The sequence below is a fragment of the Phoxinus phoxinus genome, assembly GCF_949152265.1.
Source record: "Phoxinus phoxinus genome assembly, chromosome: 2".
Classification (NCBI taxonomy): Eukaryota; Metazoa; Chordata; class Actinopteri; order Cypriniformes; family Leuciscidae; genus Phoxinus; species Phoxinus phoxinus.
The window spans coordinates 24,962,599-25,101,406 of record NC_136877.1 but is presented as its reverse complement, the minus strand read 5'-3'; the positions used below and the strand labels follow the sequence as shown (position 1 = coordinate 25,101,406).

The 138,808-nt window shown below is 37.9% G+C and overlaps 5 protein-coding genes and 1 long non-coding RNA gene across 8 annotated transcripts; 1 reads left to right on the top strand and 5 right to left on the bottom strand.

Annotated features, from left to right (window-relative positions):
• Positions 1 to 3,117: 3,117 nt before the first annotated feature.
• Positions 3,118 to 10,957, top strand: ca7 (carbonic anhydrase VII). 2 transcript variants are annotated; one of them, XM_079590411.1, is made up of 8 exons: positions 3,118 to 3,319; positions 5,264 to 5,461; positions 6,710 to 6,828; positions 6,912 to 7,007; positions 7,615 to 7,677; positions 8,216 to 8,371; positions 9,827 to 9,928; positions 10,071 to 10,957. In XM_079590411.1, the coding sequence occupies exons 1-8, from the start codon at positions 3,283 to 3,285 to the stop codon at positions 10,227 to 10,229; spliced, it is 930 nt and encodes a 309-aa protein (XP_079446537.1). In that variant the 5' UTR covers positions 3,118 to 3,282; the 3' UTR covers positions 10,230 to 10,957. The 2 variants fall into 2 exon arrangements, with proteins under 2 accessions (XP_079446537.1, XP_079446538.1); XM_079590412.1 differs by having other exon boundaries at positions 9,827 to 9,952.
• A 22,511-nt stretch (positions 10,958 to 33,468) lies between these two features.
• Positions 33,469 to 36,265, bottom strand: LOC306989570. The gene is made up of 3 exons (XR_013795662.1): positions 35,872 to 36,265; positions 35,051 to 35,103; positions 33,469 to 33,601 (listed from the first exon to the last, which is right to left on the bottom strand). It is a non-coding gene; the product is annotated as an uncharacterized lncRNA (long non-coding RNA).
• A 6,365-nt stretch (positions 36,266 to 42,630) lies between these two features.
• cdh16 (cadherin 16, KSP-cadherin) lies at positions 42,631 to 82,308 on the bottom strand. Its single transcript, XM_079590399.1, has 18 exons — positions 82,175 to 82,308; positions 81,213 to 81,271; positions 81,027 to 81,122; positions 78,361 to 78,495; positions 77,853 to 77,982; positions 76,656 to 76,814; positions 74,537 to 74,733; positions 68,718 to 68,843; positions 64,455 to 64,605; positions 64,147 to 64,359; positions 63,654 to 63,730; positions 61,071 to 61,262; positions 52,382 to 52,623; positions 51,853 to 51,983; positions 48,293 to 48,532; positions 44,558 to 44,674; positions 43,159 to 43,275; positions 42,631 to 43,051 (listed from the first exon to the last, which is right to left on the bottom strand). The coding sequence occupies exons 2-18, from the start codon at positions 81,267 to 81,269 to the stop codon at positions 42,951 to 42,953; spliced, it is 2,481 nt and encodes an 826-aa protein (XP_079446525.1). The 5' UTR covers positions 81,270 to 81,271; positions 82,175 to 82,308; the 3' UTR covers positions 42,631 to 42,950.
• A 115-nt stretch (positions 82,309 to 82,423) lies between these two features.
• On the bottom strand, positions 82,424 to 84,868 carry rrad (Ras-related associated with diabetes). Of its 2 annotated transcripts, none has more exons than XM_079605522.1 (5): positions 84,741 to 84,868; positions 84,268 to 84,636; positions 84,063 to 84,136; positions 83,664 to 83,868; positions 82,424 to 83,446 (listed from the first exon to the last, which is right to left on the bottom strand). In XM_079605522.1, exons 2-5 carry the CDS (start codon positions 84,620 to 84,622, stop codon positions 83,169 to 83,171), a joined length of 912 nt encoding a protein of 303 aa, XP_079461648.1. In that variant the 5' UTR covers positions 84,623 to 84,636; positions 84,741 to 84,868; the 3' UTR covers positions 82,424 to 83,168. The 2 variants fall into 2 exon arrangements, with proteins under 2 accessions (XP_079461648.1, XP_079461647.1); XM_079605521.1 differs by having other exon boundaries at positions 84,268 to 84,632; positions 84,741 to 84,860.
• Positions 84,869 to 85,552: 684 nt separating this feature from the next.
• ciao2b (cytosolic iron-sulfur assembly component 2B) lies at positions 85,553 to 90,319 on the bottom strand. The gene is made up of 5 exons (XM_079605523.1): positions 90,009 to 90,319; positions 89,747 to 89,826; positions 89,511 to 89,636; positions 89,381 to 89,426; positions 85,553 to 87,638 (listed from the first exon to the last, which is right to left on the bottom strand). Exons 1-5 carry the CDS (start codon positions 90,133 to 90,135, stop codon positions 87,538 to 87,540), a joined length of 480 nt encoding a protein of 159 aa, XP_079461649.1. The 5' UTR covers positions 90,136 to 90,319; the 3' UTR covers positions 85,553 to 87,537.
• A 33,876-nt stretch (positions 90,320 to 124,195) lies between these two features.
• Positions 124,196 to 138,585, bottom strand: vstm2b (V-set and transmembrane domain containing 2B). The gene is made up of 5 exons (XM_079601262.1): positions 137,663 to 138,585; positions 137,066 to 137,253; positions 136,222 to 136,251; positions 134,943 to 135,345; positions 124,196 to 125,249 (listed from the first exon to the last, which is right to left on the bottom strand). The coding sequence occupies exons 1-5, from the start codon at positions 137,733 to 137,735 to the stop codon at positions 125,161 to 125,163; spliced, it is 783 nt and encodes a 260-aa protein (XP_079457388.1). The 5' UTR covers positions 137,736 to 138,585; the 3' UTR covers positions 124,196 to 125,160.
• Positions 138,586 to 138,808: the final 223 nt, after the last annotated feature.

Below are 138,808 nucleotides of genomic sequence, written 5' to 3'. Positions count from 1 at the left end.
AGTGAAATTTATTCATTCCTTCTAATTCAGTTTTTATTTAAATTACCTATAGTTTTTAAAAGAGGAGATTATCTTTAAAATTTCATGGGTTTAATTCAGATTCAGTTGGATGGTCAGTTTACACCCAGATAACACCCCTAACCTGGGGTAAATTGAGCCAAATGAACACTTTTTTAATAAGAAGCCATATTTTTAGAACCCTTTGTCATAGATGTATTCTTATCATTTAAAATGATAACATCCTGAAATTACTTTTCATTGTACTTCTGCCAAATATTCTCTTTGAGGCCCACATATATATATATAAAAAATGGCTCAACTTACCCAACTCTCCCTATTTAATAAACCCTGCTCATATTATTAACATTATTCGTATCCTGGCTCTGCATGCTCTTCTCTGGCGTTCTCTTTCTCTAAGTCAGCTAATACAGGTTTGGGTGTGATTTGGGGTACCAGACAAGACTTACAGACAAAACCGATATCTTCTGACAGGATTCGGCGTCTGGGGTTGGATAATATTGCTGATGTGGACACTCGATCTAACAACCTTGAGAGAGCCACACATAAAGAGAGAGAATAAAAATAATGTCTCATCAAGTCCTCAAATGAACCTCATGACATGATGATGTGATGACGACCGCCTCCTCAGTGGCCTTCAAGAAACAAAAAGCATCAGACCAGCACGATCCAGCAATTTGTTTTTAAATCTCAAAATCGTTATCATACATAAATCTTCAGTACTTTTTTTCTCACTTTAGTTCCTAGGATTGCATGAATTAATACAATGCAATTAATACAATTAATACAATGTATGTTCAAAGCTAAGTAAGTTGCATTGGATAAAAGCATCTGCCAAATGAATCATAGCGCAATACCATACTGTCATATAACAATTATCATGTTACACAAAATTACAACATCTCCAACTTCACTGACTGCTCTGTTACTCTATATCATAATATTTCTAGTTGCACTGTATTGTTCTTGTACTACAACTGTATTATTTATGCCATGGCACCAATGTTTTAAGTAGCTATTTTGGTGTTATTATTTTTTGGAAATTACAGTTCTAGAGTCTCCCAGACAGCAGCTCTGACTCAAACACATTATTTTTATTGCATCAAATTCAGTCATTGTTTTGTAATATCACCAGCATGTTGTTAGAGCAAAGTGTAAATGTCTCATCCTAGTGCACATTTTGCTGGCGTTGAACTTTGTTTTGCTGTCACAGCTGTTTTCACATAACTTACTCTACTATCTCGCTAGAATCTGTTATTTGGCGGTGGAAAACAATAACTTGTTGCAGTATTGCAAGAACCTAAACACTAGGTGTTCATTTTTTAAACACTGTATACAACTTCTTCTTCTTTTTAAAACATAATGTCAAACAGTGGCTTAAACTTTTGTTGCATGCTTTGTGATTCATTAGAGAGAGAGAGAAAAACTACACAGCAAACACAAAATTGCTTAACAGGACAGAATGAAATCTTTTATCTTTGCTTTCAACTTGCATGTAATCACTTGCATGTTACATTGCATGTAACTTGCAAAAAAATAGTAGTCATCTATAGTCATCATCACACATATTAAATAATAACAAATAATATATTGTAATTTAAATATATTACAAATATAAATATTCTGGAATAGCCTGAATGTACAAATTACTTAATAAAAATGAGCTTAAGCAACACAATTGCTACACATTTTGTCCAAACTTAATTTGATTGTGTTCAATCTGCTTATATGTAACATTTAAGTTTAACGTTTGTGTTGGATTGGACTCCATGACAAAACTAGCCTACTCAACAAGCACGGTTAGCTACACACTGTTTAGGATTTTGACCCATTCTTCTAGGATTTTCCCCACGTTGTACAGGTTTGATGTTCATTTTTAAACAGTGCCACAGGTTCTCAAGTAGACACAGAGATCAAATCTGTGAATTCACCCTGAGCCAAGTATGATTTGGTTTTATTCAGACAATGCCTATATGTTAATGATTCACATGAGGTAATTGTCTGTTAGGGTAATTTCTTTTGATTGGTGTAAATAGATATACCAGAGAAATGGAATACCTAGCCTATTGTAAACATACAAAAAAAATGTTTTACATGTTTAGAATTAAAATGTTCAAATCTGCATTGTTGTCAAATGCTAACTGCAATACATGCACAAATTACTAGGCTATGATGTCTATTCGTCAGACATTTTGTTTTAAAGGATTAGTTCACTTTCAAATGAAAATGATTTACTCACCCTCAAGCCATATATGACTTTCTTCTTTCAGACGAATACAATCGGAGTTATATTCCAAGTTGTATAATGGCAGTGGATTGCAACCAACAGATTGAAGCTCAAAAACGTGCATCCATCCATCATAAACAAACTCCACTCGGCACTAGGGGTTTAATAAAGGCCTTCTGAAGCAAAGCGATGAGTTTGTGTAAGAAAAATATTCATATTTAACAGGTTACAAAGTAAAATTCTAGCTTCTGGCAAAACGGCCATACACAGTCTTGCCCCTAAAGCGCAATTTACGAAACTTATGATGTCAGAAGCAGCATGGTAGCGTGTTGCATTCCTCGCATATTTGCGCTTTATCTACTTAAGTGGAATATGTTTGTTTGGCCGGAAGCTAGTTATTTGAATTTATAAAGTTTTAATATGAATATTTTTCTTACACAAACTCATCGCTTTGCTTCAGAAGGCCTTTATGAAACCCCCAGAGCCGTGTGGAGTTTGTTTATGATTTTTGAGCTTCAATCTGTTGGTTGTAATCCACTGCCTACAACTTGGAAGAGCCAGGATATTTTTTCAATATAACTCCGATTGCATTCGTCTGAAATATGAAAGTCATATACACCTGATGGGTGATCGAGTAGCCTAAATCATGGGCTAATTTTCATTTAAAAAGTGAACTAATCCTTTAACATAATTATGACTGCTGTCCCTTTTCAGCATCAAACAATAAAAGTGATACAAAATTATCTATCACTATAAAACATCAGTAGGCTAGTAGACAGTTCAATTAAATGAAACTAATTCAAAGTATTCAAGACAGAAGTCCTGAACACAGTACGGGCAGTGCAATCGGCTTTAGAGGAGGCGGGGCCTGAGAGGATCAGCTCATCTGTCAATCAATCACAGCGCGCTTCATTCACCTGTTACCTCTGTCATTAGAGTCGATCCACACACTCCACAGCAGCACTCAAGACACTCGCCGACTGCACACACACACATAGCCTACAGCATCTTATCCGCTGCTCAGAGAAGAGGGAGCAATGACTGGCCATCACTGGGGATATGGGAAGGACAACGGTAAGTCAAGTTACCGTTACTAAGAGAATCCTTAGTTTAGAACAAGGCATCAGTCTATAAAAACACGTTTTGTGAATTCATTGTTACCACTGACAAACACCGGTCGTGCTTCGCGGTAATATGTAGGCTAGGCCTAATAAAAAAAATACTTTTATTTCTCATATTTTTTTTTTTTTTTTTTTTTTTTTCAGAAATTATTCATAGCCTAGGCTACATACATCATCAGGGAAATGAAGCGTGGTTGTATATCTATCAATGAACGATAACAACAACAACAAATCCACATCAAAATATATAATTACTCTGAAAATAAAATAACAAGAAAAGAAAAGCACAATAATAAGGTCAAATCATATATGTGAATAAATCGTCATAATGCATAAAACAATTTGCACTTTTTTTGTTATTTATAAGTCCAAGGGTTTATTTATCAAATTATGTAAACTGTTTACTCAAGCTGTTAAAAAAAAAATAAGTTCTACACTTTTTTTGGCAACTTTTAAAATGGGCCATTATTAGTATTTTGACAGCAACAAGTAGCAATATTTTTTATATATATATTTTTTTTAAATATGCTAATTTTTTTTTTTAAGTGACATCCATAATTTGATCAAATGCAAAAACAACATAAAGAAAAACATTTAAACCACAGTTTAATTATCAATTGTATTCCATGATTATTATGTAGCATATAGGCTGTGCTTCATCTTGAAAACATATGCAATGTTGTGTAGCCTATCTGATAAATATCTAAAAAAAAGAAGAAAAAAACATAGCCCTGCATACATTCTTTTTCATACATTCTTTATTCTAAACGTCTTAAATACTTTTTCTGAATCTCTATTTAACCGACTTGTGTTGATCAATAGCCAACATCCATTGGGGCAGTTTTTGTGTTTGTTCTTATTCATTCATTAATATGTCCAGTCAACTGTCGTTAGATTTAGCGTAGCACATTTTGCTGCTCAATCTACTGTTAATGCGAGATTAGCCCAGTTATCTTTTAAAGGGATAGTTGCTGCTTAAACATAACTAGGCTGTAGTAGGCCAATGCTCTGTTAAAACAGACAAACATTGGAAGACTTGCTGTATGCTACACTCACAATAAAAAATGTGTCATAGGCCTGTGTGTTAAAAACGGTTTAACAATGAAAGCTGAGACTGATGTTATATAATTTCTTTAAATTCATCATCTTATTTTATTCCCTTTATAATGAGAGAGCCTGATTTTGGCCTGACCACACTGATGTTTTCAACTTACTTCCTTTATTAGCAAATTGTAATGTAATTTTGATTAAACAAAATGTATGGAAATGAAAGATGGAGTTTGTATTTCTCTGTTTTTTATTTTATTTTAGTTGAAATTATGCATTAATAATAATAAATTAATTGGTGTGCCCAGACTTTTAAAGTTACAAAATTACATATATAATAATGATAAAAAATTGCCACAATGACATAATTCTTTCAAGAGCTAAACACTTTTTGTCAGGTTTTCCAGAAGGGAACAATTTTAGAATGTCATTTCTGTTATCATGATTTTGTATCGTAAGTAAGTGATAGATTTCACTCAAGGGTTGAATGTCAAAACAAACAGTAAAACTGTCAGTCAACCATGTGTTACCTTTGCTATTATTTGTCTGACAGTCTAAAATTCAACACACACACACACAAACACACACACACACACACAAACACAAACACACACACACACACACACACACACACACACACACACACACACACACACACACACACACACACACACACACACACACACACACACGGTTGCAGGGATATGCAACTTCGGTCCTTATCAGGGCTAAAGCTAAACTCTGCAGGACAGTGGCTCTCCGGGACCGAAGTTGCCTATCCCTGGTATAAGGTATGACACTGTGCTTTTATTTATTACTTTCTGCTTGGTTTTCAAACATTGTTTTCTAGGTCCATCAGCATGGCTCAAAGACTATCCCATTGCCGAGGGTAACCGCCAATCACCTATCGATATAGTCCCTGCAGAAGCTTTATTTGATGCCAGACTGTCTCCCATCTCGCTGTCTTACAACAACTGCACCTCTGCCACCATATCAAACAATGGCCATTCTGTAGTAGTGGAGTTCATTGACTCCGATGAGAGATCAGGTTGGTATCAGTGTCAAGATTATCACTGCTTTCAAAATGTTTCTGTCACAAAATGAACAGCGCTTTGAGCAGGCAACGTTTAGTTCTGCATGTTTGGGTTTTTACACACAACCCATTTCTTCTTCCTCTTTACAAAGCTCTCATGTTGAGCAAGACCACTGTGAGATTGTTGAATGCTATAGAAATGTTTATTTAAGAACTTAGAAATTAGATCTTATGAAAGATGAATGACTGACTTGTAGTGTGTGTTTTTGAATAAGGCCGTACCCGTGTTGCTAACGTTAATTAAAACTAAAACAAAACAAAAAAATAGCTTTCGGTAATTGCAATAAAGTAAAATAAAATATAAATATTAAATGAAAAACTTAAACTTTAAAAAATGTCAGTTAGTTGCAGAGGCAAACTGACTTCTGTTTGAGTTGAAGTACAACATTTTTTTAAAGGTAAAATAATAAAATTAATTAAAGCTAAATTAATATAAATATATTTTATTTAAAAATCAAAAGCTAATAAAAATGACAAACATACTGTATAACAAAATGACTAAAACTTTAAACAGAAAATATAAATAACTTTATTTTAGGATTAATATTAAAATAACACTGGGCCACAACAGAAAATATATATTGAAAAGTTCAGCTTTTTCTGCACAAATGACCCTGTCATTTCAGTTCTCTCATTCCACCTCACCATTTTACCTAATGACTGTTAAGTGAAATGACTGTTAAGTGTTGTCATTGTCAATTTGTTGAAATGTTCAAAGTGTCCCTTATAAATTTGTTTTACTCACTGAACTGGACTAGTAGTTAGACATTGGTTTGCATGATACCATCCACCCATTTCATTTAATATCATTGATATAAATATGTCATGCAAATTCATGTCATTGTACTAAATGCAATTCAGTTTGTGTAAATGTAAGGAGAGATAAAGAAGGAGATCATGAGGTCATGAGTTACAGTGCTTCATGCTTTTGTTGTCTTTACCCTTCATTGCACTTTGAGTGAGTCTGAGAAAAAAAGGCGGTATTCACTTTACAAAGCAAGTCATTGGATGTTCACACAGAACGTATTTTTGCATTTCGCTGTTCTGCTTTTCCATTGTTTTCCAAAGAAAATATGCCACCCAGACACGTTTGCAGCATTTCGTGCATGACACAGTGTTCTAAAAACGCAGCGCTCAAGTTAAAATAAGTTAAACTTTTAAAAAACGCGTCTCTAGACCTTGCTTTTTTCTTTCTTGTGGCAGTGATCCGAGGAGGGCCTTTGGAAAACATGTACAGACTCAAACAGTTTCACTTCCACTGGGGAGGCAAGGGTTGCAGTGGCTCTGAGCATACGGTTGGTGGGAAGACGTACGTGTCTGAGGTGAGGGTGCAGGACTCGCTGTACATGTTCTCTCTTTCTGTGCTTTATCGCAATCTTTTGGTGTGACCTCTGTCTCTCTCCAGCTTCATCTGGTTCACTGGAACGCCATAAAGTACAAGTCCTTCGGTGAGGCAGCAGCAGCCCCTGATGGCCTGGCTGTCCTTGGCATCTTTCTGGAAGTTAGTGTGAATCGGCTCTCATTGATGAACCAAATAGTTCAGCATTAGTTCAAGAGCACGTGATCTGTATTAGAATCACATTATTTCATTTTGGAGGATAAGAAAATAAACATAATGGTTAGATAAATAAACAGACATATGGATGAGTATACTTTTTACTTATTTGGCTGTCAAAGATAAAAATTTAATTTAACACTACTTCAGTAGTCCACTTTAGACATTCTATTAAGTTACTTTAAGTAGTTGCAACTACATGTCAACCAGAATATCAATAGGCCGCCTGCTAACAGTTTATTGTGATGCTCCCCCAACAGACATTCTACTGACTATAAGTAACTTTGCAACTACATGTCAACTTATTCTACTAATACTCTAATGAGAGTTATTTGGCATGTATAGTTGCAAATTAATGAGAGTTAGTTGACATAGTTGCAGAGTTACTTGTAGTTAGTAGTAGCATGTCTAAAGTGGACTATCAAAATAAAGTTTAACCAAATGCCAGGTTCAGCAAGGTAGTAAAGTGCAAAAATAAACAGTTTTGTACTTATTATAAATAAAAAAAATCCCTTTTCATTTTAATTTGTTTTTTTTTTTTGTGTTGTTTTAGTCAGGTGATGAACACAGATTTCTTCATCAGATAACAGATGCCTTGTATATGGTTAAATTCAAGGTATGTGTATTTATATACAGTATGTATTTATATATATAATTTTTTATAAAAACTGGAGAATATATTAATTTATTTAAGCTATTACGGAGAGAAAGCGTGAATTAATATATTAAAACAATAGAGGTCTTCAGGTAGCTTACCAAATGGATGCGGTTTTTTTAATCCCCATTTTTGCATCTGATTGGATTTGGAAACACCCAGATGCCTCTTTGCATGTGATTTCATTTGGAAATGTATGTCTTGAAATATGTTAATCAGTTTTTAAGAATTCAAATGAGCACCTCTCCGTTTTTTTTCTTTTTTGACAATATTAGTGGTATTGGCTCTTGCATTTTGAGTATTTGACGTTAATAAATGATCTGATTATTCAGATCACTATTGTAGAAGATTAAATGTAATATTTTTGACAACTAGGCATATCAACAGTCATATTAGTCGAGCACAAATGAAAATATTGGCATGTGTCCCCTACATCCCTGTTCAGAGCATCTTTAGTTCTGCAGAACACTCCTTTCACGTGTCTTTGTTTCTCTTGTAGGGAAGTGTGGCTGATTTTAAGGGCTTTAACCCAAAGTGTCTCCTGCCGAACAGTCTGGAATATTGGACATACCCAGGCTCTCTCACCACTCCTCCACTGTATGAGAGCGTCACATGGATTGTGCTGAAAGAACCCATTTATGTGTCCGAGAAGCAGGTGGGTTGGTTTTGTGATTGACTTTTTCTTTAGTTTGCTCACACGATGAACTTGATTGTTCCTTATTTATGAACTGTATTGCTAGTGCTTTGTCATGAGCATCCTCTGGCCAATTGACAGATGTCGTTTTATGAAAATGAATGGTTGTGGAGGGAGATGGATGTGGGAAGCACTCCCGCTGAATCAAAATCATTGGTAGTGATGTAAATTAGGGATAATCCACAACATCCCAGTATGTCGGTGATGATAGTGAATCTGGTCAGAAATGATCTTGACGTGAGGGCATGTCCGTTCTCTGTAATTGGTTTTGCACTGGTAAATAATTCTTTATAATATTTATTATTTATAAAAGCAGTATATTATAAAATTGTAATTACAATACTTAACACAAGCCTTATGGTGTTTAATTCATAACTAAAGCCCTGCTCAGTCAAGGCTACACATGAACATGCACTATAGCTATAAATTACAATTAGTGTTTTTAATTTCTTATTCTGTTGAGCAAAATTAGTGTGTATGAATCATTTGCAATGGGATGGTTCAGGTCAAAGTCTATGTTTCATTCAGGCAAAATATGCCTTGGCATTAAACGCAGTTGAAATCCTACTTATTATTCAACACACTATAAAGGTAAGTTAAGCAGACTTGCAGAAATGAATACTTTCATTCAGCAAGGATGCATTAGACTGATTAAAAATCACAGTAAAGACATGAATAATAGTACAAATGATTTATATTTCAAATAAATGCTGTTCCTTTGAAAAATGTATTGGTGTGCCATAAAACAAGAAATGTTTTTTTATTAACAAATCAGCATATTCGAATGATTTCTGAAGGATCATGTGATGCTGAAGACTGGAGTAATATGCTGAAAAAAAATCAGCTTTGATCACAGGAATAAATTGTATTTTAAAACCATTATTTTAAATTGTAATAACATCTCACAATATTACTGTTCTTATTGTTGTGTTAAATAAATGCAGCTTTGTTGAGCACAAGAGACTTTCAATAATGTTAATTTGATTAACCGCAGAATTTTGAACGGTAGTGTATGTCCTTTGCTATGAGGTGTCGTATTACTAGATTTCCATTTCAGAAACATAGATCTGTGTCCATCTAAGAGACTGCTGTGGATTTGGTCTCCGGCTCTTGTCTATCCCTCAGACTTTGTCATAGGAAATTGCATTAAAGCAAGCATGAGCAGGTTGGCATGTTGGCGGCGCGGTCGTGACAGCGGCCTGGCGCGTCTGGCACGAGGCCACAAGACTTTGATCTTGTACAGCTTATTAAAATGATTGATTGAGCTAAAAGTGGAAAAAGCTCAGGAGATTCACAGCATGGAGAACCAAGCCTCTTGCATAAGATGTGGAACCAGAGTTGTTTTCTTTTGCAGTGCAGCTTGTCACTTTGCCAGGTTCTGGCTCACATGCTGTTTTTCATGTGTTCTGGACTTAGATGGGAAAGTTCCGGATGCTGCTGTTTAACGGAGAGGAGGAAGAGGACCGAAAGCACATGGAGAACAACTTCCGACCGCCACAGCCACTGAAAGGCAGAAAAGTGCGGGCCTCTTTTAAGTAGACCGTAAGCTTATTGTGATCAATCAAGACACTGCTCTAGAATTACCTCTGAGATTGAAGCGTGAATAATAAGGGTTTGGGTTTTTTTTTCAATCATGTCACTCTCTGTCTGCTGCTTAAAGGTTCTGGCCGATGACCTCGAACACAGTTTGACTTTCACATTGAGCTCTTTGAATCTGAGGCTCTACAGTTTTAGATCCCTTCTCATCCACCTTGATCAGGCTTGTGCAGGCAGATCCTTGTTGCAGGAGATATTTGTGCTTCCAAAGGGTCCAAGCTGATGGGGTCTGACAAGCCGGCTGTCGTCTGCTTTCTCACTGCTATAGGAAAGGGTCGGTAATCCAGGAGCCTGAAATTTAACCCGTTAGGCTCTTGGTAACTTTTGATAAGGCATGTGTCATTTAAGCTGTTCATAGTAAGGCAGGCGGTGCTTTCAAAAACATAGACCTGATGGTGGCAGGATCATTAATACTGAACGTTGCATTATTACACTGAAATGTCTCACTGATATACGTAGATAGCATTTATTTTTATTCGATTGTTGTGACTCCATGAATTAAGTCTTTACAGAATCTTTTATTAACACTGCACTGCACTGTAGTGAATGTTCCTGTGCTGTCAGCGAAGCCTTATAAATGCTTTTACTGTAATAGGAGGGTGATGTGTGGAGGTTGAAATGAATGATGGATTACACTGCTCACACTTAAAAAACAGTTCCTATATGTAATTCCTAATGGAATCTCTGGCATGGCTGCAGGAGAGCTAAAGAAGATCTGTATAAGGTCAGTGCCGTATTTAGACTCGACTTGGATAACATCCAGTTGAAACTACAGGGATTTTTCTTTGGCTGGTGGTTGGCAAGATTTAATATACATTTTATATTGTATGTAGTCTTTATTTTCAATATGTACAAAATAAAAATATTTTAATCTATTTGTCAATGTTTCTGACATTGTTATTTTGACTAAGCTACTTATACTTTGTGCCACAAATAAAAATGTTTTTATGCAATATTTTATTTGACATTTATTTTAAAAAGACAACACAAGCACATTTTAAACAAAACGTCACCAAAAGATTTTATTTGATTTTATTGCAAACAACAGATACAGTTCAACATTAAGACAAATCGTATTTAGAAACTGCTGGATGAACTGCTTCACACTTTGTTTTTACTTTGTTCACCTTTCTTGAGGGTAACTGTTGCCAAAATTGAAGGAACTTTTTGTTCAACTACCCGAGTTAAACTTTGATGTAAAAGCATAATTGGAATGGAAACGCCACTTTTAAGATTGACCGTACTTTCGTTTTAGGTCAAAATGCCTTTTGAATGGGAGTGCATGGGGCACTTCTATGATAGCATCACAATCCCTGTTTTTAAGACACTTAGAAGGCTCCACACAACATAAAACTGTGCTCGAATATCACCAGGGGCTCTACACATGAACTTGAGCATTGAATTCATTGTTTGTGGACACAAAGTTTACAAAAAAGAAAGGTTTTGTATGACTCACTTGATCAGTTACTGTTTCCAGTGGCTGGAATTTTGTCAGTCAAAAGTAGTCGATCTCCGAATGCAACGTAGCAGGGAGGAGAGTAAAGACGGAAAGCTCCTAAAGCTTAGTTCCAAATAAATTCACGGATAATTTGTTGTTTTGTCGTTAGTGAAAATCAATATTGACCTTATTGAAAAAGGATCCTCATATTATAATGAAATGATTCAGTGATACAGATCTATGGAGTCAAAATAGGGCCATATATATCTGCAAAATAAAACAATGTTTCGCAAAAAAAAAAAATGTTTTGCAAAAAAAAAAAATGTTTTGCAAAAAAAAAAAATGTTTTGCAAATAAAAATAGAGTATTGAGGAAAAAAAATGTTTTTTTGCAAGTAAAATAAAATAATTGCAAAAGAAAAGTTAACCACTGAGAGAAAAAATAAAGTTTAGCAAAGTAAAACTTCAGCAGCATTGACTGCAACACATATTTCCCTTTGCGCCGCTCCTTTAAATCCGCGTTTCTGTCATCCGTGCCTCTGCGGTGCACGCTTTCCTTTGCGCTTCCTTTTTCTTTGCGCCTCGCTTTGTGTCCCTGATTTGACGTGGGGGGTGGGGTCAAGAGGTTGGGGTGTGTACAAGGGACGAAGGCGCGTCCTTCTCGCCTACGTCATCAGCGCGAGCCCCAGACCGAGTGGATCGATCGAAATGGCGGAGCAGAGACATGTGGGTGATGGATCACAGGTATGTATTATTGATAGCTTTCTTATTATTATTATTAGACTCCTATATTATTAATAACAGATACTGCTAAATACCACCCTCTAGCCGGTCTGAAGTATCTGTTATTAATAATATAGGAGTCTAATAATAATAATAAGAAAGCTATCAATAATACATACCTGTGATCCATCACCCGCATGTCTCTGCTCCGTAGAGTTGTGACGTTCGCGAACGAACCGATTCTTTTGAACGGCTCATAAACATGAACGATGGGAGCCGAGTCGCGGCTGGAGGGGAGCCGTTCTTTCTGTCGTTCTTTTTTTCCTATGCGTGTTTCACACAGATGCACACAAAGGCTGTGTTTACACTTGGCATTAACATGCGATCACCATGATCTGATCAAGCAGATCGGATCATTAGCCAATCAGGACACCGTGCGTTTACATTTGTTCATATTAACAAATGTATCTGGATAACTGATCGGATTTCTGTTTCCTGCATAATATTTAAATTATGTCTGTAGCACGACACCAATAAGATAATACAAATTAAGCAATGTCCCAATTGCTTTCACTCACTCACTTTACTTTCCTGTGCAATCTCCATCCTTAAATCAAATTACGTTTTTTGAATGAAGGAATATTTCCAGAGTTGATCATACATAACCATATAAGTTACATCATCGATCATCGGGTGATGTCCTATTTGCAAAGTTTACAGTAGTAATAGTGGATTGTATGTAGACATTTCCATTTTATTTATTCTAATTTCATCTACAGTATATATTTAAAACTTTAAATATTTTTTGTTTTTTATCAAAATGTTCTTGTGTGGAAGTGTTTGTAGTAAAAGCTGTTTTGCACAGAAATTCATTGCAGCCGGCTTTGTTTTTGATGTTTATTTGTGAGTAACGTTAGGTATTGTATGAATAACATAAGTCAGCATAGCTTTACACATAGGCCTACACACACTTTGTACTAAAGGTAAATCCAAAATAGTGATGTCACTTCCTAAGCAGAGGGATGTTGTGCAATGGAATATAGTCCACACATGACAAATGAGGTAATAATCAATATTTCAGAATAATTCAACTATTGGTGTGTGATATCTGAGTTTTAATTATTTGACTACAAATCTCACCTCATCATTCCTCCCAGTGAGGATAAACTAAGATGCTCCCAAGCTGGCTTCTTAAAACTGACTAAATATTTAAAAAGAGCCAAAAGAGCCGTTCTTTTGAACGGCTCTTTGAAAGGAACGGATCCCCTCAAAGAGCCATAAATCCCATCACTACTGCTCCGCCATTTCGATCAATCCACTCGGTCTGGGGCTCGCGCTGATGACGTAGGCGAGAAGGACGCGCCTTCGTCCCTTGTACACACCCCAACCTCTTGACCCCACCCCCCACGTCAAATCAGGGACACAAAGCGAGGCGCAAAGAAAAAGGAAGCGCAAAGGAAAGCGTGCACCGCAGAGGCACGGATGACAGAAACGCGGATTTAAAGGAGCGGCGCAAAGGGAAATATGTGTTGCAGTCAATGCTGCTGAAGTTTTACTTTGCTAAACTTTATTTTTTCTCTCAGTGGTTAACTTTTCTTTTGCAATTATTTTATTTTACTTGCAAAAAAGCATTTTTTTTCTCAATACTCTATTTTTATTTGCAAAACATTTTTTTTTTTTGCAAAACATTTTTTTTTTTTGCAAAACATTTTTTTTTTTTTTGCAAAACTTTTTTTTTTTTTGCAAAACATTTTTTTTTTTTGCGAAACATTGATTTATTTTGCAGATATATATGGCCCTATTTTGACTCCATACCAGATCGACTATTTTTGACTGACAAAATGCCGGCGGCCGGGAAGATCAACAGCTACAGTGAGTTAATTGTTCAAAACCTTAATTTATGTTTAGTAAACTTACACAAACAATGTAGTCAATGCTCAAGTTCAGAGCCCCTGGTGATATTTGAGCACAGTTTTATGTTGTGTTGAGCCTTCTTAGTCTTTTAAAAATAGCTATTTTGATGCTAGCCTATCATAGAAGTGCCACATGCACTCCCATTCAAAAGGCATTTTGACCTAAAACGAAAATACGGTCAATCTTAAAAGTGGCGTTTCCATTCTAATTATGCTTTTACACGAAAGTGTAACTCGGGTAGATACCGGTAAACAAAAAGAGTCTAGGTTCAATGTTGCCAACATTTACCCTTTAGGCTACGGTTTTGCCCACTGCAGCAAAGTACGGCCTTCTGTATGCAGACAAAGTTACAATTATTGTGATACTTTCTCCACAAACGTGATTTGTCCCTTATCTGTTCCATGTGGTCGTATCTCTGTATGACCACAATCCTGCTAACATACTGTCACCACTCTCTATCTTTTAGTCCTGCTGCTCGCTTCAAAAATTAAAGAAACGAAAAGAGGAAGCAAGCAGTGGCTAGAGGCATTCTGCATTGTTGTATCCACTTCAACCTGCATAGAGCACACAGTAAGATCCTAAGTGGCTCGTGACCACTGCTGAAACAATGCATTAAAAACACTTTAAAAATGCTGCCAAACAGTTACAGCTCAATAGAACACTACTGTTCTCGATAAAGATTCATTGGTTTCTGTCACGTAGGCTATTAGCGATGCATTTTAGAGGAGTAGTGAACCTCTCTATAGATTATTTCCGACTAGTCTGGCGCCCTCATATGGTGAGAGGTGGATAAACAATAACTTGCAATTAGTTTAGATAGGATCGGGTCGGAGAGCTACTCAACATTTTAGAAGTTGACACATTTCTTTGGTTTGAAATAGTTGAATGAATTTTAATCGAATTGTTTCGATCCAATATAGCTGGTAAGTCCCGCCCCTTCCGAAAACCCCGCTGGACCTCAAAGTTGAAAAAACGTCAATGCAAGTGAATGGGAGAAAATAATTATTTTCTGGTCCCGTTTGAATTGTGCCATGAATGTGAACATATGTTGTCTGTGAATTTTTTATATAATCTTTCGTGTGAAGAATGCTACAATTTAGCGGGTAGAAGTTTGATACGTAGACTTTGTGTGAGAGCACTTTGTGGACTACAACTCTTCGCTGCTTTCGACGCGTTTGAAACGTCAACACCACTAGCTCACGGCTCTAGCTCACGGATCCCGCTAGACATGGCTGTGTCTTTGGTGCACTTCACCACCTTCCTTCAGGGAGAGGACAAAATCGTTGAGGTTGGCGAAAACCACGAGTAAGTCAACTTTATGCGGTGACGTCACATAGGCGACATGTAGTCTTTCTCGTTATTTCTTTTCCACAACTGCTAGCCGACGAATCATACCATATACTGTCAAACTTGTAACATGAAAGATTATATAAAAAATTCACAGACAACATATGTTCACATTCATGGCACAATTCAAACGGGACCAGAAAATAATTATTTTCTCCCATTCACTTGCATTGACGGTTTTTCAACTTTGAGGTCCAGCGGGGTTTTACGGAAGGGGCGGGACTTACCAGCTCTATAGACATACCTAACACATATATTTCTGCAGGACCTATACATGGAGACACTGACATAAAATTAAACCACATATATAGATGCATAATACTGTAGCTCTAAAATATTTTATAATGTTGAGTTGTTGTTCCTTTAAACTTTAAAGCCAAAATACTGTTGGCTTGTAACCTGAAAATGCATAATTAATAATAATAATAATAATAATAACAACAACTTATATTTATGTAGCGCCTTTCATGGGACCCAAGGATGCTTTACACATAACTGCAGAGACAGAAAAAAAAGAACTAAAATTCATTCAGGGTGCAATGCCTTTGTAAAGAGGTGGGTTTTTAGAAGGTTTTTGAAAATGTCCAGAGAGGGGGGCATTACGGATGTCTGAGGGGATGGAGTTCCAGAGGGTGGGGGCTGCGACGCTAAATGCTCTGTCACCAAAGGTCACCACATAGTCTAGTGTGGGGGACAGAGAGCAAGCCCTTGTCAGTGGACCGCAGATTTGGTGAGGGGATGTAGGGATGGAGAAGGTCCAGTAAGTACTGGGGGGCAGTGGCATGGAGAGATTTATAGGTGAGGAGTAGGATTTTGTAGTTGATGCGGAATTTGACCGCTGAGTGAGGATTGGGGTGATGTGCTGCCACGACCTAGTGTGTGTGAGAACCCTGGCAGCCGAGTTCTGGACATATTGTAGCTCGTCCAGGACCTTGCTGGGTACCCCACAGGACACCATTGCAGTGGTCTAAGCGAGTGGTGATGAAGGCATGAATGAGTAACTCTGCCACAGAGTCTGAGAGAGAAGGTCAAAGTCTGGAGATGTTTTTAATGTGGTAGATCGCAGATTTGGTAATGAGTTTGACCTGTGACTGGAAGGATCATTTCAACATCAGTCATCATCAGGCTACCTCTTCATGTGCCAATTACAAACTTAAACCTGGCAGCTGTGCCATTGTAGAAGTACCATCTGATGAAATGAACTAAACAGTAAATCTGCAATTAATTGTTTTCACTAAGCCTCTGTGTGTTTTTTTTATTTTAATTTAGGTGGTGTGGTCCTCAAGATAATAGAAAATGAGACAGAGGTACAATGAAAGTAAAGAAAGTTCATGATGTTTCCTATCATTTTAAATGATCAGAGAGCATCTATGACAAAGGGTTATAAAGATAGCTATGGCTTCATATGAGAAAAGTGTTCATGTGGCTCAATTTACCCCAGGTTTGTGGTAAACTGACCTTAACTGAATCTGAATCAAACCAATGATTTTTTTTAAAGATAATTGACCTCTTTTAAAAACAAATTTAATAATCAAATTTACTTTTACAATTAGTCATTTATTTTCTTAAAGCTAACTTAAACAACATAAAACCAACTAAATGAAGTTGAAATTTTTATATATTTTATTGTTTGCATTCCTGAAATAGATTTTGAACACACAAGTTGTAACTTTCCCAAAAAACAGACTAAACAGAGAGTTTGTAGAGTAAATTACATTTAAAAAAAGAATTAGAATGAATGAATAAATGTCACTGAAACTAATAAACATGGTATAGTTTTGGTAGTTTTTCTGAAATGTCAAACATGTTAGGCCATATAGGTGGAAATATGATTAAGCATCTTCTGCTCTTGTCAGGGAAGGATTTGGTGTAGGTTAGGCTACTTGTAGGCTACACTGTTCCTATAAAACAAAAAAAAACTAAAACAAAAACATAAACTTAGGCTAAACCAGTTGCGTAATATTGAATAAATTGTCTATCTACAGTATATAGGTCTACAATTGATAAATTTGTCCCATAAGCTACCAAACTTTACCAAAAAAGCTTTCCCGTAAAACCTCACGACTGTTTGCAGCCTTCAGAATTGACTGAGGCTGGAGAATGTTTAACCTATCGATCCATGAGTCACTGTTTTCCCGCAGGGAGCAGCAGTCGAAGTGTCTTAGTGTGGAATATTCAATGGCACTTGTTCCATCGAGTAGGCTAATCAGGCTAAGGCTCATTACACGGGGGCATAAATGATAGTGGGGGGTAGGGGTTACACTTCCATTTATTTGTTTTTACTTGCATAATGAAAGTGAGTTCACAGATAGGCTACATTTTAAAACTCATTGAATATAAAACATAGGCTACTGCATACAACTGTAATGTAAAATACTATATCACTTGTATGTTGTGCTTTTGAAAAACTATTTGAAAGCTTAAAAACAAATGTGCACAACGCTTCTGTAGGGTGTCTAATTATCATGACCAGTAGATGGCAGCATGTACCTACATAGCGAGCAGGTTTTAACATAGACAGTATATAACCAAGCGCCATAAGAAGCCCCCAGTGCACGTCATTTTTACATCTGGAGACATGGACAATCAAATTACTTTTTTTTCATCAATTAATAAAATGATCTCTATGTCATATTAATGTACCATTCTATCATATAATAGCACTAATAAACAACGGACAAACCTGTATTGTCTATTTATACCATCATACACTCTTCCTTTCTCCAAGGTCATGCATTTCCTGATGACATCATAGTATCTGATTCTTCACATGAAGTGATGATATCATGCTTTTGGTTGCTAAGTAATCCCAGGTGGAGTCATATCTCCGTTGTCTCCGTTGTCTGTTATCTGTCATTTGAGCAGTCTGATTCATGGAATTTTTTCTGTTTGTAGCTTTATTAACAATTAACGAGGCTGGATGTCTAGTATATATTTAACATATTTGCAGGGATAGGATTCCCAGAATAGTCACTGTGCCGCTGTGTAAGGGTCGATGATACCTGAGCAAGCACAAAATGTATGGCTGCAATCAATGTAGCGTGTAATGTAAACTGCATCTGGATGTCATAAAAATAGCAGCAAGCTGATATTTTTGGCATGCATGGATATCAATAATACCAACCACTGTCTCAATCTGAGAAATAACCAATATCGCCCAAGGGAAAGCAAAGCAGATAGAATCACAAACCCATGCTGTTGCTCCTTTGTTGGTCATTAAAAAAGAGACATGGGCGCAAAACAAAATGTAATGAAATGTTGGTGTTAGATGCAGCCTCACGCTCCTGATCCTGTTTATTTCACAGGCTAAGAATACACTGTCAGACAACATACACTGACAATTAGTCATAGCAGATTTTGTTTTTAATGCAGAGATACTTACAAAGCTTTATTCAGCAGCAATATGATCATATATGCAAGTAGATAGATTAGAAATAGTAGACATAAAGACAGACAGACATACATCTAGATAGATGGATAGATAGATGGATAGATTGACAGACAGACAGACAGACAGACAGATAGATAGATAGATGGATAGATAGATACAGTAGATAGATAGATAGATATAGACTGACAGAGACAGACAGATAGATACAATAGATAGATAGATGGATAGATAGAGATTGAAATCCTCTGACATCCTCTCAGATTGACAGATAGATACAGTAGATAGATACAGTAGATAGATAGATAGATAGATAGATAGATAGATAGATAGATAGATGTGTTTAAAAAAACAAACAAATATAAACTGAGACTAACTGTAACGGTAAGAAACTGATTATCTTGTTTTTCATCCAGTTTTTAGCAGACTAGAGTAAGGAGACCGTAAGTTTGATAGTTAAACTGCAGGGGGCAGCATGTAGATCAGCTCACATGCACCAAACCACATCTCTTCACAGGCTGATGTTGCCATGGTTACAAACAAACAATCCCACCACTTCACATACATCTCTGAACAAGCAATCTTTTCTTTGTACATCAGAAAATAAAAAGCCATGGAACTACACACACACACACACACACACACACACACACACACACACACACACACACACACACACACACACACACACACACACACACACACACACACACACACACACACACACACACACACACACACACACACACACACACATACTTTCCTGTAGCTCAAACAGTAGAGTGTTGGCGCTTGCAATGGCAAGGTCATGGGTTCGTTTCGCAGAGAAACCAAGAACTGATAAGATTGTAAAATGTATAGCCTACACTGAAATGCAATGTTAGTCGCTTTGGATAAAAGCGCCAAATGCATATATGTAAAGAAAAAAAAATATATATATATATATACACGTCATGGAGAGACTGCATTGAAATTCTCAATCTTTTAGACCAATGGCAGTTCTCTTCTCAACCTTGATCTTGAAAAGTCATACATCGCCTGTCAAATCAGAGTTCAGTGTGACTGTCACCATTAGTCACGCCAGTGAATCATGTGTGATCACTGATCTCGCTATCAATAACCCATCATCGTCCTCCCTGTTGGGGGTCAGGGACGGTCCTCGTATCCACTCTTGACGGGACAGACATGGGTCAGCTTACAGGCTTGGCGGGGTCCTGCTGAAATAGCAATGCTGAGAAGTGAGAATCTCAGCAGAACCACAGGCATGCCTGCTTCATGCACTGTCTGCGCCAGTAACATTGGCAGGGGTGCTAAGATGGATTGTTGATTCCCACACAGAATTTTCATTGATGAGAATTACTTTATTACAGTCCTGGAAGTCACGAGATTGTCAGTCTGGTGATGATGAGGATGGTGACATGGCCTGGCTGCACGCATGCTGGCACAGACCAAATACTGCTGATTTGTTGATTCATAGTAGAGTCACTTAAATCATCATCATCATAGCAACTCTGAACAGCAAAGCTTGTCATATTCCATGCATTGCGGTATAGATTCTGGCAAAGTGTAAAGGATATTCAAAAGCCTTCTCACCATCCACCCTTCTCTGTTCATAGACAGGCAGTGACATCTCACTTTTAAACCCACTGACTATCTATATGATTTCCTTTCCCCCACACATTTATAAATATCTGCATGTACAGTAAATTGTCATACACCGAGATAGAGAATATCGTTTATTTCTATAATTCTGTTGAATTCGCCCATGCTGACCCATGGGAAGAACAAAGTGGCCACCATGTCTGCTTTTTGTCCGTTGAAAAGCCGCCCTCTTAAACATGCCATCACATTAACCTTTCTCCCAGAGAACAACACTCAGACGTGTCAGAATCCTCAGTCTCCCACCGCACGGGTCACTTGTACATTACACTCCGTGCTCACGTTCAAGAGGTCCAACTTTTGTGTGTGAAATATGTAATGTGTTCCTGCCGATGAAACAGAGCAATGCCAAGGTCATGGGTTCAATTCCCAAGGGACACTGATAACATGACCTTGAAAGCAAGTGTCTGTCAAAAAAAAAAAAAAAAAAAAAAAAAAAAATTACATGGCTGGGCACTTAATTAAAGTTAATTAGGCAGTTATTAATTTTTTATCAAGTAGTTGTTATTATTATAGTTCATCATGCAATATTGTCAATTCATAGAGTATTATTTTATGTTTTATTTGTGTGGTTGTATGTATTCAAGTTGATACTTTAAGTAAATTGGCCCTTTTCTATTTTATGAATAACTAACTACTGAGCATATTTAATTATATTTGGTCTAATAAATATATAAGCCTCACACTTCATCTTAGAAATCCCAAAGTATCCTAATGTAAGTCATTTTGGAAATTGCATTTTTTTATTATTATAGGCTACATATAAAACTATTAATAAATGGCCGAGCAAATCATTAAATAATAAATAGTTATTATTAATTCAGCCTGATAAAAATTCACATTTCACCTTGTTTTATTTTAATAGTTTAATGTATTATACTACTTTTCTATTTTAATAAGCAAAAGGGGCCATCTTATGATTTATTAATAACTGAGCATATTTAATGATATTTTGCCAATTCAATCAATAAGAATTGCAATACCATACTGCCCTATTAGTCAACTAAAACTAAAACCATAATTTTTGTAATGGTTTTAGTTTTAGTTGAATAACCCAGGGCAGTGTACTTATATGGTATTGTCTTTTGGATTTCTAATATGGGGTGAGATGCTTAGATTGCTTGAAATAAGTATTTCATTTTATAAGTTAGTTCTTAAAAAAAAAAAAAAAAAAAAAAAAAAAAAAACCTTTCACATATTTAGTTTAAATTGATATACTAAAATTAAGTAAATCTGAAATGAAAAATGATAAAACAAAAAAAACCTATAAATTTTAAATATTAATTAAACACGATCATTAGTTTCTAAATAATACTAAAATAACGCTGCCTTACAAGGGTGAAATATTTGTACCTTGAAAAATATATGTATATATTTTTCCCAGGAACTCGGTGGAAAGGAAACTCACGCTCGTCACTGTCATCTTACTTCACATACTGAGGTTTTCCTTGAGGAACTCCACCGCAGGAGTCCATTACTGCAATAGCATTTCTTCCTGGACGGCCTCCAGGACATACAGACTTTGACTGCTGTGTCACTCACTCTGCACTAAGCACTATCTCCCAAAACCCCAGCCACACTCAGGCCATGGGGTCAGTCATGCAACCATCACAAGTTTCCACCAGAAGACCGGTTAGTCAAAAAATAGACCCCTCTGCCTTTTATAAATCAAAGCATCCCTATAAAAAGCTTATAGCTGGTTGGTGGCGATGGTGGTGTGGCCCTATCTTTAGCTTTATTTATGCACTGGTGTTGACAGTAGCACTTGCATGCTTTCCAGTCACCATTCAATGGGTCACATGTCTGCCAGGGCTTTGTTGCTGGAAAACACCATCTTGAGAGAAAAGCCTTTGCACGTGTGTTTCGCCAACAGTTGTAACCGTAACAGCACCGTTTTTAACTTAACAAATCAGCTGCCAACATTCTTTCCATTCAAATACCATGCAGATACAAAAACACTTTTTTGTTTAGACAAATAGTGGCAAATATTAGTATTCTCCATTCTGAGTGATGTGGTGTCTTTTAGAGTAAAATATGAATAAAAATACATCACTTAAAAATGTATTCCAGTTCACAGGGTAGAATGAGAGAGATAAGATAGACCTCAGATAAAATAAAATATAAAATAAACATTATAAATCCCCTGTATCTGAGTGCCAAACAAAGTGACACTAAGGTGTCTGTGAAATGTATTCTGGCTGATTTCCATCCAGCTTTCTCGTCAACCGTCGCTTAAGATGCAATGTAGGCCTAATCCATTTTTCAAGTTTCCAGAGAATTTGCTCAACAAAATGGCCACCTTCTTATTATCACCTGCTTATTTGGCAGCCGAGCTAACGTGACACAGGATAGCCTACATGGCAGTTTTCACCAGGTGAATTCAAGGGGGTTACTCCTGACTCTTATTCTGTTTTTAGACTCCAGTGTTTTCTTGGTAATGGCTGAAATAAACTGGAGACCTGAAACCAGTCTGTACATGGGATGCAGGATGGCCAATCAAAGGTGTTATATTATTTTATAGGATTATCTCACAGAAGACACAGCCTATGATTTAACCTCCTGAGAACCAGAAAAAAATCAGTTCGAGATTGCGTTCCAAACTCTTTGTAGGTTTCAGGCTATATTTTGAAACCAAACTTTGATGATTCTCAACTATGTTATATAACATGATGATTTGATATACTATTCTGCTTTATACAACATGAGGGTAAAAAAAGTGTAATAATGGTTACTAATACAGTAGTACATGTATGAAACGTATGTCATATTCTGATTTGAAACCCCACAACTCTTAGAGTTTTATTTTCGACAAGCTATTTGAAAATTAGTCTAATTTAAATGATAATTAAAAATAGTTTTGACTACATTTGATTATTCAGTCAATGTCAATTTTTAAAGACCAAGGAGAGGGAGTTGTCATGGTGAAACCTTCTAACATTTGGTATCTCTGAAAAGCCCATGTATCTCTGAAGAAAGTGACATCTCTGAGAAATTCACTAAAATATAATGCCATCTACAGAGGACAAAAGTATATGCCTGGGTCTACCAATCAAAATTACGAATTTATGGGAGCCTATGTGCCACTTAGTGATGTAACTCAAATGAGAAATTGATCAAATCAACAAAGAAATACATTTTCGGAATTGACAACATAAAAAAATAGTTGTTTGTTGGTTTGAAATATATACAGTATGAACTTGAGTTAATACCTGTATTTTTAAACAGTTTTTTCTTTATTTCTATTATCTACTGAACCAGGAGGTGGCAATCAATCGGTGGTCATTCATTTTATTTTAATGTTATTTTTTTTTATAGAAGATGTAATTGGTCAACAATGTTTAATTCATGCTTTTTGAGAGTAATTTAGTAGCCGGTCATTAGTAAATAATGTATGAACATAAAAGCTATTTTCCATACAACAACAGTTCAACAACTACTGTAAAGCTCAAAAGAGGAAAAAATATTATAATAGTCCATATTACTTGTGCTATATAATTTCTAGCATTTGTAGATATTTGTTTAGATTTATAGAAGATTAAATTAATTTTACCTATTTATTTGAGGTTATAGAATTACCTCATTTACAGTGAAAGTTACATGACGGATTTAGCTTCATAGTTTGGATTCAGCCACTACACCACCATTTAAAAATATTATATGTGTGTATGTATGTAATACACACTGCTGCCCCTGAAGTTTAGAAAATTTCACCGCTGTCCATGTCGACCAGCAGCAACTATCACAGGACGTCTGCTGGTCTCCAGGGGGGGAAAGGCAGGGGTCGGGCAGGCTTTCCAGGAGATCTAAGCTGAGCAGCTGTCTCACTGGCCTGTCTAAACTTTAATGCAGCCATATCGGGGCTGTTGTTCCTGGAAGAGCACAGCAAGATTAAAACCACTGATAGTTCCCTCACAGTGGGAGACAAAACAAAACGTTCAAATTGGGCTCTCTGCCTGCCTGCACGTAAAAGAAAGGGTCAGAGGTCAACTGTTTAAAGGGAGGTCCTGAGCAAATGGAAAAACTTCAAGCCCTATACTTGTCACATTTAAGAGCCATAAGGTTCAAGGCCTCTCAATGGGGACAGAGAGATGATCATTAAAAAGGCTGAAAGGCGTTGCTGACCAAAATTAGTCTTAGTAATTTTGATATGTGGTTTTGCCATTTTTATTAAACTTATTCTTGTTTTTTTTATCTATTATTTATATTGTGTGTTTTATTTCAGCTGTATTTCAATTAATGAAAACGATTTTAAATCGTTAAAATTTTCAGCATAAAAAAAAAAAAGAAGTTGCCAGCCACCGCCAGCATTTTTGATCATTTTCACAAAGTTTTCATGGCCCCCAGAATATTTTGTTGTATAGATATCTGAACATAGCCTAGAAATCTAGACGCACACTTAGCAGCAGTAAATTTGATTTTGCAGCCAGGGTGGTCTAGCAACTTTCTGTTGGCTTTCGAGCTGGAAAAACCAAACTCTAGTCAGGCAAATCACATCGTGTATAGAGTCGGCGGGCGGGCTTAACATAATGACGACAGAGTTGCGACGGTTCCCTGCTACTTGAAAACAAAAAATGGCTGCTGCTGCTGGGGAACAGCTGTCTTTCGAATTGGCTTTGGCCGCGACTCTGGAGGACTTGGAGTTAAGCTTTTATTTGAGAAACAAAGAACGGCACTTAAGTCATTCTCAAAAAAGGAAGATGTGTTCGGAGTTTTGCCGACCGGATCTTTGCCGCTCTGACTACGTCACCTTCTTCGTTGCTCTGGGCTGCGTTTCCCAAAAGCATCGTAAGCCTAAGTTGATCGTAAAAACGATCGTACTGATCTTAATATTATGGTCTGTTTCCCAAAAGCATCATAGCTTAAGTAGCACTTAAAAATCTACTAGAACTACGAGTGCTCTGGAGTAATCGTACATCCCCAAGTGCATCGTAAGAAGACAGATTTCTGAGGTCACCTGCAGGACAACCGGCAGATTACACTTTTATCTAGATTTAACACACTGCAACGTAAGTAATATAATAATGTTTTGATTGTACTTTATTGTACACTTTATTTTATTCGTTTTTTGTTTACATGAATTTATATATTAAATAATTAAAAACGGAAGAAAAAGATAGAAATACACACCTAATTAAAATGAATTAACAAAAAAAATATATAAAAGAAGGAATGTGGAAAATATGCTTCAAGGGCAATATAGGGATGAATTTAAAAAAAAATCTGTCAATAACGTGCACGAAAACCAGCCATGTATTGGCGATTTCTTGGTTGGCCATCATGGTCCCATGCCATCTTAGTCGTCGTCCTCCTCTTCCACCTCCTCCACCTCTTCATCTTCCTCCCTGTTAAGTAAGGGCACTCTTTAATGTAATCTTTTTGAAAGGTATCTTTTTTTTCAGCCATTTTGTCAGTGCCTCCGCCTGTGGGTGCTTTATATAGACTTGTCTTGATTGCTAATCCACAACAAATGACGATTATTAGGTTAAACGTTCAGAATAGGAATCCATATAAGGTAATATTTCAGCACTTCACAAATGGACAGCGACTCTTAAGTAGCACGTAGAACGCGTTCTCGCGCGTTCATGTTAAGTGCATTTTTGGGAAACGCGAGCGTTCGTAACCTTGCACGTAGAGAGCGCTCTTAAGAGCTAAAATACATCGTTATCGGGAAACCCGGCCCTGGTTGGTTGTAGTGCTATATTGTGTGCAGAGGGTATTTGAAAGACAGCCGTTTATCCCAGCCCTCGGATTGAGCCCTGCCAATGGTGAGTTCCCAGACCCAACATCTTGATGTGGGTCTGGCTTGCCAGGTTAATCTAAACATGCAATCTGCTTAAGAGTTTTCTGCTCAAGAGTTGTATATTTCCTTATCATTTACTCACGATCACGCCATTTCAAACCTGACTTTATTTCTTCTTCGAAACACAAAATCTTTGTCCATAGTCTGTGGGGTCCAAAACAACATTTGTCCCCATTGACTTTCATTGTGACAAGAAGGTTGGTAAATTATACCGTTTTAAAGGTACAGTTTTTGGAGAACTATATTTTTTTCTATAAGCTATTCAAATTTATGCAGTATGACTTAATTAACTGTAAATGGACATCGTTATACTGCTCCTTTTCGAATATTTTAGAAAGCCAAATCACACAGAATAATAAAGAGTGAATCATTGTGGTGTTGGCAGCAATAGTCAGTGTGGAAAATATCACAGTGATAATGCACGGCCCACATGGGTTCAGAGTAGTGGATGTAGGCTAATCCCACACATAATGCCTACAAGTCTGCTCGTGATGGCCTGCGCTCACACCACCTAGTTAAGACTCAGACAGTGGGCGGCTCGTGTGGGCGAATGGGCATATGACTGTAGTAAAACTGAGTTCATTGAGCTTCACTACCACCGGCAAGACAGAGCGGCCAGTGTGTGTAGGTGGGTCATGCTGTCACTGGCTCGCTCAGGAAGGAGTGTTAAAAGTGAAAAATACACATATTGATCTGAGGACAGACAGTGCTGTATTTGTACTGAACATTTTCTGTCACATGCAATAATCGAGCTGTAGCTCTTCATGTCTGGATTTATCTGGAATGAATCTATTCATTTTGCAGAAAGACGCTTTGTGAGCGCACACTGTCAAAGGTGTGGATAAACGCAGTTATTTAAGTGCTAGTTTTGCTCAGCAGGATATCGTCGGCACAAAAGAGAATGCCATACAAAATTGTTTGTCGTTCAAAAGGGAAAAGAAAGAGAATCAATCTGAATTAAAGCCTCAGAATTGGGCTGTTTCTATGACAACCGAGACAATGCAGCGGATGTGCCCACAGAAAAAGCAAACTTTCTATTCAAGGTACAGAAGAATAGCATAATTTCACTTTTATAACATTAAGTTCACCCCTTGAGTAGGGGTATTCACTGTGCAGTACTGCCTATTAAAAGGTTGAAACTAAAATAATGTCTGTCTCCTTATGTGGAATATAACATGTAATGAGGCTATTATGATTGGGCAGTGTTGTGCTCTCACATTTATACTTGATTCACTGCTTTCAACCAGGCTATGAATCACGGTGAACTATTTCTCCAGCTGTGTGATCACGTTAGAATCAAGCCAATCACAACAGACACACTGTCATTTGGCACTTATGTCATCAGTCTTAATAGAAAGAAAACAAACCGCATGCTTTTAACTAAAGCTGAACGTCACTGAGTTAGACTGAAGTTTTGTTCTGTGAATAATTTTTACTTTGATTAAAGAGTAAATCTCAGACATTTTGATGATGCATCCCTAGTGAAAAAAAAGTATACTTTATTGTATTTGAAATATATTCCCTTTTTCAATAGTACATTGCAAATATACACAAAAAAAATATACTATCTTTAAATATATTAAAAGTATATTAGCATCATGCTTTTTATCTATTTTTATAATACAACTTTTAACACACTTTAAAATAATAGTACTTTAGTATATTTTCTAAAAATATATTTAAAAGCAAGCACACTTTTAACATATTTCTAACAAGTGCACTATAAGTACATTGGTAATAAATATATGCTTAAATACACTTTTAAAAAATATGCTAAAAACAAGCATACTTTTAATGTATTTCTAACAAGTGCACTATAAGTACATTGGTAATAAATCTATGCTTAAATACACTTTTAAGAAATATGCTAAAAACAAGCATACTTTTAATATATTTCTAACAAGTGCACTATAAGTACATTGGTAATAAATCTATGCTTAAATACACTTTTAAAAAATATGCTAAAAACAAGCATACTTTTAATGTATTTCTAACAAGTGCACTATAAGTACATTGGTAATAAATATATGCTTAATTACACTTTTAAGAAATATGCTGAAAACAAGCATACTTTTAATGTATTTCTAACAAGTGCACTATAAGTACATTGGTAATAAATATGCTTAATTACACTTTTAAGAAATATGCTGAAAACAAGCATACTTTTAATATATTCCTAACAAGTGTGTAACCCACCCAAGGGCCGAAACTAATAAAGAATTGCGTCGATGGATGCTGACGTCACATTCGCGCCAGCTCGTTGAACAGAGAGATATGTGAGCCACATGTGTGGCTATCGTTTATCTTATCCATCGTCGTCAATATTCTTCTAATTTTATGTCTGAACTGTTTTATTGCATTAGGTAAGTCACAATTGTTTCATATTTTCATAAATAATGTTTAAGTTTGTGTTTGTTCATATAAAATGTGGATGGTTAATGCTGTTCGTAATCGAGTATAAACTGGGCAATACAACACATGTAAAGTGTTTATGCTGTATTAGTATACTTGTTAAACCTGTTTACACATTTATGTTATGGGAATAATGTATTAAGTTTAAGAGTTATATGAATGTTTTATATGCATTTCGTGATGGGTGCTGACGTCACATTCGCGCCAGCTCATTGAACAGAGAGATATGTGAGCCACGTGTGGCTATCGTTTATCTTATCCATCGTCGTCAATATTTTTCTGATTTGATGTCTGAACTGTTTTATTGCATTAGTTGGCTTGTTTCAACGCTCCGTGGTCGTGTTGGATTCGCGCAGTGAGGCAGAAACGCGCTGGATTCCTATGTGGAAGAATCGAGTCATCTTGGCGACTCTTTCACGAGGAAAAAGATTCGATTTGTTCATCGTTCATCCCTGCAAAGTCTGTAGGCATTCACCTTCAAACGAACTGAATTGAACTGAGTCAATTACATTTCCATCTACACAAATTTAACTGAGTCAATTACACTTCTATCCAAATGAACTGAACTGAGTCATATTCGCACGAACTGAACTGAGTCCATCACACTGAACTGAGTCAATTGCATTGCACTCAGACTTCATCACACTTACAAGGTTGAATTTAATTATTTTATTTTCATTTGATTTGATTGTCATTGATTGAATGGTATAGATATCTCATGTGATGTGTACAAAGTGATGCGTGCCTATGAAGTGAACAGCGAAGTGAGATTTCAGTGTACTGTTCAGTGAACTGATTGTTTCATTCATTAATTTCATTATTATTCATTAATTCATATTTCTGATTTTATTTCATTCCTTTGGTTCAATAATTTTTATTTTTATTTATCTGTCTAGTTAGGATTTTAGACACCAGTTAGTTTAAATAAGTGCAGTCACACATTATAATTTTTTAATATATTTTTTTATTAATGCAAGGTGTGACACCCCGAACCCAGGACTCCATATACTTTAAGTTGTGATTATAAGTATTTGGTGAGCTCAGACCCTAAGTAGATATTTTTCCTCCTTTTATTTTATGGTGTTATCCTATTAATGGGTTACAAGTGCACTATAAGTACATTTGTAATAAATATATGCTTAAATACACTTTTTAATGTGCATTTGTTATTGAAGACAAAGTGTGCTATTTGTAGTATTTGGATTAAGCCAAAGGTATTACGGAGAATATAATTTTTACTCAAACATAATAGACTTGTATATTGCTCGTAATGATTTTGTAATGTACTTGTAACACAGATAAAGTACACTTTATTATCACTAATCAAGTATGTATCTAGTCCCTACACAGGCATATACTTAAAGTATACTAAGTATACTTGAAGTTGTTCCAATTTAGTACACAAAAGTACACTAAATACACTTAAAGTTATGCTTTACTACAATTTAAATACAACTAAAATATACTTAGTACAAAATTAGTTGTTTCAAAATAGCACACTTAAAGTTAACTAATCCTTAACACACTTGAAGTATACTTATAATTAGTGTGGCTGCAAGTATACTTATTATATATTTTTAATATATTTATGGTATATTTCTTGTATGTTTCGAAGACACTTGTAATTAATTTGTAATGTACTTGTAACACAAATAAAGTACACTTTAATACACTAATCAAGTATGTAACTAGTCCTTACACAGGCATATACTTAAAGTATACTAAATATACTTAAAGTTGTTCCAATTTAGTACACAAAAGTACACTAAATACATTTAAAGTTATGCTTTACTACAACTTAATTACTACTAAAATATACTTAGTACAAAATTAGTTGTTTCAAAATAGCACACTTTAAGTTAACTAATCATTAATACACTTGAAGTATACTAATAATTAGTCTGGCTTCAAGTATACTTAACATATTTTTTTTTCACTAGGGATTATATTAGATAGAAGACGCTTTAGTGCCATACAAGCATTGACCATAGTTAAGGGTCACACTTTATATTAGGGTCCAATTCTCACTATTAACTATGACTTTTGCTTCAATAAACTCCTAATTACTGCTTGTCAATATGCTAAATTTAGGTATTGGGCAGGATTAAATGATGTAGAAAATGGTCATGCAGAACAATGCATTAATATGTGCTTCATAAGTATTAATACAAAGCCAATAATATGCATGTTAATAGTGAGAATTGGACCCTAAACTGATGTGTTGCCAAGTTAAGAGTTAATACAGACAGACAGGGTGATGATCCGCAGTGTTAGTTTAGTATTTATATAGCATTGTAGTACCAATCATAATGAAGTATTCCAGAGAGCTGTGTAATAGTAAACAACAACGTTCAAAGACTGTTATAAAGTAGGTACGGTTGCTGTAGGCGGTAACTGTTATACAGTCAACCCTTCTGTTCAACATGCTGGCATTTAGAGATCTTGACAAAGACAGACCATCTGATATGTAAAGCATGTTGCATTCTCCACAGTGGTAAAACTCGCTTTAATGCAGTTAGCATGGCCAGGCACCATTTTCACTGAGCAGCAACTAGCCGACATCATAATGCAATAAAAGAAAGGTCTATTCTATTAGCCCCAAGTCTGTAGCTTTCTTTGAGAGATAACTAGGGCCATTAGCTGGCAGGCATTTTTAAGCAACAGGACCTCTTTCTGAAAATAGCAAATCACGAGGCCATCTAAATCACAGTAAATGCCAAATACAATCTGATCATTTTGATGACAAAGTCTGCAGTGTTGTTATGACACAAATAATAATAGAGGTGCACATACTGAAGACCAGGCTGACGAGACAAGAAAATGTCATTTTATTTTTAAAACAGGGAAAAGGAAATTACAAACCAATGCAGAGGTTCATAGTCATGGCTCTTAATGTCTCTCAAACCCTCAAAGCACTTGCACCTGTGGCTAAACAAATAATGGATGACGTGGCTCTGAAGTGAGTCTTTTAAACTGTAGCCTATATTAATAGGTCACTAAGGACCTCAATGCGATGTCAGAAGTTGGTCAACACCCGATAGCTGCTAAATCAATCTTCCTGGTTTATACATACATATGTATATACTGTATATACATTCATTCTTACAACCATCTAAAATCTTTGGAAAAATTAGTGCTTTAGCCAATTATCAATGTACCTACTGGTTGAACCATATTTTATACATAGTGGCTGGTTTAGAAAGTGATGCTTTACTTTAATACCATAACAGGTGGCTGCCATGTGAAAACTATTTCTCTCTTAACCCCTTCAAACATAGCTGGGAGTTTGGGAATGAACGTTTGCCAATAGCCACACTGAAGCAAAACAAGGCAGGCAATCAGCCGTGCTGATATTTACACACCCGCCATGTTTCTGTCACTGAGAAACATGGCGGACCACAATACAAGGTATTTAGCTTGTCAGGCTTTTTTATTTACAGCGCAGTAAGCTAATTGCCTGCACAGAATATGATAGCATGATAAAATAACAATGTAATATACAACGATAAAGTTTGCAGTGGTTTCATAAATTAACTAAAAACATAAAAAAATCAAAGCACACCTTATGCAAATCTTTGTTATTAATTTTTTAGAACAAGATTTTAAGAACCTCACTGTATTTTTGTGTAATTAATTAAGAGAAAGTACTCCGCCATCTTACTCCGACAAAAGTGACTTGAACGCACCAGCCGTCGTAAACACAACTTCCCACATCGTGCGTATGAACTTCCCAGGAGGACTTGAACGCACCAAAAGCATCATCGTTCTGAAAAGCGTGGTGTGCTCTGATTGGCCAGCGATCCAGTGCATTGTGATTGGCCCAAAACCACTGTTCTGGAACAGTTGTAAAGCAAGCTTAAGCGCTGTTTTCTAATTGTGTCCTCTTTTGGAAGGCCAAACAAAGTAGTTTGGCTTTCACAAACGAAAAACACAGTGTCTCCACGACATGGTGGCGCCGGCGGCGTATACATTTGGGCGGTGTTATGAAACTCTGCCCCCACATACTGAAGTAGAGCATAACTTTTGCGAGCACTAAAAAAGTATGTTCTATACAGTATGAATGTGTAGTAGGCCTCTAATGTCCCAGGTGAAAAGGAAATATATTTAAAGTGTGCTTATTTTGACATACTTAATGTATTTTAAGTGTATTGTATTAATTATGTATTAAATGTGTTATTTTGGAACAACTTCAAGTATACTAAATGTACTTTTATATGTATTTAAGTTCAATTTTAATGTAATAGTAATATATTTTAATATACTTAATTGTGTTAAAATGGAACTATTTTAAGTACATTTAGTGTAATTTAATAGCACTTCTTTAAATTGTATTTTTAATACATTTTAAATGTACTTTCGAAATACAACTTAAATATATTTTTAACATCATATTAATGTGTTCCCAGTATATTTTAAATATAATATCAGGTTATTAATAATGTATTAGTAGAACACTATAAGACCCACTATTAGTATATTAAAAATATATTTTTGAACAAAACCATTCAGTATGAAAAAAATATATTTTAATGTATTAAAAATACAGTTAAAAATTATAATTCAGTTAAACACAGTAAAAACAATATTTGTATAAAACACACACAAACACTCTTTGAAAGATAGTAAACTTTAATGCACTACATTAGTACAGCAACATATGAAAATTAAACAAAATACATTAACATAAAATGCATTGATCTACAGAAGTATTAAACAGAACAAAAAAAAAAAAGAACTTAAAGGAATAAGTTCAACAAAGTCAAACAAAGTGAAATACAATAGCTGCAAACAGTCCTTCATCCTTCAAGCGAATTGAAGTGATTGGTCTTGGAGTTTGCCTCATTGTTGCATTTTCTTCTGATCAGTGCTCGCACCTCAGACACTGGCGTGGTCGGAAACTGTTTGATCACAGTATCTATGAAAAGGGAAAAATATTATTATTATTTTTTTAAATATTAATGCAAAATTAACATCTGTTAAAAAAGTCACTGTTTCCTTTCGAAAGGGAACTTGCACTGCGTATCTAGGCGCCCCTTTTATACTTCTGGGTCGCACTAATAGTGTCATAGGTTGTCGCCAAATTCGTTTGCCGTGATTTTATAGCTTTTTAGACACCGGTTCACATGGAGGGCATTCCCCAAAGCGTCATCGATGCACTGTCTCATTCCCTGCTCTCAGGGAACAGTCGTAACCACAATTTTTTAATATGGCATGTAATGCTTAGTTCATATTTTAACAGAAGACATTCAATATAAAATGTTAATATAATGCAAAAAAGGAGTTAATAAAATATCTACATCAAATAGAACAAACATTAAGTCTTGCTGAACAACAGTGAGGTCTACATGTTATGACACTGTATCACAGCAAAAAAAAAAAAACAGACAAGTATAATAATTATAATGTATAACAAATGCTAATCTTTATTTTTAGCATTATTATTTGTTTTTAGTCAGCCCCCTTTGACTTCGAGAGCAAAACAAAGTGATGTACAGAAACACATACGTCATGACCGAATCACCATTCAATAGTCCGGATTCAAAAATCTCTATAACTGAGGTGATATGAGATTAAACCATACTTACTACTAGAGATGCACCGATTACAATTTTATAGGCCGATTCCGATTTTTCACTGAGTTTGACCTGCCGATACCGATTTTAGCCGATTCCGATTAAATTTTCTTCTAAAATGATCATTTTTATCAAGCTCATATATTTAAGTTCAGTAATTTCACTTAAATGACAAATAGGTAATTTTCATTGCCATTTAAGATAAATGACTGAACTTAAATATTCAAGCTTGATAAAAATGATCATTCTAGAAGAAAATTTCAGATGGCACTTAGAGGCTTAAATTGCATCTGAACTCTTAATTTATTATTATTATTTTTTTTATTAAATAAAACACCATATACTTTTACCCAAACTGAATAATTAAAACAAGTTTAAATGGGTACATTTTCTACAAATATTTTTGTGTTCATTTTCTAGCCTACTCCAGTTCTTGTTAAACACACTAGACATGCACATTCTGTGCATTTTGGGCATTTTTTGTGTGAAATCATATTTATTTTGTCCATCAAAAGCGTGTTTTCACTTTAACGCACTCCTGCTCCGCGTATTTTTTCGGGCGTGAATGTCAATCAATGAGAGCATTCACACACAAAAAATAAAACCCGCTGCTCCCGCTTGCGGTGTGAAACGGCCGTAATTCACGAGGTTTCCTACATGTGCGGTCCGTGTGCATGTCTGATTGCTGATGTTGTGCGATGTTAATCATACGGCGCCCGAGGTCATGGCCGATCACGTGAAAATCGGCCAATTCCGGTCACCAGCCAATCAATCGGTGCATCACTACTTACTACTCTCTTCTTCGCTTGTCTCTGCACTCAGTTTTTCTTCTATAGCAGCTAGTCTGAAAAACAACAAATAAAAAAAAGAGAGATTTATAAATATATATATACATACACACAAATATATAAGGCAGGCAAATTATGAAGAATGATTTGTTTTGTTTTTAAGAATGACAGTATGCTGAGTACAATGTACTTGGTGGGTAATATAATCAAAACCCTTCACAGACTCGGCAGTTTAGATACGCTCTCTTATAAGCATCCCTTTTAACAATTTAATCTTTGTACTTATTTGTAATTAGAAATATATATTAGAAAGTAATCAAAAAGGCAATAAGGTTGTCAAGCTTGAACAAATATAAACACTAATCAACACACACTACCCTTATTGGCTGGTCAGCTCAAGACAAAGGTAACTATATTCATAACATGTTTTTTCAAACTTTTTATAATTTGCATCATAACAATGAAGCCAAATTCTTCAGGAAATCAGAAATAAATACACAGCTTCAGCAAATAAAAATGATATTAATATAATGATGTACATATTATAATAACTAATTCATTTTTTTGAAGATGCATTGGACAATGTTTTATAGTTGTTTTAAGACAGATAAATGTCTCCACATAGATTTTAAACAGATTTATCAAAGACTTTAGACTTTGACAGTGCAGAAGTTGCTAGAGTTCAGTGTCAGCATCATGTTACAGCGGTTAACGTCAGTATCCCACGTGCAAGTCATATTAGCAAATGCATAGCAGACCTTTCCACCTAGGAAAACAACTAAACAGTGAGATAGTTATTTATACAAACAGCAACTAAAACTTACCAGTAACTTCTGAGGCAGTATCTTCATCTCTTCGAGTCTGCTTCGACTTTGACTTGAAAATCTTGGCTCTGATTGGGCAAATTGAATGTAAGTTAGCTGAACTGAAAAAGACGTGATGTTACACTTTGTGCCAAAAATACGAAATGCTGTCATGATCACTCACCCTTTAGTAGTTCCAAACCATTTAAGACTTTCGTTAATCTTCGAAAGAAAAACTGACATTCATATCCCTCCGATGAACGATTCACCAGATCTGTTCACGTTTCAAAAAGTTAATCGCAAAAAACATCACCCAATCCATATTAATCGCGTGGTTTCCTCCAAGTCCTCTAAAGAAACACGATCGCTATAAATATTTTAACAGTTTAAATTTAAACGTCTAAATCTAATAACATTCAAGGACTACACGCACAGCAACTGAAGATCTGAGTGAGATGCATGCGAGCGCATTATCATAAGAACCAATCACAGCCGTTCAACGCCTCTGGAACCAATCAGGACTAGTCACGTGTGTTATGCGCATTGTTCAAATTTAAACAAGAACAACACCTTTTTGGAAATTAACATTTCTTTGGAAAATGTATCTATGATGCATTTCAAAAAATATGATGCTGAAATTATTGTGGGAATTTCAGTAGTACAAAATATCATACTAGACAACAGCCTTAAGTAGCCTTTTACAACAAAAAAGTAAAAGTGAAAAAATAATAATTTTAAGCTTATTGCAATGCTAATAATAGTTGACAAATGTTTCTAATACATTATAAGTTGGTATATATTGTAAATGTATTTTTTTTTAAATATTAAAATGATAAAAACATAAATAATTAAACTATATTGCAGTAGGCCTAAGTGTTTATAAAGTACATACATTTTAAACACACTAAAAGCTTAATCATTTTGCTGTTCTTACACAAAGTACACATAAAATGTAGGCTACTTTCAGTAAGAGCAACATATGCATGTTTTCTTTAAATACACTAAAACTTCACTAAAAGTATGGTTGTGTTTAGCATATTTCTTAAAAGTGTAACTAAGCATATATTTATTACCAAATACTTCTAGTACACTTTTAAGAAATATATTTAAAGTATGCTTGTAATTAGCATATTTATTAAAAATATGATTAAATATATATTTATTACCAATGTACTACTAGTATACTGTTTATAAATATATTTAAAGTATGCTTGTAATTAGCATATTTATTAAAAGTATACTTAAATATATATTTATTACCAATGTACTATTAGTATACTGTTTATAAATATATTTAAAGTATGCTTGTAATTAGCATATTTATTAAAAGTATACTTAAATATATATTTATTACCAATGTACTATTAGTATACTGTTTATAAATATATTTAAAGTATGCTTGTAATTAGCATATTTATTAAAAGTATACTTAAATATATATTTATTACCAATGTACTATTAGTATACTGTTTATAAATATATTTAAAGTATGCTTGTAATTAGCATATTTATTAAAAGTATAATTAAATATATATTTATTACCAATGTACTACTAGTATACTGTTTATAAATATATTTAAAGTATGCTTGTAATTAGCATATTTATTAAAAGTATACTTAAATATATATTTATTACCAATGTACTATTAGTATACTGTTTATAAATATATTTAAAGTATGCTTGTAATTAGCATATTTATTAAAAGTATACTTAAATATATATTTATTACCAATGTACTATTAGTATACTGTTTATAAATATATTTAAAGTATGCTTGTAATTAGCATATTTATTAAAAGTATACTTAAATATATATTTATTACCAATGTACTATTAGTATACTGTTTATAAATATATTTAAAGTATGCTTGTAATTAGCATATTTATTAAAAGTATAATTAAATATATATTTATTACCAATGTACTATTAGTATACTGTTTATAAATATATTTAAAGTATGCTTGTAATTAGCATATTTATTAAAAGTATAATTAAATATATATTTATTACCAATGTACTATTAGTATACTGTTTATAAATATATTTAAAGTATGCTTGTAATTAGCATATTTATTAAAAGTATACTTAAATATATATTTATTACCAATGTACTACTAGTATACTGTTTATAAATATATTTAAAGTATGCTTGTAATTAGCATATTTATTAAAAGTATACTTAAATATATATTTATTACCAATGTACTATTAGTATACTGTTTATAAATATATTTAAAGTATGCTTGTAATTAGCATATTTATTAAAAGTATACTTAAATATATATTTATTACCAATGTACTACTAGTATATTTTTTATAAATATATTAAAATGCAATTCAATGTATTTTAAATGCACTTTAAATAAGCATGTTGGAAATACAAATGTATTATAAACATACTATTTGAATTTCAAATATATTTTTAATACATTTAATACTACGTCTTTTTCACCTGGGGTAATTCAGCCACACTGTGTTGTCGTTGTCATGTGACCTACCAGCGTTAGTTGCATCGCTTCATTTGCATTCAGAAATCCTTTCCGTGGCCTTATGGGATAGTAAAGTGTCCATCATATGCACACTTCAGAAATATTATGCTGTCTTATTAGGTTTTGTCTACTATATACTAGGGAAGTATGCGATTTCGGACGCAGCCAAAGTTACCGTTCCTGAGTGAATCAGTATTTTTGAACAAATTAGTAGATTATATGACTCACTTACTCATTATGATTGAAAAGAAATTGAGGATTGTAACTGTTTTTTGCACAATGAGTGTTACAGTTCCTAACTTCCTTTATTATTAACCTTTCTAATTGGTATGACAGAGCTCTAAATCTACACAATACAAGTCCTTGCTGGAAAAGCTAGGTCAAAAGACCTAGATGTAAATTGCTCACTATACTGCTTCTGTTAAATGGCAACAATCATAAAACCTGTGCTGTCACATTTCTATAATTGCCACGAAATTTCAATGATCATTCAGTGCAAGGTTGTGTGTAGTTCAGTTGTAGTATAACACAATACAGTTTGACCCATATTTATGATTAGGACGCACAACTCCTACAGTGAGCAAATGCCAGTAATGAGTTGTATCACTGCTGCCCGGTAAGGTGGCTAAATTTAGATCTGGCATTCTCGTAGTTGCGAAGTCTAACAGTCTGGAAACTCAAAGGTACATGCCGCAGATTAAATTTCTCATGTGCCTGACAGATGCAGAACTGACAAAACAGAAAATGTGATCCTGTTCTCTACAAACTAAGTTAAAGTACCTTAAGAAAAAAAAAAAATCTAAAATCTATCTATTAAAATGTATTTATTTACATATTAAGTTAAATATGGCCATTTAAAACAACCTGTAAAGTGAAATACCTAATGTGACAAAAAGGAGTCTTCCAAAAAGGAATATGTTTGTTTGGACCAACAGAGGGCGCTATCAATTTTCTAACTGTACTAATTACTTGTTCACACTAGACTAGTAACGGCATTGGAAATTGGACCAGGTTAATCACCATGGATTAATCGGATATCATCATCAATCAATCAATCATCAATGCTAAACATGCTAAACAATGCGAGATGCTAAACATACACAAAAACATTTACAATGGTACAGTAGTTCATCATAGTATTACACTTGACAATGGTCAAAATATAGAAAGTCAGAATTGTCCTACCTTTTTAAATTAATAGATAATAACATTAAAAATGTAATTGATATTTTGACTACTGAAATAGAAATGACAGTTTTCAGTTCAGAAATCTGAATATGTACAGCTCAATTATATAGCTACCTATCCATGCAAGTATTAAAAAAACAGTAACAAAAAGTGACATAGGTATTGGACTGGTGACAAGTCCTGGCAACAACAGTCATGCAAAACAAATGTGAAAACAGTATGTTTAACAGTGTGTGGAAGTAACAGATGTAAGCACAGTGTGGTCCCAAAGAATAACACTATTATTGGGTAATGAAAATATGAATGTTGAAGAGGACAACTGGAGGAATACGCCACACCACAGGGTTTCGGATTCTGAATCACTGACTAAATTGGATTTCATGCTTGTCCCTCTCCAAAAAGCTCAATAGGAGATTGCATCACTCAATGTGGTGAGATTAAATTTGCATCGGATAAAGAAAATGACCGTTTTTTCTGGTTGAAGAAGGCCTCCCTGATTTAGATGGCTAACCTACACTCACCTTTTCCAATCTCAGCTGCGGTAAACAAGACAGAAGGCAGAAGTGGAGAGAGGCTAAGTGGCAGAGGTCCTATTAAATTAATCAGGCAGGCGAACACTTGGCTCCTTTTGGATAGATTAAAAAGGCTTATAAATAGAAAGATTCAGAGTGTTGCTAATATTGAATCCTCCTGACCAAGTGTGAACGCACTGCTTGTGTGGTTGCTGAAACTGGCAGGAGCAAGGATGGTCAATCTCTTATGCTGTGGCATCACTTTCAGGTCACCAGTCCCTCCACATGTGTAAACAGCAAACGATAAGAGCTGCCGATGCGCTGCGAACATTATGTTGTCTGGAAAAGCAGTGAAGAGTGAAGAGACAGTTAACAGAAAGGGGACAGTGTCCAGCTTTGGAAATGACGAATATTTTCCACAAAGTCATTTTCACCAAACCAACAGCATCATGGGTACTTCATCACCCTGAAACTTGTTTATACGTCTCGCATAGAGTTCACGTCTGCACTCTTCTTGGCCAAGAATAGAAACAGGACGTACATCTGACATTTGGCAAATCACCACAGGACTCATACAGAAAGACAGATATTTTCAACCCAGGCTCATTGGAAAAACATTTTCTGCAGAATTATACATTACAACTTTATTGTCAACCAAGGTTGAAATTTCTCTTTGACCACACCAGCAATCAAAAACAAAACCAAATACTACACAACACAAAAGTTCAATCAATCAATCAATCAATCAATCAATCAATCAATCAATCAATCAATCAATCAATCAATCAATCAATCGATTCATTAATTAATCAATCAATCAATCAACCAACCAACCAATCAATCAAACAATCAAAATGAAAACCATCTCAGGTCATTTAACCGTATTATTATGATAAATATGTCCAATCACAGGTAAAAATTATATTTTCTGATCTGGCAATGTTTAATATATTGGTAGTTGTACTGTATGTATCGTAGCAGTTTGGAAATGAAATGTTAGTGGGACTAAAATATTAATGCTATTACTTTTGGAAATAACGTACCACACTTGACCCTACACTAAATCTAATCAATAGTAAACAAAAGCAGTGAATTGTTTGTACATTTTTGGACTGAGTTTTGCAAAAATGTAGATAGTCTTTCCAATGAGCATTTGTTTTCTCTTTTATAATACAGAATGTACATAACACCGACAGAGGTTAAAAGCAAAAGCTCACAGTTACAGCTTGTTGATAGTTTAATCTGCCCTGTTATCCAGCTGTACTGAGCTGATCCTAAGAGAACTAAAACAAGGCCAGATAATCTAAATATAGTTCCTACCATTCACAGTATTATTAGGCTTGACCTACGAATGACTCAGGCTTTTTTGTAAATATTCTTTGGGGCTGCTGCCATTCAACAACACACAACCATGACCATTCATATCCCTCATGGGGTTGCTAGTAGCAAAATAATGTGTTGACAGTTCCAAAGGCAATTCATGTTTTGTAATATTTGCGCAAATGTTTTATTTTAAGATTACATTAGGGAACGTCTTGAAAACGTCAGTATTGGGAACTCTACTTGAAGGTAAATAACCAGCATGTTGTTTTTGGACATTATTTCGAAGGATGAAGAACCCTGGTTGTGATATTATAATCCTACGCTTTAATAGCCGAATACTCATGAAAGAGACATTGGGAGAATAGACTGTTTATCTGCTGCCTGTGAATTATTGCCTCGTGGCAAGAATCAGCAGCAACATGACAGGAATTGCATGGGGCAATGTGACACGCGTGCCGATATTTTAAAAAGGCTGGGGACACGACAACAGTGAGAGCTATACATTCAATGCCAAACCGGCTTCATTTACAGTCGTAGCGGGAAGGCTGATGTTTGGCGTCACTCAGCGGCGTGTCTATTTTTGGCGCACTGAATCTCTATATATAGCATACTTGTAAGGTCATCTGGGTCACGTTCGCCAGTGTCATCTCACCATAAAAAGGATATGGCTGGCTAAAAGGGATTGTGGTTAATCTTCCTGTCTCACTAAATGTGAAACTGTTTTAGGCTGGTTATTATCCCAGGGGATGGGATTATTATTCTCCATCTCTAAAACCTGAAGATGGGCTGAAAAAAAAAACATGAATGTGGTTAAGCACTCTTTTGCTTTCTCAATGTCATTCTATCTTCTTCTCTATTTATATGAGTGACCAAACAAAGCTAGTTTATTTCAGTTAAACAAAACCAATAATACAGCATGCAACAAAAAAAGTTTTAATCACCACTACCGTGTTTATGAATGCAAACAAGACATTCTAACTGGATTGCATTAAAATAACAGAAATATATAGAAAATAATGTATATAAAATAATTTTCAAAATTAATTAACCAAAATCATGAGGTAGTTGTCAATTCACTAAAATCTCTCGATGAGTCAAATTAGCGTCATCCATTATTATAGACTATACATTATTATTATATTTCAATTCATTTTTGAATGATAATAATTGTAAGTTATTGTTGTCCCTGATTCAAGAGAGTGCAGATTTTTTTCCTTGAAGTATATGAGTGACCAAACAGAAGTTGTTTTCTAATTTTCTTTATTTCAGTTCATTGATCACACAACTCGGCGGGGAAACAAAATGAATATTTATCATTCCAAAATTTTTAATCACTACTAATTATAATAGATTATGATTGCCATAAAGATAATCCAACTACATAGCATAAAAACAAATAAATAACAAAGAAATATCTCATGTAGACACAATTATTGAATGCTTCACAGTGGTACTAATATTTGTTTGCCTAATATTTGACTTTTCTCTAAAACCACAAAAAAAGTAAGCAAATTGTTCTTTAAAACAAAGAAATCCCTCAATGAGCTGATGTTAGTTTCAAGACTGCAGTGACCAAAGCTCAGGTGTTAGAGAGAGACTTTAAGTGGCACTCGTTCCTGGCAGTCTTTGTTTGGTGGCGTTGAATTTTGGTAGGACAGCCTCACAAATATAACAATAAGTATAACGCCTGTAAACAAGAACATAAAATGTGATTGCATGAACCACAAATTGTGTTATCCTCTTCAGTTTCCAATCATTTCAGGATGTTTTGAATGAGCTGTGTATGTGTCTCACCTATAAATCCCAGAGTCCCAAGCAGGATGCCCACTGTTGACTGAATAGTGGGCATGCCCTGAAGCTGTTTTGGTGCAGTTCTACAGTTCCCCCTCACGTTGCACGGGCAAACCGTCACTGTGACAGAGAATGACCATTGTGCTCTCTTTAAATGCATTAGAAGGGGCAATGGTTGCACACAGGGAAATAGGACATATTTATGGAGCACTAGGTGAGGGTGATTGCATTGGAGAGGTCTCGTGGGAAGAGAGAGAGAGAGAGGGAGAGAGAGAGAGATTGAGAGAGAGCAAGGCCATGCTATGCATCACTGGAGACTGTGTGAACAAGATGTTTCAGGAGAGAATCTATTAAACCAATGGATGTGAATGCATGACAAAGCACACACAAAAACACACAGCATTTGTTCTCAACCTTTTTGATCAGAAGGCATCAATTTATTTTGTGATTCTCCGAGATTCAAGATTCTGTGTTTTTCAAAGAAAATAATAGTTATTGAGGGGAAATAACTATTAAAATAAATATGATAATAAATAACTAAAAAACCCTAAAAATATAATTTTAATTTGTGTCATTTTTTGTGTGGTATTTTTAGCGTTTAATTTTTTTATTTTAATTTTAATCATTATGTTTTAATTTATTTTTAATAAGTCATCCTGTGGCCCCTTGAGAACCACTGATAGGGTACAGTGCATGCACACTGTGCAAAAGTCAAAGATTGTATTTGATTAATATGAATGAATCAAACATTTTTTTTTTCCCCCAAGTGGTAACATCGAAGTCACTACACCAACTGGTTTTATTTATTTTTGAATCAACCTGTATGTATGTATGTTTTATTTATTTTTTAAATTTAATTAAATTAAATTATGAGGTAGAAATTATACCCTCAACTGCATGTACTCCATATTTGACAGTGTACCTACCAGATAAAATGTAAAATAATGCAAAATGTCTAAACCGACATCATTTAAACAAGAACAAAAAGTCTCACCTATTCCTCACATTCTTACATCAGTGAGCTTTATGAGGAACAAGACTCAATTATTACAGATACTGACTACATTAGAGCTAAATTGTTTCATAAAAATCCTCTGACTGAACAGTATGAGTAATTAAGCTCATTTGTACATTTAAATAACACGGATGATGTGAATGCTTGTTTATCATTGACGTGGCTGAATTGCATTTTTATGTGTCGGGGGAAAAACTGTTAGAGATCTAAAATTAAACATGCCATTTGTGACCTCCAATGAATATTACAGTCTCCAGTGAGCCCATTCAACATTGTGTTCAGACAGCTGATAAATGCAAAGCATGAATGTAATCAAATGACGAACATGATTTTATGCAAACATGCTCGCTTCAATCGTTCAGTTTTATTTTAGTCCATGTATGTTACCTGGCAGATTGATGAATGTGCTTCTGGGAGGAGAGCTGCTGTCTGAGATGGTAAAAGGTACGATATAAACCTCTGGAGGCAGGTACGGGACATTTAAAGACAGGTTGGTGTGAGTGTCTGTGGAAACAATAGAATTCCAGCTTTCATTTCTATAGGGTGTAACTTTATCATCCACTTTAGACATTCTTACTATAAGTAACTTAGCAACTACATGTCAACTACCAGTCATTAGAGTATAGACTGTCTTCTTACACTTTGTTTTGATGCTCTCCCCTCTACTGACTATAAGTACGGAAACTTTGCAAGTAGATGTCAACTTATTCTACTAACCCTCCCTAACAGTCTATTAATTCTCGGAGAGTTAGGCTAGTTGACATGTTGTTGCAAATTAATCAAGCATAGCGTCAGTTCTGGCAGGTCACACTAGTCAAGCTCTCATCAGTGACTCTCAGCTGATCCACGTCTACCTATAGGATTACAACGCCTATCACTGCATACATATAAGCTCCTTCAGTATTATCAGCAGCTATCGCGTTCTCATGAGCTAATTACTCCCCTCCCTCCCCAGCTCCTCCTCTCGCCCAGTCAGGATTTGGCATTCTGATTCCCCTCTGAATCAGACTAAATTCTCAAAATATGTTGTACATTAAAAATCATGAATTAATGATATCTGCAATACATCCATGTTGGTTCTGTTCTGTTTACCCTAAGGGGGGTTATTGCTGCTCTCCCTGCTCTTATCCATGCTAGGTTGCGCTGGGAGTTCTTGCCCTGAACGGAACCATACCGCCAAATCCTAACTATATGCTAATTGTCAATCATATTTGACCATAGTGGTCCTGACAGAAATGAGAGTTAGTTGACATGTACGGTATTTTAAAAGTTACTTATAGTTAGTAGAATGTCTAAAGTGGACTATCAAGTGTTACTAAGATTAGTCATAACGAACAATGTTATTGCTCTTACCACTTGCTATTTTGCCTTGACAACATAAACATATTTAGCAATGTACCCAAACATGTTGGCAACATGCTAAAAATGCTAGCAACACCCTAAAACATGATAGGAGCAAACGTACATGCTAGCAACATTTTAAAATATACCAACGGTGTGATAAAACTTTCAACATGCTAAATTATGATATCAATGTCTAGCTAGCTAGTTGTAGGCTATAACCATCTTTATAATCATCAAACTTTAAACTTTCAGATAAGGCTTTCTCACCCTTGATATTAACAATAAATTAATTAGGTGACCCAACATTAAGTCAGGCGGTTGAATAATGCTGCTGAGTAAATCTTATGGAAAAACTCCTGACTGGACCTATCAGGACTTGGCTGTGTGACGCAGAAGCATGAACTCAGTCCAGTAAACAAGGGGGTGTTATCAGTCTCTGCTCACTCTTATCAATGGTCCAAGAAGCCCCGCTAGTGTCCTTTGACACCAGTCCTTTAATGTGCTAGCCAACAGGGTCACCAGTAATGAACTAACACAGAATTATCTCTCTTGTCAGAGGTGACCAATATGTTGCCCATGGTCTCCACATCAATGCAGTTAATTCTACACAATACAGGCCATGAATATTTAGATCCATCTCAAAAGAAGAAAAACAAAGATATATGACCAGGACCAAACTTCATATTTGTGTACTTGCAATTCCTTAACGTGGCTTACTAAGAAGACAGTAATTTGAAAAGATCAAGTTCAGTTTACACTTTATTTATGATCAGGGGAGTTTCCTCCGTGGAGGCAAGGAAGGCAGTGCCTCAAAAAAAAATTGGATAAGAAAATAATCCATAATACAAAAAAAAGAAAATATTACAAAATGTCAAAATCTGTTGAGTCAGATTTCTCATGAGAAATCATTCTCAATTGAGAATGAATGGGGAAAGTCATGTGAGAGGAGGCATTGCGCTATGATTGGATATCAGTGGTTACGATTGGCTATGATTGGTTCACACGATAAATCCTGCCTCCTATTTTTGTGCACGTTCCACGTTCGAGAATCAGTCTGAATGAACAAAATGATGGAGTTAATGGTAATACTAATTAAAAAGTGAGTAAACAGCTCAGCCACTTAGATGTCACCATTTTATGTCATGTCATGATGACTGTTGGTTTTTTTTAGTGAGCGATCAGCTTGGTGAAATTAAAGGAAATTAAAGGTAAAGGTACGTCTGTGACCAGAGTTTACCAAGCATGACTGATGATCCGAAAATAAGTTAACTAAGAATTAAAAAGAACTGCTGAACATCAGTTCACAAATAAAATGTTTACATTTTTTACTGCCGTTATTATTTTGGAATATATTTAAAAATACTTAAAACATTACCTTGAAGTGCAAAATTGCACTGAGTTTACTTTATAATGGTATTTGATGGGAAAATGCTTAATGTGAAACTTTGTGCATTGCATTCATATGTTGGGTTCATCTGCTTGTTTGTATATAGTAGGCTATGTTTTTGGTCCTCCAATATCACTTTCTTACTGCATTAAGAAACATTAAGCATTTTCTTTATTTTGATTTTCTATGGGAGAATTTTTCACATGCAAGTTAGTGTGTTGCGTTCATATTCTAAGAATGCCTGCATATATTATGCATCACGAATAGGTGTATGCTGAATTTGGTCTTTTAATATCACTTACTCAATATCAATTAATGTCTTACTACATTAGTACAAATCTGGTAAAAACATAACTGGAGGGAAGCATTGTTCTGCCCTCCAGGTGGGTATCCTATGAATAGACCTTCAAACTTAAAAATGCTTTTTAAATTCTTTAAACAACGTTTAAATTCAGTTCAGTCAAGCCAACATTCAAAGTTTGACTATTGGCAAACTTGCTGTTCTGTTTAAAATGTACAATTGAATTTACGGATTTCTTTGAGTTCCAATTCATCCTGAGAGGAAACTCTCTGTTGGAGGTCAAAAGATCAATTAGATGAAAAGTCAATGGAAGTACACATTTAGCTTCTTAACCAGACGACACTCGCTGTGAGATCATATAAATTAAAGGCAACATAATTACCCCATGTTACCAGAGGAGGCTTTTTTTTTAAATTAACAATGAAGAGAAAAAACCCCCTGAGAAATACGGAGACAGACCAAGAAAAGTGTGTGCAAAAAACAACAACGAGTGAAAAAAAAATCGATTTGATTCTGGTCCGTGACTCAGATGCTGCAACTAAGTCAACTTACTCACCGGCATCAGCTTGGCACATTAATGATGCCTAAAGCTATCAGGAAGAGAACCATTATGCTTATTACATCCTAGACGGATTCGTCTGAAGACACTAGACTTGGAGGGCAATTTCCTCCTTTGTCAGTACACTCTTTTCCCTAGACCTGCACTGTGTGTGTGTGTGTGATTCAGCAGGTGGTAAGCATTATACCCATTTCAGATGACGTCTCAATCTGACTGCACAGACTCTACAGCAGTTTTTTGTTCATTTCAAATCTCTAATTTTATCCACATTGACGTCATTGCTAGAGGAGGTCAATGTAACTGGGTATGTCAATGCTATTGCGGTTATACAACGTTTTAGAACATTAAGAGAACTACAAAGTGACTGAAGCTTGTCTGACATGTAATTTTGAAATGACTGACAGACAAATAGATATTCAGAGACGGGTCACGTAGTTCTTGGGCGACAGGCACGATTTGTCTCTTCAAATTCAACCCCAGTATTACTCAATAGATAGAGTGTCTGTAAATGGGTGAGAGGACTAGACAAACCATTGATGGGAGTGAGCTTCCAGTTGCTACGAACAGTGGTGTCACTGCGGAGGGAGAAGTTGAGCCTTCCTCCATGCTGGGGCCCATCGCTGTCTCGAGAGGCCAGAACCAGAGCCTGATCCTCCCAGCGAGGTGTGCACAGGTACTTCCAGGAGTAATCACCCACCAGAACTGGGCTGTTGTCATTTACATCCAGAATTTGGACTGTCACTAGCGTGGAGGCAGACAAGGAGGAATTACCTGGAGGAGAGAATAAATGACAAAATATGAATAATTTTTTTTCAAATCTTGAACTCTGTTTAGTGTGCATATTTAGTCTGTGTATTTCAGCAATGTTGGTAACCAAATAGTTTTGGTGATCATTGACTACCATTGTTCACACACCATACCATAAAAGCTTTATTATAATACAGTAGATCAAGTCATGCATTATTAACCTATATGTATAAAGAGAGACACAACTCCAGTCAGTGTTCAGTGGATTTAAGCTGCTGGTATGATAAAGCTGCTGCTTGTGCTGCTTCTTTGCTCTCTTCACTAAAGTACACATTTGACCCTTAAATGCATGAATGTTTCCCCAACCATAAGTACATATTCTGGTCTTTAGTGACCCGGAACTATAAACAACAGTGATGGATCCCTACCTGTCGCGATAATATAAAACCCTCCTGATATTAGAGTAACAATTACAGAAGAATAAAATAAAGCATATTTTGTTACTTTTTGGATCTTGGAAGGGTTCAGTTTGAGCAGATGTTTTATACCATCATCACTGTCCTCATCAGAGCTCATTTCCCAGTACATTCAGCATCTGGCTCATATTTATGATCTCAAAACTATAATTTTCAACATCTTCAAAATCAATATTTTGATCGCTGACAGCTTCTTCACCAAATCCACCATTAAGTGACAGTGACATTAATATCTGACTGCGTTCAGCACTTGCTCTGCAGTAAATCACTGAGCCGTTTCAAGTTTTCTGATGATTCTTCCTATTCTTTTGTTTTCTGCCTGCGGTTACTATGAGTGAAACGTCACTTCATCATTGTCTATCAGACATTGCCACATTGTGGAATAAAGGTGAATTGCACTTATTCAGTCATCAAAGATTCAATTATTGTTGTGCAGAAAAATATATATACTACACTGTTACACACCTCGGGTCGTTAGTGACCCTATACCATTTTTACAAAAAAATTAATGGGAAACCAGGCATTCTTTTATAAGTATATAATTTGTATTATTGTTATATTGTTTATGATGAATCTATTGAGGAATACTAAGAAGGTTGATATCTAAATAAAAAAAAATGAATGAAGAGGAGGGTAGTGAATGAAGTCCCGGCCGGGTCACTAAAGGCCCGCGGTATGTGTTTAAGAGTTAAAACAGATATTTTAAAGCAGGCATGAAACTGATGCTAAATATTGGTCAAGAGATGCATTAAATGCTGTGCCGATTGAGATTAATGCTACAAAGCTGAATGGCACAAGTCATGTTTTACAGAGAGAAATATTATTATAAAAAAAAAAAAAACTGATTTGAAAAAGAATTTCTAACTTTATAATATTATATTGTATCTTGCAAAGAACAGCTCTTACTGCCTGAATCACATTATGTGAAAACATAGTCTACATACAACCTGCATGCAAGATGAAAAAAAAAAATCCCCAAAATAAACCAATGACAAAAAAAATAAATAAAAAAATCTTAAAGGTCTTGAAAAATCATAACTCTCATTAGAAAGACCCAAACAATAACCAAATATAGGCTATAATAAAACTAAAAAACTCAAATAGATCATTCACACAGTGAATGTGCAGGTGGGAGAGAAAACATACTGTAATGTATTTTTCACACATTTTCTCTGCCACCTGCACCTGCAATATTTATTTATTTATTTAAACATCATAGGTATTGATAAGACGTGACAATCTTGATAAGATGGACAGTCGCTATATTTCCCTGGCCATCTTTCAATGAAAGCCCTGAAAAAGGAAATAGCTAAAAAAAAGAGCTAAATAGCTCAAATCATCCTCAACCATACACTCCAGCAAATGCACTCTCTGTGGTCATTAAAAATCCAAATGGCACTTCTCATAAAAGAGTAGGGGTGTAACCCCTGGCCACATTCCACCCATTGGCCCTTGCCAATCATGACCTCCTAATAATCCCCATTCTCTCCTCTCCACCTATAGCTGGTGAGCGCACTGGCGCCGCTGTACCTATGCTGCCGTGCCGTCGCCAGAGGTGGAAAGTCCAGGGGTCAGAAAGTAAAAGTCCTGCCATATGTTTATTCCACCCATGAACTCAGTCAGCTGATTTCACTAATTAGTTCTATCTCCTGGCTGAGAAACTGTGCTAATTAGCAAATCCAGGTGATTGGAACAAAATACTGAGGAGGACTTTTACTTTCTGAACCTGGACTTTCCACCTCTGGCCGTCGCATCATCCAAGTGGATGCTATACACTGGTGGTGGTTGAGGAGAGATTCCCTGATATTATTGTAAAGTGCTTTGGGTGTACAGTACATATGAAAGCGGTATATAAATGCCTCATTCATTCATTCGTTCACTAATGCAACTCATTTCAGACAAACCTTTTAAATTGAGTGTTTGCATTAAAACCTAGCCTACAATAACATGCATATAGTCACACATTTACATACTTTGTTATGGCGCCTATATCACAGAGACATTATTATATTGAACTTTATTCTTGGCTTCTTAACTTTGGGATAGGTTGAAGTTAACTTAAAATAGTATTCTTAAGTTAACATTTTGTAAACAGATTTGAATATTTGACACAAATTCCTCTATAGTTTCCTAATTTCTCTCTCTTCTTATGCCCTTCCTCTCATTTTAGACCCTGGTTCACCATTAAGACCACACAGGACCGGGAGTCTCATTTATCTCCTTTCTTTCTCCCCCGTAAACATTTGTGACTGAGCATTCTGGACTGGACTGATTTCACATCTGAGAGCACTGATGGGGAGAAAGAAGGCAATTGGAGGGTGAACCGTGTGACCTTCACACCTCAAGTATTTAATCTGCGCCCCTCCGTTCAGGTGCGGAGGAACAATGTGGCATTCTGTTCCACACACACATGCTGCAACATCTCAGCTGGTGACTCATTCACCGCTAGTTACAATGTCTGAGATTTCACTCACGGCGTGTGGATGTGGCCCAGAATTTTCAATGAGATTTGATACTGAATAGAGCCTGTCACAGCATTTTGAAATGTCAAGTGTCTCAGCAGCACTGATGATTTTGAAAAAGAGAAAGCAGAGAGATGTTGATTTTCCCAGATGTCTTGCATTTGATAGCCTCTTTCTCTTGCACTTGCTCTGTATAATAACTTCAGTTTGATAGACATGTTTATTTAAACAAACAACATGAATTGACAGCCCTCCACAGTGAATGTACAGCATGAGGAGGGAGAAATATATTTCTTACGCCCATCTTCAGACAGTTTTCACACCTAGTTCGTTTGAGTGTATATGTGAACAAACCAAGTGATCTCAGTGAATGTACAGCATTAGGAGGGAGAAAAATATTTCTTACGCCCATCTTCAGCCACCACCTCCATGGTGTAGGTGCTGTTCTCCTCTCGGTCTAAAGCCTGGACTGTCTTGAGCTCTCCTGAGTACTTCCCAATGGAGAAATATTTCTTAGTGTCTCCTCTCAGCGAATACCTGGAAAAAAAAAACAGTCAAATACTGAATTTAACAAACAAAAAAATTGTTAGGTGTGCTTATCAAAGCATTTCAAAACGTATAGCGTTTCCTGATGTATATTCAGATCACATGCACATACTTTTAACCCAACATATTCCCAAACACAATCACAATTTTACTATGAATATTTTAACAGTTTATTATTAGAGACAAAGGACAATATAAATTCATTAACAGTGAAAGCAATTGGAAATATTTAAATTAAGCATTGAATTTATGAGTGGTCCGAGGCTCTCTTTAGTTTACTAATGAATGCAACAGATGGAAATAGTTTGGCATGAATCAATTTATAGATACCATTTGCATTGTGACCGATGGTTATATTTACTACTTATTTAAATGAAATATCACTTTACCTGATTGGATGAGAGTCAGGGTCATAACCTCTGATTGTGGCAATAACACGTCCTGGCTCCTCCCCTTCTCTGACAGTGACTTCATAGTGGCTTTGAGACAAAACGGGACCTTCGTTGATGTCATCGATGAAAATGGTGACAGTGGCTGTGGATGCTGGTCCGTATCTGCCTCGCACCAGAGCAACTGGGTTCTGAGCGCTCAGTACCAGTATGTACTCATTTTCCCGCTCAAAGTCCAGCACCTACATGCAAGTGACCAATGAAGTGTTAGTATATCACTTTTTTTTTTATGCTTGGAGGATGGTTTTGAGAAAAAATAATGCCACTATGTGTTTATAAAAAAATAGCAAAAAGCAGTGCTCTGATTTTCACAAGCAGCTCTCCTAATCTGTACCAGCCCAATGTAGTCCAGGACAAAAGAACAAAATCGGAGAGTGTCTCACAAGTCATCACAATGTGTCACAGTCAAACTATATTTCTGAAGGAAAAATGTGTTCAATTGGGTTCTGAGTGACCCATTGTATGCTGTGATGTCATTCCTCAGACTGAAGGTCAGACATTTCTCTGGACGTCAACCTGCTGTCGTCACTCTGGCTGTATGCTATACACTGGGCTGTCTTCCAGGAAAACATAGCTGTGATGCAAAAGGTAACAGAGTTCAAATAAATGTCGATTTAGAAGTGGGTGGTAATGACATGTCATTATTGATGTCAAAGCACTTTTTTTATCCCTATACCGGTACGGTAATTTTGATCTTTTCATTTTCATTTCTCATTAACTCTCAACATTTGCACCTCTAATGCGTGTTTGTTGAAAAATCAACAACAAAAATCCTTTCTATAATTGAGAATAACTTGATGATGTCAGTGATGACGCAAATGTTAAATCTGTGTGTATGTTTCCAGAAAGTAGAGAACGAGAGAGAAAGACAGAGACAGAGAGGAGATAGCAAACGACTAATGCTACTGACGGGAAGTGAACAGCATTGCTTTTTTCCCCCACTAATATTACATCCAAATTTCACTTAATTTAATTCATTAAGTCACTTTATCCACTTGTATTTTTAAGAGCAGACAGCATTCTGACCAGACCCTGCTGTTCTGTCATTCTTTGCCTATATTACATTTGTCATCCCAGCCAACCCATCAGTTGACCAGTGTACAACTAGGATTTACAAATAAAATGCAGCCAGGAACCAGGTGGCAGTGTTCGATGAAAAAAGACACAGTCTCGCAGGTTCACGCTTTATGAAATCAGGAAAATCAGACCCTTCCTGTCTTTATAAAGCCTTTGCGAAACACAAAAATTAACAATGTTTTTAAATAAATACAAAAGCACTTTCCAGAAGTCTTGTTCTCTCTGTTCTTGTGTGGTGGAATGAATTTCCAACCTCCACCCAAGCTACTCATCAAAATCTTCAGGAAATTTATTATGTATTTTCTCAAGTTTTCGGCATGTCTTCTTCTTTTATGCTTTTTAATTGATCTGAAACTTTGCATTGTGGTACTGTGAGTGTTGTTGGCACTTATATGACACATTGCTTGTGACGTTCCTCATCTGTAAGTCGCTTTGGATAAAAGTGTCTGCTAAATGACTAAATGTAATAATACATTTATCTTTTTTTCTAATGCAGTTTGAGAAACTCAATCATTTGAATTTACAATAATGAATTTCTAAAATTGTTACATAAAGCTTTGTGCCCTTCCCATGCAATAATAAGTTGTCCTTTTGCTGCACTCAGAATACATGTGAGAGTTCAGCACACCTGTCATCATGGACAAGAAATGAGCTGTTCTCAAATCCTCAGGCAATCCCTGCATAAAACCGAACACAAAAACATTGTTTATAGCTCCTGACAACTGTAAAAACATCAACCCACTGCTCTAACATGCTTCAAGGCAACATCAAATTACATTTGTTATTGTTGTTTACTTAAAAACATTTGTTGTCTCCAGCGTTGACTGTACATGCTGAAAACTTGACATTCTGTAATTAACGCTAACTAAGAATACAATACAATTACTTAATTACTGAGGCACAGATCAACATCCAAGAGAGTTAAGCAGAATATACTAGAAAACAGATAAACACAATGTAAAACAAATGGCTTAGCTCCTTGACATACATATATATCAGTTGAAATGTCACCACTTCCCAGCCTGCAATCTGAAGAAAAGCTTTTAGAACATGAATAAAAGATGTCAGAAATGGATCAAACTGGTTGTACATCACAGACAGGCTGGACAGAGTTCAAGATCAAGGGAATCAGTGACACTAATCATGTGCTTGTGGTGACCCTGCAGTGGAACAACTGCATCACCTGAAGGGAATGTAGGTCACGGAGAGGATCAGGCCTTGAGCTCCGGCTGAATGGCCAGCTAAAGAAAGACTTAACTGTTTGTTTTTATTGAACGGCCTCAAAAAAGTATTTGAAAACCTAAAGCCCCACTTAAAAATGCATGGAATTCATTGCGCTAGATGAAACGTCTCGGTTACGGATGTAACCCTCGTTCCCTGAGTAGGGAACGGAGACGTTACTTCGAATGAAGACAAAATGGGGTTCGCTTAGAAGCCTATCCTCTTCGAACAGTAATAAAACGAGCCAATGGCAAGCAAATGCCATGGGTCTGCTGAATTTGCATAGCGTAACTCCGTCTCACCTTGTGGGTATAAAGGAAGTGAGCCGGCAACATGCAGATATGTTTCTTCGCTGAAGGAGCCAAGGCTGAACTCGGCTGTTCCAGTGGTACCCTTTCGTTGTCACTTCGAGTTACGTCGAATGACGACGAAATGGGGTTCCCAGTCCAATCATGTCACCTCGGCTGTCTTCCAGTGCCCTGCGTATGTCTGAGCTCCCTGTCGTGAGACTAGCACGGACGAAGGACTCCTACTTAACACAGGAATACCAAGGTACACTGGGATCTCAGTGGAAATATGCAATCAGTGCCCGCCCGAAGGGGGGACTTAAGAATACACATATGACCCGGAGGGGGGTGCATACGGAGAACACTGGGGTGTCCAGCCCGCAGGGTGGAATATTTCAACCCCAGGGGTGGCAGACTGGCTTGCCAAGGGAAAGACACATGCTCGAGAGAGGCTTACAGTGGAAATACACACGTGGGAGTCGCCCAGAGGGGGAACCATGCACATGGCGGCACCTAGCCAATGCGAAAGCTGCCAGAGGCATAACTCTGGCGTTGACATCAACAGCGCTGGAGGAACTCAGGGCTTATCAGGCTCACCTGAGGAGAATATTGCACGTATCCAGTCCGTGGAGTGGAATGACGAGCAACTAAGACACCTGAGCGTGTCCTAGCACCGGCTGGTTGAAGCGAGTACTCGGGAGGACACTGGCTCCACTCAGAGATTGTAGAATCTGGCGAATGTGTTGGGTGTCGCCCAGCCTGCAGCTCTGCAGATGTCTGTTAGCGAGGCGCCATGTGCTAGAGCCCAAGAGGAGGCCACACTCCGGGTAGAGTGGGCCGTCACACCAAGGGGGCACGGTCGACCTTGCTGCTGGTAAGCCAAAGCAATGGCGTCCACTATCCAGTGAGACAACCTTTGGTTGGAGAGAGCCTTTCCCTTCAGCTTCCCACCATAACAGACAAAGAGCTGGTCTGAGGTCCTGAAACATTGCATTCTGTCTACGTAAGCACGGAGGGCGCGTACTGGACAGAGCAATGCCAAGGCTGGGTCTGCCTCCTCCAGGGGCAGCGCTTGCAAGTTCACCACCTGGTCCCGGAAGGGAGTGATGGGAACCTTGGGCACATATCCAGGCCGGGGTCTCAGGATCACGTGAGAAAAGGCCGGCCCGAATTCCAGGCACGCTTCGTCTACAGAAAATGCGTGCAGGTCCCCTACCCTCTTGATGGAGGCCAATGCAACCAGGAGCGCTGTCTTCATTGACAGGAACTTAAGCTCCACTGATTGCAGAGGCTCAAATGGAGCACTTTGCAGGGCAGTTAGAACCACTGAGAGGTCCCAAGAGGGAACGAGAGGAGCACGAGGAGGATTTAGTCTCCTTGCTCCTCTCAGGAACCTGATGACCAGGTCGTGCTTCCCCACGGACTTACCTTCGACTGCGCCGTGATGTGCGGCGATAGCGGCAACGTACACTTTCAGGGTGGAGGGAGACAGCCTTCGCTCCAACCCATCCTGCAGGAAGGAAAGCACGACACTGATCGGGCATAATCTGGGGTCTTCTGAGTGAGAAGAGCACCAAGAGACGAAGAGGTTCCACTTCAACGCGTAGGCATGTCTAGTGGATGATGCTCTAGCGGAAGTGATGGTAGCTACCACCACTGGTGGTAGGGTACTCAAACCTGCTTCGTCCCGTCCAGGAGCCACACGTGGAGGTTCCAAAGATCGGGACGAGGGTGCCAAAGGGTACCCCGTCCCTGAGAAAGGAGGTACTTCCTCAGAGGAATTGGCCAGGGAGGTGCTGTCGCGAGGAGTAGAAGTTCGGAGAACCATGTTCGGGTGGGCCAGTGCTGCGCAACCAATATGACCTGCTCCTCGTCCTCCCTGATCTTGCACAGGGTCTGTGCAAGAAGGCTCACTGGGGGAAACGCATACTTGCGGAGGCCCCGCGGCCAGCTGTGCGCCAGTGCGTCCGTGCCGAGCGTGCCCTCGGTCAGGGAGTAAAACTGGGCGCAGTGGGACGAGTCGTGGGAGGCAAACAGGTCTACCTGTGCGTCCCCGAACTGATCCCAAATCAGCTAAACCGCCTGGGGATGGAGTCTCCATTCTCCAGGAAGAGGCTGAAGCCGTGAGAGCTCGTCGGCTGCACAGTTCAGGTCTCCCGGAATATAAATGGCTCGAAGCGACCTCAGATGCTTCTGACTCCATAAGAGGAGGTGGCGGGCGAGTTGCGACATACGGCGGGAGCGCAGACCACCTTGTTGGTTGATGTACGCTACTGTCGCGGTATTGTCTGATCGGACTAGTACGTGCTGGTTCTTGAGCAGCGCATGGAAGCGGTGCAGAGCGAGATGTACTGCCAGCAACTCGAGGCAATTGACATGCCATAGGCGGTGGGGTCCTGTCTAGGAGCCCGCAGCAGCAGCATGTCCATTGCACATGGCGCCCCAGCCCGTGGAGGAGGCATCCGTTGAGATGCCATATGCCCCAGGAGCCTCTGAAAAAGTTTCAGTGGAACCGCACTCTTGCCCTCGATTTGTCTCAGACATGGCGACCGAGTCGATTTCCATACCGAGAAAAGAGATCCTCTGCACGGGGCAAAGTTTGCTCTTCTCCCAGTTGACCCGAAGGCCCAGACGGGCTAGGTGCCAGAGCACTAGGTCCCTGTGTTCGCAAACCTGGTCCCGGGAGTGAGCGAGGATTAGCAAGTCGTCGAGATAATTCAGGATGCGAACCCCGTGTTGCCGTAGCAGCGGGGTCATGCGAACGACAGACGTCCCCCCGGGGGTGCAGCGAAGCGGAATGACCGGCCCAGACATGGGTGGCATATCAGCCCGGTGTGGGGGCACGGTCATTAGCCGCGTCCTGCCAGAGGGGGCCAGGGAAGGACCAGTGTTCCACGGGGGCGTTCTCTGGCAGGGGTCTAGCGACAGAAGGGGATGAGAACGGCGAGGTGCGCACTGTCATCCCCTTCTGGGGGCTCAGAGATGGGGATATCAGTTCTTTCTTTAACCACATTAGGGTGCTGCCCACCCGTGGGTGAGCAGCGGGGAGTGGAGAACAAAAGATTCTCCCCCGGCCCTCCACCGGGGGAAGGAGTGGTCCTGCTACCATCTCCTGCAAATAACTGGTCGCCATCTCTGAGCAGCCCGTCTCAGGAGCGCCGCTTGGCCTGGCGTTTAGCGGGGCGCGGGGCTGGAGAGGGCTGGGGCGCCTTCCTGCGGCTTCCTCCACGACGCGGCCCGGGTGAAGGCTGCTGCTGGGGCCGTGCGGGAGGGCGCCCTCGGCGGCGAGCAGGCCGAGGCGTCTGAGCCGACGGCTGGGTGGAGGCAGCAGCGAGCCTCATGCTCATTGAAGAGCCCTGGGTCAGTTCTCCCCTCGTGCATGTCCCTGAGCATCTGGGCATGGGAGACCTGCAGAGTGGCCATGGCATGCAAAGAGGCGGCTGCCTGCCCCGCAGCTCTATAGGTCTTCGCCACCAGAGTAGACGAAAACCTACAGGCCTTGGAGGGGTGCTTAGGATCGCCACGGGAGGAAACAGTTGCATCGCAACAGAGCGTTCAACCATAGGCAGCCCAGTGTACCCGTAAACAGCCGCCTGATCGAGGGGAGGAAAGGCGGAGGAGGTCGCCGAGCGATCACGGGAAGACATGGGTGTCTTCCAGGACCTCGAGACCTCCTCATGCACATCCGGGAAGAAAGGCATTGGGGTCGGACGCCGACGTGAATCGGCGGCCGCCCCCAAAAACCAATCATCTAGACGCGAGTGCTCGGGGCAGGGTGGCGGATTGCACTCTAACCCGATGCTCGCGGCCGCCCGGGAAAGCATGGCCGTCAGCTCGGGATCAGGATCGGGCAATGCTGACGCGCCCGGAGGCGGCAGCACAGCTGAACCTTCATCTCCCGAGGACTCATGCCCACCTTGTGATGCTGTGACCGACATAGCATCTTCCTTAGGAGCGCCAAACGACACGCTTGGCCCGCCCACGACCGTTAGCCGGGACTGGTCAAGGGTATCATCCGGTGGTAGATCGGGGTGTGGATGAGGGGACTCTCACTCTTTCGAGATCAGTGAGTCTCGACCGTAGTGTCGCGATGGTCATGTTTCCGCAATGAAAACATGAGTCATCCACAAGCGCTGCTTTAGCGTGCTCTAAGCCCAAACACGCAAAGCAGCGATTGTGCCCATCTAAGTCAGATAACCAGTGGCCACAACCAGAAGGGCACGGGCGATGCATCTTTAAAAAGACGTGCCACGCGCTTGCTCTTTTAGAGAGAAGGAAAATCCCTGCAGATCCTGAAGCGACCAGGGAGAGAACACACACACACACTGGCAGATCACTGCTCAGATCGCAGGGAATGTGCACTCGCTGGAAATCGCCGTCACACCAACACCTGGAGGGAAGCTCGTCTCGAAGAGGAATGTAGAGATGAAACTCAGGATGGCTTGTGGAGTGAAGAATTAACTTGGTTCCGAAAGCGAAAACATATCTGCATGTTGCCGGCTCACTTCCTTTATACCCACAAGGTGGGGCGGAGTTACGCTATGTAAATTCAGCAGACCCATGGCATTTGCTTGCCATTGGCTCGTTTTATTACTGTTGTCGTCATTCGACGTAACTCGAAGTGACAACGAAAGGGAACAAATTATACTATACATTTCATGTAAAGAGCCATTACTTTTAACCAACTGGGACCAAAGGCATTTATCGTTCACACAGGTGCCAAGTTTTGTCTTACAGTAATTACAAAAAGTATACAAGTATTTTCATGAAATATGTTGCTTGAAAAGTGTTTAAACTCTTGGGGTTGGTTGAGTGGTGAACAACTTAACTCTTAAAGGACAAGTTCGGTATTTTCAGATCGTTCTGATGAAATAGAACGGTTAAGATTGAAATTTGGACACATGCTGCTGTCCCGAGAATTTTCGGTTCCTGTGGTAGCACCCCCCCCCCCCCCCCCCCCCCCCACCTCCACAATGGCTGCATAGGTGCACTGGAACAATCCTTCCTAAAACGCATTCCTGTAAACTTTCGTTTACAAAGACGTGAAACTCACCGAGTGGTCAGGGGTGTTGAATGATATCATAAAGCTCACATAAAAATCGCTGCAAAAGATGCTTTCCAACAGGTTTTATCGTAGTTTTTGTCCAACTCCTATGACTTGTATTGGATGTGCTGTGAGGTACGGTATTACTCCGCCGCCACCAACTGGGCTGGAGTGTCTATTATTCAAGCTCTCAACGGAAGAATGTACGGGTGTGAGGCATCTGGACAAAAAGGTCCACAGTTTTACAATGAATGGTAAAACACCTGTTGGAAAGCATATTTTGCAGCGATTTTGGTGTGAGCATATCAGTGAACACCCCTGACCACTCAGTGAGTTTCACATCTTTGTAAACGAAAGTTTAATGCGTTTTTAGGAAGGATTATTCCAGTGCACCTATGCAGCCATTGTGGTGCTACCACAGAAACTTTCAATGTCCAAATTTCAATCTTAACCGTTCTATTTCATCAGAAACGATCTGAAAACAGGGCTTTAAGTGTAAAATACCGAACTTGTCCTTTAAACCTCATCCATGCATGTAACGTTACCTATAAAAATACCAGTTAGTATAAATTTAACTGTTCAGCGGAGGTAAACACAGAGATAATTATAGTAACTCAAGAGTATGAGCAATCATACATTTTGACAATGAGCATATGCAGTGTCAGTCCCATTTTGAATGTGGCTCACTTGAATGTGTTTAGAACTTTCCGACAGAACATCAATTTCAGATCCCAGATTAAAATCTGGATAAACAAAGGACAATCACATTATGTCAGGGTGATAGCTCAACATTGTTTTCCCTAATTCAGTGAAAAAGAACAGACCAATGAAAGTTTCATTTTTTAAAAGTCCTTAGCTCCCCCCAACCCTCATTTCAAACGCCATTGAAAAGTATGATTTTACTTTAAGCACATTCTTTAAAACAAGTGCAACTTGGTTTAATGTTTATCTACGCATCTATGGATGGCAGTAGTATAATCAGGCAGAGATGATACTGTACCTTATCAAGGATGAGGGCAGCTTCATTGGTCTGTCTGTCTGTCACTAGAGTAAAAGCCTCCTCCTCATTCCCAGATTCAAGTCTGTAGTCCACCTGCCAGCTGTCTCCACCCCACTCATCCGCGTCCCATGCTGACACTACAGTAACTGTGGTGCCCACTGTGGAGTCCTCAGCCAGGTGGAAGGGTCCATACTAGAGAGACAGAAACAATGAAAGATTTCAAAGATACTATACACTCTTAAAAATAAAGGTTCTTTATTGGCATTCATGGTTCCATGAAGAACCTTTAACATCCATGTAACCTGTCCATTGCACAAAAGGTTCTTTAAAGTAGAAAAAGGTTTGAGAGTTTATCAATTATGATAAAATGGAGAATAAATAAACCATGAAAATGTGTGTGATTAGAAAACATATTGAACAAATGGATGCATCAAAAAAGTGCCATTTAGGAATGATCTCCAGTTTAGAGGAGAGCTCTATCTAATGGAGAATTTAAAAAATCAGTAAAGACTTTTATAATGTTAAAATGGAGAATATTATAATTATTTGTATTGTTGTCGATGGAGCTAACCACACTATGCTAACTAGACAACCTTGACCGCTTGCTCTATTGTTGTTGACCTTCAGAACTACTTTACTCCTGACATACAGGCATGACCCTCTCAAAAATTTACCTCCAGAGAGAGAGAGAAATAGGAAAAAATTTACCAGAATATTAGCTGAATATGTGGCCATGAGAGTAGAACATGTATGTGTGTTCACTTCTGCAAACAATGCTGTTCATTAATTTAAGTACAGCACAATTTATCCAAACATCATCCATCTAAGTTGAGGCTGCTTCATAGTGACTAAACTTAATTGTCAAAGAAATGGGGGACACATAATAAAAATGAAAAGGCACACAGCCAGCGAGGTGAGATTTATGATTGTTTCCAGAATGCAGAACAGAGCTTATTTCAAAGAGGATCTATATATACCTCTTGAATTCAAGCCAGCACTGCTTTTTTACCCCTCCACTGCAGCTGCCCTCCATCTTTACACCGGCACTCAGTCTGCACCCACGTACATCTCCTGTATTATTCACAACACGTAGGCGTAAACACGCAGGGTGTTTTCCAGAAATCAGGGACCATTGCCTGCCTCCATCCTGCATCCGCTCTGTTCTGTATCCGCTCTCCATCCCTCTTTTTTCTCACCTCTTCCAGTCATTTTAGTCAGCGATCATAATCTCACTGTTTATTATTCAACTCAGCCACATCAATGAACAAAGATGATGACATAAGAAAGGCGCTCAGGGCTGTTCTGCATAAGTAAATGCGCTCATGTACCATAAATAGACAGCGCTACAAATTAGTAAGTGGTCATATTTAGAACATCACCTCAGGATAAGAAACTCTTCCAAAAATAGAAGAATCAGACATGTTCTGTAAAAATGCTCATCACAGAATTACATATTACATTCGCTCACTGAATGTAATTATGGATGCACTAATGTTAACATTCTGGCCAATACAGATTAGGTGATAATTTACTTTAATGTTCTAGATAGAATAAAACTGAAAAATGGCTCGTATTAAAATTCTACGATAATTCTTAAAAAAGAAAAAAGAAAAGTAATTTAAATGCTACAAGCAATTTTAGGCTTCACAACATTACAAATTACAGTCAAAACTGGATATTCATTTTGAGATTTGCTTAAACTTAAACAGCTACATTAAATACACTACGTCTGTAAGTTGATTGCAATTTAAGGTAATCTAAATGTAAAAAAGGAGACATCAGAATGCACAAGTAAGTATCTAATATCAACTGATACATATAAATTAAACATGTAAAACTAATAACTGATGTGGTTAGTACCTTGAATATAACATAATTTCTGGTGAAATGCAGAATTAATATTAATAAACTGTTGTAATTGGTGTCATCCAATTATAGCTGTGAGCATTGTCCATTTGTAGTGCTCAAAACTAAAAAAAGAAACACTCACAGCTAAATTATTACATGTCCATAAGCCTAAGATTAAAGCATGGATTCCCCCTGAAAGCTCTTTATCTCATCTGACTCTGTAAATCACATTTTCTAGAACACAGGCCTTGTACACACACACACACACACACACACACACACACACACACACACACACACACACACACACACACACACACACACACACACACACACACACACACACACACACACACACACTATGTGTGGTTTACGGTGACTAATGGTTTATGGGGCTTAATGGTTTTTATTCTGTAAAAAAACGGTATATTCTATCCCTAAACCTACCAATCACAGAAAACTTTCTGCATTTATAAATTTCAAAAATCACCTTTTAATAAGGTTTTTTAAGCCTTTTGGTTTACGAGGACACATTAAGTGTCCTCATAAACGTTGTAATACCCATGTCGTTATAAACATTTGTGTCCTCATAAACCACATATTCCTGAACACACACACATGAAAGTGAGAGAGAGGCTGAGATGACAGCAACAACATCAAGAGTCCAAAAGAAAATTCACAAAACTCAAAATAATATATAACAGAGACATAGTACCCATAGTGCACAGCCCTTACCTCATGATGGGAGAAGATAGGTGGGTTGTTATTTTCATCCAGAACTTTGACTATGACAGTGCATGAGCTGTTCAGCCCTGAGGAACAAGTCAGAAAACATATTAATTATCTATTTATAACAATATCACTGCATTAGTGACTGCCATTAAAATCAAGGGTGATAAGATATCATGTTGCTGTCTGACAGCATATCAGATTCTACATGGCACATTATTTATTCTAGCCGACAGACTAGTCATACTATGTACCGGTATGTGGAAAGAAATGACATTTTAAGAGCCATTAGTGGGGTCCATAAAGTGATTGAGATTGTGCTGCACAACCACACTAACTACCACAGGTGTCATAGGAAATTATGTTGGAGCATCACAATGTGAAATCTGAAAAAAAGGTGTCTTTAATTACACAAACCAATCAGAGAAAATTGCACAAAATGTCACTTGTTTAATTACGCGGTGCCATTCTAACTAGACTAGTTTTGCATTGTGTCGACCTTTAGCGTCCTCTGCTGTGATGGTGAGTGTGTACTGTGGAGCGGTGCCCTCCATGCTGTCCGCCTGCACTGTGATCACTCCCGAGTCCCGGTCCACACGGAACAAATTTCGAGGAGTCTCAGGCATCTGGCCCACCAGCCGATAAAAGATTCGCACGTTATCGGTTTTCGGATCGTCGTTGTCCGCTGCTTGGACAGTGAGAATCTCTGTACCTGTGAGCAGAAGATCATAACACTCACTAAATTTGCTTTGTTTTAGTATTTACATTGGATTTTGTGTTGATATTGTGCATGTATGTGTGTGTAACCTTTAGTCGCGAGCTCCTTGACCACAGTGTGGTACTGCATCTGTGGGAATGTGGGCCTATTGTCATTGGCGTCCCCCACCATCACTCTCAGCTCCACGGGCTTAGCAATCTCTCTGCCATCTGGCCTCTCCACCACTATGTCAATATGAAACTAAAAGGGAAGGAGAGGTACAGTAATCTAAATCATTCTTGTGAATTTTCATTCGCAAATAAATCATAACTGTATGTCATCTGTCTAATGATGTATAAGAGATGATGAAAAGAAAATGCTCACTTAAATCCCAAATGTTCTACAGATTGACTATTAAAATTAATCAAAAATAAAATTAGAACAAACTATTACAACAAACTGTGTTTATCTCTGTCTTTCTGTTGCATACTTGTTAGGACACTGTTGGCTAAAATTCACAGGCAACTGAACTTAGTTATAAATTTGAAGAGGTTCTGTCAAAGTGGCTAGTTTTCTGATGGCAGAGATGTACGTACGTAGACCTATTTACAGAAACATCATGAGAATGATGATGCTATGTGAGTTACAGTACATACTGTAGCTGGAAGAGTGAAGTCTTGTTACAGTCTTCTTAAGTTCTTATTAAAAAAATTATTGGGATTTCCCTGAACTACTGATGAAGACAGATACAAAGTTCCAGCTACCTTTGATTAAATTACCTCCACAGGCATATGTACCTCCAAATGGACACCGTAGCAATGCTGGCCTACTCTTAAGTGATTAAAAGCCATGAAATTGTTGATAGTCATCAAAAAAATATAATTATGTTTCCACAAAAATATTAAGCAACACAACTGTTCTCTTTAATAGGTTCACTTAACGCTGCGTAGCTTTAAGACGCAGTGGGGACGCCCTCTGGGTGTGCCGGTTGTCTGAAGCCCTTATAGATTCACACCAATTCATTGGCTGATGGTGTGGGCACCGCCCCGACGCTCTTACGTCGTAACATTGTATACGCGCGCGCGCCATCTGCTCCTCAGATTTCTCTGCCTTCATGAAGAGGCCATTTCATGTTCTTCGCTTTCGGTTTATTTCTGAGCCCGAAATTTCGGATTTACAACTGCTTTCGTCGTCTTCTGCACTTTAGCGACTGGAATTGGAACTCTGTTCTCCTTACGGTGAAGTGCAATGGAATATCGTCGTTGCTCTCTTCCATGTGCTCTCTTCATTGCGAGTGACGACCCTCACAGTAAGTGCGTTAAGTGTTTGGGTTTTTCGCATGCGCGTGAGGCTGTTTTAGGATCGTATAAAAGTAAATTCTGTGTCGCGGTTTTTGAGAAGGAGTCATTAGTTTCCCCCCGTCGGACTCCCGAGGCCTCTCGAGGATCCGCGACCTGGGGTTTGGATGTAGAGCTCGAGGATTTGGAGTATGAGCAGATGGGCCTCGCCCTTTCTCTCCCTTCCTCTCCCGAGCACGCACGTGGCATGCCAGTCGAGTTCGCGCATGATTATTTATGCCCCAGCCCGGGAGAACTCCGAGGATTTCGGGCCTGCTTTAACCGACGACGTTATCCCGCCTAGCGGCCAGGAAACGTGGCCTACTGCGGCTTACGCAGAACTTATGGACGTGCTTTCGCGCGCTACGGAGAAGTTCGCTATCGACTTGCCTGACGAGCCCCGCGAGTCACAGTCGTCTAAACTCGACGAGAGATTTCTTAGTGGCCCTAATTCTAGGCCAGAGCGAATAAAGCTGCCCTTTTTCAGTGATCTGCATCACGAGATTTCCAGATCCTGGAAGCAGCCTTTCTCCGCCCGTCTGACTAATGCGGCAGCAGCTGACTTCACCAACGTCGTGGGTTCTGTGGAGCAGGGTTATTCCGGAGGACACGTTGGCTAATCACCTCGCTCCATCGTCTGCACCGTCATGGAAGTCGCGTCCCCTCCTTCCTTCTTAAGCGTGTAGGACTACTTCCTCCCTTATCGGGAAATCCTACATGGCAGCTGGTCAGGCAGGCATGGTCCTACACTCTATGGCCGTTCTTCAGGCCTACCAGGCGGATGTCCTGAAGGAAATGAACGAGGGAAATGGAGTGACTCCTGAAGCTGTCAAGGAGCTTCGTAAAGCCACAGATCTGGCCCTAAGTGCCACCAAGCACACCGCACTCGCTGTAGGCCGTTCTATGGCAGGTGCAGACTGTGCGGTTGCCGCGGAGCGCCATCTTTGGCTTAATCTTACGGAGATCCGCGACAAGGAGAAAGTTTTTCTCCTAGACGCCCCTATTTCACAGTCTGGTCTGTTTGGGGAGGAGGTCAACACGGTGGTTGAGAAATTCCGAGCTGCTAAGTCTCAGTCGGCTGCGTTTAAAGCCTGGAACACACCAAGCCGACGCACTAGCGCTGATGAAAGTCGACTGTGTTGTCGCCTCGTGTCGGGGTAAAAAAAACTACAGCCGACTGTCAGCTAGAATGTGTGTTCTGCGCCTGCGTGTAAATGTGACAACATTCTATTTCTGCAGATATATTTGTCTATATCTGTCATTCAAAAAGGGAAACCGACGCTGCAGGCTGCAGATACACAAACCGTAAACATAGCAGTGCGTGCTTACCGTTTTGAATATCAATCCTGCTACACACTCTTTATTCCACTCTATTGAAATTGAAATATTCACCAATGAACATTCAGGTAAGATAACGTAACATTAGAACAGTCTTCTATCTGTACCGTTTTGACTGCTTTGCTTGCTGTTTTGCTATTATTATTGTGCTGTTTTGCTATTATTATTGTGCACTGACTCGTTCAGTAAGCTGAACAGCCAATCAGAGTTCCCTCTTTCACCGACGGCCCGACGCCGATTCAACATGTCAAATCGGCCGAAACAAAGCTGACGGGGAACACACTGAGAAAACTTTGTCGGCCGACGCACAAAAACTGCCCGACGGCCGACCGTCGGCCTGGTGTGTTCCAGGCTTAAGCAATTTATGCCTTGGAGGGATAGGGAATTTTCCAACCCCTCCCCTTCTCAACCCAGAGAACGCCCCTCTCATAGAGCGAAGTTCCCTACTAGGAGGAGTGACCCGGCTCATCTCCCACCAACCACGGTTTGGGGAGCCCACGGTCGCCCGTTTCCCCGCCAGCGACCTCACAGACGTCTTCAGCAGAAGCGGTCAACAAACCGGCCGCTCCAGCTTCCTCGAGCCGTTCCTGACCCTCTGGTCAGAAAAAGGAGAGCTCCATTCCATCTACAGGGTTGGGACAGACCGCACAAGCGTTTCTGCCCGCCTCTAACCCGCTCTCCTTTTCCTACTCTGTCACCTTCGCCACCCAGCGTATTTTGAAGTGCAGTCCCTATTTTACCCTTTTCACTCAGTCCGACACGGGAGGAAGGAGACGCTTTTTGCTCTCTCCCCTCACCCCCAACGCATTTAATACCTGCCGATCGCATCCTCGGAGGAGCAGGCAGACCCAGTCACCAAGAAAATTCAAGATGTTGACGCTGAAAGGTATCATATCTCAAATTCGGTTGGGAGATTGGTTCGTGACAGTAAACCTCAAGGATGCATATTTTCACATCCAGGTCGTACGGCGACACAGGAGGTTCCTCAGGTTTGCCTTTGGAGAAAGAGCGTACCAGTACACGGTCCTCCCCTTTGGCCTCGCTCTAGCACCGAGGACGTTCACAAAGTGTATGGATGCTGCTCTGGCCCCGTTGCGGCTCCAAGGGATCCGTATTCTCAATTACCTGAACGATTGGCTCCTTTTAGCCCACTCCAGGGAGTTAGTGACTCACCACAAGGATACAATTCTAATACAAATACAATCTTATTATTTATAAAATAATAAATAATAATTGATTATTTATAAAATACAATAAGCAAATATAAAACATTTTGTTATGATGTTTCACAATAATTGCAATATTTTTGATCAAATAAATGCAGCCTTGGTGAGCAAACTCCTTTCAAAAACATTAAAACATTTTATCAATCCTAAACTTTTGAATGGTAGTGTAAAGTCACTACATAATCCTCAAGCATGGCACTGATTTGTTCAAAACGGGCTTGAGTGCAAAACTCAAGCTCGAGCTTGATCCCTGCTGGACTACTTGTATAAATAAATATAAATGAATAGCATTAATAAATTACATTGGGGTTAAAATTGGAGTTAGAGGAAAAACCGAGTGAACACTATTATTATCTTGTTATTTAAACATTATACAGAAAAACTGTTGTAAATAATGAAATTTAGACAAAATTTACCACATTTAGCACTGATGTAAATCCATAAAAGTATGAATGAATTGTTTATCTTTCACCTGATCTTGTGTTTCTCTGTCCAGAGGAGCATTCAGGTAAATGATTCCTTCCCTGTTGATAGTGAACAACATTTCCGGAAACTCTCCCTCAAGACTATATTCAACTGGACTACCACTCCACTTCACCTGCAAAATACACAACATAACCAATCAATACTATTGACAACATTAACTTGAGTGAAAGTGTATCCCCAAAGGCTAATCTTAAAATCAAGCCTGCTTTATTATACAGTGTTCAAAAGGCACCTGTGAGGGCACCATCCAAATGGCTTGGACATCAGATTTAAACAACGATGAGATACAGTGTACGAGGAAAACCCTGCATGTTTAGGCACTGCTGAGAGTTAGCTGATAAGTGCGGTGAGGCCGGGAACCTGCCAAAACAAACCAGCTGCCTTTGCGATGGAGGGATTTTCCACTGCGCTGCCACAAATGATGCAAACTGTCCTGGAAAGGGTGTGGAAACGCACCGAAGAAGGAGAGGACCCTGTAGAGGGGAGAGCGAGGGGGACATGTGTATCTCCTCAATACCTCGCCCTCCAACCGTTTGTTATGGAGATGGCTCTCCAAACTCAAGCATTCTGTATACATCAGCGGGCCTCTCTAAAGATGACCTGCCCACTGTTATGAACCGTCAAAGAAGCACAGCTTTGAAGAGATTAGTGTCGTCCTGCTGTTCTAAAAATGGCGTGCACCAACTAAGGTGATGTCATCTATTTAGTTTCCATGGCCTGTTTTTGATAGAAGTGATAGAATCCTCTTAGGACGAATCAGTTCATGCCTTTGATGCTTAGTGCTGTGGATTGACAAGGGAGAGTGTTAACAGTTTGATGCTGAAAATGTATTCTTGTGATAAGGATGATGCTTTAGCAGTCTATCAATGCCCAAGTTTCACTGAGGAGATGCAGGTTAATATGGGATAGGCTATTTTTATTTTAGTTCAGTTTTGTTTTTAAAAAAATCTGCTCATCTGAAAATCATTTAATTTTATCTGTCAAGTATCATTATATTATCATGCAGTTGTCCTGTGTCCTTGAGCTGGCTGGCAATAAAGTTTGACCACATGTTTGAAGTCACTATTATGTAACTGTTAGATAAAGTTGTAGCCTCCTCCTCTTCAAGTATACTGCTTTGGAAATGCTCCATCACTCATAAGTGAATCTCTGATCAAAATGACGAGATAATTTGCTCATCTATGATACACCCTTTTATATTTATTGTGCTTAAAAAATGTAAAAAATGAGACATAACTTTTACCGTAAGTTGAGATCTTGATAAACAATATTTGTTTTGTTGAGATTGAGACAATTTGTCATGATCACAATAAAATAAGGCAAAAAAGCATAAAAACTAAGGATAATAACTATAACTACAGTATACTGTAACTATTAACTAAAGTTTTAATAATCCTAATTCTAAAAGAATGTGGAGGTTCAGAACACAACAGTAACAACAACGAACAATATTGTTGGAATCACTTTCAGAACTATTTTGTTCTGGCTATTAATAACTTTAAAGAGCTCAAGCATGTGAGCCCCAGATTGTGCAGAATCCTATTGAAATGACTGGATTTCAACTGCAGGAAAATTTGCTGAACGGCGGTAAATGTGGCCTAACCTTAAGTGTGAATGCACCTTTAGGGCTTCTGTATGTTTCAAATAACAAAGAAAGTGTTAGGAAAGGCTCAGACAGTGATTTGCAGTATATAGTGTTTTTTTCTAAGTAAACATGAGCTATATCTTTGACTATTTCGCCTAGTGATCCACATCTCACTGCCTGTTCGGCGTGAGTGCCACTGTTTTCAATAAAGGAAAAGAACGCAGGGTCTCTAGATGAGTTTTACTTCATTTTACATGAAGCAGCGTCTTCAAAAAAATTGGCACAACGATCAAATATGTCTGTCTAGCTCACAAAGCCAGAAAAGCAATTTCACAACAAAATATTAATAAATTAAGTTGGAAAGGAATCGAAGGCGTCTAAGTGGAGATGAGGCGGTTCCTTACAGACGCTTGTGTGATGATTGACAGGACAGATTGATCAGGCTTCTGCTGAACTTATGTTTAGAATTGTATTAACATGTAGCGCAGTGAAATCCAAGAACATGTAGAGCATTAAGCAAGGCACATTTTAATGAAAGCACAACAGCATCTTGGAAAATAAACTATGGAGTGCACGGATCAGTTTTACTGGGACAATGTTGAATTTTCATCATGACAACGTCCAGACTTGATTTAAACATGGCAATTTAAAATGCTTCTGCTGTCACCCCATCTGTTTTATACACACTCATTCACAAGCAAATTGTGACTATTGAGCAGTGATTTGTCATCTAGGGTCAATTTAAAAGTGTGGCATCAGCTAAACGGGGATAAAGAATTGTGGCACCCCTGTACTTGGTGGATTTGAGTGAGAGCAAACAAACAAAGCTGACATCCTAAGCTCAAGTCATCCACTAAGCATTATGATCAAATAAAGCTCTTTATCTGAAATACCAAAAGTGTTTTGTAGGAACACACGGAGTTAAGAGGATTGAGATAAAACTATTTTTTTAGGTTTATATCTATACCATTTTAAAAATAGAAGAATTGAGAAGGATGAAATGAGGAGTACTGTACTGCTGTGTTGCTATGAGAGACAGAGAGAAATGCACGACACACAGAGTCTGAGTCCTTCATGACCACTAATCTGTTTCATAACCAGTGTAACTCCAGCCACCCACATGCACATCACAGCACACATGAGTGGGTGGGAAAAGGCTTTTCCCATAAAAAAAAAAGAAAAAAGAATACCAGACAGATCCAGCTCACATAGCACACATCCTATTGTTCCTTATCTGACTCCCTTACATCAGGAGTAGTTTTGTGTAAATTAATGTAAATATAACACAATGCAATGCCAATGCAATACTAGAGTATTGTATTAATCAAATATAAGGTATTTGTTAAAATTCTAAGAGAAAATTTCACAAATAATCACAAAGAAATGCCAAATAACTCTTCTAATTAAATAGAAACACTGAAATAGTATTTTCTATTAAAATGTCCTCCAATAATCTTTTTTTATTTAAAAACTTTTATTCAGAGAGAGAGAGAGAGAGAGAGAGAGAGAGAGAGAGAGAGACAGAGAGAGAGAGAGAGAAAGAGAGAGAGAGAGAGAGAGAGAGAGAGAGAGAGAGAGAGAGAGGAGAGAGAGAGAGAGAGAGAGAGAGAGAGAGAGAGAGAGAGAGAGAGAGAGAGAGAGAGAGAGAGAGATGTACTTTTTAATAAACCGGAACCATATAACACTTCACATAGGGATATCACAAGATCAAAAATCTAGTAGTCGGTACCGATACCACTATTTGTACTGTATACATATTTTTTAAAAGAAATGACAATTAACTTACCAAAATGTTAGCTCACTTAATGTATTTGTGTATTTATGAGGTAATATGTTGCAATAGTCAGTAATAAAACAAGAATGATTAAACACATTAGAAGCAGTAGCATAAATAAATACAATAGAATAAAGACAAATAGTAGCAGGTTTTAAAGGGGTCCTTGATCATGATTTCACTTTTTTAACTTTAGTTTAGAATGTTGCTGTTTGAGCGTAAACAACATCTGTAAAGATAGAACGCTCAAAGTTCAATGCAAAATGTAGATATTTTCTTTTATTATTTTCTTTTAATTGTCTTTTATTATTGTATTGTATTTTTTTTCCTACTATGGAAGTCAATGGAACCTGGTAACTGTTTGGTTACTGACATTTTTCAAAATATCTTCCTTTGTGTTCAGCAGAAGAAAGACATTCATACAGGTTTGAAACAACTTGAGGGTGAGTATATGATGACAGAATTTTCATTTTAAAGTGAACTATCCCTTTAAGGGCTACAACAAACGGCTAGTAGGGAATACAACAAGCTTATTCCCGTGTTCTTCCACATTTTCCTGAGAACAGCTTCCAGAAGATAGTACTATGCAGGCTATACGCACAAAGGCTTCTCCTGAATGACGTAGTCATTCCCATTTTGTCGGGACAATCTTGTATGTAAAAAAAAACAAAAAAAAAACATACCAGTCTGAAACGTCCCGTTAATTCCGTTCAGCACAATCCTCTTGTTCGTTAACATTGTCACAATTGACCGTTCGCAAAAGCCACGCCCCTTAGTTATTGTTACTACGCCCGTCAAACAATTGAGAACCAGACACATGGCTGGGTTGAGCTCCATACATTAAGTGATTGGTTTTGGAATAATGCAGCAGACAAATCCTCCAGGGCACGACAGAAAGTATAGACAGAATAGCGCACGGGAGCACATGCACAAAACAGTTTTGTAAAATTATATATCAATCATTTGTATTTGATCATATTACATCCCGCGCGCGCCATTTCAGTCACAACACTGCAATCAGAGGACGCGTTGAAACCATCAACTCTCGATGCTGTTCTCTTCATTCATAACTCGTAGCCTACTGAGAAGGATATATTTGTGTAAATAGTTGTGCAACTGCGCAAACTTTGTTTTGAAGTTTAATGTTTGAGTTCCAGAGGAATGTGTGACTGCATGTGTTCCTGTTCAACCACATCAAAGTTTCGTAATTAGTAAGTCCGTGCTTTTTCTCTTTTTTTTCTTGTTTGCTGACTGATGAGGGGGCCGCAGTGAAACGGTGTTTGTACATGTAGCCTATTTTTTAATAATAGTTGCAAGCAATCATAAAATACAGCAAAAAAAAAAAAAAAAAAAAAAAAACGGTGAGAAACGGACCTTGGGTCGGGCTTAAAATATAGCCGTAATGTTCGGGTCGGGTCAGGTTAAATTATTTTGGGTTTGGGCTTAAGTTTTAAGCACGTGCAGACCTCACTACCATAGGCACATCGTTTCACTATCTTGCTGAAATCGCGATGTTTGACGGAGGTCCTTCTTCTTAGTTACAGTTGCTGAGCTAGGATTGGACGAGAACCGTTCGAGTGCGGGGTTTTGCGAACGGTCAATTGACACCAATCATTAATATTTACATCTGAGTAGAGCTTGCGGTTATAAAAGGGCGGGATATTTCCCGAAAAGGTGCCAATCACAAAACACTGGGCCAGTTAACCAATTACAGCACATTTCGTATTTCACTTTGATATGTTTTCTTTCCTTAAAATATCATGACTGTTTCTCGTAACCAATTGATAGCCCTAATATTTTATTATATGTTCTGGTTTAGGATTAAAAGTAACATCAAAACCTTTCCTCGCTACTTTAGTACCCCTGGAGTAGCCCAGCCTGGGAAAGAAAAGCATTTTTGTGATCCAGAAATTTAAGTGGGTGGAAATGTGTTGGTGTGTGTAGGAGGCATGGCATCCATAAAGGAGAGACAGGAGGATATTTTGCCACAAACCCACAAACAACTTGTGATGGTAACAAATATTATTCTGCAAACACAACTTACATTTTTTCCACTTCACATAGCACAATTGTCCTCTAATTTCGCTGACTGTATTCAAGCATTTTCTGATGTTACACGTTAATTGTCAAGCTAGATTTCACCTTTGCGGTGGAGTTAAATGTAACGTAAACTAAAGATAAGTGCTAAGAGGTCGAAAGTAGACGCCCCATATCAACTATCACGATACCAGGTCTTTCAGACTGTATGTTAAGATGGCAGTGAGTCATGATTAATATCAGAAAATCATAAGCAAATGTTCATGTCATGATGAAAGCCATGTGCAATTGAGGGATGCTGCCACACTTCCCTTTGAACGCAATATAACATACTCACCTATGATAATATATACACACAGGATATCTATCTCATGCCACCAGCACCTAAAGCCCTCTGCTTTCATCTTACCTGTGAAATTGGGATGGGATATGGTCCAGGCAGATTCTCCTGCAATCTCACTGGATCAGGTGAGGCCCACGCATTCCCAGTCACCTCCACCAACACAGTTCCAGTCGAGAAGAAAGCGTTGGCCTTGCCGGCCATGTCCTGCACCATCACTGAGAGCTTGTAGCGGCCACACATCTCTGGATCTAGTGTTGAGGCACCTAGACAGATAGACACATTTAAGAAAAAAAACACAGACGGCTGGTATAAAAAGATCCCCATAACACCAAAAACAGCTAAAAAGGGAAACTATTTAGTGTAAGTATCTTATACTGTATGTAACATCTAAATTAAATTAAATTATGTCATGTTTCTCTAGATGGCGCAGGCTGAAGGGTCTTTAACTCAACCTGCTGACAATTACATCAACTACATAGCACAAGCTGATTGGTTCCTGTTGCATCTGCAGCCAATGAGCTTGCAGCTCAAATTTAAAATAGTTGGTTAGAGTTTTCTGTAGCGGTTTGAGTTCCTCCACTTTCCCCAGCTCCACCTGTATAGATCTGCTACGGGTAATTTCATAATTGCAGTATGTCTTACATGCTTACAGCAGCATGTATGTGTATGTATTGGCAATAGCAGCAGCAGTGTAGCATATATATATATATATATATATTCTGCCAAGACCAAATACATTAACTGTGGGTGGTGATGGCGCAATGGATAAGACACATGCCTTTGGTGTGAGAGACCCGGGTTCGAATCCACTGTGAGACACCAATGTGTCCCTGAGCAAGACACTTAACCCCTAGTTGCTCCAGAGGCGTGCGACCTCTGACATATATATAGCAATTGTAAGTCGCTTTGGATAAAAGCGTCAGCTAAATGAATAAATGTAAATAAATGTAAATGTAAACATTGTCAAATCCATTACCATGCAAAACTGAGAGTTGTCATGATAGAATTGATTTTATTTACTCTACCATTCTCAAGATTTCTAAATGTTGATAAAAAGTATCTTATGCTCACCAAGGCTGCATTTATTTAATCAAAATTACAGTAAAAACAGTAATGTTGGGAAATATTATTACAACTGAAAATGACTGTTTTCTATTTCAATACGTCATTTATCCCTGTGGTGGCAAAGGTGAATTTTCAGCATCATTACTCCAGTCTTTAGTGTCACATGATTCTTCAGAAATTATTTTAATATGCTGATTTGGTGCTCAAGAAACATTTCTTATTATTATCAATGCTTTTCAGGATTGATCAGCACTTATTTAATCAGCACTTATTTTAAATAGAAATCTTATGCAACAACGTACATTTCCTTACTGTCACTTTTGATCAACTTACTACATCCCTGCTAAATATAAAATCTTACCCTAAACTTTTAAAAGAGTGTAAATCAAATTAAATTTGTGTTAATTGGACAAAGTCAACCTAACTAGTAAGAACATTAGATTACTCCACAAAGAAATGTAATGTATCTAATCTAATGTATCTAATGTACTCCACAAAATAATCTAATGTATCTAATGTACTCCACAAAATAATCTAATGTATCTAATGTATTGTTAACACAAGGTATATCACTCTGGGAGCAAATCAAATGCAGCAGTAAAGACCTACATTGCAAAACCATCTATTGTCTGCACAGCCACATAAAACACAGTGTACACATTGTGAGCGTATTAAGCCTCTGTTTTTATCCCTCTCTCTGAGCTAATGCCAGGCTGCTCTCATTGCATTTGAACCAGAATCGCCTGAGTTGACCTGATAGGCACGGGGTCCTGATGACTCATTCTAATAGTGGCCATGTTTAAAAAACAACAACAATGTTGTTAACAGCCGAGTTAACAATGCAATAAGCAGAGCGTATTGGACTGGCTAAGCGAAAGATAAAGTTATTAGCTGATGTCATGGTGGAATTGGGCTGAGAAGAGTGACAGCTGAGGAAGGCAGTTTACACCAAGACACAAAATTTACAAGGAAAGAGGTATTATTCTATTACTTTTTGAGATTTGATTGGTCAATGCAATGGTGTTGTGATTAGACATGCACTGACTTATTCTTTAACGAATGCATCAGTCAGACTATTCATTCAATTTATCCTAATCCTGAAGCATCAGTAGTTTATTACCATCCTCTGTAAGAGACACTTCTCCGGTGATGGAATCAATGGAGAACATGTGGCTGGCAGGGATGCGTGGTATCTGGTCCAGAAGACTGAAGCGCAGGTCCGCGTGGGCGGTGTTTCGGTCGTCTCGGTCCAGCGCTTCCACCTGCATGAACGGGATTCCTGTGACAATGACACGTACACACAGACACACATCAAAATTATTTATCACAATCTACATGAACTGACTGAACCATCGCATTTAGATTGATGAGCAAATGGTGGTTATTTGCATATTAACAGAACGGAATAAAAAAGAAATGTGGCCATTTTATTAACTGTGAAAGGAGAGTGAAAATGACATGAAGAAGAGGGAGGAATTGGATTGGCCATAAGGCAAAATCTCTCAAAGCAAAGTCGTTGATTACCACAGAAAATAATTCTCAGTTTTTTTTACTAAATGGGGTATTAGTCAAAACCATTATTAACAGCGGTGTATAGAGCTTAATTTGGTTGAAACCGGAATACATTTAAATTTCTGTAATTGTTCCATTCTTAATGTTTGATTGCAATCAAGTGATTGTGAAACATCTTACAATCTCACAACTAGCCTGAAATTCAACACAGGTCATTATTGATGTTCTATATGCAAATAATTGCCAATGCGTATTCGAGAGGATGAAAAAACGGTGAATCAGTTTGTTCCTCAATTAATTTTCTTCCTCAGCATGAAGCCTCTGAGGTCAGAGTACACGAGTCTCTCTTTTCTGACGTTCTTAGAGATGAGATGAGTAATCTCTGAACATTAATGAGAAAAAAAATCAAGTTATTCACTCCAATCTCTCAAATTTTTTCTGAGAAAATTAAGAAATTCAATTCAGAATTGTTAGCACTTCAAGTACATTTTATCTATTATCACAGTGATGGTGTACAGGCAAAACATCTTGTCTGCATGTCTAACAGACATAAAAAGCTCTTCATGTTTCTTATAGAAAGTGAAAGGAAAAAAGCTACAGTACCATTCAACTATGGCACAATAAGATTTTTCTAACTGTGCTACTATGCTACTCTAATTTATGGTGTGGTGAAGGAAATGTGTGACATTCAAACTAACAGTTTATCTCATTTAGCATCACACGCCTGTAGAATTAAAGGCAATTAGGATAAGCATCAAGCAAATGAAGTTCTCTGATGCAGGCCTGCTGAGCACTGCCCACCCACCTTTGAGAAGCCCCAGCTGCACGCTGCCTCTCATGCTCTCTACCAAGAACACCGGCACGTTGTCGTTCTTATCGATGACGCACACTTCGACAGTAAAGCTCTGAGTGTGCATGGACTTTGTGAAGGACACCTGGGAAAAAGCACTCGGTTCAAAACACTTCAGCAACATGTCTTATAAGACATCAAACCTTTATGCTTCACGTTTCATTGGCCAGCAATTGTGGGCGGCCTCCAGATGTATTGAACATTGATTTCTACTCAAATGTGTATCAAATGATCTGAGTGGCATAGGTTTAATACATTCGTGATTCAAGAAGCATTTTGTGCATTTTACAAAGAACTTCCGTAACAATGAATGTTAAAAAAATGGAATTCCATTCTTGAAATGGAATTGCTACATATGTAAGGTTATCCTGATGTCTTCAATGTATCAAATGTCAAAGACAAAGGAATATTACTTATTGAATGATTTTTTAAGAAAAAGGAAATGTCCTTTATAATTCTGCACCTGTAAGGAGTAGGATGGCTGCTTCTCTCTGTCCAGAGGTTTAAGGGCATACAGGAAGCCTGACTCCACCCCAAAAATCCCTTCATCATCACCACTCACAGTCAGATCAGAATAGGTCAGGGGGAGATCCAGCAACTGAAATATCAAAATATGGTAAATATATCAAACTTATCTATAATGGGAAACTGTAGGCTACTAGTGTTTATTATATTTATTTGTAAAAAAAAAAAAATTCTGAAAGGCTTAACAGCTATTGCTTTATTTATTTATTTAGCAAACAGTTTGTTTTGACAGACATTTTTATGTACAGCATGAGGCACTAGTTCGTACTGGCTTAGTTCACACTTGACATTGAAATGCACTGAAAAAGTGTAAAAGCTTTTGCTACCGGCAACTGCTTGATATCAAGAGAGTTGGGGATATGATTTCAATATAATCTAAATGCTATCTAGTCATCATATCTGCATTCAAATCACACAAACCCTGCCCATTCCTCCTTAGGCTTTCCCAGGTCTAATACGCTCAGCCACGCTATTTATTTTTAGAAGAATCACTTGAAAACTGCTTTGCTTTGGGGTCATTTGTGCAGTTGTCACACCTGACCTCTTGTCTTGCTCGCAGCATGATTTTTTTTCCAAATAGTTAATAGATTATACACAGAATGCAAACAAAGAAAGCTTTATCAGACAGGATACGTTTACACGACAACAAGTTTTTTGCGTACAGACAACACCATTTTCAAATCGATCCCCATTCACATGGATCCGCGAAAACGACTACTTGAAGGGCACATTAAGTAACTTTAAACAGGGCCACTGGTTGTGGAGTTGGAGCGGTCATTGAGACTGATGTTTGGCTGACCCCTTCTCTAAATGTCTGTGTGTGTGAACAAACATGGCTGCTGCTGTTGACAGCAGGTATGTGACTCAGTGGTTGACACCAATTCGCACAGATATTCTGAATTAAGCTGAGCATGAGGCTACACATTGTAAATGCTTTGTGTTCAATGACACATCCAATGCTAGGTGTCTTAAATATCACACAAACCAGAATAGCCCGTGTCATACCAATAATTCCCATGCAGTGAATTTTAATTCTTTTGTTTGGTTCCTGGAATGTAACTCACTCTGAATAGTGTTTTTCCATGCTTGCCCTGCTTATTTAGAATAGCATGCCAGTGAGTTGTTATTTGGGAAAGGTAAAGATTGATTGAAGCGCTAATTGCACACAGCATGACTCGTGTGGCACTTTGTAGCTCGCCTTTCCCCCTGTCTGTTAAATCTGATATGCAGCCTACGCACCTGCACAGGATATCCAGGGAACAGTCTTTTAAACCCATGCTTGCTTGTTTTGATTGACTGTGGTAAAAAAAGCTAGCGAATTATCAATTCTGGGGGCCTTGCAGAAAAAACACAACACTCAAGGTGAGAGCTAAATAATAATAATAATAAAAAAATACATGAATACCTCAGCCCTCATTTGTCACTTTTTTTTTAAAGCCTAAACAAATATTCTGTAGCCATCATCCTGTCCCTTCAGTGATCACACAGGGTGTGGGTAATTATCCACCCACTCACATGTAGGCCATTATACTTGATTTGGACACTGCACAGAGACTGTTTTGATAGCATGCCGTCAAATTCAGAAAATGGTGAGCAAGAGGGACTAGGACCCAAACAGTCCTTCAGAAATGCCGCCAATTACAGTGTCTAAGCAAAAAGCTTTTTGGAGAGCAACTGGGCTATTACTAAACGACATCTGGTAAAGATGTCTGACACAAGGCTTGAAATAAAGCATTGTACAGGAGCTCCATATTTTGTTTGGTGATGACTGGTTGTTGCGTGAATGCCTGCTCATAATTACACCTTGAGTTCTGAGTGCTCTGAGGAGTGGGATGTAGGATTTATTGAATGGCATGTTCAATGCTCTGCTTTTTCAGTCCTTTCTCTACATTGCTCTTAGAAGCAGTCATTAAAACATTCAAAGAACTCTTTAGTCATTCGAACACAGCACAAGGACAGTCCATTTTAACCAACCAAATCCAGTCTATAAATAACATGCACAATTTCTTTCACTCAGTAATCTTTGTGGTATTTTAATCACCCAATCTGACAATATGTTGCTTAGTCTGTCGGAACTGCTTATTGCAATTTTTAGCCAACTAAAATGTTCAGAACCTTGGTGTTACATCTTCTCACATTTGAAGATTACATCATATCTTTGATCTGGACTGCAAAACGGCACACCTCCGCACCATATGTAATATGAGAACGAGAGAGTCAGACATTCTACTTGGCACTTGCCTTCATAATTTCCAAAAACAAAAAATAAAATCTTGATTTCTGCAATGCCCTTTTCATCAGCCTAGTCAACAAAACCATTGCTAAACAAATTGGCAACCTGTATCATCCTGTAATAAGTGCAAAAACTCCTCTTTAGCTTCACAGCTCTTTATGGCACTTACCATTCATCTATTTGAGCTACACTCAGTCTACACACACTTCCACAGTCAATTATTATTATTATACATATTTGATTTATTATTTTATTTTATATATTTATTTTATTTTTACAGTGGACAAATATACCCAATATAAGCCAAGCTGAATATTCTACTAATATAAACTTTCCAAAAATGTTTTGTCCTCCTTACAAAAAGAACTCACCTTGGTGAGGTACCATGGGAAAATACCATCATAGTTTTCAGGAACACCAATTTTAAGATGAGCGGTCTCAGAAAGCAAAATGTTCTGAGTCAGCACCTAAAATAGAAAGTAATTAATTGCAGAAGTTAAATCATGGTGAGTGATAAACATTTATATATTCCAGACAAAAAGGCCAAGAGAACTTACGCTCAGTGCAATAAAGCAAGCACTCAGAGATTCCATCGAGCCAACAGCGGCCTTCATGCCTGAGACAAAAACAAAAACATCATTTGAGCATTTATGCTTATTTGCTTTACAGTTCAAGCTTCAGTTGTGTTCAGGATTTCAACATAGAGAAGAGATGAAGATAGAAATTGACTACTGGATTTGCTTTTAAGGTGCACTCAGTAGCTGCCTAAGTAGCTCAGTAGCTGTGTTGATTTTTTGAAGAGCCACACGTAGGCCTGTTCCTGAACACTTAGAATGTGAATGTACATAACTGAAGTGTATTTCTCCAAACCTTTAAATAAAAATAAGATAAACTAAACTACAAAAAAAACATTGGGTACACCCTTAAGAGAATGTAATTGCCTGAGTGAACGAATCAAGCGTGCCATCATACTTTTTCTCCAGTTAATGTTCAACTCGAGTACATCTCATTAATGTAACATCACGTAAGTGTCGAGTTACTTCTGTGCCCTTTTTTTTCAGGGACAGCTACACGATTTAGGCTAACTTTTTTTTTTTTTTTTTTATACAATACATAAAAGAAGAAAATCCAGCAGGCAGGCCTACCGGATTCAGAAAAGGATAAATCATACGCAGCGATTACATCAATGAAAAAAAAAAAGAAAGAAAAATTAACATCTATAGCCTGCTCGGTGATTACGTAAGTAAAGGAACAAAAAAGACCATAATAGCCTATACAGTAACACAGAACTAAATAGATCTACTCGCACTTTGAAAAAAATTGATATCAGGCTATACTTGTCGGCTAAATAAAGTTATGATAAGTCTAGGCTAACAAGTAAAATGCGGATGTTTTATGATGAAATATAAGAATACGTGTAGATAAAAACAACGCAAATAATTTAAAACGACAACAAAAACCTCAAAATTAACGTCAGGGTGAACTGTGACAGATATTGTTTAATAAAAGCAGCTCTTACCTCCCGTCCACACTTGCCGTTAGCGAAATTGAGAATGGCTAAAGCGTTAGAAGAGCATTGCATCTGCCTTGTATCTGATTAATGATTAGCTTTCTTAATTTGTCTGAGAAAACCTTTAACTACCTTGTTTCCTCCAATTATACTACATCGTCCTTGGTTTGCATATGTATGAGGGAATAAATTACATGGTATTATAGCCTCAAGTTTGAGTATGTTGTGTTTGTAGAAAGAGTAAATTCAGATTGTTTTATTAATATATTTTATTATAAAACCAATTGTAAACATGTAATAAAATTAACAACTCAATAATATTAAATGCCTTTAAGTGCAAATCAAACGTTGTTAAAAACAGCTCACAAAACATAATTTATTGCTTCTATGTCGTCATTTGCACACGGAGCATAGATGTCGAAGTAGCCATGTCAGACCTCTTATATTGAAACTTCTTAATATTGCCTCTTGCCCTGCCCTCCCCTCCCCCACCCCCCAAAAAACCCAAACCTTCTAGTTTGGTGTCTTCGCTGAGTTACGAACCTGCGCACTCAGTTTCAAGTAACATTAGATTCCATATGTTATTTCAACAAGAAAAATGACTTGTGCTCATCTATATGCACACATGTGCATTCCACATCTGATACAGCTGCAGTGCACATCAGGAAAAGAACCAATTTCTTTTGCCTCCGTGCAAACATAACCATAGCTCTCCGAAGGGAACATTGTGATTAGTGGATTTACCTCTTATTTACATGCGTAGAATTTGACAACTATACATATTAAGGCAACGGAACAAAAAAAAAAGTAACTTAACAATAAAAAAGCCTCATGCCGGTGAACATAATCAACATGATTTTGTCAGTTTTGTTTCATATATAATCTCTTTTTCAGTTTACAAAACAAGTTCATATTTGTCTGTACAGCTAAATAGTCCTTATATTAGCATTAAAAACACACAGCTTCTGGTCGTGGGTATCAGAGGGCATATTAGTCCAGTTTTTCAGAGCACTGACAGGTCGTGACAGGATTTGGACTTCTGTCTAAAGGCCATCTTCTTGTTCTTCCGGGCCACCATACGGCCCAGGAAACGTTTGGCCTTTTTGCTGATGCTCTCGCGCCGCTTGCAGTTGGCCATGCGGCGGGCGTTCTCTTCCTTGCTGTCCTTGCGGAGGCGAATTTGCCGAACGATGCCCTCGAAGAGGTCACGCACATTGTGATGCAGGGAAGCTGAGGTCTCAATGAACTTGCAGTCAAACACAACGGCACAGGCACTGCCCTCTAGAGAGACACGGAAAAAGAGATGCAGTTGAGCAATAACTCCATTACCAGAGGGACTGAGGCTACAGTGTCATCATTACTATTTGCCTCCTGCCTGTTCCTCAAAGCTCAGGAGAGATGAGTACTTTATCCAAAACATGACTCCAACCAGAGGCTGCAAAGTCTGTGTTTCTACATGCCATATTTAAAATAGAGAAGAAGATGGGGGACATCTTACCATCTACAGAAACTTCTCGGGACCGCACCAAGTCACTCTTGTTTCCCACCAGGATGATGGGGATGTTTTCCGACTGCCGAGCTCTGCGCAGCTGGATTCTTAGCTCTGAAGCTTTCTCAAAACTGGACTTGTCTGTCACCGAGTACACGATGATATAGGCATCTCCCATACGCATGCACTGATCTTTCAGCCACTGGCTGTTATCCTGTAGGAATAAAATGGACGGTTATACGGTGCAAAGTTTATGGTGATCATAAGCCATTCCATTTTTAAAATCTATTTTAATTTATTCAAAATATTGTATCTTATTATTTGTAATTAATTAAAAAAATATCTATCTTTTTTATAAATTTTAAATAAATTTGTGAATAAATATTACTCTTAATGTTGATTGCGTACCTGTTCCCATATATCATACAGAAGGATTGATGTCTCCTCATCATCAACCACAAGGGATCTGTCATATGTGTTTCCTGAAATGAAAGAGCAATGCATAAGCACAAGATAGCCTAATATTACACAGGTTTTTAAAACAAAAAAGCACCACGTCATTTAAGATCTTTTGAAATGATAGGTCTGAGGGGTATGCAATATAGATATTTACCCGTTTCCTCGCAGTCGCTACTGTCTTCAACTCCACCAAATATTCTCGCCAAACTCGACTTCCCAACGCCGTGCTCTCCCAGGAGAACCACCTTGTAGACCTGTCCGTCTGAGTCGCTGCCGGAGGAGATGACCGAGTCGGAGGAGTCGGACACGCAGCTGTTCCTGTGCTGCTCTCCCGGACTGAAGCGCATGAGGCTGGACAGCTCGGTGGGTTGAGCCTCGGGCATCGAGTGCAACTCTCGGTCGTCCACCGGCATGCTCCTCCTGTGCAAGTTCTGCAGGTGGAGGGGAAACGGCATGCTACCTCTCCTCTTATCCATGTTCCTCAACTTGTCTCCTTTGTTCAAAGTCATGACTCCAAACCTGTCTGTGTAGAACTATATTATAACAGCTGTAGCCTACTATATACTTATAGGCTACCTATACTACTACCAGAGATATGAAAACATGTAAAAATGATATCCTACTTACATGTGAGTGCGGCTATAACGTCTCCCGTTCAATGTCAAAATTCCAGTTGTCCCGTTTTAACTCCGTTGTTCTTCCACTGAGGGTTTCGCTTATAATCTCTGACGATACGGATGCCTTATTTATGCGAGTGAGTGACGTCAGCCCGAGGGAGGGCTTGCCTCGGAGATTCACTCGTAGTAACATGATGTTGAGGGAGGGGCGTGTGATTCACAATCTTGCGAGGGCGTCCAGCAGAGAGAGAGGGTCTTCCCTCCCCTGCGCGTGCAGTGCGTGGACGATGGGCTTAATCGGGTTCCGGCAAATGCGTTCTTTGTCTGTAAACGCGTATAGCCAGACTCATCAATGCTTCAAGAAAAGAAATCAGGGTACTTTTTTTTTTTTTTTTTTCATTACACTGCTGAAACAAACATTGCTGGTTTTACCTGGTTTGGTCTTATAGCCGGAGAACAGCTGCACTGTAAAAATCATAATTTGTATAGGCCAAACAGTGTGAAAATGCTGTAAATTAGTATAAGATGCTAACCATATATGGTAAAATACATTTCACTAGACAACGTCTATGTAATTTCGCTGTCAAATGTTTTAGAAGTATGAATTACAGAGAAAATGTATTTTAAATTCTCTCTCGCTCTCTCTTACACTGGGGTGTTTTATTTAGCACGTTATGTTTAGTTAGTATTTATAGCATTATTTTAGTGTTATGTTTGTTATCCTGATGTTTTGTTTGTGTGGCAAACTGTGCTCTATATTAGCCTAATATTATTGGTTACAGCTGCTGGAATGGTCAATTTTTAAGTCATCGTTATGCTTTTAAATGTAACACCTTTTTTATTATCATCAGTATTTTACAGTAACAAAATTAAAATACTTGCACAGGTTGGTACATTAACATTAAGTTCATTCATGACATAGTTACAAATTGTATAGTCACCAAAATGTCATCACGTACGTCTTGAAACATCATCTCTTGAAAGCTTTTTTTCATATATCCTGTAATTCTCAAGGGCAAAACGGCCCTTTCATCACATTGCTGGAGTGCATTTATAGGTAGTTCAATGTTGCCATCTAGTGGCAAGGATCGGTACATAAATGACCATTTCTTCATGTTTTATTAGGTCTGATTTTTTTATTGAGTTGCCCTCATGTGTAGAGACATACCTTCTGACTTTGAATAATTTTGGCAATAAGTAGGCTCCACCCAGTTCTTTTACACATAGACGTTACTATGTGGAGGATGTTTATGTATTGCAATTACTTTCCAAAGTTACGGGATTTTATAATAGCCTGCAGTAGCTTCTAAAATTCACCTAATATGCCAAGGCCTGGAATATAACAGCTTAACCATTAATAAACACTTTACAGAGCAATAGACATAACTTATGTCTATTGCTCTGTAAAGTGTTTATTAATGGTTAAGCTAACCCAGTCTTGGACATAAGCATAATCAGAATATATTTATAGATCAGTTAGTTGATTTCATTTACAATGTACTATTTTATTCAGACAATATATGCATCCTCTTTTGTGCTGATGTGACCTGACATATGTTCTACTTATAGATGCACAATAACAAAAATTTATATTTGAAAGTTCGGTATTTTATGACTGGACCAAAAAAGACTTGCAACGTTAGCTAGTCTGGTCATTTATAAAAAGACTATTGAATAAGAGTTCTGTTACATGAAATAATATCTATCATGCATTTTTAATGCATGCCAGAGAAAGCACTTTTTATGACTTGAAAGCCAAAGCAAGTGTAATCTAAATCGACTCTGCTTAGTACATATTGTGCTTATTATAGTATCTGTATATCACCACTGTCTTCTGCCTTTATCTTAGACAGACTATGGATAATCTTCAAACCTTTAGATGACAAAAAAGTTTCACTTATAACTCAATTATAACACAGGTCATTAACTTGTTAAATTGCAATAACATAGAACGTAAGGTCAGTGGACTGTGATGAAGGTTAATAATAGCTACGTCATTCTACAGAAGTTACCATGCCTCTTTTGTGAAGTGTCTAGTGTAAAGTTAATGATGTATGTTATATCCATATACCAGTAAATCCATATCTGATTTATCTGGAGAAATTAAATATCTATAGCACAGCATACAAATTAGGCCTATGTTTTATTTAATTTATTTATAGCTTTTTTATATATATTGTTACTTTCGAATCAAGCTTATGCAAGAAAAAAAAATCTGATTACAGTTAATAATAACATCGATTCAACTGACCTTGGGAAAATACTGTTTGCTTATGGGTCCCGGTAATTGCTTGAACGTTTTCTTAAACTCTTAAACACATTTTTATTGGCAAAAACAAGAGGTACAAAACAAAGCAGTCCAACCTATTTCTGCTGTACACATTCTCCATTTTGATCAATAAGAAATGTCTTTGAAAACAACTCTAAAAGAATGCCATGTCAAAATGAGACTACTATTAAAAGTCATTTTGTACATATTCACAAATATATGACAGTTACAGAATAACTTTTCATTCTGTATCCGCGTAACAGAAAAACAAATTCTGTATCCACATACGTTCTGTTCTCTATTACTGTGGTTTCTTTTCCTGACACCTTTTTAGCTCAACTCTCACTTTATAAGTACTAACCAGTCTTCCTGATCTGGTACTGTGAGTGTAGCAATAGAATTATAAAGGCGCTCACATTATTATTATTATCATCATCATCATCATCATCATCATCATCACACAACTCTGGCTTGCCTTTAGGAGTTCAATCAAGATAACGTGTGAAAGGAGCACACTAGAGCGGCAGGCTTCTTCCGATCACATGCTTCTGGTGTACAGACACTGGTTGACCACTTCCAGAAGCTGAGAGTTCTCCAGAGCTGCTGCCACTCTCTCTTTGTCAGCGAGCTGCTTATTGACTGGAGGAGAAAAATACATAACATATCCTCAAACTCAATAGGTGCTGTGTGATAAAAAAAAATAATGTTACATTAACTCATAAAGCCTACTGTACCATTTTTGATACATTGATTTATAAGGCCTATGTATTATCAACACTTTGCTGAAAAACACAATGCACACAATCTTCTACATGCCTTCTGCACACTGACTGATGGTTCACGTAAAAGGCCTTTAGTTTATATATATATATATATATATATATATATATATATATATAAACTTCAGGTCGTAGTACACGTGTAAACATAAGAATAACTTCTACATTGTAAGTAATTTTTAAAAATAAACATTTCCTAGACTGAGGGAACTTTCTTTTATTTGATCATGCATGTGTAACGGAGGCCAGCTAGTAGTTGCTGTGCGAGTAAACCTCACTCCTCTGATCTCAATAGGCGCAATGTTTAGCCTCCTTGTTAGAGCGCCTGACTTTCACGCCATAGACCCGGATTCGAGGCCCGCACAGAGCGGGGTGAGGGGTTACACATGCATTCAAAAAAAAGAAAAGAATGCTAATGTATAAATCAAATATGATATAACAGGGGGTTGGGGAATGTTTATTTTTATATTTCTTAATCATCATTGCAGCAGTGCATGGCATTTATATGTTTTGCCACCCACAATTAAATCTACAGAGCTTTGATCATAATACAAAGCATTTTAACATCTTATCTTAATATTTATACTTATATAACATTATATTGGATCTTAAAAAGACATTATTGGGAGATGAGTAACAAATCATATTGCATATCATGCATACTGTTATAACAATCTCATAATTTATATTACAAGGTATCAGAAATGTATCTTATGTTTTGGATGTGTAAAGATAACAATATCTGCATAAAATTACAGTTTTGCTCAGTGGACTGAATAATATGCATGTATTTTTTTTCTTGTGTGAGTTCCATATTCTCACTATGTCATCCTAAATGGGCCATAAAAGCCTGATGTATCAAATAGATCATTTAAAACACATATGCCATGTATAATATATGTAATATACAGCTATGTATGCATGTATGTATATATATATATATATATATATATATATATATATATATATATATATATATATAATGCAAAGCTGACTTTTCATCAGCCATTTCTCCAGTCTTCAGTGTCACATGATCCTTCAGAAATCGTTCTAATATGCTGATTTATTAACAATGTTGGAAACAGTTCAGTTGGGCTGCTTAATATATTTAAAATATATGTTTTATCAGGATTCTTTAGTTAAAAAAGAACAGCATCTATTTAAAATATAAATATTTTACAACAATATACACTACCTTTTTAAAAGTTCGGGCTCAGAACAGTGCTAGTAAAGATTTACCGGTATATTGTAATACAATATTTATATCTTGATAAATGCTGTTCTTTTTATTCATCAACGAATCCTAAAATTGTTTCCAAAATTGATAATAACGGAGTAGCAAATCAACATATTATAATTAATTCTGAAGGATCATGTGACACTGCAGAATGGAGTAACGATGCTGAAAATTCAGCTTTGCATCACAGAAATAATTTATATTTTAAAGTAGCCTATATTCAAATAGAAAACCATTATTTTAAACTGTAATAATATTTCACAATACTACTGTTTCCCTCCCTGTATTTCTGATTAAAAAATGCATATCAGATGTCATGCATTTCATGCTATTATTTAATATAGCCTTTTATAATAAACGTTTACCTGCATCCTCTGAGGCATGTGTGCCAGGCGTGATGTGAACGTCAATCTGACAAAAAAAAAAGGCAAAAACGAATGACTTAGATGGGAAATCCCAAAGCAAGCCTGTGTTTGGCAGCTCACTAAAATGTACCTTAAACCTGTCAGGCAGGGAGCGCAGAAGCTTGACTTTGATAGACAGTCCAATGAGAGTAGCCATACTGCAGTGTGGGATAGTCGGTGTGAACTCCACAGACACCGTGCTCTCCTCATCACTCACCTAGTTACTCGGAGAGAAGATCGTGACAGACAGATAGAATATTGTATCCATTTGATTCATGAATAACGTTAAACGTATTCTTCTTAAAACTGATCGCAGATCAGACTCACATTGACGCGCATTTGTTCCACGACATTCAATTCTTCGAGGGACAGTGGGTGCTCAGGATCGTTGATCGATCTAATTAGATGTGATCATTTTAGTTAAGGTCTGACTCAAAGTATCCAAAATGCTTTAAATTGAGGCTTCTAAACTATTGCAGTTTGCTAAGAGGAATTGGCAACATGGCCGATAATTCAAAGCAACGAGGCTGACTTTACACAGCATTTGTGTAGCGAGAGCCAAATGATGTGACGTATTTTGAAAGGATATCGAAGATTTCCCTGTCATCGATGGGGTCCGCTACATCCTCATCTTCGTCGGTGGCAGTTAGGAGTCTTTCCCCTGATCGCTGAAATATCAGAGGATTGGCGTTTTCTAGTCGAGTTCCTCCTGACATTATTATCTAACGTACTCAACGATCAAATAATAACCAACAACCAACGCTGTCAAATCACTTCGCAAACTCTGCGAAGCCAAAACCATAGACAGTATGGCCAAAACAAGCCAGCCGGAAGTCATACAATAAAACCCGGAAACAGTATAAACGCTTTTTAAAACAAAAGTTTTATTTATAAAAGTCCGGTAGTTTTCTTGCAATTTTTTGCCTTTGAAGACATAATAATAATAATAATAATAATAATAATAATAATAAGAAGAAGAAGAAGAAGAAGAAGAAGAAGAAGAAGAAGAAAGGAGGAGAATATAGATCTCCATGTTGGAAATCTGCTGGTTTTACCTTAAACTTGGGAGTTCAAAAAATACCAAACCCAAATCTATCCTTTTTACATGTTCAACAGATGCTGAAAAAGGGTTGTGTTCTGATCCACACAAATAGTCATATGCAATACTTTTTCTCATTGTATACATCTGCAACCTTATCTCAGATTTATGGCAACAATGACTTCAGATTTAAACTATTATCATTGCACAGAATGACCTCGTGGATCAGGACAATTTTCCAGTTTAAACCCCTTCCTCAGCACCCCCAATTTTGGCATACATGCATACATGACATACCCAGAATAAAAAGGTTGCAGCTTCTGAAGTCATTCTGAATAGACACATAACCAACATATATTTAGAAAGCCAACCCTTGAGAGTTTACAGTTCAAGACTCAAAATTAACCAGACTGTTATTAATATTGAGATATATAAGCTCAAACATAAAACAAAAACAACAAATATTAAGAATATATTTATTAAATGTATAAAAATATTATGTGAATTTAAGATAGCAACTTATTACCACAACTAAAGTGTAGCCACAACTGTGGTCATGCTTCATTTCAAATCTGAGAATGATATATCTAAAATTATGCATTTTGTGAAGCCTATTGTGAGACCATATCAGGGGAGACTTTGGAGAAGGCTAAAAGATTCTCATCAAATATGTATTGCCTGTAATAAACACTCATTTACAGTCTCTGACTAATGTCTGGCGAGGAGAACTGGCCCCATTCATGTTCTTTTCATTTAAATCGACCAACCTTTCACACCTCTGCCGGTATGAGACTTAATCTTCATTATTCTTTTGTCCTTATTCTTTTGTTTGAATCAAGCCAGATTATAGCCGTTCTTCTGGCATAATGCTTGGCCATTGACACCTAATGTGCACGAATAATCCACCCATTAACTTTACTCTTGTTAGGAAACAAACAACACCAAAAATATATTATTACTTTAAATGCGAATTCTTTAAAAAATATATACATATAAGGAATAGAAAGCTCGTGTAGCAGGTGCAACACAACAAGTAGCTAACGTTAGCCTCCAGCTACATGACACAATTTAATTTATTAATATTACACTTTTATTTAAAGCTCACTTTAAAACACCATCGAGTATTTGTATCATATTCCGGTCGCGGTTTAAAATGGTTTCAAGTCAAAAAAAGATTTTGAAATATGTCATTTTTAGCATTTTATATGAAGCTATGAGCTATGCTTAGCCTCACCTTTATTTTTTATTCATATAAAAATACCCCGAAACGCACGAAAACAACACACAAAACACATATACTTCAATCGTGCATTTAATAGCTTCTTGTTTCGGTGAAGAAATGTCACTTTCGTTTTGTTTATCATGGATATCCAGAATGAGGAAGTATAGACAGGACGCGTCCAGGACGCGTCATGCAGAAGAGGTCAGGTTGAACACGTGGAGATGATTGACAGCTGTTCAGCAAATCATAGCGCTCCGAGGTCAAATCTCACGCGATCCAGGAAGAGGAGACACATATCTAGCTCCGTTCGCAGTTTGGCACTTTAGATCGCTTAAATCACTGGAAACTGAATAGAAATTTGTATTCTGTATGAATAAATAGATTACTAGATTGTGATAATTATTCATTATTTCTCCAAATATGCGCACCATTCTAATAATTGCCCTGGCGGATTCTTTAGATTTTATGTATTTGAACACAAATAAACCGGAGCAAACGAGAATGAATGTTTTATGAGTAATGATTTCTATTCAAAATAACGAACGTTACAGATTAATTATTTTGCACTAGCTGGCATAAATTAAGAAATAATGTCACTGCAAACCAGTTTAATCATAAACAGTGGTCAAATATCGAAACTGGAGTTTTAAACCTTCCTAAAAAAGCTAATATTGTCCAGATTAAGTAAGAGTGTGATGTTTTAACTAGTAATGAAATTAACAAAACACGAATGCAGGATCACCGGTGGCCCCATGCATAGAAAGGGGTTTTAAAGTGATTTTATTTTTGAAAGGGGGAAACAAAAATCATTTGTCTTTAGATAAGAGGGGTGATTTCAGTTCTGTGATATACAGTAGGCTGAGACATGGGCATTCAGTATGCATTTACATACTCCTATTTCGCTAACTAACACAACACTGTGAGCAAAACATTTCCAAAACATATGTCGTGCGAAGGAGGCCACTGTCATCAGTACACTCCAGAATAACAACAGTAGAAGAAAGCAAAACTTTGTCTTCCCTGAACTAAAATTGTTAGTTTTTCCAGGTTTAGCATATGCTCACATCAAGGCAGTGTTCATCAACCTTGAAATCATGACCTTGATTTAAAAGTAAGGTTAGGCTATGTGTGAGCCAACAAATGCTTATTCCAGTTATAAAGAGCCTTTGACCTAATTGTTATAGGCTGTATGCATAGATCGTTAGTACCACAGACAGCACACACGGCCTAGCAATCCTATAAACCAATACAATCACAGTGACAGAGTGTGCTATAAATCTTTTTTATTTAATGTAATGGCAATAATCATTGTGAGACAGCCAGCATTTGCTTGTACATTTCCTTGCAAAATAATAATAACTTTCAGATACAGTCCAAACAATCTAAAAATATGTTGAAAATGTTAAGATTTGTATATCTTTTTTTTAATGAATCATCCATCAATTGAAAAACCCAGACTCTGGCTATGTTTTCTCACACAATCCTTGTTTTTGCTCTCATTAAAAGTATTGTACTGTGTCACATTAGTTATGGTGTTATTTGCAAGACGGCATATCTGCATTAGCTGCCACATTTGCTCTGTCTCTTATAGCTTCTTGAAATAAAATTGGTTGCATCCATAATTTGCTTTCTTAGAAGCTCTGCTATTTTAAGAATGCAATGTGTGCTTTATTAAATTACACAATTTGGCTACTACTTCAAGTGTTCAGTTCATAATGAGTCTCTTCCTGAGACTCACACAAAGGATTTATAGACAAAGAGATTATCAAGAGAGTCACATGTTATATTTAATGGACAAGTGCATTTTATTGCAGGCTCTTTTCCAACCAATGAGACTATAAATCTGGCATCACGTCTCTGCATCGGCCTGTTAAAAGATTAACATTCATCCGCTGACTGCTTCTATGTGCTAATGTGAAGGTCAAAGGTTAACTGTATAAACTTAAGTAACAAAGGAATTTATTGAAGTGCCACAACCTCCATCTCTTTTCCAGTAGGACATTTGTGCACTCCTAAAATAACAGAAGAGCTGCATGGTATTGATCAAAGCCTTTTGTTTAAAATGCTAATGAGTCAGAGATGCATACATTATCACATTTACTTATATTTTCATTATTTCCCCCTTTATTAATAACTTTAATAACCACAATGTTTATAAATCCCTTGATCTGTTGGAGTTTTCAGGACAAACCGCAATTAATATTCCAACCAAACAAAAATGAGTTAAAATAACAGTTAAAATAACAACTACATTGCTCTTATGACTCTCTGATTTTCTCCAACTTGTCTCAAAAACACTACCAAATGTACATTTTCTTAACTGTCAGTGCTCTTTTTTTTTCTCAGCAATTTAACATCACACCATTCTGCTATAGTAATTTTCACAGACACATAGTCTCATGTCAAGTGGAAAACTTTGACTGGTGGTTTGATGGCTAGAGCAGGGGAGGTGTAAGAGGGGTGCGATGCGCTCTACATTCAAATACATATGGAGAGCTTCAAAAGTGGAAGGTCTGCTATGTCTGAATAATTTTAGCTGTCTCCAAATAGCAAATGACTCATTTTATCCAGAGAGTGAATGATTAAACCAAACGGCACTCTTAAAAATGGCCTGAATCTCAAAGATTTCCGGGGGTAGGATGTAAAAAAAGAGAGAGACCCTTTGTGCTGATTTAAATTTGATCTTAGCATCTCGGTTTATCTCAAGGCAAAGTGACCACATGATTTTTTTCTGGCCACAAGGGTGCAGTCTTAGCACATGCTAACATCTGCATTCATTATGACCAAACACTGCAGTAATCTGCACTGGGTTAATGCCAGTTGATAGGGAAGGCAGATAATCTCTGACATCGTTCGTTCGTTCTTTCTTTCTTCCCTCATTGGTTGAACACAAATAAGAGGATTATTTAAGGTGCTGTGAAAACAAACTCAATTTCTTTCCTCAATACCAGAATCAGATCCACTGGTTTCCTGAAAGAAAGATGTACACACACTTAAAATGATTACATTATTTGCTCCACAGGACCTTCAAGAAGGTCACCTGACTCGTAAAAGAGCCAGGAATGACACTTGAATCTGGGTGTCTTGGTCCTGTTGAGTGCTTTTGACATTTTCAGTGCAAGTAGGTCTGTCATTCTATTTAATATAATAACAGAAGTTGTTCGAAAGTTTACAGGAAGAGTGATTGGCCTGGTTGTGATGAATAAAGAATGAACATTATGATATAACAGGTAAGTACCAACAGAGTAAGTGTGAAATGAGGGCATAACTAGGTAGGAAAAAAGTCATAGATTACACTGTCATTGTCAGGGTTGGTGAGCATGAGGGGGAGGTATATTAGTGTAGAAATGTGTGCCACACAGATATACCCACCCGACAGTACTGACCTATTTAGTGTGAACGCTGCCATAATGGGTTTCTCTGTAGCATCCCTTCATTTAGTCAGAAAGTCAAATGCCTCTTAACTAACATCACAGCTGTTCACAAGTTCACGGTTTTGTCTGGTATTTATGCTTTTGCAAATGACTTTGACAGCGATTTTAGACATTATTTGGCGGGCCATGCGCTCTCAGAGTGCCAGGGTTAACCACAGGTTTTGCGGAGGGTATTACAGATATTCAGTCTTGCAGTAGATTCATTTGTTTACTCTGGATTTTAGCCATACTGCTGATTAAAGACTCAGATGGCTGGTGGAAAGCCAACTTGATACACACGCTGGAGCTCAGTAGGCCTATGTATCTGTTCCACTTGAAGAGGTAATAATGTAGAATAAAGAACACAATAAACTACAAATAAACAAGTTTAAGAAAGGGATAATGTGGTTGGTCATTATTGCAAAATAAACCCTCAAAGGGTGATCAGGACACAGATTGGAGGCCACTCACCCAATAGATAAATAGATCTGCCCAGGCGTATTCAACAAGCGAGTGATATTAGAGATATGAAAAGTAGTGGTTGTTATGTACGTATACTTAAATATATATACTTAAAACTTGTGCACTTTTTGACAATTATGTGCAAAATATGCTGACTGCCAGGCAGACTTTGGACTGAGATGTTTTTGATGTAAGGGTTCTCAGGGAGAGTTAAAATGCTGAGGTTGTTGGCTTTTGGGGATGTCACTGTTTTTGGTTCTTTCTCCAGCAGGATTGACAGGCTGAATCACTGGGTTGAAGCAGCTGCAGCCATTTTCTTCGGCAGTTCAGCTGACTGGGCACAGAGGGGTGAAGAGAGCAGTCATTGCTTTCTGTCTCCTTTTCGTATTTTCAGAGTCAGACCAAACTAATATTTTGCTCTCACTATTTCTCATACTTAGGCTATAACCATTAGAAGTGGCAAAAAAAGAAAGAAAGAGAAAAAGGATAATCTTTTCTAGGTGGTAAATGTCAAGTTTTGTTTTTGTTTTCTGTCAGAATGTTTAGTCATCTGTTCCTTTGTTCTCCTTTTCCTGCCACTAGCCAGTTGTCATGGACATGGATTTAGTTTGGACACTCACACTGTTTGTTTATTTTACCTCGTATTGTATCACTTGAGCTTGCTTCATTTATTAAGCGACGTCTTTATTTTGATATGCTTCGTTTATCTTCTTCTTCCTTGGACTAAATGGCAAGTAACCATTAACTGTTATAGTAACCATGTCTTGAAAGTTGGGGGGACCAATTTTTTTTTAGAAAGCATAAAGAAAAAGAACAGTGGAGGAAATTAATAATTTTGAACTTTTCACACATAATATTGGCATTAACATACATTTAAATGCACATGTGTACTTTTATTTGTCTGCCTAATATTTTGAAAACGTTCGTTTGGATCATGAGTCGCGTACATTTTTTTAATTCAAAACAGCCATATTTGAGAAAAAAAGTTTGCATAACTGGATGTTACTGTCGGTCGTTTAACATTTTATAAAACAGTGGTCGCATTAAATGTTTCACTATTTACATTTTACCTCACTCTCTTTCAACGTTAAGTGAAAATTATGCTTTTGCGCTGGAATTCACACTATGCTTCTGTAAACATTAATTTAATTGGCCTTCTCAATCATTTTGACATTGACAATTTGGCCATTTCTAATTATAAAATGTATTGTGGCACATTTTATATGTGGTCTTCTGTAGACCTTTATCTGGAATATGTATATCAGTAATACATTGTAGGCTGTATATGTTATGAAATCTGGATTCTGCAGTAACTTCTTTAAATGGCAGGCAACAGTATCATTATGTTCGGTGTGTTTTAAAGAGGTTTTTCGGCATGATTAACGGTATTCTACCTTAGGGAATCACACTACATAAACATAGACATGGAAAACACTTATTTCATAACCATATGCACAAATTTACATTTAATCAGAAAGAATAAAAAAGCTTGGCCTGCTACAAACTGTTCACAGTAATCACAACCGGAACACAAAACCAACACGGCACCAGGGAACATATACTATGCTGTTGACGGGATAGCCTTTGTTGTTCTCATGGATCGATGAGCCTTGGGCGCCCAAAACCCTGTTGCCGTTTTGTGGTTTGTTCCTCCTCGGACTGCTGTTGGTAAATTTTTACCACTTCTGACCGAGAGCAATCCACAAGCCTTGTCGTTTCAGAGATACTCTGACCCAGTTGCCTTGCCATAATATTTTGGCCCTTGTCAAAGTCGCTCAGGTCTTTATTCCTGCCCATTTTCCCGCTTCCAACAAGTTGATTTCGAGAACTTGTTTGCTTACCATCTAATCTGTCCAGACATATGTGGCCTTGTTAGGAGATGATCAATGATATTCGGTTCACCTGTGACTGGTCATAATGTTTGTGTGTGTATAAAAAATTCTCTATACTGTATATCATTTTATATACAGTAGTATACATGGAATTTGGCCTTGATGTGCATGAAATATGGTCTGATCTGAAATCTGAAATCTGTATTCTGATATATGAAAATGTTTATTTTCACCAGTGTTGTAAGATTAAAGCAAGCACTGCTGATTTTTTTGTGTTGTGTCTGTTTCATAAAAAAAAAAAAACAGTCTAACTGACAGGTTTATTAGATTAAATATTAAAACAATAATTAATAATGCATGTCTAACCTAATTGGACTTTATACTGTCATTACATGAACAGTGAGTAATCTACTCATATTAATGTCATCATTTCCTGGAGCTGCTTTTACATTTTTAATATTAAAATGCTGTATATGTAATGTTGTATTAAACAATGGACATTACATTTTCACTCAAAATGTACGAAAAAAATCTACACATTTTTCCTCATGTCAATACTTGTTACTCATGTCAGAGGTGTGGACTCTGTAATCAGTCCTAAGAATCGGCATTAGTTGAACACACCAAAGCTCAGAGGATCTCCTTGTTTTTGGGTTTCAGTTTTTGGGTACGCCCTCCGGAGGCTGTCTTTTGGCCACATTCGTCACTTCATTTCAGAAAATTAACCCTATAAAGCCTATTCCTCAAGTGGAGTAAATTACTGTTCACAATTTCTTTCTTACTTTGGAATCTAATGGCTACTTTTCTCAAATGAGGCAGACTCAATGACCTTCGGAGGACACAGCCTTTGAAATTAGACAGCTACTGTACAACATTTTACTGAAGACTTGCTCTGGTAGAACAATTGCCACCAATGGTCTCTATGATCAACTTTGATCTTGATGCTTGTGGGAATCATCAGCTTTTTTTCAATCATGACTCGAAAACTCTCGGATCAATCCAATTCATAAATAAAAAGTTTGGTGCGTTTAGCCAACATATTCTTATGTTCATTGAAGATTCAGCTCTTTCATGAATATATAGTGGAGTAAAAAGTACGCTAACATTCTTTCATGAGTTCACACTTACATAATCAGATATTGTATAAAATATGTGTATATACAGTACATATATATAGTTGGCGTGCTCCAAGCTCAGAATTTGGCACAAACCCCACCATCCCTGGCTGGGATAGGAATAATCGAGAGTGAGGAGTTGGGGTGGAGGAGTGATGCTGGAAAAACAGTCGTGGAACAGAGGGAAGTCCTCTCTCTCTATATAAGCCTCCTCTCCACTGACTGGGTGGATTATCTGAACGTATCATTTTGAATGCAGTGAAGTAAAAGTTTCCCAAAATATAAAAATAGGCTACTCGTACTCATAGTACACTACAGTAACAAAGTAAAAATACATTGTTACTGTCCACCACTGAAGCTGACTATATATATATAAAAAGATATGGTCTTATTTTAGTCATATTTGGTCAAATGGACACACTGAGATGACAGTGGGTTTGTGCCAGTCAGACTTCGTTTGTGCATAAACAGACTGTCAAGAGGCATTTTTCTTTTGGCTGAGCTGACTAGACTTTTCAATTTCACTTACACATACATATTTGTGGAAAAAGATAAAACAGTTAATGACTTTCACTTATTATGCTTCACAAACGGAGAGTGCAAAAGTAAAGAGTATCTTATTATAATCTCAATTTTGCACAAACTGAAAATTATTATGCAAATTCTGCAGAAGTATTCACTTCTCAGTTGACTGAATTTGTATCTGTGGACATCACCAATCTGAAACAGTGTTTTATTTACACTAACAGTCAAATGTTTGGACAGAACTACTCATTATTTATTATTCTATTCTCTATTCTTTGTCTATATTTCACTATATTGCCGACACAGTGTATTCACCATGTGAAATCTCAGCGTAAAACTGGGAGTTGTGAAAAATATACATTGTGTTTTAGATTATATAAGTTTATCTGTATCATCTTTTTACACTCTTAATTCATTTTATAACTGTATAATTTGTCTCTTTTAATTCCTTTTATAACTGTTTTATTTTCCTTGCTTTTATTTTGTGATTATTTTAATTCCTTTCTGATTAAAGGACTTTGAATTACCATAGTATATGTGCTATATAAATAAACTTGCCTTGCCTTGCCTATATTTCCTATAGGATACACTTTAATTTTGTCTATACAGTAATGTTTTGTCAAATCGAATGGGTGTTATTTATATTTCAGTTCCTCATAGACAGATGCATCAGACTTGGAACTTAATTTAGCAGAAATAGAAACTGTCACCAAATATTCTTGATTTCAGACAGGCATAATCTGCATTGGACTCTGCATGACTGATTCTGACAGTGGTGATGATTGGAAGTAAGATCATAGTGACAATGGTGATGGAAAATTAAAACATCATTAGGCACTTGTCTTGAGAAGTAACATTAAAGTTGAGCATTTCAGTGCACTTGCCAAGAAGGCTTCAATGGGTGGTCTAATGGCCCTTTTTACAATTATGTAAAATATGTCTCTGTTGTCCCCAGTTTGTGTATGTGAGGTTTTAGCTCAAAAAACAAGTTTTTGCAGCATGTTTAAATTTTCCCTTTTTGAGGGTCAATATGAATGTGTTGTTTCGTGTGTGTCCGTTTAAATGCAAATGAGCTGCGGCTCCCGGCACAGACGGCGGAGCTTCAAGAGCTTGTGTGTGTGTGTGTGTGTGTGTGTGTGTGTGTGTGTGTGTGTGTGTGTGTGTTTGTTTGTTAGAAGCTCCGATTACCTCATGCACACAAGCACTACAATGTCAGAAACTGTTCTGCCTTTTGTTTAACATGAAGTCGGACAATGATGGAGAGACTCAAGAAAAGTGACAACATGTAGAATGCAACAGGATGTTTTAACTATCTTCAAGTCTTTGATTAGCATATTCTATCATGATAATCTTTCACGAGTTCACACTTACATACAATTAGAGGCCCGAACCCAGAGTACCCAACCCGTATGTAAGTGGTAAGGACTAGAAGTGTGGAGACGGGGTGGTGGAGGGATGCTGCTAAACTGTCAATGGATTGAGGTGAGACTGCTGAATCTATATATAGCTCTTATCATTGATTGCTGAGTGCTCTCCCCTCGTGTTAATTATCTGAACGTGCTCCTCCCGAACTTTGTTAATAAAACATCATATAAAATCGCTCGTGTGAGTTGCCTACAGAGTGACATAGCCTATTGCATTTGTGTTACGTACTGTATTGCATGTGTAAAGACAGATACGACAGTTTGAGCAGACTCTCAAATGTGCTCACAACACACTTCCTCTTCTCAACATGGACTGCATGTTCCCGGGGGTAGGGTTTATGTACATTTTAGGGTTATTGATGTCACTAACCCGGGAGGAATGTTGTGCAGTCCCTACCAGCCGTTTGTTGTAGTCCTTAAAAAACTATTTATTTAACAGCAAATATCTTCCTTTGCTTTGTACTTTGATCGTACTGTATTAACTTTGCAGGTGTTGTTTATGCTCAAACAGCAACATTACACACTAACTCAAGTTAGTTTCAAAAGTAGATTTCAAAAGTGAAATCATAATCAACCACCCCTTCAAATTCAGAATACCAAATTTTATACACCACAAATAGATGAGTAACCTTGAAAAGTGTGGAAACTGCCATCAAAGAATGTCCTATAGTTTTCATTTATTTAATTGAATTTCACCTTTCAAAGGAAAAACGAGGAGTGACCTCATTAGCAGTAAAATTACACAAGGGCAGCTGTCAACTCGGTGTGAGACCACTGTGCTACAAAAAAAGAGAGAAAGAAATAGGGAAAGAGTTTCTAATGTTAATGATGAATAATGAAAGGGGGCTTCAGCTAATGACAAACCATTGACATGAGAAGGTAATAAACTCTCAATGTCTTATTGCCATTGCCAATTTTCTCAGAATGGTTGAAAGGGGAAAAAAAATCTCACTTTAACTCATTCTTTTCAATCGTCTGAACCAAATTTCCAAATGTTCACGTTAAATGTGTTTGTGTTAATTTGCTCTCTCGATGTTGCCTTGAGAAATACCAAATAACAGGTGCTCTTGTAAAGTGTTTGTTGTACACAGCAAAGTACTATTGAAATCTTAGACAACAGAGATATTACAGCAGCATGGGTGCAAACATCTTATCACCGGTGCGTGTGCAGAATGCAACAATCAACATGAACCAACATGCTCCTCTAGTATTCGTCCATGTGCAGACCATCTGTCCTGCACCTTTCAGAAAACCTCTCCACTGTATGTGACTCGGTGACGTTGATTAAATTGCACAGGGCAGCGGGAGACCCGTCACATTGCTTGAACTGAACACTGAAGCCTGAACACTCCAGCTGAGCTTCTGCACATAAGGTTATCGTATTACAGAAAAATGACTGGCTGTGAGTTGGGCCTAATAATACTGATTATATTTTTGTGAAAATGGGCCAGTTGGTCCCAAGAAATGAAAGTGTGAGAGTGACTAATTGTTAGGCAAACTATCAGTTGCATCATGGGCATATTTGGTATGAGAAGCATATGGAGAAAGTTGCATACAGCAAAACCGGGGGGACAAAACACAATGATTCTTCAGCCAGGAAATCACTTTTTGCGGAACAAAGCTGCCATTAGTAGCAAAGGGCTTTCACAACCCCCTAGACTATGGGCCTGATTTCCCTCCGCTGCTGTTAAATGCATGACAAAACTTGGAGCGAACTGATTAGATCAATCTAATAGTGAAGGCTAAATGAATTTTCAGAGGGCCACTTTAGGGAGCTGATGGAAATGACTCAGCTCCAAAGTCAGGTGGGAAAGAAATTGGAGGCGTGTCTTTTCACTGAGATCAAATTAAAAGTATTTTGCAGCCTTTTCTGTCCTTCTTTCTTTCAATGCCCTGTATGCTCTCATTTCACTGCATGCAAGAATGAAAGATGCATAATGCTTTTCTGATGTAGTTAGAATAGTGTCCTCCAAAATCTATTTAACTCGATTGTGTTTGTTTGAAAAGGTGTTATTATTGATGAGATGGCTAACCATTATCATATTTCATTGAATTATACAGTAATGAAGGAACATTAAGTACAAAGTAGTACCATTATCTAATGAAACATTAAGTACAAAATACAAGTGTACAAAGTGTTAACGGAAAAAAAGTACAATGTGATTTACAAAGTAATATTTTCCTTGAGTCAGGGGTATTAGCTTTATTGCCACCATTTACACATCCTTTGTCATCAATGTGTTCTTCATCAAGGCACGAATCCCCTGTCTGCCAGATTATGACTACTCATGTGTTGTGGTTAATCTTTTTGAGTCTCAGTGTAATATATGCAAGCATTAACGTATTAACTACATTTTAAAATGATATGTTGAAAAAGGTGGATACATTGAATGCATGAGATAAGCTCTGAAATTTGAGCCATTTTCTCCTCTTTCCATTAATTCCTTCCTGGTTATGTATTTTTGTATGCGCACATTATGTGTGTGCTTGTTTATATGATTTATGAGGACACAAATTGTAATAATGACATGGGTATTACACTGGTATTACAATGCAAATGTGGTTTATAAGGACATTTCATGAGTCCTTAATTAGGTATTTAAATGAATGAATTAATCCATAATTAAAATGGCTTAAAAACATACTAAACAATGTTTTTATTAAAAATGTAAAACAGCAGAAAGTTTTCTGTGATGTGTAAGTTTAGGGGTTGGGTTAGTGTTAGGGGACAAAATACAGTTTAAACAGTATAAAAACCATTAAGTCTATGGAGAGTCCCCATAAAGATAGTAAACCAGACATGTGTGTGTGTGTGTGTGTGTGTGTGTGTGTGTGTTTATTTATTTATTTATATAAGAGTGCCTCAAGCATCCTTGCTATGTTTTATGCTAACATCACTCCTGTTTATTGTTATTGCGCACACATACAGATTGTTTTTATTTTAATTTACTTATTCATGGATGAAATTAAATATTGGTTTAATAGTACCTTTATCAGTCTAAAAGTCCCCTTAATAATAAATAGCTAAATTGCTCTGTTGAATGTCACATGAGCTTTGGAAAATTCATTATTTTTTTTCTAAATAAATGATAAAAATACAAACATACCACAATTTATGGAACATTTTAATTGTAATCAGCATTATAAACATTTTATCAAAATACATGAATATTAATTCAATTAGATGTTAACCTTTTTATTATGGGACAATGATCCTTTAATACTTTAAACTTGGCAGGTTCAATAACTGAGATTGTGGCAGGTTCAGGTTGATTTTAGTGTTGGCATGAAACAGAAATTGCAATAGTGTTTTCTTTCCTTATGAGACATATTTCCGAGTGAAACAAGACAAACAAGAAAAAATGTTTGGTGGGACTTGGTTTAGTCAATTGAGAATTGATTGGATGGTTGTGGTTAGCTTGTTGTGATCTCATGTGAATGACAGGTAAAAATGTGCCAGTAAACACGTCACTGCAAAAAAGGAAGGGAACTAATGTTGATGAAAGATTAGGAGGGCACATGAATTAAAAAAATATGCATGCAATTTTGATTGCATGGTGATTTAAGGATAACCACTGCTATTGCATCTAGTTGTTCTGACAGAGACCTGCATCTCTCTCTCTCTGTGTGTGTGTGAATCTATTAGCCTGTTGATGGCTGTTCATCAGGGTGCTTCCTAGCCTTGAAGAACAGATCAGGTTGATAAAAGGATGTAAAAGGATTAGGGCTTCAGACAGCCAAGGAGTGAAGACAGAGGGACAATGGGATTACTGCTCTTCTCAATGTGGTCTCTGCACATACTGGGTGGTTTACTTCAATGAAAAAAAAAAGAAGGTATAATAAATTATCCAAGATAAAATGTTTTGATCTTTTATATTTTAGATTAATTTTGCAGATTTTTTTCAAAAGCACAATGCATGAACATGAAGAATATGTAACAACCGGAGGGGATCTTAAATAATAAAGCACTTTTGTTCACACACCTACTCAGAACAATGCCGAAATGGAGAGATAACATGTTTTTTAAGTAGTTCACAACTTGTTCCTTGTCAATGAAACATGGTGATGTGTTCCACCCAACAGACGGTGACTGAAAACAAACACAGTACTTACAATTTTCTAGTATTGTTGAAAATGAAATAAGCTGTACAAGTCCCATAATTATTAAAAAACATTGTTTTTCTGGGAAATCATCTAAGTGCTCAGTTTGTAATAGAGGCAAGAATTCACCGTCCATTTGGCGACAGCCATTGTCTTTGTTGATCTGGGGGTGAGGTAAGGCTATTTTCCTCATTTCCTCTTATTGAGCAGTCCTGGGGCATGGATATGATTTAAAGTAGACAGCAATTTCACTCGAAATGACTGGCACAAGACCTCCTGAACCTTTGCAATGGAACATGGCCATCGGGGACGTTTTCCCGTTTGCATTTTGCATATTTGTTGAAAGTCGCCCGTGGCTCTGGTGCACTCCAATTCAATATTTCATATTAGACTTGTCTGTAAAATAAACTTATGTTATATTCTTTGTTGCTTGCTCATGTTGGTGAAAACATTATGTGTGCCACGTAGGTTTGTTATTATGTGCAACACTTCTCTGGCTTTTATTATCAGCCATACAGATCAACCAAAGTGAGAATTAAACTCTTGTGTCTGATGCAAGCCCTTTTTTGTAACGACTGGAAATTTCTGCCATCATAAAATCAATGACTGCTATGAAGTCCTTGGAGGGCTTTTCCTTGCAGGACTGACAGACCAATTATGGACTTGGGAATGTGCAATACTACGATAGCTACAGTCACACTATTGCTGCCCCAGTCCCTGTCACAGCACAGAGACCAGATACGATCCCATCAGAGGCTGTGCACCTCATGCTCTGTGTGCCTGTGCAGATGTGCACACTGTGCCCTAATGAAGAGATATAACCCACTGAAATATCACTTACCAAGAGCAGCCTGAGACAGCGGGCTTAAATTAAAGCAGTTCTATCATTAGTGCACAGTGCACGCTCAATCCCTCATGCACAGTGTCTGAAGAAACAACCGTAGCTCAGCATGCTCTATTTGCGTATTAGAGAAAGACACGTTTTGATCGGCTGTCAGAGGACCAGCGCACTAGGCTGATTTCCCCAATTTAATAGAGCAGCACGTGTGCACAGGCCAGCTTGTGTGAAGGGTAGGCAGAAGAAGTGGTGTTTGAGAAGTTTACAATGGCCAAATTTCAGATCCCTGTGACTATCTAAATGGCACAGTATAGGTTGCCACTGCAGAGATGCCAGCTTTAATGCAAGTTATTGTGCCTGCATCTGAGAAGACTGAGATTAAATAAATGCTGTTAAACTGTGCCTATATGTTTTTGCAACCTGATCACACTAAATGCGTCTCTATAGCACGCAGTGTGTTTATCATGTAATTTATACAACGCTATCTCACGACCAATTCGTACGAATTTGTACGAGTGATTAAAAGGTGGCTAATTCGTACGAATTTGTACGACCTCACTCGTACGAATTTGTACGATTTGTCTAAACCCACGTGATGGGTAGGTTTAGGGGCGGGGTCAGGGGTAGGTCATTCGTATGAATTCATATGATTTTGGCGAATCGTAAAATATGTACGATTTAGCAAAAAACCTTACAAATTTGTACGAATGAGGTCGTATGAATTGATACGAATTAGCCACCTCGTAAAATTCGTACAAATTGCCGTGAGATCGGGTTGAATTTATACGCAAAAATGAGTTTTACGTGCATAGGATGGGTTGGTTAGGGTAGGTTTAGTAGTGGTGTGGGGTACGTGTGTATTATACGTTTGGTTAGGATTAGTGGTGTGGGTGCGTGTGTATTACACGCAATGAAGTGCGTATCAAATGCATGCGAAAACTGCGTATCATGTACGTAAAAACTAATTTTCACGTATAAATTGCACGATAAACACACTGCGTGCTATAGAGACGCATTTACGTGAGAACAGGCTAGTTTATACTAACACATTATTTTTATCTGTTGATCTACCTTTTATGAAGAATGACATTTGTATACGGCTACTTGGAAGACACTATAAAAGATGCTTGAGTAATTGTTGAGGAAAAATTACTCTGGCAGGCATACTTTTATTCAGAGGTCTTCAATATTATATTTTCTTGAATGAATACATGTAAATAATTATGGCATAATATGACATGCACACATATTTCTATCATGATGGGGAATTTCTGTTGGCTTTCTATAGTTTTTACATTAATTGATATTTTCTATTTCCAAAACCTAATCCTCTCACAAATATTTCTGCATTTTTATACTGTATGTTCACAAACACATTGCTTAGCATGTTTATCCATGCAGAAAATACATAATCTGTATAGACTATGCTGGCCTATTTGTTGCAATAACAGAATTAACTGTATTCAAATGGAAGCAAAAGTGGAAGTGGACCTTTTGAAAAGTGGACCTTTTGAAACTTGTAAGGGTTCAATTTGAGCAAATGCTTTTTGCCATTATTACAGTCATTTAGAATGAATTTCCCCAGCACATTCAGCATCTGGCTCATATTCCCACACTTAACCAAATAACTATTTTCATCGTCTTCAAAATCAATATTTTGATTGCTGACAGCTTCCACCAGATCCACCATCAAGTGACAGTGACACTATTTGATTCAGTACTTGCTCTGCAGTAAATCACAGAGCCATTTCAAGTTTTTCTGATGATACTTAGGTTTTATGCCTGCAGTATTTATGAGTGAAACATCACACCATCATTGTTTATCAGACATTGCCTCCTTGAAGAATAAAGGTGAATTGCACTCATTGACTCATCAGAAATTCAATTATTGTTGCATAGCTAGCAATGAAAATTGCAGACATTTGTGTGGCTGACCTTATTGCATATGAATTTGTAGGAGTTTCCCTTTCTGACACAAAATGTATGGGATAATATTTAAATGAATCACGCAAACTTGATTTACTGAGGTTTGCGCTATTCAATTTACCGGTATTTGCGCCATAATTTACCTCCCAAAAAAAAGCATGTCTCAAACCAGACGCTAATATGCGCTGCTGTAAGTTGATTGCGTTGGTCATTTTGGAAATGATCCGGCTGCGTCTGTGTTCATTAATCTGCGCGTCATCAAGCCATCTGGCCATCTGCACATTTTTGGAATTGCGCTCTCATGCTAATTTGCCCTGTTTAGTAATCTGGCCCTAAGGGTCATACTAACACAGACTCACCATACCATTGTAATTTAAGCTGTTTTTCTAATTTGCCCAGTTGAATGGTTTCCACAATGCAAGGATTCAGGTGGGTCATTTTGTTGCCACAATGTTAGCAATACAGACCCACAGAAACACAAATCCTGCGTGGCAGTTCATCATTTAAAGACTAAGCTCTCATTCTGTTTTATGGAGACAGAAAACATGTATACTGTGTCTAAATGAAATTAAAAAGGACGGTTTTAAATGCCTGCGGCCTGCCTGGGATTTTAATAAGCATATGAAAATGGAAACAATTTAATACCCTCTTAATATAATATCTCATTAAATGCTTAGGTGGGTGGTGTACAGCTCCCCTGACAATATGCGACCAGAGACTGTTGCTGAGAAACCAGAAGGGAGAAGCGAGCAAAAGAGGATGGATGGATCGGTACTAAATTCCAAGGCATCAAATCAGCATTAACCTGCCACAGGAAGATCAAATTGCCCCTTCAATGGCTTGGCAATATATTTTCTTTTAAAACTCTAAAACAAGTCCAAATTCCTTTGACAGCTTGACAACTATGCTCATAAAGTCATATTGCCTGCATGAAGCTTTTATGATGTTATTATATAATGATCAGGTTCAGCACAACGGGGAAAAGGGAAAAATCTGTTTTGAAAAGTTGTCTACAGAGTAATATACTGATCGTTGGTGGCGTGATGTTTTAGTGGCTTGGTTCCAGTGAACTCTTCAGTAGCCCGTTCTGTCAGAACTGAGCTCAGTTAGTATGCATATCAACCAGTTTAAGTCGTAAACACATGGCTCACATGCTCACGGACTGATCAACAGTCTCCACCCCAGCTGTTCTCAAACATCTGCTGACAATTTGACAATACCATAAGTAGAATGATAACTAATTCAATCATGAGTCCAAGTCAGGAAGCTTTTCACTTTCAGTCCATGTTTTACAAAGTGCAGCTGGTGGCGTTCTGAGACTGTTGACTGATCCGTTCCTTGAAAGTGAAGGAGGTAGAAACAGATGTGCAGCTGTCATATCTCATGAGATGGAAGATGTGTTATGAATGTAGCAATCTTGTGCAAACAAAGTGCTGAAATGGGCAGAGCTAAAAAGAGAAGCTGGCAGTACGGCCTGGATAAAAAGATCCCTGCTGTTAGATGTGCATGTCCTTCGCTGGCAGAAAGGAGGACCTTTGATAGGGAAGCTTTGAAAAGTTATAGTGGGAATGGAATTCATTTTATTCTGGTGTTTTGGACGAGAATATAACATACTAGCACAAACACTTTTTTAACTGATGTGTCCTGCTGTTCCCCTGAAGCTGGTGCCATGACTGCTGACACTGATAACGGTGGTCAACATAATCACCTAATGATGAGACCCATGTGACAGATAGTTGTAATGTTACTGAAACCATTGGATTGCTGAAGCTATATCATGCTGAAAAACCCAGCATTGCTGGTTACCAGCATAATGTATGTTTTACATGATGGGATCTGATGTGCTGATGGACCAGCATATGTTGTCTTTTGAGTGCTGGTATGATCCCAGCAAGACCACAACACAACTTGTGCATGTGTTACAGTACATATCACGTTTCCTAATGTGTGTTCAGTTAAAAAAGACCAAGATCATTTTCCAAATTAATTCTAATAAAGAAAAATGCATTATGATGGTTACCTATTAACTGGTACACAGTAAAATCCTCAGTGTTAAACAAACACTGGTCAGTTTCAAATGGTCCCAATAGAGAGTAAAGGTACTGTAACACTGACAGAAGCAATGTTGCAGTGAAATAAAGTATCACTCTACAAGTGACGATTGAGCATTATTGATGAGACTTGTGGACAAGCAGAATCACTGAAGATAAGAAGAACAACAAGAACAGAAGAAAGAGAAGAGACGAGCAGAAACACAACAACTACTTTTAGTAATTTAGCAGATGCTTTTATCCAAAGCGTTTATCGAAACTAACTGACTTACATCCACACAGCCTTAAATAAAATCAACTGCAAATAAAATCAATGTCTCACCAGAGTATTAACAGCCTTACCATATTCCCTTATTACAAACCAGTTTGGCTTTATTTATTTGTGGTACAAGTACAAATGTTGTTGAAGCCCTTGTGGGCACTTGGCCAATGACTTTGGTTGAATTAATTCTCTTTCAGCAATTATCGAAAGTGCATGCCATCACTATTGTTGACAATATTGTATGTTCCTGACCGCAATGATACCTTTTACTATTGTGCTTTTTGGAATCAGTGACTGACAGGATTTTGACACATATTAGTTCCCAAAAGTTATTAACTGTCCCATTGAAAGAGCTCTTCTCATAATCCCTGTTATTGAACAAACTTATAATAATTGCTTATGATTATGTTTTTAATAGGCCTTTTTCTTGGCTTTTATATTTCTAAATGTTTTTGCTTTGCAATTGATTTAACTTATTTGTGTACAGATCTTTTGAAACAAGAGACAATTCCTTTGATGCTTTCAGCTTACCAGTGACATTGATTAATAATGTAATTATAACTAATATATATATATATTTCAGTTTTACTTTCAGCATAGGGATCAAAAGATTTTACAAAGTTATAACCATAATTCAATAAATCATATGTTTTAACTTTATATTGTTTTCTTTTACATCATCAGTGTGTTAAATATACAAATAGGCGAGCAAAAACAATCCTTATCCTTGTCACTGCTTGCATACAGACAGCTGGGCTACTCACACTCAATTCGGTAAGACCATGCTGATGAACCATGCTGTTTCTTGAGAACAGCATGAATATGCTGGTCCACCAGCTAGACCAGCATAAACCAGCCTGGACCAGCATGGAATCCATGCTGGTTTATTATGGATTTTCCAGCAGGGATTGTAAAGCAATATTGGACAGCAGTCATCAAGCACTTACATTTTTAATGCTACCTTACCTTATACTTGAACATTTCTTGCAGAAGTCACAGAAAGCTTCATAGCACATAGCTTCTGACAGAGATGTACGCACGGAACAGTCTGTGCTGAACAGTGAATAGTAACAGGAATCACAGTGGGAGATTGAGGACTTGAACTACTCTTTTTTTTTTAGGCAGGCAGTTCCCCTTGGGGTCAAATGATTAAATCCATCTCTGAACAGCTTTTATTTTCTCTTGCATGGGTGAAAATGTTTTTCCTCCCTGAAAATGACAAATCTCTCAAGCTACGAGTTTCCATTAACAGAGGCTTTATGCACCTCAGTATGTTTCAGACTGAAACGCAAAAACAACAATATTGCAATATTATATAATAAAGAAAATAGGACAAATAAAATCCTTATTGAATAAATTTAAGTAAAATTAACAACTGAAGTTATCAGTTACACTCAACATTTTACATTCAGTATTCAAAACACCAAAACCACATTTCATTTAGACACAATATAACATACTGTACCATACTATGGTATATTAGTAATGACAATATGTCCATTTTTGGCTGTGGCAAGTTGCTTTTGAGTTATTAGCTTACAAAGATTTCCATTCCACAAGTTTCAGGTCTTACTCACAAACTCCAAACAACTCAAGTGTGGTCATGGGTTTCATATTGTGAACTGTTTTTGCAAAAATTTCAATCTCTTCAGGTGGAAGTCTGTCACACTTACTGATTAAAAATGGAAGGGGTGATACTAAACAACCTCTGGGTCCAATACTAGATCTGCGCCATCTAAATTGTTCGTTCAAAGATTTCAAGTTCAAAATGTTGACGTTGAAACAAATCGTGACTCAAATCAGATCTGAGGACTGTTTTTTCATGATAGACCTCAAGGACGCATACTTCCATGTATTCCTTCCTTCCACAACACAGGAGATTTCTGAGGTTTGCTTTTGGGGGCGAAGCATACCAATATCGGGTTCTTCCCTTCGGCCTATAGCTTTATTGATCCTCACAGCCGTAAACAAGCTAAAGCTATACAAGTCACCCACTGTCGAACTTTTTCAGAGACTGTTGGGTCTGATGGCAGCAGCATTCATCGTGATACCCTTTGGCCTGCTGTACATGAGACCCTTACAGTAGTGGCTCAAGACCAAGGTGTTTTCCCCAAGGGGCAACCCACTCCGCATGATCGAGGTTATGCGCAGGTGTCTTCATACCTTGATGATGTGGAAAGAACCTTGGTTTTTGTCCCAAGGTCCCATGCTGGGAGCTCCTTGATGTCGCGTGACAATTGCGACAGGGCTGAGGAGTGATCATGAGTGGTCGCTCAGCACAGGGTCTGTGGAGGGGTCATCGTTTTTCGTGGTAGTACAGTACATACATTGCCTGGGTGGTGGCTGCCTTTCATGCTTTAAATCACCTTCTCCCAGACCTACGGGGCCATAATGTGCTTGTCTATACAGACACATCGGTTGTCTCCTATATAAATCATTAGGGGGGATTGGGTCACACCCACTTTACAAACTGCCAGATCAGATCCTCCTGTGGGCTCAGGGAAAGCTGATGCAGATGCTGAGCAAGTTCTGGACAACCTATATGGCTTTCAGAGCTCATTCAACGAGAAGTTTGGTGGCTTTTAAAGCCTTATTGTCAGGAGTATCCCTTCATGATGTGTGTGATGCAGCGGGTTGGTCCTCTCCGCTCACATTTGTAAGGTTTTCTGATGTGCACCTGGGTAGGGCTGGACAATAATTCAATATCAATATATATCTTTTCATGTAACTTCATATATCTAATATATTTTTTTCAATAACGGTGATATGATTTTTAAACACATTTCCAATATTTCGATATACATTACAGGCATGGGCTACGTTTACGTTTTCATTTTTACTGCGTGATAAATATAAGCAGCATGGCACAACGGTTCATATGTTCATTGTCTCCAAATTGACCAAAGACCCGCCCCCTTTAGTTACTGTTGCTATGTCCAACAAACTACGCCGCTCTCACGCCACAACATGTTCTCACGCAGTGAAAAATAGACCTACATCGCGGAGCAGAGAGGAGACTGACAACGCACCGACAGACAGGACATAGGCTACCAGGTTACTTTTAATATAAAACAAATTTGGCAATTTTGTCAAGAAATTTAAACAATAAATACCATTTTATGGCTCTTTAAAGGAACACTCCGACTTTTTGGGACTTTAGCCTATTCACCTTATCCCCCAAAGTTAGATAAGTCCATACATACCTTTTTCATCTCCGTGCGTGCTATAAGTCTGTTTGACGCACCCACCGCTAGCCTAGCTTAGCAGAAAGACTGGATGTAAATGGTTGCAGCTAGCATACTAATCCAAATAAGTGACAAAATAACGCGAACATTTTCCTATTTACATGTTGTGATTTGTATAGTCACAGAGTGTACAAAAAAACAAAGTCACATTAGACACAGACATATTTTAACCATATAAATACTGGGAACTATATTCTCTGAAGGCGAAGCACTGCTACTTGGGCGGAGTGATAACCGCAGCACCTGAGACGTCACGTTGGTTTAGAAACAACGGAGCGTCTCAGGTGCTGCGGTTATCACTCCACCCAAGTAGCAGTGCTACTATAGCTGGAAACTATATTTGTGCAGTGTGCGCATGTCAAAAAAATCTATTCTTATTTTAAGCTTGTGACATAAACTTGCACAACAACCCGATCACTACATTCAGATTCATCAATCAAAATGATTTCAGGGTGTCATCAACTCACACAATGTCCCTCAGCATCATGTGTTTTTGTTGTTGCTCACTTTTTTTTGTTTTGTTTTCTACAGCAACTCTGAGCACTTTTCACATTCTTTATCCTGGCCAAAGCCCTTTTTTCAATCTATATGAATAATATAATCAACCTATGTTAGCCTATAGCTTAAAGTTAAAGATATGAATAAGTTGAGTTATTAACTTATGTTTATTTGACATTTTTTTTGTAGGTACAGACAATTATTGTGGTCGTTCTTGGCAGTTTGCCCTGAGGCTTTTATATTGTTCATATCGATTTCGGAATTATATCGTATCGACCGAAATTAAGAAATATATTGTGATATAAATTTTGGCCATATCGTCCAGCTCTACACCTGGGCTCTGCACTAGGTTTTCAGGTGCTTGTGTCATAGCTTGTGGTTCACACTAGACAGGCACTTGTCAGTAAAGTTATTACTATTAGTAAAAATGATCATTCCCACAGTGTCGCTACTAAGACGCAGCACAAATTCCTTGGAAAGGGAACGTCTCAGGTTATGACTGTAACCATTGTTCCCTGAGAAGGGAACGATACGCTATGTCGCCCTGCCATACTTCTTGCATGCCTGTGATTGACTTGCTCGTAACCTGATATATTTTCTCTGGTACTTCCATCTTTATATTTTGCTTTATTTATATTTTACATCTTCATATTTTAATTATGTATTTTGTTTTATTTATTCATAAGTAAAACATGTGCTAAAACTAAAAAGAAAACAAACAGCCAGTGTTACTAAAATCCTTACAGCAGCTGTTGTAACTTGAGAAAGCAGTATGTTTTAATCCTAAATCACCGGACCAGTCACCTCGGACTACGTAATCCCTAGCTCACACCTGCACACACTCATCTATGTATTTAGTTCCTCAGTTTACAGTCTTTGGTTGTCGGTTGTTGTTCATGTATGTCATTACAAGTGCCCAGCCATGTTGAGTGATTCCTTAAGAGTGAACACGAGTGAATCTGACTGCAGTAGATGTGAAAGATATGAATAAAAATGATGTTATATCAGCCAGCGCAAATACCTGTATTTAGTTCCTGTTTTCGGTGGAAGTCCAAAGTAGTCGATTGTCGAGTTCACGCGCGTGATCATAGTAACTAAACCTATGCGCGTGAACTCGACAATCGACTACTTTGGACTTCCACCGAAAACAGGAACTAAATACAGGTATTTGCGCTGGCTGATATAACATCATTTTTATTCATATCTTTCACATCTATTGCAGTCAGATTCACTCGTGTTCACTCTTAAGGAATCACTCAACATGGCTGGGCACTTGTAATGACACATCAAAGATGTTAAGAGGATAAAAGCAGGTTTAAAACTTGCCCCATTCAAGTCAATAGGGTGCAAATTTTAAAAATAGGATAACACAGTGTAGGCAACACCGATTTTTGTCGTTGTTCTCTGTATTGACAGCACTCCAAATTTACTAAAAATTGAGCTCAATGTTAAAATTGACCGGAGTTCTCCTTTAATCACGTTTTTATTTGTCTCCCGTCTTCCTCACCTTCGTCTGGTAACAGTATGCTGATGTAATAAGCCTATAATTTGACATCAATTATTTATGTGTAAACATTGTGCAGGTTCACTGGTTCTACTAGATGTCCATGTGCACTGTTACTCAGCCATTACACGTCCTAGGCTGTAAATCATTAATGTGCTTTAGGTTCTGAATCTATGCTGTTGTCAAAATAAAGCCAAAACGAACGATAATAAAGTGAAGCTTCAAGCATATTCTGAAGCGACATGGACCGAATGATTTGTCAAGGTTTGCTACATTGATAAATACATTTGAGGTTTTGAAACACAGGTTTTAACTGATAGGAGCTCACACATACAGTTTATACTTCCATCTGTCTTGATAGGACAACATTAAATGAATTTAGAGAGTAAACATAATACATATAAGTAACAGAGATAAATCCTCTAGACTGTCTATCTTCGCCTAAAAAAACAGTTTAGTCTCCCTTGCTCCACTTGTTTGTGTTTAAAAAGTCAGCATACAGTATGTAGTGTGAATTTTTAAATAGTGTTTAGTGCTGCTTTAAACAGAAGCAAACAAGCAAGCAAAAAAACTTTAATTGCCTGAATCTAAATTAATTTACCCCTTAAATATGCATTTTTTTCTTTTAAATTGCATCTCACTTTGGCAGGCATTACTTTGAAGTTTTGTTGTGCCTGAGCGTACAGCTGGCAAGTGGGTTTATTAATGAGTTTACATTTGTCTGCATGCCTTGTCAGGGAATATATCTGTGTGTAGGTGCGCTTCTCCCAGATTGGGTCGCTCAGACAATAACAATATTAGAGTTGACACAGGCTGTTGGCAGGGGTAATTGTTTTGAGTCTTACCCAGAATCTCTCACAGGATTTAAGCATAACTGGATTAGACTGAGGCTTTGCAGTCGACACATCCACTTTCTCTCTTTTTTTTTTTTTTTTTTACATTTAATCAAGCTATCAAACATCGCTCTATCTTCTCCACTGCATGCAGGCTCTCTGCAAGTCAATTCAGGCCTAAAGTCTCCACAGTACACTGTATTCTTGTTCCATCAACCCAGCTAACAGGGAATGTTCTCAGAACTTTGGCTATAGTTATAGCAAGGTTCCCTCAAAGTTATGAACAAACATTCTTCCTGTAACATTAATGGAATATTCATTCAAATTATCAGGTCTTTAATAATGTTCTCAAAATATTAGCTCAAAAACATTATTTAGGTATACATCGTTCATGGAACGTTTTTCTTTTATTTTTCGGAATAGTTTTAGTTGGACGTTTATCTAACGCTATTTTTAAATAGTATACTTGTATCAGAACATTTAGGGTACGTTTACATTACAACATTTACATGGAGACCGGTTTCAAAAACTTCCACTTTGAAACCCGGTTTCAAAAGATTGCGTTTTCAGGCACCCAAAATGCCATTTTCGTGTCAATGAACGGCCAAAACGCATACAAAGTGTTATGTTTTTAGTTGAAAACGGTGTAGTGTAAAGAGCCCATACGAAATAATGTTTTAATAACTTAATGGGAGCAAAACACTCTTAGAATTTAATTTGGTTCGCTGGGACTGCAAGCTGATCAGAGATGCAAGCTGCATAATGAACAAAAGCCCTGAATTTATCTTTTCAATGGTTTAGCTCCTTCTCTTTTCTCGAGGAAAGATGATGTGAGCATCACCAGACATCTCACATTCATCCACAGCTTAAAATTCAAAGAACACAGGCAGTGCCGACCACAGTGGAAATGCTTTAAAAAAGATCAATGTGCTTCCTAAAGTGCTGGACTATAAATAAGCTTTAGACTGAGGGACTGTTTTCCTCTGTGCATTCGAAACAGCAGTCGGAGAGTGATACCAGTGTCAGGGAGAGGAACCAAAACGCTTTTTATTCGAACACCTTTTCTAGCTGCGCGAGAAATGTATCCTCGTTGATTACATACAGCCATGAATAATGAGTCAGGTCAGAAAGCCTGTTGCTTTCGTTAGGTTGATAAGCACTTAATGTGGACGTGTGAAGCATATGGTTTTTAATCAAGACTCTTCGGCGTAATAAATGCAGGGTTTGCATGTGGCTGTACATTTTTAAAGCACTGAAAAAATTAGCCTGAGGGCGCAGAGTCCTGTTAGTGCGCCTGCTTGCATTCAAAACAAGCCCGTGGCAACAAAGGCATTAAAGCTCGAGTGTGTCGCTTTATCTTATAAGACATTGTCCTTTCCAGCCATGGTCTAACTGGCAATGTCAGACCAATGCTGTATAGACGGAAGAAAATCGAACACTTGGTGGACAAGGACTGATGAGCCAAATTAAAGGTAGTCCAGGCAATTTTTTAATAAACACTTTTTTTGTTAGGCCTATACTGGTTGAAACGCACACCCTGAAGCAATCAATAACAACTATAGTTGTCTAAATATATTATTATTTTTTTAACATATATCTTTTGTGGAAATCTTAGGACCAACAAATTATAGGTCCAATCATTGCAAAAGTCAGGTGGTACAAGTAAGAGCTCTATAAGTTGATTATGTTCATTATTATTGAGATGTTATGTGCTTTGAGACATTTAACGCGGTCTCTCATGAAGCTTGGCAGACTCTGCTCTGTGTGTTCATTTACAAGGAGGCTTAGCTTTGGAGATCTTCATGTCTAATTATTTCTTAATGAGGCTAATCTCATTCAGTAATTATTGATTACCTAATAAGGAACAATCTTAGTACTAATTGATATTACCTACTGGTTAGTTTATCTGGTTTCCATAGTTAAATAGTAGCTGAAGTGTAGAACTCATTGGCCCTCGCTACTCTCTCCATAATTACCGTACATCAAAATTAATGACAGACCATTTTTCTAAAGTGTTACTGTTCTTTTTTTCTAATACTGCTTAAACTTCAGAAAGGAATGCAATGGCAAATCTAAATGAAATGCAAAACAAATATTTAAAATAACAATATCTAAAGCTTTCCATAAGGTGAAGGATACAAAACCCAACTCATACATCAAGCTCTGTATTCTTGCCTGAGAAGCCAGTTGTAATCTCTTCTTCCTGATGCCAGCGATGTGTGTAACAGCGAGTGGAAATTAGTTTCCCAGAATTCCGCTTGACACAGGGTCATGTCATTTTGTACTAGAGCAGAATGGAACACATCTATCTAAGAGATCTTAGACTAAAAATGCTTTAAAATCATAGTTACCATATTTTACCTTTGTAGGGCACAAACCTGTTTGACTTTCATTGTTGTGTGAAGCACACACACACACACACACACGCACACGCACACACACACACACACACACACACACACACACACACACACACACACACACACACACACACACACACACACACACACACACACACACACACACTAGCTTATACAAATTTATGGTTTACTTTAAATATCTTTTTTTTTACTTTAAACCAGTTCCATTTAGATTTACATCATGATTTGAGATATGCACTTCTAACAGTGTCATTTTGAAAAACACACGCTAATGCAAATTCCCTGATCTCTCCAAACGTATGTGACTAGTTTCAGTTTGACTGATTCATTTCTTGAAGATGAGCAAGAGGTGTTCAGCTGTGTCGCTTTGACAGTGTTGCATTAGTTATGTTTCAATATCTTATTCTACTCAATACATGTATTCATGAAACACGTTTTCTTGGTATTATCTGATGGCAAAAAGCAATGCATCATCCCACAGAGTTTGTGCATTACAGCTGAGATATACTGTAGCTACAGCAGTGCAAACAGTTTCACAATTTAGAGACGGAATTCTGCTCTGTGAATTAACTCTATCCTGGTCTCGTTAAGCTGTGGATTTATACCTGTGATCCAACCTATATTTACGCACATTTTATCTCCTCCTTTTTTGCCTTAAATGGCGTTAAAAAAAGTTATTTTGGCATCCATTATCGGGGTCTGAGAACCCCATCCCTCTCTCTGCTGCATATAAAGCTGTGATAGTTGAGTGCAGTGTCCAACGTTCCACAACTGTTTTTTTCTTTTTAAGTAAGTGCATCATCCGAGTATTTGAAGTGAAGTTTTCAATACACTAAAATACTACTAAAAAATAACATAAGTGCATGATGGGGATAAAGTTCACGGTTGTATCAGTATTTGAAAGGACAGAGCTGAGAAAAGAGAGAGCTGCGAAAAACAGAGCTGTGAGTAGTCTTTGTGTTCTGGACCAGTTCCTCACTCAAACTCATTTTATGGTTTATGAAGGAAGTGTATGAACTACTTGTGAATCTCTCACAATATCTTTACTTAACCTACAATATCTTTACATCTACAACCCAGTTAAAAGGATGTGATAAATGACCCAATTCCCTTATTTTTTCTTTTGCATTCTCATCTCATCAGCTGCTTTGCATTTATAGCTAATGCACCTCATTCACAGTGACCACTTATTTACTTTTGCAAACACTATCAACAATCTAAAGTCTAAAAAATAGAACATATCAAATGACTAATTTAAAACAATATGTAAAAGTAGATATTTACCTTTTCTGAAGGAGAGTATAAAGTGAAAGCATTCTCTATTCAACAAGGTAATATAATTGAGTTAACGGTATAATTAATTTCATTTAATTTGATTAGACATTGAACTTTCATTGTTTTTGAAAAGACATCCCTTGAGACCACAATTTTGGTTGATAATGTAAACCAGTGCTACAGTATAGCCATTATATAACCTGTTGGAGTAGTAAAGACCTATAAAACATTAGTTGTTTTAGTTGCTTAGTAAACATTAGTTGCATTAGTTGCTTAGTCCACCTGACAGTGTTCTGAGACCTTGTTTGGCATTACGCCTATTCATACTTCATTGGTAACACCCCTGTGCTGTTGTTTGGTTATCTCGGTGTTGTGCTTTATTAGAACGGGACAGATTGCATCAGGGATTTATCATCCTCAGTGAACGTGAGAGTCTGAGGGCAAAAGTCTCTGGCACACAATGCATCACCTCAATGTGCGCAGACTGTCACCCATGAAAAAAACAAACAAACAAATGAAACTCAGTCATGTTCCCAAATGTCCTGCACCATTCCAGGCACTTTCCTTTGTGTCCTTAGACGGGGGGAAATGAATGTCCCTGTGTAGCTGATTAATCGGCAGACATGGCTTATGAACTGAACACACTGTAATACAGCAAACCTTGCTCTGAAGTCTTTATCTACTGTAAGGATTTGCGTTTCTTGTGTGGTAACACACATTTCTGCCTCGGCTAGTCCATTGCAAAGATTATCATCTCCCCATCTGCTGATCAACCACACATAAAGCTTATAGCAAGAATCTAATGCATATATTACTGCATTTGATCGCCTTTTTATTGCATGCAGACACTTCAATGAAGCCATTGAGATTGCAATTTTATTTATTTTGGTATATTACATTTGTATTGTGTCCAGCACACATTTTATTTCTCCTTATAAAAGAAAAATCACCACAGTTTAGTACTGGAGCTACAGTATTAACCTCTTCTAACCATTTTTCTAACCAAAACTCACCTCTTTGAACTTGCCTTTCCCATTTAACAGACCTTTTCCAGTTCTGCATCCCCCCATCCCCCATTCTTTTGCTTTTGTGTCTATCTTATTTTTGTAAAGCGTCTTTGAGTGTCTTGAAAAGCGCTATAAAAATCGAATGTATTATTATTATTATTATTTTTACCTCAGATGCAATATGAACTTGTGACTCATGGATCAAACACGCTTTAGTGATGGATACAACACATATGTAAAGAAAATCTTCTTTGTAATGTACTTTACCGTTTCTTTTTAATCTACAATGCAATAATCTATAATCCTAGGGATACCAGTATAGGCTGTTTGTCTGTTTCCAGCTATAGGCACAATTATAACCACACAATAATACAGCGACAGCATTTTACTTGGAGGCTTTCTGCATTCGATAAATGATAAGAGATCTCTTTCATATCTCTTTTGTTTCACTTAGACAGTAATGAGACCATAATGGAGAGCTAAAGGCCTAAAAGTATCCTGTTTTTTAGATTTTTATCTGAACCCTTGTAAACTCATGTGTGTCTCCTCTATATTTGGGGAGATCTCTCATAAATTGTTCTCAGATCTGCCTGTACACTTTAAAAAAAAGTTGTTTCGAAGTTGTAAATAAAACAAAGATTATTGGAGTACGTTTAAAAAAATGAACAAAATTGACAATCATGAACATTTCAAGTTTAATTCAATGTGTTACTTGCTGTTTTTTTGTTTGTTTTTTTTCCTGGAATTTCCAAGTAATTTCTGGGTGGGTTAAGAGCAAAGGGAAGAGTCAACAGTGTAATTATAGATATAATTACAGTAGACATTAGACTGTAATTACATCAGGTATTATTTTTAAATATAAGTACAATTCAAAATAAGTGCATTGTATCAATTGATTAATTTAAATGTTAGTACACAATTAAAGACACCTAAGTGGGAACGATCTGGGCCCGGTTCCCCGATAACGCTCACTCTTAGTGCGCTAAGAAAACTCTAAAGATATATCTTACCAAAGTAGTTTATGTTCCTAAGTGTGTTCCCCGAAGTGTCCCTTAGGAAGCTTCTTGTCACGCTGCCTCTTACGTTCGACGTTACAAAGGCGCTGTCCCCAGTGAAGGTGCTGAATTAGTTGGCATCGATTGCTCAGGAATCGATTTTCCACTTCACGCGAAGGTGCATTACGGCGTTAAGAAAGACAACACGTTCTATGCAAATGAAACATTCCTCAAATTATTCCAGTAACATTTATTTTAACATAGTTTAAGTTATCAGTAAAATATAGACTATTAATTCAATTATCAAATTGTCAGTAATATGTTCACACGATATGTTGTGACGGGTAGACGAACCGGGTATCCCTCGCTAATCATCCACCCTCCTTATCCCGTTGTGCTACTTGTGCCGCTTCTTGACGTGGGTTTAACGACTTCTAAAATCATGTAATACACTTTTATATTAATGGTAAGGTACTTTACAATCCGAATTGATTGGCAAGCAGCTGCAGTTACTTCTGTTTAATGCGGTATTGATTGCCATTGGTTAATGTTTTCAATAAAAAGCAACCTATCTACAATAAACAGTGAGAGAGAGTTAGATACAGAATATGGTGGGGAAGCAACGTAAAAAAAGGGCACCAAGCGTCTCGTCAGAAGAACTTGAAGTTTTGCTGGACGAGGTGAGCTTGCACAAGGTGACACTGTTTTCCAGCTTTCGGAATAACTTTTGCAACAGCAACAAAAAGGAGCTATGGAGCGGCATAGCAAGGAAGATGGCTGCCTCCGGATCAGGCACACCAAGGTCCTGGCAGGATGCCAGGCAAAATGTCAAAAGGGTTTATGTTTTGCTGAAAAAAAAAATTGACATGGACTAAACGGCCGAATTTCGACCCCGTGCCAAATTATTACCCTCCTCGTTGAAGTCAGTACCTGATTGCCTAATCCTAACCCCTCCCCCACAACTAATCCTAAACCTACCAATGCTAGGGGGGTAATAATTTGGCGGGGGTCGAAATTCTGCACAACACCGGCGCCGTCTTTGATTCAATACAAGGACACGTTAGATCGCTGCCATGGTTGGTCGCTTACTGGACACCACCATGCTTACCCATTTATAGATCTTAGCCATTTAGAGACAAATTGTTTGCCAGATTTTAATTATCAAAAGTGATTGCCAATTTAAACGCTTTAATGACATTACGAAATAGCCTAGGCTAATTACCATCATATTAGTTCTGATACCAAATAAAGTCAACTTCATAAATAGGCCTGTATCCATTGCGAACATATTTTATTATTAGTTTTAAAATGTCCATAACATAAAATCATTGTTGAGCCACAAGAGAGAGCTTACGAATGGTCCAGACCAACCTTACGAAAGTGTGACTTACAGAAGATATACTTAGCGCACGAACGTTTTAGGAATCGTGCCATGACGTTAAGAGAGAGGTTAAGGAATAGGTTAAGAACTACTTAGCGATAAGAACCTTTTGGGGAACCAGGCCCTGATCTTTCTTTTTTGAAAGAAAGATCAGAAATGTTTACATTAATATTAAAGTTAAAGACACCTAATAAGTGGGAACCTTTTTTTTTGTGTAAAACTTTAATATTAATGTAAACATTTCTGATCTTTCCATCAAAACCAAACCAAATCATCTTAAATGTTCTATTCACCTTAATTGTATAGCTCTACGCGTGTCAGTAATTGTCTCATTTAATTTTTCCTAAGAAATCATTTGATTCAATATTTGAAACAAAGTTAAGGTGATCTGAGCTTTAAAAGAGCAACCACATATACATCTTCAAGCCTCTGTGTCATTGTCATTCTAACCATCTCATTGACAGCCAGATAAATGAATCAATGACAAAGTATGAAAATGAAAATGAAAAATTAATCAATGACAAAGCAATAAAATCCCTATATTTGTGTCTTACACGAGTTATTTGCATGAGTGCATTTGCATCCAATCCCCATCGGGATTTCTGCGGCCTGTCCCTGATGTTTCCTTCAGAAGTGAATTTTAGGAGGAAGCACAACAGAAAATAAGAGTGAGCTGTGTTAGTTTATTTGAACGAGGGATGATTTACAGCGGTGGGGAAAGCACTCAGGGTCTTGTTATGCAACACATATAAATGGCCATGTCAAACACTCATTAATTTGATGGGAAGAAGAGACCTTCACCAAGAAGAATAAAAGCCACCTGGCTCATTCTGCTTAAAAAAGAAAAATGCTAATGTTGTGGTGGATACTCGCTTGCTGCTCTCGTTTTTTACCCGTAAGATCCATTTGTGTTTGTATAAACTGTTATTTATTCCATTGAAAGGAAGATGACTTTTCATTATGCATGTTAAATTCAAAGTGAGTGAAAGTCAGTTACTTGAAGGCGATAAACACAATGAATGTCTAAGTCAGTGAGAGTCTGGTTTGTTATGTGATGCCTCGCAGGCTTCCATTAAGACAATAGAATGCAGTGTTTTAGCAAGGAACAATGCCTCTGCCATTCATCAGGGGATGTGTTTAGGTAGAGCGGAAGAGAGTGAGGCAGGGTTTAGTGAAGACAGCAGCAGAGTTAAGAGTTATTTGACGGGGTGACGTGCATTTGACTAATGAAATGAACCGTGAGTTGTACGGCAGCTGTGCTCAGTTGGTGATGCTTGCGAGAGTAATGTGTTTTTCAGCTGGATTTGGGCCTATCCTATTGTGAAGAATACATTACAGTTCATGACACCCGTGGGACGCTGTAGTGTTTAGCCGAGACTCTACCGTCATGCAGCTGCCTAGTGCTTGCGCACCTGAACAAAACAAAAACAGGTTTTTTTATTTATTTAAAGAAACAACTTTTATTTCAACTGTGTTGGCAACATACCAATGTTTTTTTCTTTTCTTTTTTAAATTTTATAAATGAATGTCTTATCTTGACCACCATACCTTTAATAAAAATAAACATTATTAGAGGTGACTAACAACCACTATGGTAACATGTGCCTTATTTGATCAAAATATATATGGTTGCATTTTTATACATTATGAGACAAACAATGCTCGAGAACTCAAGAAGTCAGATGTGAGGGAACAGAATACACAGTATTACACACAGTCTTGTAGAAAGAACTGACATGAGAGAGTGCCTTCTTTCACATTTATGAAATGAAAAAATGAGACCGCTGACCAGTTCATGCAAAAAAAAAAAAAAAAAAAAAAAAAAAAAAAATCTTGAAAAAAAACCTTGATAAAATTATTTAAAAAAAACACAAATAAAAACAACAACAATAAAAACAATGCAATCTCAAAAGACTAAGTCATTTATGATTCAACATCAGATACTCCAATAAGAACAATGCTAAAATAAAAACCGTAGTGAACTGGAAAACAAACAAAAAGACCTTAATTAATCATTGAAAAAAAATAAAATAAATTAAGAGAGCCATGCATTTGGCAAGGCAAGCGTTTATGGATGTCAGTTGAGTGTGTGACACAGTTGTGAAGCTCTAAATTCACATAGACTCCTTTTTATTTTTTTTGTTTTTGTTTTTTTCATCATGCTTCATATAGAATCCATTTTACATCCAAATCTGAGACAGATCTTCTACACAAGTCCCAGAAAAGAAAATGGCCTTCTCATTATTATTCTGATATTTTTATTTTCCTCAAAGTCATATCCCATCCCTCTTTGTGAAGTGCCATAATGGTAGATATATTTATATATATATATTTATAGATACATAGTTATATTTTCCCTTTGTTGTTTGGTACATAAAGTGAAATCATTGCGAGTTGTTTGGCTGTGGTCTCTTAGTAGGCAAACAGGAAGGGGAGGAGCTTATGCAGGATCAGCAGAGTGATGTAAAGGAGTGGCTCAGTGGCTGCCATGTTTCCGGAACCTGCAAATGTCAGCGAGAGAGACAGAAATGTCTGTTAGATCACTTGCACTGTCACAATATACAATTAATATCATCAGCTTTTCTTTAAACATTAATTTACCAAGAACATTAGCATTAGTTTGACAAACAGAGCATCTTCATTGCTTTTGGTCTGATGATTTAGCATGTGGGCCATATTTCACATCATTAAAGTCCTTCAAATGGCTCTTTCATAACAACTGCACAACCGTTTTCCTGTTATCGCCTCATTCCTACATCGAAGTTGACAATCTCATTTTACAAGACCGTAATGCAGTCAGCTCTGCTGGAGATGTTGAAAAAACAAGGCGCTCCTAACATGGAGATAATATCCCTATAGGGCCTCCATGTAAGCTACTTGCCCTCGTGTGGAAACTACATGACATATCCTCTCTGTGACTGACAGCAAAACAGCAGCCCGCGGCCCTTTTGAGTGCTAGCCAACAACGGCACAGCAGAACACAGAAACCGATTGTGACACTTATACGCACTTATACAAACACACAAGAAAATGCCAGAAGGATGCATTTAGATCACACATCCCTCCAATATAGAGATGTACGCACATTCTCACACAACATAAACACACTAGTAATGATTAATTGCTCAACGGGGCTGCAGCGCTGCTGGCTTTTAGAGTGTGAAGCGGCCGTATGTTTTCTGCAGTTCTGATTTTTCCCATGGCCATTTCTCACGACGCTCCTTTACTCTTACTCTCCCATCATCCCCAAGCAGATTAGCATGGTGTGCCAGGCTGCTTCGTGACAGGAGCAACGCGCACGTCACGCTAGCACGACATCCCACAAGCTCTAGGAGCATGTCTTACAGTGGGCTCCTGGAGCGTGTCCATATGTCTTATGAACCCACGTTTATTTTGCTTCTTCTCTTCGATCATCATTATTGCAGAGGGAAGAGGATGGTGTTGTACTCGTGCATGGTTGGTTTAGTTGGTTCAAGGCCGTTGGAGGGACGATGAGGTTCAATTTCATGCTCTTTCTGCAAAGTCAAACATTACAGCAGGGCTTAGCTTACTCTTGATTTGACTCAACGTTCAGCTTTTCCTCTTTATACTTTGTATTAGTATTTCTAATACATAACAGGCACAACTATAAAACCCTGATATATTGGAGCTATTGTGGGTCACACATTTTCTGAAACCAGAGGATCGTCCTTCAAATTGTCACTCTGCACGCAATGAAAATCTCTTACCAAGGGACATGATAGATACACAAGAGATTAGACTAAACAAGGGTAAGTGAATACACGAACAGACGTGCAAATCAGCTAAAATGGCAAAGTCATGACCCTGACTGCTGTGGAAATAATTACAGTCACCATCGACGCAGAGGGCTTCTGCGTCCAGCTCATTACTCACATGTCATCGGTAATCTCCTCCTCTTCCTCATTTAACCCTCTAGAAAAGGACATTAATCTGTCTGTTCGCTTAATAACATATTTAATGAACACACCCCAGTGATCGAGGTCAGTGCCACTTTTAATAATGTGTTATAACCTTTGAGGGATTATGGTTCTCATTCGGGTGTGTAGAAATGTGAAAGGTGAATTATATGCTTGCACAAAAAAAAAAAAAAGCCCACGTTGTTTGTTTAATAATTAATGCTGGTCAAAAGGAGTGAATTGTCTCTTGGTGAATTGAATTGTATGGATATTTAAGATCTATGTGAATTTAGGCACGTCTTCAGCAGACTGACTGACTTCATGCAGAATATTTATTCTCTAACATTTATTTCCAGGTCATTTGTTCCCATTGCCCCTTTTCTCACTCTTTTAACTATATGCTACATGAAGCATCCTGCCTCAGGTCTTGCCACAACCTTGAGATTACATTTTCATGTGGACCAGTCACTGTAAAAGCAGAATTCTCTTAACCGACCCTGTTCTTTTCTAGACACGAATGCTTAAATGTATCAGCTCACAGTAATATTCCCTTCCGTCCAGCCCTCGGGCCATGAACAAATGACCTGACATTCTCCATTAGCTTCTCCTGATGCAATGCAGATTGTCTTAATGATGGCAAAGCATCCTGATCTATGTGCAGTCCACTTATGAGTCATCGTATACCGGTAGTAACATTAGTATTATAAATGCAGTGTTCTTGCTGCATTACAGAATTTGTCAAAAATAAGTCACGCGTCATATTTTGCTTTTATCAGCGTTTTTTTTCTCCCTTCTGATCTCAGCAGGTGTTCTTACGCAGAGCTATAATGGCCCTTGAGGGCCCACTGGAGGATCAGAAGCAGTGGACTCTAAAGATGAAGGATTAGAGGGTTATGGTGTGATCATATCTGTTGAGCTGAGGCCGTGTCCCTCTCCCTCTGAGGGATAATAGAGTTTCAGCAGCACACTCTGCACACCTCAAAATCCAATTGACTATGGATTGTCGAAGCCTTGCTTTATAAGCTGCGGGCATATGTTTGGCCATCCCAGCATGCCTGTGAATGCGGAGGCTGGTATAGTAAATCGATGACACCTTTGAATGATTTCTCGTTTCAAGTACTTAAGATGCTAATGGATCTATAATGAATTATAATATCAAAACCGTGGTACAAAGCAGTGCAATTATGATATCTTCACATACAAAGGAAGCCTACAGGAAAATAAGAAACATGATGATAAACAATCAATGATACTGGAAATGAAAAAGGGCGGGTGACACTTGCTCCCTCTGGACATGAGCAGAGCTTCAGCGAACAAGAAGATTTAAGCCCGAATGGCTGAAAAAGAGGGAATATTGATCAAACACAATCAGTATTCTGTATATACTGGCAATTGACCTGTTTTAGCCATTTCACCTAAAAGACACAGACCATCAGTTACTGTAAATGTTAAAGACCTTAGTCAGGGTAATGATATTTTTAATTTTTGACAGGAAAGAAACAAGGCTGTGAGGGATAGAAGTAAAGCGCATTCAAGTTGATTGTACTGTTGTTTAGCAACATATAGATTGTTCAGTTGATGAAACATCTTTCTGAGCAAAAAAAAAAAAAAAAATCATTAGAAAAAAAAATCAACATTAAAGAGTTTTGAAAGCTGTTCTGAACATAATGTGATCGAAGACCTTGTTACAGTGCCTGCCTTGTTTACATCCATGTTACATTCAAAATGCCGTCTAATCTGACTAAAGCCTCACTGTAAAAAAATATCTTCATGATTTGTTTTCACATTTTTTTATATTTTGTCAAATCAACTTCGAAAACTAATGTGTGAAGAACATACTATTTTGAGTTTCTGTTTATTATTCTGCTTCATTGTATTAACTAAATTTTTTAATTACAACAAACTAAAAATTAAGGCAACAAGGTAACTTGCTTTTTTAAGTTAATCCAACTTTTTTTTTTTTGGTGTATATAGGCTAATGCATGTTTTGGCAGCTAACTACATTTACACTGTGTCCTAACCAAGATGCAACTTGGTAAAGCAACAAATGACACAAATCTCATCCACTTTAACCAGAAATTTTTGTTCTAACCATCCGTTATCATGATAAGCAACTTCTTTTGGTCAGTTGCTTGGTTTCTATTTCTGTGACGTCGCTCTAGGTGACCACACCTACATCATTCACGGGACTGAAGAAGCACTACACATGTACTGTATGTAAACATCAAATATGGATGTGTTCTTCAGCTGTAGCATGTCATGAGAGACAGGCTCTGTTTCCACCTGATATTAATAAGCTATGCATTTTCCATGATCCGATCACAAGAGGTCAGCATTAAATACACGTGGTAATCGGATCAAAAATATTTTGATCAGGTCGCTGAAACCACATGGTGGATGTGACCACATCACATTTGTAGTGGAAATGCTCATCCATCATAATGCGCCCCTGACTGCGGTGAAGCACCATCTACTCACTGCCAGCGCCTAGTCACTATTGACAATAGACAATGGACTTTTTTACCCATGAAATTTTCTCAAAATTTTGTTAATGTGACTGCACCTTAAAATGTGATCGGAAGTGTTGTGACAAAGTGCAGCTGCCTTCCATATCCTTTTCATTCGCCTCTTTTCCCACTCGTTCGTAAGCCATATACAAATAGTTAGTTATAGTACTCGACGCTGAAAGTGATGTAAAGTGTGACGAAATAAGAAGGGGATATCTCAATGAAATCCAAACAAAGCATGGTCACAGAAGACTCATTTAAAAAGCATTTAATATCAGATGGAAACGGTAATGTAATCGGATCACCAAACACCGGTTGAAACAGGGCCTGATAAAAATGTGCAAACAGAAAGAACTGTCCTGGCTATTTTGTGATTGATTGTGTTTCGTTACTATTTCTGTGTTTGGTGTGGATGGACAAATTGCTTCCACATGGTTAGTAGACAGTGTATTGGTGTAAGTGTAAAACAAAGTAAGATCCCATTTACAGTAGCAAATAGTGGCAGATACTGTGTAGCAAACATTATCGTGTTTGCACTATGTGCAAATAGTATGCTACCTGTAACGCATGTCTAAATACTGTAGAAGTAACACGCTGTTTGTCTCAAGGGATTGTCTGAGCTACAGTATGGCGGGCAGAGTAAGTGAAAACAGTCACTTCCAACAAGGTTAGCAATTTGTGTAAATAAATACTACCATTTTGTTGTTAGTCGTTCCCTTAATTTGACGTCCTCAGCGCTAATAAAACACATACTATGACCATATTAGGTTTAAATACAAACTCGAGAGACACTGCACTATTGAAATAGCTGACAATGAGTCATGAAGCGCTCTAATTTTCCTCTGGATTGTCCATTTATTCGGTCACCTCCCATTTTAAACATCTTTTCACACCGATTTTAGCCAGCTATCATATATCTATTATTCATGCTCTGAAGCTTTTCTTCAGGCTTACCTGCCAACCCCCCCCCCCCCCCCCCCCTCTCTCTCTCTCTCTGTTTATGTGAGTCATGTTTTCAAACAAAAGATTGTAGATTGAGACAACGCTTCCCTTGATTTCCCTAGTGAAATCAGCAGGTACACAACTAAGCACAGTGTCCCAACATGACAGAAGCAAAGATGAAACAATTAACACTCGTCTATGAGCGCTGAAGTGCTTGACAAGGCACAAACCTATCCAGTGAATAAATGTCAGCGGCGGGGGGGCCTGCAGCTGCATGAGGCTCATCAGTTAAGTGTGAAAGCTGTCCAGAAGCACTAAACACTGGGTTTCCCCCCTAAAGCATGCAATCAACCCACCACCACAACCCTCCGCACTCGCGCTCACACTCGCTCTCGGAAGGGTTTGTGAGTGTGTGTGTGTGTGTGTGTGGGGGGGGGGGTGCAATATGATGACAGGTGTTTTAAGTTAGCAACGTATGTGGGAGGCAAAAATGAGCTGAAAAGTAAAAAAAATCAATCAGGATTGACACACATGCATTTTGTATAATTATCACACGCAAAATAACAGATTGATGTCGGAGCGCATTAGATGTCGAGAGAACGTAGAGTTCTGAGAACACACACACGCACACACACACACACACACACACATAGACTAGATTAAAACAGCTGTGCAGCTGGAGTAATATTAACTTATCAAGGGCGCCAAGGTCACCTGAGGTGGCATGATGCATTGTGGGTAGAGGCATTGCGTAAGCCTGTTTGTGCTTCTCCTCTTCTCATATCTTTTTTCTCTTTATTGTATTTCTTTCTCTCTTTCACAAACTATTTGCTCTTGGATTGTCTCTCTACAACTCGACTTCAAAAAATTGTTTACAAACCCTTGTGTTGATCCAAACCTGTTTGACTTTCATTGTTGTGTCACACACACACACACACACACACACACACACACACACACACACACACACACACACACACACACACACACACACACACACACACACACACACACACACACACACACACACACACACACACACACACACACACACACACACACACACACACACACACAGGAAGTCAAAAGGATCAACATATTCAAAAACATTTACTCTCATTGTATGGAATGCTAAAACATTTCCTTTTTTCACAAGAAATAAAGGGTTAGGAATGACAATGAGGGTGAGTAAATTATGATACTATTCTCTCTCTTTTTTTTCTGGTGAACTATCCCTTTTACACTCTCCCTCTTTTACCCTCCCTCCTGCCCCATTCCTCTTTCTGATGCAAAAAGCCAAATGTACGAGAAAATCTTAAAATTAACTTGTGCATTACGATTATTCAAAAAAATATACATGGACAACCACAAAAAGCTTAACTATACAATCAGAAAGCACTGATATTAATATGAAATGGGCATCTAAATTAAAAATCAGAGCGATCAGACAGGACATGTTCCTTAGAGAGCATGAATCATGAACCTTTTTGTTTTTAGGAATCTGTATCCATTCTCAAAAGTGCAATGAGTTAATCTGCTTTTTCCAGTAAGGACAGACGTGCCACCAAGCCCTGCTGGGAAAAATAACAAATAAAAGAAGTGAACGCAGCAAGAGGCAATTTGATGCACCTGACAGCGTGTAGAAGGCCAAGCTTATCAGCTCCCGTCCGTGGCATTCCTTTAATATTAATTGTTTCTGCCACTCAATGAGATGACATTGTGGAAAAGTGACAGATACATGTTTCCAAAAGAGAAGGTGTGCGACTGTGCGTCCGTGAGAAAGAAAGAGAGTGAGTGTGAGCAGCGAGGGGTGCATTTTCTTTCTGTCCTCAGAAGCCGATAACCGTGGTCAGAACTGAAAGGTGCAATCCTTCAAATGTGGCAGATGACTCTTTAACCTTCTCACTCCAATGACAAAATCTGAGCTCTTAACCAAAAGGGGGAAAAGAGAAAGCCAAGACAAATTTGAGATTTTTTTCTATCAATGTTAAATGTGCCGAAGCACTTACAGACACATGACCAGCATTGGTTGGCTGATTTTTAATAAATGTCCCTGACTCTGTGAGAGAGACAGGCTAAAAATCCCTTTCCACATTCATAAGTATAATATAGAGGCTCTCCATCACATGCAATGCAAAGGTACACATCACAATCCCACAAACAAAAATAGTCTAAAACATATTTTTTACAATTATTTTTAAACTAAACAATAAATGTAACTATAGTTTTTTACACCACAATCCTTTTGTGATCTGTAGTTGTGTAAAATAAGGGAGAAATTAGCATTGACCCAAACCACTAATGATTTCAAACCATGTATATCCGAGCAAAGGCAAATTACCTAATTATACAAAAACATATTCCTGTTTTTTTTCTCCAAATAAATATGGTGAATTGATTTTGTATTACAATCCTAAATTTCACCCATTCTAAGGGAGAACAATAATGCATGAGGTATCCGTGTAAATAGAGAGATAGAGGGATAAAGCCTGGAATGATATACCGTGGAGGATCAGAGCACTGGCCCTCTTAATGTCCGACATGCTCGCTCGCCAAATGGCTGCCTCCATGTCTGGCTGCACTAAAGACAGGGCTGGCTGAGCAATGCATGTTGGCACACACACACAGTCACTCCCACACACACACACACACACACACACACACACACACACACACACACACACACACACACACACACACACACACACACACACACACACACACACACACGGATGTACTGTATATATCCACACGGTTGTCATGGTCCCAATAGAGCATGCGTCACAGTTTTATATATAATCAAATGCATCCCGCTGCTTAAGCTTCTTCATCAAGAAAGATCTCATAAAAAAGCTAAATTTACTAGTCTATTAAATATTTGACATTTTTATTTTGTTTGCACAGGGAAATTTGTCGAAGCCTCAAAGGTAGGCTATACACTGTTCAGATAAGTAAGATCAGTAAGATTTTTTTCAAAGAAATTTACATGTTTACTTAACACATTAAATTGATCACAAGTGCCAGTAAACATTAATATATAGTCTATACAAAAGATTTCTATTTTAAAAAAATACTGTTCTTTTAAACTTTATTTTCACCAAAAAATCAAAAAGGATTCTTTTGTTTCAACAAAAATTTTAAATGGCACAACCGTTTACAACATCGTTAATAAAATGAAACATTTCTTGAGCACTAAATCAGCATATTATAATGATTTCTAAAGGACCATGTGCACTTAAGACTGGAGTAATGATGCTGACAATACAGCCTTGTCATCAGGACTATTTGTTGTTGTTGCTGTACTATTTCACAATAATACTGCTTTTATAAATGCTGCTTTGGTGAGCAAGAGACTTCTTTAAAAAACAACCTCAAACATTTGAACGGTAGAGTATCTGTAAATTAAATGTAACTTCATGTTACACATAATAGGATTACTTTGCTGATCAGGCTTGATTCTCAAACATGTTTAACTAAATATATTATAAAAATCTAAAATATAACTTAACATTCTCAAGAGAAGAAGTGAAATGTTATAAAATGGGATTAACATGATGATATCAGTTCTTGTTCACCATTTGGAGCCCTAGAACGCAACTATTGACATGGACATGAGACTGTTACCCTCCACTATAACGGTAAACTTCTTCTGAATTCACTGTATCCGTCTATAGTCCACAGCAAGGTAAGTCACTGCAGGGTAATGCATCCCTGCCACAAACAAACTCCTCTGGCTCAGCTAGAGACTTGATGTAATCACCCTCCGTTGTCTGAAGGATTCACTCCCGCAGTGACAGAAGACACCCAAGCCTCTAAATCTCCAATGAAGACCCCAATAAATAGAGGCCCTGACCCCTGAGGCCAGAGTTAAAGAGACAAGGTGATATCTTGATAACCTCCTCTGTCACGCTGTACAACGGTCATAAAGAGACAAGAAGGGTCGAGACTGATGCTCTGAGGCTGGACAGATCTCAATGCCACCTCTGCTTAAGATAGACATAGTGTTGCCAAACCGCTTTTATTGCGCTTTTAGAGTGCACAATACATAAAGATTCTCTCACAAGCATGCACACACACACACACACAATTTTCTCCCGGACTGCCTGAGCAGAGGTTTGATATGGAAGGGTGACAAATTAAACCTTCCAGCAAATGTGATTATTCTGTGATCTGCTTCATTGATGTGTGTGCGTGGGTCAACAATCTCCAACATTGTGGCAACCAAATGTCCGCACTGTGATAGTATAACCTGAAAGCAGGGGGTGGGGGGTTGGCAGACGCATGTCCCCATGAGGAAAACAGCTTAATAAACAAACTAAACGATGTCTTGATGAACATCTATATAAATGCAAAGACGGTTCTGGGAGGGTTAGGCTAAGGGCTAAGATAAATAAAATATCATTAGCGCAGTATAAAAACAAAAAAGTCAATGCCAGTCCCACCATGATAGAAAGGCAATGTTTATGGACCTACAAGATTCAATACAAGTTAATTGCCTATTCCCATTACACACATCATCATTTTTTTAAACGTATATCAGAAATAGACAGCACTCTAAAGAGGTTTGTCAAAAGCTGAATCTGCTCAATTATATCATGGAAATAACATCAGAATTAAGGCCTTGATTGTATATTTGCAGTAATTTAATAAAAATAAATGTTCTGAAATTCAATATGAGCCACATAATAGTAACTCCAAATTAATTTGTTTTACATTAAACTTGGCTTCATAATTTAATTCCATAAAAAGAAAAAGTCTCCCAAACACTAAACACTTGATTATTTTTCCTCCCTCAGCCGCTTGGTGTCGCTGTTGCACTGTCACTCACCGGATCCGTGCTGTTGTCTCTGGATAGATGAATTGCCTGGCCGAGGCGAAGCAGACGACTTGACTGCAGATCCCGTCGTAGTCGTTGAGGAGGGAGCGGGTCCCATCCCAACCGGCGGAGGCACGCGGGGTTTACCCTGACCCTGGCCCGGTTCAGAAGTGGCCCTTCCACCCGTCGCTGTGTTGCTGTTCCTCAGTGGCCATCGGTTCTGGATGTGAGACACGGCCTCCTCGGCCAGCATCCCCTCGCGCGGTGTCACGCGCAGAGTGGCCTGCACCTTGTATTCCTGAGTCTCATCAGAGTACAAGTCCAAAACCCGACATTCATACACTCCCTCGTCCTCCTTCCGCACACCAGATAGGCTGAGCTTGTGGGAAATGGCGTTGCCCTGGACCCTCACCGTCTGCTCACAAAGAGACAACAGGTTTTGTTGACATGAATCAGTGATTGGTGCAACCCAGTTTTATTAACCATTAGGCCTATGTTTCATATTATTTACCATTAAACAAAACATGTCCAAAATATGAGGGTTTGGTTGGCGGACGAATTGTTGTTATACAAAAGTACATTTACATGTTAAATTTACATGCCAAAAAAAAAGCCCAGTTCTTTTCGAAATCGCGTTTGCCTGTGGAGGTAACCATAGCAACAGTATGCCGCTCGAGAACTTTGCACGGAACAGTCTCTAACGCTCCATTTGACAAACATAACTAGGCTAGTAGACGACTGTCAGTAGCCTACTATCACTTTATTTATTACAGATTCACATCTCACATGCAGGCTAGCCTGTCAAAAGTACTACTCTTGAGTAGTAGGATTTGAGCTAATCCAAGGTGTAGAATTACCTGTAGATTTAAAAAAACAAACAATTTACCTCTCTGAAAGCAATTTATTGGCTATATATTTATTGGCTATATATTTATTGGCAATATATATATATATATATATATATATATATATATATATATATATATATATATATATATATATATAATTATTTTTAACTAAATTTAAAAACGTCTATTATGGTAGGCCTATTAATCATTCGTATAAAACATGTCAGCTGAATAGCTTCTCCTGTAGAATTTAAGGAACGTGACAATATAGCGTTCTTTTGTTTATCTTTTTTAAATGACATATTATGTGTTTTCTTTTATTTTATATTTTCGTTTCTTTCTTCAAGCGACATTCTGGTTCTACTAAACATCACATAGCCAGCCCTGCACTAATGCTATTATCAAAAATACAATCACTGTAAAATACAGAATGTTATACTTACGCTTATTTTCGTGGCGTCCCGGTGGGTAACCTGTAATAGATCACATCAAAACGACATAAGTAGCCAGAAAGAGTAGTTTAATTAGGCTATTCGTGTCACAATATCAATGGGCAGCTTTTATTGAAGCTATGAAAGTCCATACAATTAACAATGAACGAGAGGCCCACTATTGGCAGTAGCACCATGGACAGCAACAGTTCCCTTTCGTGTTTCATCAGAATTCCCATTACGGTTCAACTGACATCTAGTGTTTCATGTCGCTTTCAATAGGCTATAAGAGACCTTCAACTTCATCGATAAAAGTAGATTTTATTTTTTATTTGGTTGGTCTGTCTGTCAGTAATTGAAAGTTCGGATTTTTTTTCTTTCTTGCAGCCTACATAATGAACCATGCATCGCAGGGTAAAACACATTTATTTATTTGTTTTTTGTTTGTCTGTCTCCCTGTCTATCTGTCTGTCTGTCTATCTGTCTGTCTGTCTATCTATCTATCTATCTATCTATCTATCTATCTATCTATCTATCTATCTATCTATCTATCTATCTATCTATCTATCTATCTATCTATCTATCTATCTATCTATTAAACATGACATCACGCTCGTATCCTCCTTCTAAATGCCCACCCACAGACACAACCCAACTCGATTCAACGACGTAAAGTAATAACTCATCGCCTCAGTGCGTTTAGTTGGGATCGCTCATCAAGGGATCCATCTGCACGCAAAGCTCTGCCACATCCCACTGCGGCCATCAGACAGCAGTCCTCTTACTAGTCGAATAAGAACTTCCACTGAAAATGCCTGTGTTTAGGCAGCTTTGAAAACAATGAAATCCCCGTTACCTTGGCTCTGTTGGCCGGAGCGCTAATTTGCAGTTCGTGCGCGAGCTCTTTAGGGGCCGCTTCCTTGAGGTACCACCATTGAATCTCCAGAGAGAACGGCGAGACTCCGACGGCTCGAAAAGCGCACGGCATCTCTATGTCCTCGCCCTCACCGACACTCACATCTTTGGGCACTTCAGTAAATGTGGCTTATGAAGAAAACACATCAACAACAACAGATAGTTTGGTTAAAATAAATCCATCGAATTGATATAGCCTACTAAAAGGCCTGTAAGATGTGACTAACATTTTTGTTTTGTGTGTTTTAACACCTTTGTTATAAATTGTATCTGACTTGAGTAGGCGTAATATTATGGTTCAGTTGGGAGCATCATGCTCAATTCTCTACACGTAGCCATAATTTATTACCTTTTCATTCAATTATAGGCTTAACATGCAACGATCTGGCATGAAAAAGCTATTCAACTTAACCAAGTACAGTGCATTAATAAAATAAAAAAACGAAGAAAAAAAGTGGAGAATCTGAACAGACTGTGCAGTAACGCTGAGTAAATACGCAACGTGGGAGAGACTAGAAATCTGCCCAAGTTTACTCACCTTTTACACAGAATAGCAGGGGCGCATTCAGAATGAAATAATAAAGGACGCTGTGGAGTCCCCGTTTTTCCATGTCATAAATAAGGTGGTTAGATTGGAGAACGAGTGAAAGCGGTCATTTGACCCGGAGATAAAGGTTTTATTTCATCGACATCTCCATAACTTCGTCTCGTCCGGGTTTATTCGTTTAAAGATATAGTTTCTTCCCCGAAATGTAGAATAAAAGGACTGAAATCTCCAAATAAGATACTCCAAAGCGATGCTGCGTCAGTCAAACAAAATGTAAAATCCAATGTAGCGGACCAGAAAACCCCTTTTCTGTTGAGAAAACTGTGTTTGAAAAGTGTTGTTATCTTGAGTAACTATCCTTCGCCCCTAAAGAATCCTCTGTTCCACCATTTGCTTCTTATCAAGATAAAACTTGCTTTCAACAGTATGATATCTGCTCACTTTGGTCTCCATAAAAAGAGAAGAAATCCGTGATTCGCTTCCACCACCCATCACAAAACAATCCTGCGTCTAAACCCTGCAAACCAAAAATAAAAAATCCAAAAACTAAAAAAAAAAAAAGCCCAGCGTCGGAGGATGAGATTCCCTCGACGTTTTTAAGGAGCAGTTAAGCACCTAAACGAAGAAGCGACATCAGTGGATCGTTCCAGCTCGCGCCACCGGAACCCTCTGCTTTGTGTGAGAGCGAGCGCGTGAGCAGCGAGGAGGCGCTTTGGCATTTCCAGACCACTGACAGACTGACGGGGTTTGGGAGAAAACTAACCGTCTCTGTCTCTCAAATCAGCATACGGCTCGACCAATAAGAGGGAAACCGTAGCAGCGGATTTATACAAAGCAAATCACTGGGAAATAAAAGGCTCTTCTTCATGCGGTTCACTCTGCGAGATCAACAAGCGTCTAATAAATTAACAGCCGTTGCGTCACTCACGACCAGATGTATTTAATTTTAATATGAAACTCCGATACCTCAGATTAAAAGTATACCCTTAATCTCCCTATCCCATCATTTGCCTCTGGTTACTGATAATAATACCATCGATGTAATCTGCATTTCTTCTCCTCCCTGCTGGAAAATCCAGATTAAGCTGGAAAATGTTTTGGAACATGGGCAACTGTTTAGCTGGTTTTAGGGTCATC

Excerpts from the sequence above, each read along its gene's own strand:
- ca7 (XM_079590411.1), top strand. The coding sequence starts at position 3,283 with ATGACTGGCCATCACTGGGGATATGGGAAGGACAACG. Across the intron at positions 5,462-6,709 it reads TGACTCCGATGAGAGATCAG|TGATCCGAGGAGGGCCTTTG; the intron begins GTTGGTATCAGT and ends TTCTTGTGGCAG. Across the intron at positions 7,008-7,614 it reads TCCTTGGCATCTTTCTGGAA|TCAGGTGATGAACACAGATT; the intron begins GTTAGTGTGAAT and ends GTGTTGTTTTAG.
- vstm2b (XM_079601262.1), bottom strand. The coding sequence starts at position 137,735 with ATGGAAAAACGGGGACTCCACAGCGTCCTTTATTATTTCATTCTGAAT. Across the intron at positions 137,254-137,662 it reads CCTGCTATTCTGTGTAAAAG|CCACATTTACTGAAGTGCCC; the intron begins GTGAGTAAACTT and ends TTTCTTCATAAG. Across the intron at positions 125,250-134,942 it reads GAGACAACAGCACGGATCCG|GTTCCGGAAACATGGCAGCC; the intron begins GTGAGTGACAGT and ends TGACATTTGCAG.
- ciao2b (XM_079605523.1), bottom strand. The coding sequence starts at position 90,135 with ATGTCAGGAGGAACTCGACTAGAAAACGCCAATCCTCTGATATTTCAG. Across the intron at positions 89,637-89,746 it reads TGGAACAAATGCGCGTCAAT|GTGAGTGATGAGGAGAGCAC; the intron begins GTGAGTCTGATC and ends CCGAGTAACTAG. Across the intron at positions 87,639-89,380 it reads ACATGCCTCAGAGGATGCAG|TCAATAAGCAGCTCGCTGAC; the intron begins GTAAACGTTTAT and ends TTTCTCCTCCAG.
- rrad (XM_079605521.1), bottom strand. Across the intron at positions 83,869-84,062 it reads TGTATGATATATGGGAACAG|GATAACAGCCAGTGGCTGAA; the intron begins GTACGCAATCAA and ends TTATTCCTACAG. Across the intron at positions 83,447-83,663 it reads CCGAGAAGTTTCTGTAGATG|AGGGCAGTGCCTGTGCCGTT; the intron begins GTAAGATGTCCC and ends GTGTCTCTCTAG.
- cdh16 (XM_079590399.1), bottom strand. The coding sequence starts at position 81,269 with ATGAAGGCCGCTGTTGGCTCGATGGAATCTCTGAGTGCTTGCTTTATT. Across the intron at positions 78,496-81,026 it reads TCCCATGGTACCTCACCAAG|TTGCTGGATCTCCCCCTGAC; the intron begins GTGAGTTCTTTT and ends TTGATATTTCAG. Across the intron at positions 74,734-76,655 it reads AGTGTCTCTTACAGAGGATG|GTGCCTCAACACTAGATCCA; the intron begins GTAATAAACTAC and ends CTATCTGTCTAG.